The sequence below is a fragment of the Trifolium pratense genome, linkage group LG7 (genome assembly GCF_020283565.1).
Source record: "Trifolium pratense cultivar HEN17-A07 linkage group LG7, ARS_RC_1.1, whole genome shotgun sequence".
In the NCBI taxonomy this organism is placed as follows: domain Eukaryota; kingdom Viridiplantae; phylum Streptophyta; class Magnoliopsida; order Fabales; family Fabaceae; genus Trifolium; species Trifolium pratense.
Genome location: NC_060065.1, coordinates 33,738,270 through 33,877,648, shown reverse-complemented (window position 1 = coordinate 33,877,648; position 139,379 = coordinate 33,738,270). Strand labels below are relative to the sequence as shown.

Sequence of the window (139,379 nt, the reverse complement as noted above, 5' to 3'; positions counted from 1 at the left end):
ATAAAAAACCATGTAACAAAAAAAAAACTAATAAGAAACCATATATGTATATATGGAAAAAAGAAAAAGAAAACCACATATGTGTATATGGTATGAAATTAATTTATGTACATAGTTTATAGACAAGAATAACGCACACATACACACAATAAGCAGAAGATGTACCTCAACTTCACTGTGAAAAGATTGAAATATCAATTTGAAACTGAAGAAAACAAAATTTATAAGAAATATATATGTGCAAGCTTGGTTCATTTTAATGTTATGAGATGATATATTTATATTGTTGGTATGACTACTTTATCCTCAAAATCAGATGTGTATATTGGCTTATAACCAAGGTGACATAGGTATATAATGCTGACAATTTGGGAGTTGAGTCTAACTCAACCTTACAAAATTGACTTATAATGTGAGGATTGCATTTAGTTTATAAACAGATATTCAGACCATCTCACAATTGGTGTGGGACGTCTTAATATTAAGATGCTAGAGACTAAATTGATATGGACGGAAAGTGGGCAAAAATCATAAAGTTAATAACATGCCACATTGTACGGAGCGAATATCGCGCATACTTCCATTTTTACAACAACACACTTTTATAATAAAAAAGTTAATAACACACCCCATTATATGGAGCGAATACCGAGCATACTTCCATTTTTACATTAACACACTCTTACAAAGTTCTCTAAGGCTATGTTTGGATTGATGAAAAGTGATGGAATGGAATGGAATGGAGTGAGATATAATCATATTCCATTGTTTGGTTTTGTAAATAATGGATGGAATGGAATGGAGTATGATGGAACTCATTCCATCCAATATCACTCATTCATCTAATTTTTCATTCCTCTCAATTTGGGGTGTATGCAATGGATTGGAATAAACTAATAACAAAAATACAATTTTGTCCCTTTTTTTTTTCTCTTTTATTAAACTTTCTTTCTTCCCTCTCACTCGTCTTCTATTGACTGTTCTTCTTCTGCAATTTTATTCCATCGATCCAATTTTTCTATTGACCGTTTTTCTTCTGCAATTTTCATTCCTCCTTATTCTTTTTTCCATTGTGTTCAGCTAGTTATTCTTTTTTCCATTATTTTCCGCCGTGTGTTCGTCACAATAAAATAAAGGGATGACTGAGGTAAACAAATATATATATATATATATATATATATATATATATATATATATATATATATATATATATATATATATATATATATGGGGAGGGATCAAATTACACCGGTGTAACATTTGAGTAATGTTACACCGCTCAATAACGCTTTAACGAATACAAATTTTATAAAATCCACCGTTGGATTGAAAGTTTATATCGTATAGATCATCCATGTTAAATTTTACAAAATTCTAAAATCGTTTGATATGTTATTGACACCGATCAAGATTAATGGTTTATGCGTTTTTATTGAATACCGTTAATCTTGATTCATCACAATAGCATATCAAACGATTTTAGATTTTTATAAAACTTAACATAAATGATCTATACGATATAAACTTTCAATCCAACGGTGAATTTTGTAAAATTTGTATTCGTTAAAACGTTATTGAGCGGTGTAACATTACTCAAATGTTACACCGATGTAATTTGATCCCTCCCCTATATATATATATATATATATATATATATATATATATATATATATATATATATATATATATATATATATATATATATATATACACTACATACTAGTATACTTTTCGTCAAAAAAAAAACTACTAGTATACTACTATTTATTTATTATCGTGTATTACTAATTAGATAAAGTAAATTCTTTAAATACATCATATTTTTTTGTTTGTTCTGACTTTATATAATAGTATTATCTATATATATAAATCCTAGATAGTTCTCCTACCACTAATCCTAACCATAATTGTATCAATCAATCATAGCCTTTAGATCATTTCTTTTTGTGGATAAATCAAAAGTTAGATAATAAGTGAAACAATCACCTCTTTTAATATTTTTTTAGTGCCAAGCCTTTTGATTGACATTCCCACTATAATAAAAACGATTTTGTGAATTAATTATTTTATAATATATATGTCTTATATCCCTCTTCATACATATATGGGCATGTGAAATTTCTATTTGGAAGGGTTATTAGTGTTGTAGAAGAATGATATATGTTTATGAAATTTTATGATTTTATTGTATCTTTCTTTTTCTTTATATTTAACGAGTGAGACTATATTGTTGATTTTGCAATTATATATAGATTTTGATGCTATTTATTCTATTTTAACACTTTATCATAGTCATTGTATAACCCTTCTACCCAACCCTCTTTCTCATCCTTATTTCTTCATTTCTTTCCCTTTTAATATTCAATATTTATTTTTTTTCTTAGCATTCTTATTGTCTAATTTGTGATATTTCTGTAGTAGGACTTTGCATGATATTTACGAAACACTACAAATAAATTGTTTGAAATGCAATTACAAATATAATTCATATTGTTAATATTTTTAATTAAGTTTTATTGCTAATATTATTTTGATAACATCTATTGTTTCAATTATTAATTTACTATTTGTACAAATAATTTTTTGACGCTTCATTATAAAACAACGCATAATGTTCGTGCATCGCACACTACTACATTTACCAAGATCGATGCTCCACACATTTCATTGAACCATTTTGACTTTATGCCATTCCAAGATATTTTGAATTCAACTGAAGAAAAAAAATAGTTGGTAATGGTTATTAGCTTTCGTTTTAATTTAAATCTCATATATTGATTGATATTTTAATCTAAATAATATGTCTCTATTTTAATTGTTTTAGATGTTATTGCGCATGTGATTGAAAGAAGTGAATTCAACATTATTATAATATAAAATATCGCATACCACCCGTGTATCGCACGGGTGTGGGACTAGTTTTAATATAAGATATAATATTAAATAATTTTTTTTATAAGATAATATGTTTTTACGGGAATGGATTCTCTCAAGTGTGATTTACACTTGAGAGAATAAAGTGTAATCTAACACCATCTAAATTCATTTTCTCTAAATTTTTATATGTTTCTCTCTCTTGATCAATGGTAACAAACCACACTTTATTCTCTCAAGTGTAAATTACACTTGAGAGAATCCATTCCCTGTTTTTACCAATAAGATAGTGTATTTTTTGTTTTGTTTTTTGGTCAATATAAGATAGTGTATTTTATTTCTATGTAATTGTGTTTTTTAAGTAAGGGTATAAATGTAATAAAATATTTTTTATCTGTTCCGTTCCGTCCACTTTCGAAACAATGGAATAAAAATATCCAAACAATGGAATGGAATATTCATTCCACTCCATTTCATTATGTTTCACTCCGCTCCGCTCCATTATATTCCATCAATCCAAACATAGCCTAAAGTTGAGCAGATTTTTTAAGATTCCTCCAATTTTCTTTAACTTTTCAAACTTGGATTTATGATGAACATATACTTCATCCTACTTACTGGTTGCGCTCTAATTGTGTCTTCTTTCTTCTGCATTAGTTTATATATCTTGGTTCTTTTTCCTTTTTTATCTGTTATTTATCTATTGGCTTTTTTTTTTTATTTAAATAGTTTTTAATGGCCAACAAACAAATATCTTCAATTATATGCATTATGAATTATTAAAAGAATTAGTTTTTTTATCTGATTTTATATGAATCATTTTATGTAAAAATAACTAAATAGATAATGTGAGTTGCTTGTGAATATTACTAAATAGTAAAAAAAAAAAAAAACAACTGACAATAATTTAAATATACTTATATCTTTTATACATTTATTTTTATCTAAGGATATTTATGTCAACATATGCTTCTTTATTTTCTCTATTTTTTTTTTTATTTCTCTCATTGAGTCAGCAAACCTTATTTTGGTTCTGTTGTTAGGGCTATCAAAGGGAATATGAGTGTTTTTTGGGACTATTCTTTTAGGAATTTTGCTTTTTAGGCCCCCCTGTATTGCTCGTAGGTCCCCCATTATGACCAAATTACCCCTAAAGATGGTTCTGATTCTAGGATCCAAAGTGATAATACACTCGAGTCCACCAAACACACACGAACGAGTTCTAAGTAGATGAAAGCAGTAGCTAAAATTGGTGGATTTGTGAGTGAGTAGGAGACCAAAGAAAAGAGACCAATCAATCGCAGATGAGTTTCAGGGTCATATTTTAGTAATGCTTAATCTTTTTTGCAATTCACATTTTAGTGAGGTCAGATAACACTTGATACTTTTGTTATGGAATAACTTTTGCTTGGGATTATTAGAAGCAAGGAAGGAGTTGGACTTGAAATATATTTTGAGCCTTCTTTGATGTAGTTGGATTGTAAAGGATTTTGTAATGGAACAATTTATACGCATGAAAATTTCACTAAAATAAACATAGAACAATCTATACACAGATTCATCTTGTCGTGGTATTTTCAGAGACCACTGTGCTGAATTAGTTGGTTGTTTTGCTGAGCAGATTCCTCATAATTGGAATAATCTTTAGCTAGAATCAGATTCTGCTCTAGTAGTGCTTGCCTTCAAATCAGATACCATAATTCCTTGGCCCCTAAGGAACAAATGGTTTAATGCTAAAGTGTTGATGAGAAACATGAATTTTATAGAGAAGGGAATGATATATTGTGTTGTTAGTCTAGATCTAGCTAATATGGGTTTAAACCTTTGACATTTTTCTTTTTGGATTGTGCTCTCTTTAGCTCTTAAAAGTAGTTTTGTAAAGAACAAGCTAGGGATATCTAGTTTTAGATTCACTTCTTTTTGAGGGTTTGGTTTCATCCCCCCTCTCCTTTTGTATGCTCTCTTTTTGTTAATCTATCTTTTGGTGTAACTACTTCAGATATACTTTCTTTGTGTCTAACTTGACAAGCTTTTCCTATTTCTTCTTTAAGCGGACCAGACATCCTACAAAACATATATATCAATTCACTATTTTAAAATCCTGATCAAATTAAAAATAGTCCTTATATCTAGGACTAACATATTTTTGAAATAAATGCATAAAAAAAGCTAAAGTACCTAGTTTCTGGCATGAACCATATTGAGTAATTAAGAGTTTTTGATAAACTGCGGAAATGTTGAGAAGTTGCAAGACTTTTGTCTTCAATATTGTAAATATAGACAAAATTGCAGTTCTTTAAGGCAATATAGATGCGACCTCCTTCAGTTTCTGGATTGATTGTTTGGCAAGCAAATGCCTGAGTCATAACAGGATATAAAGAACATTTTATCCTTGATGTTTTCCACCTTTTCCCACTCTCTTTGAGAACAATAAAATTTGTGAACAAAAACTGCAACAACCCTATCTTGCTCATGCAAAACTTCTATTCGAAATAGTACATTGTTGAATCCAATCAATTTACTTATAATTTGTTCAAAACCACTAATAACAGGTGGTTGATCAAGATCGTCAGTAAAACGTGGTATAAGTGTTAACATGAGATCAGATGTGAAATCTATTGAAATTGAAAAACCATTAGGTTGATGTTTTTCAAATACTACAGGAATAAAACCAAGCGAAGTCCACATTCCTGCATACAAGCAACCATTGCAGTAAGAATAATGCTAGCAACACACTCTTTAACAAACACACTCCAACACACTCTTTTTTATTGGTTGAAATTCACATGGGTCCCATAAAAAAATGTGGACCTATATAACTTTTATGGGACTCATATAAATTTTAACCAATAGAAGAGAGTGTGTTAGAGTGTGTTTCTTAAAGAGTGTGTTGCTAGCACTCCTCTTCCAGTAAACAGGGTCTTCAAAAATGGTAAATTTTCCATTCAAAGGGGCATGACCCTCCACGGCTAAATCCCTCACAATGTCGTCATAAGAACACAATTTAGTCCATTGGTTATCTCCAAGTTGGTAGTAGAATATTGAAGGGCTATGTGATGAAAATAAAAAAATGGAGCATATTTCATCACTTGTAGTTGGAGCCGGAGGGGATGACAAAATGCAATTAGCAAAACTATTGCAATAGTGGTTTAGGGGTGGGAGCGTGATTTTCTTAAGGTTAAGTGGGTTCCAAAGAAACAAGTTACTAACAGAAATTGTTATCTTGTTTTCCCAAAGAAACCAACCATGTTGTACAGTACATAGCCTTAAGCATGATTTGCTCCAATCATCTGGAATCCTTGTAGAGTAGGATTTGGTTGGATCTGATATGCTGCAAAAGGTTAGATTATTTGGAGCTTTACCTGAATAATACATAAGCCAAGGTTTTGTCTCTCCTTCCAATTCCATGTGTGCACCTCTCTCTTGCTGTATGATACAAGAAATTAAAATAAGTTCATGATTATATACCAAAAAGCTAATAAATTTACTCCCTCTAGTCCTTAATATATAAGAAAAAGTTAACTTTTTATATACATTGAAAAATTTATGATATTGTTTAGATACATCAATCTTTCTTGATGTATCTAAAAAGTGAAAATTTTCTTATATTAAGGACCAGAGAGTATAAAATAGGGTGTATGTTTGGCAATACCTTGAACACGTACCTTGAAAGGAATTAAACTCTCTGCTCTTGCAAATCTGTTTAAGAAAATTAGGAACTGATTAAAGCGCCCCAAAAATTCGTTGATTAAAACGACAGAACAGAACTCAATTTTGTGCTACTATTCCAGAATAATTAGCGAATCAGAATAATTTTGTGCTTTGCTGCCGTTTGATTTTACACTTTTTTAAATCTGGACCGTTAATTATAGGTCGGACGGCCAGATTAATGTAGTTATAAAATCACACGAAACCATCTCAACCGCACATTATTGATCGGACGACTGTGATGTAAAACAACGTGAAAATTGTGTTAAATAAAACTGTAGCAAATCTCTTTCCCGAAAATTGCTTGATTAAATGACAGAGGTTGAAAAATTAATTTCTCTATATTAGAGCTGTCAAAATGAGCTAGCCTGATTGGACCGGTCCAGCAAGCTCAATTTTTTTTTTTCGGACTTGGGCTTTGCAAATCATAGCCCTGATTGTTTTCGGGCCTTTTAGCCCTGCTCGATAAAGTCCGTTTAAAATATGGGCTAGCCCGAGTGGGACACGGGCAGCCTGCAAGCCCGAATAAATTATAATAAATTTTTTTCAAAATAAATACTGTAAGTAACTTGTTTTGGATGATTTCAACTTATTTTTTTTGCTATCGCTACCAGTTTAATCTGGTTCGGGGGACAGTTCTGGCATCAAGTGGTTCCAGCCCCATCACGATCACAGTTGCGGGGGATCGAATCGTGGTCCTTCATACCAAGTTCAGCGTCAATCACCACTGAACCAACTAACGATTGGTTGGATGATTTCAACTTAGTTTATATTATAAGAGTTTCTTTTGCGCTCTACGAGTGTCTCAAATATCATCCGCTACTTAAGTAGCGGACGGTATTTTTTTCTCAAATTTCTCATTTTTACTACTTAAGTAGCGGATGAGTAAAAATATAGCGCGCGAGAAACTCGCAGGTAACGGATGAGTAAAAATAGAGCGCGTGAGAAACTCGTAGGTAGCGGATGAGTAAATATAGGGCGCGCGAGAAACTCTTAAGTAGCGGGTGAGTAATAATAGGGTGCGCGAGAAACTCGTAGGTAGCGGATGAGTAAAAAAACGGCGCGCGAGAAACTCTTAAGTAGCGGATAAGTAAAAATAAGGAGCGAGAAACTCTTAGGTAGGGGCTGAGTATAAATAGGGCGCACAACAAACTCATAAGTAGCGGGTGAGTAAAATTAGGTCGCGCGGGAAACTCGTATGTAGCGGATGAGTGAAAATAGGGCGCGCGAGAAACTTGTAGGTAGCGGATGAGTAAAAATAGGGCGTGTTTTGTTCTATATAGTATATGAATAATATAAGAGTAATGATTAATATAGCGTAGTAGTTAATTTGAATATCCAATTTTGGTATGTACAACACAAAGTAGTTTTTTATTTATTTATAATGTTGGGTTTGAACACTAAAAGTAAAAAAAAAATATAAAAAAATAATCGGGCCGCCCTGAAGCCAGACAACCCGTACCAGACCGAATTCGGGCACTAATTTTTATAGCCCATTTTTTATCTGGACTTTTTAGCTCATCCCGATAAAGCCCGAAACCCGACCGGGCCAACCCAAAACGTGTCTGGCATCCTGTTTTGATAGCTCTACTCTATATTCTCTATATTTTACCTCTATCTCTATCTCTATATTTTATATTTATCTCTATCCCTATTCCTATAAGAAATATTTAGAGAAATTCTTACCCAACAAATTAATGATAGTCATAAATCTTTGTGAGCAAAATTTAATTTTTTTTTACCAACATAGCGGGCACTAACAGCTTTTATATTTTAAGAAAAAATATAATATATTATCAAACGTATATGTTAACCTTATTATAATAAAAAAAAAACTTTTAGCCTTTTTTTAAAAAATAAAGTAAGGTTTACCGAACAACTTTAATTTTAATTTTAAAGCTATTATTTCTAGCTTTATGGTTAAAATAGTTTTTACACCTAAAAAAATTATACCAAACGGTACCTTAATCTAACTAGTTGATGTTGAACTATTAGATTGTTGACATTTAAATTCTTAAGTATTTTTCATTCCAATTTGATCAATTTATTTCCTTGATTCTTATCGGTAGAATTGGTAGAGACTTAATCCAAACGGGATCAGAGAGCTATGAAGCCCCGATACGTGACACGATACCGATACGATACGACACCGATACGGGAAAATTTTCAAAATTCTCAATACGATACTTCCGCGATACGTTATTTAAAAATTATATTTAAAATTATATATATATATATATATATATATATATATATATATATATATATATATATATATATATATATATATATATATATATATATATATATATATATATATTATATATAAATGCACAATATATAAACATAACTAAAATCGATAATGATAAAAAAATTAACATTCAAATTACTCAAATTGAGCAAAGAAATGACAATTATATATCTTAAGTTTAAGTACTACCCAAAAAGGGGAGTGTGATGGGTAACTCAACTGGTTAAGCTAGTTGCGCTAAGGATTAAGGAGTTGGAGATCCATGGTTGAAGTCCTGACAATGAGAAAAACTAACATAACAATATTGTTGAGGCAAAATGCAAAATCCCAATTTGATGTTTTAAAGATAACAAACATCTTAATTATATTTTAAATGTAATTCTGATCTCATTGTTATCTAACAAGTGCTCTTGAGTGTTTTAATTAGCCAGAAACAATTAAGCTTCTAATATCAATGATATTCATTATGTTTTGGCAAAAAGAGAAGCTTCAGGATCAGTCTGAGAATGATCTCTGGTTTAATTGCAACATTCTCCTCATGAACACGATTAAATGCAAAAGCACTTATTTCATTAAGTCAACCATATACAAGACAAAGAAGCACTTTATCTTGGTTTTAACTCACAAGATCACAACAGTTCATGAACAATTAAGGCAAGGAATAAATTGGAAGAAAAGTGACTTTCCTCTTTGGACAAAGTTTAATGATCAAGCATGTGCAACATGATAAATTCTCAAGGCATCATCTCATCAGGTGAATCAAGAGTGTTTAGACAAGAATTACATAGACCAATAAGGATGAGACAACACACATTCAACTCATAGTTGTCATGTACCTTCAATGTCATTATTTAATGAACATTCTCCGAGAGATTAATTTTTAATCAAGAAAAGGAAGTACATGGAAATGACAAGTGAATAGTTATACAAGGACATCACAGCTGCATTCCCTTCACATTACAGCTGGTCACAATTCTACATCATTCTCCATTTGAAGATCAAGTGTAAAATTCGCCCAAATTTGAGAACACTCTCAGAATGATGCTGAGAATGACTGTCCTTTGCTTTTGAAGTTGCAAGCTCATCTACAGCTGGCCAAAACGTGCCTAAATGGTCTATAACGGATATACTTGGTGAGGAAGCAAGGAACAACTATCCACAGCCCATTGCAAGCTGTCATTATGGCCCTTTTGTTTGAAAATATGAAGAACTGCAGGGAGAACGTTCTGAGAAAGAACAGTCTGAGCTTATCCACTCAACAAATCAGCATGAGCTGTCTATTTTGAAGAAACTAGCCGTTGGAAAACTTCCTTTGGGACCAAGGAACTGAAGACTCAATGTTCAACTATAAAAGGAAGGCTTTGGCAACATTGAAGAGTAAGAGTTCAATTTACAACAATCAATCTACTTGTCTTTGTGATACAAGTTTTCAAGCTCTTCTTTAAAGATCTCTTTCACTCCATATTTTGTAATTATCATACTAGGATCAATATCCATTTGAGTGAACAAAGAGAGATTTTATTGTAACTAGCTTTTCAACTTAGTTTGAGTGAGAAAGCTTTAGATCCAAACCATTATCAAAGTTGTAAAAGATTGGCTCAATTCAATACGTAACTATTGATTGAGTGACACCTCATAAAGTCTAGGAAGACTTAGGTAGATCAAGCAAGTGAAGCTTGGAAGATTGTGATCTTGGATTAGATCAAAGAAGAAGTGTATCTTGATATCGGTAGAATCTCTTAGTGGACAATCTCACAGGAGCGTGAGGACTGGAGTAGCCCATACTATTAAGGGGTGAACCAGGATAAAATTATTGTGTCTCTTCTCTCCCTTGAACTCATATTTATTTTGTGCAAACACAAACACACACAAATCACTTATTGTTTTGTTTGCAGCTCAGAGATCGTTCTAAGATCATTCTCCTAACTTATATTATTTATTCTGAGATCATTCTAACGTATGTTTTGATATCTAATTTTTAAAAGGACAATTTTTAAAGGTTCACAATTCAAACCCCCCTTTCTTGTGAAAAACTTTGCTACTTCAAATATAACATACTAACAATTTGCTTATAAAAAAAATATGTACTACCCAAAAAAGACATAGTTGGTAACATCATACTCTAACATTCAATACTTAAGAGGAAACGCGAATTGTATCAGTCACCTTTTCCATGTTTACATCATCAAAGAGCATTAATTGTCCGATACTTTCCGATACGAGTATCGGAGAAGTATCCGACACATATCGATTATATATATTTTTTAAAATAAATATTAATTTTCGACACTTCTCCGATACGTGTATCGAAGAGTATCGGACGATTATCGGTATCTAGTACGTATCAGACACGATACTTCGCCGTTTTTGGAGTATCGGGGCTTCGACAGCCAGAGAGTTGTTTCATGAGGATGTGGCATTGTGGAGACCACTCAAAGAACCCATCATGGATTGCCCTATTGGAGGTGCTGGTTGCTTTGTTTTCTTTTTTTGTTTGTTTGTTTTCTTAGTGGTTAAAGCACCTATCGAGTTTACATAAATCGAGAATATCAGAATTTTTTCTGAAAAAAATTTCGGAATTGTTTTTATCTAAAATCGAAATTTTTTTCCCAAAAAAACCGAAAACTTTTTTTCGAGAAAATTTAAAATTTTTCCCAAAAAAATATCGGAAACCTTTTTCCGAAAAAAATATCGAAACTTAGTTCTCAGATTTTTTTGAATAAAAAATAAATTGAGACTTGTGGCCTATATTTTATCTGAGGGAGCTTAGTCTTTTTGGGGCCTATATAATAGGGGGCTTATTTATGTTTATCATATGTGAGCCCCTTCATATTGGGGCTGGACCCAAATTTACTTGGCCTCTAAATTGACAGCTCAAGTGCTATAAAGCATGACGAATTTTTCGTTTATATTGCACGACCGCTATATAATTTTCCACAAGCCTTTGTTACTTAATTAAGTCTCTCTCAATCTCTCATGCCATTTTCGTTTTTTTTTTTTTGCTTAATTAGTAAAATGGTCCCTTAAAGATATTTTTGGTTTCAGATTGGTCCCTTAAAGAAAAAAATGTCCGAATAGGTCCCTTAAAGAAAAAACGGTCTGAATAGGTCCCTTAAAGACATCTCCGTTAATCAGTTTGGTCCCTAAAAAAAGGTCCGAATAAGACCAAACTGATTAACGGATATGTCTTTAAGGGACCTATATATTCGGACATTTTTTCTTTAAGGGACCTATTCAAACTTTTTTTCTTTAAGGGACCAATGTGAAACCAAATATGTCTTTAAGGGACCATTTTACTAATTAAGTTTTTTTTTTATTGCGCTAACGTGTATAAATCATAAAGAATATTTAAATTTAAATTTCATTTTTATATAAATTATTTTTTTTTGTACTTTAATTCTCATTAGTGCAATAAAAAATGGAAGACATGTCTCTCAAAAAAGAAACCAAACACCTAAAATGATGATCAATTGCACAAATTATCAGACACTGGTCTCTCAAGTTTTGTGGAATTTTTTCTAAAATTTTAATATTGTTACATGTTCAATTTCATGTTCGAGACGTAATTAAGCTAAAAACGACTCATGTGATCTTATCTAAGGGCTTGAGTAAGAAAAAAAAACTATTTTCTTTTTCCTGCTGCTTAAAAATTATGCACCAAAATTATTGCATTAATTGTAACTGCTTTACAGCAATCATCTTCGAGTCATTCTATAATGCAAAAGAAAAGAGGAAAAAAATCAATTTTTGTACATGATTAGATATTGTAAGAGCAATTATTGAACAAACAACATGTTACCAAACTATTAAACCTATAGATGTATAAAAAATAAATAGAAAATTAAAGACCTTTGTTACACAAACCTTATATCTTCATCTCCATCTGTTATTCCATTTTTTTTTCCTTCTATTGTATCTTTCTTTCTTCTTGATTCCTTCCTCTTCCTCTTCTTGTACTATACCCAAGTACACTTTGTTCTATATGTGGGCCGTTATTAATGAAACTAATTGAAAAACAATAAGAAAAAAATAGAAATTATTAATGAAACTAATTCAAAAAGAATTTAATTTATATGCACCGTCAGTGTAAAGTTATTTTACACATGCATCTAATAATATACTGACACATCATGTATGATATTTAAAAATACATGATGTGTCACATTCATTAAATGATGTGGCGACATATCATTAGATGTATGTGTAAAGAATCTTTATACCGACAGTGCACAACAATTAAACTCATTAAGAGTAATCGGTCAATTTAGTCCCTAAACTATCACTCTCTCACCAACTTAGTCCCTAAACTATTAAAAATAACTAAAAGGTCCCTAATCTATTTTCTATCCGTCAATTTTGTCCCTAAACTATCACTCTCTCACCAACTTAGTCCTTAAACTATTAAAAACAACTAAAAGGTCCCTAATCTATTTTTCATCCGTCAATTTAGTCCCTAAACTATCACTCTCTTAATCCCTAAACTATTAAAAACAACTAAAAGGTCCCTAATCTATTTTCCATCCGTCAATTTAGTTCTCGGTTAACTTGTCTATAAAACCCTAAAATCTTATCACCCTTTCTTCTTCCACGTGCTTCGACGAAATTCATTCTTTCAGAATAATTATTTAGAACAAAAGAGATCTTTAGTATGAAAAAAGTGGCAATTGTCGGTTTCTTTTTTTTTAACACAGAATATCTTTTTTATTCAACTTTTTGACTGAAAGATTACAAAAAAAAAATGATATGATTCAACCGTTTTTGGTTTTATAGCTTGTTGTTTTGTCTGGTTTAAAAATACTGCTTATCCTAGTGAGTTTTATGGTCTCACTGGACCGGAAGCTTCTCAAGCTCAAGCATTTACTTTTCTTGTTAGAGACTACGCTAAAATCATGTCTGTTTTTTGTTCTCACTTTTGTAAATTTGTAAGGGTTTGTGATTTTGTATTATCCGTTTGAAGTCTATGATGTGATCTTTTGTTTCTTGCGGGTCTGAGAGTTTTGTTATCCTTCTATTCATTTTCTTCTGTTGAGTTTTTTACCTTGACCTTTTGAGAATAATTCAACAAAGAATTTTGACTATACCATCCTAAATAAATAGAAATTTTATTTCATACATAACTAATGTGTCAACGACTTAGTCGTATACAATGATTCTAACTTGGTCCACATATCCGTTGCGGTCTTCTCCTTGCAACTTCTCATTAAATATCACTCAAATATGATAAAATAAATTTTGTATGTCTAGAATCACTTTTAACTCTCTCAAAAGTAAAATCAAATAGGCACCAAGTTTTGTGTTGCTCCTTTTCTTTCTATTTTTTTATTTTTTTAAATTTATTATTGCTATTTTTTGTTTTTTTGTGGACTTACTATTGTTACTATTACTAATTGAAAGAGAAGTTTGCCATAAAAAATAAAGTAACTAGAGGAAGAAAATAAATTGGACCAGAGTATTGATAATTTGGCATCACTGTCACAGGTTTTTTCTTATAGCAGTATTAATATCACAGTTTGGACCAATAAGTCAGAAAATAGGAAAATATAGAACACTCAATGGCATCCATATTTTGGACCCCTCCTTATAAATGCCCTTCATGTATGCGATGAGTAATATACAACTAAGCATAAAATTAATAATTATGATAGTAAATAAATAGCCACAACCCAAGAACTAGAAGGCTGGCTTTTATTATGATAGTACACTATTTGATGTTTTCTCTCCCCACCCCCGTGATTCTTTTATACCCTCAATATTCCGATTTTGCCCTTGCAAAAAACTTCGGTTCGCATAAACCGAATTTTTTCTAGTGCAAATTCAGAGTAAATTTCGGTTTTTAGAAACCGAAATTTATTTTCAAGGCAAAAAAAAAACTTCGGTTTCTACGAACCGAAGTTTTTTCAAGGGCAAAATTGGAAACTCAGGGGATAAAAGATTCACGGGGGTGGGGAGAGAAAACATCACACTATTTAGGTGTGTTTGTGTAACAGTTCACCAGCTGGACAATGGATTAAAACATTGTAATGGGTTAGTCAAGAGATGGGGTACCCAATTGTGGGATTTTTTTGGGACATTTTTGTTTGTTCTTAAATATAAACTATCATTTATTCCGTAAGTGCAGTTCAGTTCATGACTGTATTTTAAGACTTGATAAATCCATTAAAATGATGATATATATCGAGAAAAGCTCAAATTTAAAATTGAGAATAAAATTTCAAATGTATTATAAAGAGTGACACTTCCGATACAGATCTTAAAATGAAAATGTCAATGAAACATAAGTGAACTCATTCAACAAACTTTTTATTGTGAGGCTTTTATCAATAGATTAAAACAAAGTCTCGATCGGAGATAAATTCTACGGTGGACTACTTTGGTAGGTGTAGTACGTACACAGTAGATCAATATTTGAAAATTGTTCAAAATTTCAATAATGAAAGACATGGTCTCTTAGTTAGAAGATCATAGTAATTCTTCTTTCTGAGGCGCAAACGGTAAATTGATCATTTTGATTCGACAAAAAACAAAAGAAAACAAATGTGCATGATTTGATTTATAACTCAACTCATTTATTTTTCATAGTATAGTATTTATCTCATGATTTTAAATTGTGGTCCACATCCGCAATTGCGGCCGCAGTATATTGCTGATGTGGACATGTGGTAGCCTCTGTAACTGCATCGCATTGCAATTGCGGTGTGATTTTCATTCATGTGTACGACCTTAACCGCATCAAGAGCCGCACCAGACGATTTCAACCATGTTCGTTCAAATTTTCTCACAAAAAAAATAAAATTTATGAACCTCAATCCTAATTTACGTCAAATATAATGAAAAAACTTACTTTTAACAATCACTCAATCATGTATTTCAAGCAGCTTTAAACCGATACTTATGGAATAAACTGAGATTCTGTAATGGAGGGTAAAAAATGCAATAGCATAATGGTGTCATTATATATAATTTATGAAAATTCAATATGATTTCACGTTGGAATAGCAATATTGCGCGTCACAGTAACTGCAACCGCTATTGCATTTGTGACAGCATTTGCAATTTAAAACCATAAGCCAACCAACACCAACCAAATCACTGTGTCAATTCCAAGAGATTAGAAGGACAAGATTTAAATAGTTAGAGTATTGAGTTGAGTAATTTTAAAGTATAGTACACAGAATCCTCCCTCAATGAGAGTTGAAACTTGAAATTGAATATCTTATCTGTCATCTGATCAGCAAAATCCGGCTACAAATCTCAAAGTAATTTATAGAAGTAATAGAAACACAATGGCAACACCCAATGAAAATAGCTTTTATTCAGTAAGCACTTATGTCATAGTACACAAATGCAGCTCAAAATGAGCTTTACTACAGAGTTGAAGATAAGGTTCTGGATTTGGCAATGTACCTTCAAGCCAATAATCTCTTACCACCTCTCCATATCAACATGCATGCAGCTTTTTCAAAAGATATATTGAAAGCTAAAAACAAAAAAAGAGTGACTTTTGTTTTTCTGATTCTTCTTCTTAATTGGAAACTCTATGCAATGCTCTATCCTATATACTATGATGAGACTTGTTCAATGCCTTTGCGCCCACTTCTGTGGCTATTTTGGACTTTTGCATTTAACAACTCACTTTGATTTTTTACAAGTAATCATGGTATTATTAACTGAGATTCACCCATCATTTTCTTTTGCTCTCTTTGCCATAATTTCATGTACTTTTTTCTGGTCCAAACAATAATACTCCTACAAGCTTATCCTATCTACATTATGAATTACTATACATTTACTCCTTCTCTTGTCTTTTTCTATCCCTTCCTCACTATACCATGTACATGGATGGATTGTAATAGTAGGTTCACACAATTATACATTGTAGGTGATATTGTCATTAATCGTTGATTTGAGATTAGACGGTTTATACTATACAATCAATAAATTAGTTTTAAATGATTTAGACCATTGATCTGAAGTCGGACGGACCAATGAATGTGTTCTAGACTGGACCAAAACCCAATGTATGTGGCTCGAACGCTCGAGATCCAGTTCAAACCACTCTTTCACAGATATTTCTCATGCAATCCAATGGTAACAGATATTATAACTATTGTACACCCCCTGCTGCGAATATACACGCTTACATGTTTATGTGACCATTGATTGGTTTCAACGGTCATCATCGCCTCTAATGACAACGATTGCTAGTTAGAACAAACGGTTATAACGGTCTCCCCCTACATACAGGCGAGCTTTAGCGCCAAAGTACATAAGTCAATCATTTTTACTCATCCTTATCTTATATTGACCTTTATTTTACTATAGATCTTATATTGACTTGAGCGTTAGAAGTACCGACTTGTCTTGCAGGTACTTTCCCCACCGTGAAGCACCGTATCTGAAGCCTGTGTCGATCACCAGCGTACCGAATGTGACTTGCATTTGCGTTGGTGTTGGTCAATAACAAACACACCTTTAATTTGAAATGCTGGTGCTAGACAACTCATTGCAACTAAAATTTGTCTTTTCTCAATATTAGTTTGGTCTAGATTTCCAAGGCTATAGTAGTTGGTAATTCATTAAAGAATTTCAATTTTTAGAAAAAATGTGAATTTTCCATTTATAGGGTTATTGTATTAAAAGCTAGGGAGATTCCTGATATTATTCTCTTGAACTTTTCTGCTTTTTGATTCCCAAGGACAATGGAAAAGATATCTATCTATCTATCTATCTATTTTATCTCATTACAAAACCACAGTGTGATTAGGTGGAAAAAAGTTTGAGTTCTCTATGTGTCTATATATGCTGAAATAGGAAACATTTTCATCACTACTCATAGCTTGTAAAAATAATCACTTTATTACACTTCTCTTGTCTTTTCATTTTCACACAACCACTCTCTTTCACTTCATCATAACAATGGCAGATTGGAGTGTTTTCAAGAACAAAACCACAAGTTTTTATGATGGTTCAAAAGAGGAACAAGACAATGATTTTGATGAAGAAGATGTTTGGGGTGATTTTGGTTCAAAAAAAATCAAAAGGGTATCTAAGGATTCTTCTGGTTCTTCTTCTTCTTCTTCTTCCTCTGCAAGAAAAAACATTCCAAAGGCTAATACTACATTGCTACCTGTTGTTTCTGATGACCCTTTTGTTAGAGGGTCATCAGCACCTATGAACATTCCTGATTGGTCAGAAGTTTATGGTAAGAATTGTAAGAATGGTGGTTTGCATGATGATGGAGATGATTATGGTGATGATGATGAAGATGGTGATGTTGTTCCTCCACATGAATGGATTGCTAAGAAGCTTGCAAGGAATCAGATTTCATCTTTTTCTGTGTGTGAAGGGATGGGAAGGACACTTAAAGGGAGAGATCTTAGCAAAGTGAGGAATGCTATTTTGACCAAAACTGGCTTCATTGAGTAGTTAAGTTAAGTACTTTTTTTTTCTTTCTAAGTTGAGTAGTTAAGTTAAGTACTTTTTTTTAAGTTGAGGAGTTAAGTGCTTAGTGGCTTCATAAAATAGTTAAGTTTCAAATTTTGGTATTATGACTAGCCATAGAACTATTATCTATCATTTGTATGACTTAGATCCCATGCAATTGTTTTCTTTTTATTATTATGTTATTCTCAGTCTCATTAATATTATATATTAGTTTTAGTATGGTATATGGTGTTATGCTGTTATACCTTTTTGAACTTAAAATGGAAGCACTACTAAATGATGAAGCCAGAGCCAAAGCTGTTATATCCTTTCAAGTTTTGTTCTTTTCTTATTGTTTACTAATGCTTTACAAAGTTTCTAGTTATTAGTCATGCATATGATCTATTTTATCTATTAATAATTGATATTTTATTTTTCAAATATAAAATGAGTTTGTGTTAACCAAGACATTGCGGTTAATGAACTAATTCTAGAACGGATGTTAGAATGGATCGTTCTGAAAAACCGGAGTTTGATTTTTAATGAAAACAATTCTTGATTTTTCTAACCTCGTAGTCAAACTCTAGATTGTTGGAGACCTTTTCCCTTAGAACGAGAAAACTAATGTAAAATATAAAACAGTTAGGATCCGTTGACAGTAGGTGTCAAACTTTAATTTGATACCAAATTTCAACCGTCTATTTCTTTTAATCAAAGACTAATAATAGTTTCCTATATTAACTCATGTGTGTATCTATTCAGGAAATTCCTTATTTTTAGGTTGCATAGAAATTGTTGTTATCCCCATCATTACTATTCTCTTTGCGTTTTCATTCTCCTTTGCTTAACTGTCAATGTCAATTGCAAACTATGCACATAAACAACCTACTACCAAAGTAACCAAACTCAATTTAATTAAAATGGTTTTCTATACTAAAACCGATAAAATTGAATTTTTATACCCATATATACCATGATTGATGATTCATATATATACTTGCTTTCAGTGATTTATAACCTATATGTCCAATAGATTCCTAAAATCAATTCATACACCATGGGAATGAAAACGCAAAGGGGAATAGTAATGTTTGGGGAGATTGAATAACAATAAATCAATTTTTTTCTAGAGCAACAATTTTTTTTTTTTATTTGAACAAATTTTTTTTTTTTGTAGAACAACAAATTAAATTTTTATGCAACCTAAAAATAAGGAATCTCCTAAATAGATATACACATGAGTTAATATAGGAAATTATTATTAGCCTTTGATTAAAAGAAATAGACGGTTGAGATTTAGTATCAAATTAAAGTTTGACACCTAGTATCAACGAATCCTAATTCAATATAAAATGTGTTTATGTTGACACTTGACTCGAGTGGCATGTCCCAAATGAATTAATGGATCTTTAATAAACTTTAATACTATCTTTTGAATTTCGATTTTGATGTGCTTCAATAGATAGACTTTAATATTATCTTTGAATTTAGATTTTGATGAAGATCATTGGATCTTACATAGACTTTAATAATCCATTTTTTAATAAATTAAAATTAATTTTTTATATTAACTATTTTTCCGGAAAAAGAGGTGGTAATTTAGAGTTCGACTGCAAAATAAGTAAATGATCAATAATTATTCCTATTATAAATTAAACTCAAAATTTTTTAAACAATTTATTCTAAAAAGAACTTATTAATCACTTGAGACTAATATCTTACTGATTAAAATCATTTTTATCCATATAGCCGAACACATGATAATCTACATGATAATCTCTTCTTGTTGTTTCTCATTTTGCTATCTAGATTTTGCAAAGTAGAATGAATCACAATAGTTTTTCTTCTTTTACAAAAGGAAGAATCTGACATCCTTTTTCATTAGAATCAGGGGCCACCACCCAATATAGTATAAAAGTTAAAAAGAGAATAATGTCATGCTGTCCTTTGTTTGGATAAACATTCTTGCTCCCCTTTCAATTGACATTCCAAATAAGAAATTTCCTAAAATTTTAATTTCATGATCCTGTTCGAATAAAGAGGGAAATGGAAAAAGAAAAAAAATTGTAACACTTTTCTACAAAACTCATAAAATAAAATAGTTAAATAGTATAGACTAATAAGAAAATTGGTTTAATTACTACCACATGATCAACATGAGAAAAAATTAGAGAGATCCAAATCCTAAAGATTAAAGGGGTTTAAATATTTTTAGTCTTTATTTTTGCTTCTTAATAGTAGTTTAGTCTCTTTATGTCTTGTTCATGGATTTTCTTATACTATTTTTTCAAGTTGGTTTGATCAACTACTTTTGCGGATCCTATGTCATAACCTAAGCCTAAGACAAATAATTTAGGCCCAAGTAACTTTAGGGTCTGTCTAAGAGTTTGGATGATTTCTTCCCCAACCCCAAAATTTCTTTTTTCGTGCAAAATACGCAGAAAATTTCGAAAAATAAAATTCTTTAATTTGGAGAATTAAAAAGGAGAAAATAAAATTGAAGGTGAACGGTGGTATTGGATGGAATTCATTCCATCGTATTCCATTTCATTTAATTATTATTTTATAAATCCAAATAATAGAATATTATTAATTTATTATACTTGATCATGTTCCATCATTCCAAACTAAGAGTTTGAGGGTGGTACTTTCAAAAGAATGAGGGGTGTTTAGGGAGGGAGGACTTTGAAATGCTTGTTTTTCTTCATAAAACAAAATTCTTTAATTTGGAGATCTAAAAAAATGTTTATGAGGAAGGTTTTGAGGAGTTTGGATTAATTCTTTAAATTGAATCTATATTGGTTTTTTTTTTTTTTTGTACAAATTGAACCTATATTGTTATAGTACTTTCAAGATTAAAAGTATATTATGTACCAAAAAAAAAAGTATATTAACTATAAACATTCATTTATTATTATATACAAAAACTTTCTTTTAAAAAATGTTAAAAATCTCTATTGTTTCATCTACTTCCTCCCCCCTAAAATCTCATCCTCCCCTCCAAACTCTTAAACAACCCTTAAGAACTAGGCGGTGCTCTAAGATGATGAGTCACCACTTTCTTAAAAAATCTAGATATATCCATTTGAGTCGTTATTTGTTATTTTGTTACAGCATGGTAAATATGTTAACTTTTGACATGTTTAACTTATATAAGTAGGAAATTGTTGAATGTAACATCGATAAGAATAAATATTATATTGTGTCTGGATTTTTTAATGAAATTTCTACTTATCAAGACGGAAAAAAAAATAGACACAAAGAAAATATAATTTTTAGAGTAATTTAGCCACGAAAATCTAGTTGTTCGCTCTGCCTTCATAATAATATTAGACCCCTAAAAGAGGGAATAGGATTTCCTGCAGTAAATGTTTCACGCTGTTTCATGCTGTTTTAAACAAGGACCGTCCGATCTAATCTGAATGGTTCATATTGATTTGGACTAATTTTGTATAGATTCAATATGAACCGACCGATCTGAAATGGACGGATGAGATCTAAAACAGCGTGTAACTTTGTGATTTCCAACTGCAGAGAATCTTGATCCCTAAAAGAGTGCTAGAAATACTTTTATTATTATGTTAACATGTTATAGTACAAAGTTTCTACTACAGTTTAATAATGATTAATCTTTATATATCAAAGTTTAGTGTAATGATCTCCTAAATAATGGTAGTCAGGCGGCGTCTCTCGTTGATAATGGTAGACCGGTAGTCAAGTGCCATGTCCGGTTGATGGATCTATAACAACAGTGCAAGATGAAAAAACTTGTATTTAGTGTTCAAGTCACTTTTCATCGACTTTCTTGATTTGTCACTCTTGAACAAAATGTAGTGATCTAACATAAATCCAAAAAATGATATTTTTTTACCAAACTTCTTGTATTGACACTCTTTCACCATCATTCTCCTTCACAAACCATTAACCTCATTGCATACAAGAAAGAACGCATGAGAACTTGATTGCAAAATAAATTAAAATAGAAAGATGTATGAGATGGGAGAAGAAAACAAATGAAGAACAAAAAGGAAAATAAGAATTAGAGTTGTAGTTAAAATTGTTTTTTCTAGATTAATTTTTTAGAGAATTTTGTATAGTTTATCCAACGATCGATAAAAATCTGACACGTAAGAAAATTTGTATGTGGAGTAAAAATTATTTTGTGAGTACCACTTTAAAATTTACTTGTGTTATTATTTCGCTTATTGAATAAATTACTCACAATTTTTTAAATTTCATACTTTTACAATGTTGTATTCACTGGAAAATAGATTAAATGCAATCGTTATGGTGTAGTAGTGCATCAAAATCGTTTGATTAAAATCAAACGGTTCATATGTAAATACATTTTTAATATTTTAAATCGTCCGTTTTGGATTAAAAAGTCTTTATCTCACTGTCTGCACATGTAGTCATGGGTGTTGACTGTTGACTGCATCCAATCCAGTTCCGTATTCACTGAAATCAAAATAAAAGATACCAATACAAAGAAAAATCAACTCAGAAAAACAACGACCAGTCCTAAAATAGGCCGTACGTCCTAATTAAAGCCGCTTCTCATGAAAATATTTTCCAAAAATACTAATGCATGTTTATGTATCTTGAAATTAGTACTCTGTTCATAAAAGCAAGAATCGGATATTGTTACCAACTATAACTAGAATACTTACATTATCAAAAAAAGAGATGAACCTTTAAATAGCATCAAACTAAACATAAAGATTGATTTATATTGTCAAAAAAAGAAAAGAAAAAGTTAAACAAATATCTTACCTACCTTACCAAATTCATTTCATATTCCACTCCAAGAAATTGATCATCATAATATTGCCTATGTTTGAACAATGGTGATCACTTGATGCAAGCAACTCATATCAAGATCCTGGTTCATCTGCACACAAAAAAAAAGCATCAATTACTTGAACTAAAAAACAAAAATATCAATTAACAAGGGCGGAAGTAAATGAAAAGCAATGAAATAATTATAACCTTTTGTCCGTATAATGCGTCGCGAATCACTAAACATGACATAGATAGTAAATGTGATACTGGCACGGCTCAATATGCGCCGGGAATCACTAAACATGACGTAGATATAGTTAATGTGATATTGGCACGGCTCAATCAAATAAGAGAACTTCAGAATCATGAAGAACTTCCTTCTGATTGAACCGCACCAATATCTCATCTCATTATCATACATTTAAGTAAAGTCTCAAAATTGTTTCAACCAGAATTCGAACTCGATATACTCCTGAAAATCGATGCACCTGCACTATCTAAACAAACAAAATGACTATTTATTCATAATTCATAAATGAAACTTCAATATATATATCTATGTAACAAGAAAAACAGGATATGTTTTATAGGATCGTACTACTATGTCCTTGATTTCGAAGGACATAGGAACATACGTCTGGTGGATGAACCAAGACCGTGCCATAAAAGTTACTATCATATGGTAACTTCAATATTCATCACAAGAGAATTTATACAAAGAAAGAAGAACAAGGAAAGGTATAACGTGACTCTATGAGAAAAACAACATAAGGTGAAGAAAAAGAAGGTGGCATGTTTTGTTGGAGTAACTCAAAGATGTCCTGTGAGATTCTTAAAAATTAATGTATGAGAGAAGAGAGGGACCAATAAAGAAACAGAGAAAGCAGAGTCTTAAATATAGTGACATTAAATTTTGCCAACAACCCAACAACAAATAAGAAATGGGCACATTAAATATTTGTGATTTGAAACAATAGGAAGAAAAAAAGCATAATTTTGAATTGTATTATCACTCAAACAGAAATGGTCAGTGAGACAAGATGTTGAGTTTAGCTTTCATCATGTTCCTATATTTATGAGTTCACAAGATAAGTGGTTTTGTTACCAACCACAATATTTGAAATTCAAAATAGTGTGACATATTATACGCAACCGTCACGTTTTATATTCATCGAATAATTAATGTATCTGATCTATAATACAGACTAGATACATCAATGAACCTAAAAAGTGAGTAGTAGCTTTTGGAAAGTTAATAAGTTTGTGGTTGGTGTGATGTGAAAATAGTGTTTTCATTGATTGTGGTATGTGATTTTTACATTGAATCAGCATAAATTTGGAATTGAGTTTGGTTTCTCATACCTTTTATGTGAAAAAAACTGGGTTCATGAATATGATCATAGGATATACCACTTTCTTCCACATTCAAAGGCAATGATACCTATAAGTGGAGTTAGTTAAAAAAAGAAAATAGTGTTTGGTTTTAATCCATAAAAGGAAGCTCACATGAAATTAAAGTATACATGATTCACGCAGATTTTGATTTCTTTATTATTTTTTTTTTTTATTTTTCACCACTAGTATCTAGCCCATTATGGACCTAATTCGAGTGTCACTTCTTATATTATATGGTTTCAGCGCCCTATTGAAAATATATGTGGGGATCGAACTGTGGTCCTCCCTACCAGGTCCAGTGCCAATCAATTGGACCAACTAACTATTGGTTGCTTTCATTATTATTTTTACTAGTTTTCAACAAAAATTATTCAATTAATTTTACTTGGTCCAACAGTGATTAGCGTTGAATTTGATAAGGAGAACCACAGTTCAATCTCCTGCAACTGTGATCGAGAGAGGCTATAACCACTTGATGTCAAAACTGACTTCAAATCAGATTAAACGGTTTGATAGATCGGATACTGATGGCAAAAAAAAAAAACTAAAAGAATTACTCATCCAGTCAAAAATAACAAGAATAACTTCATTTTTTTATCATTATTTTGTAATGTTAACGTCTTGGTCTAGAAAAAGGAAAAATAATGGTCTATTTGACCAAAAGAAAAAGAGAGATTTTAATTTTACTTAATGGATAGGAGGGATAAATTTATTTATTTTGACGAAGTAAATTTATTTTTTACACACATAGCCGCCGCCCCCCACCTTAACCTACTTTTTTTTTTCTTCTTGTTCTATCAAGGAGGGGTGGTTTTAGGATCAATTTTTGACCCAAAATCACCCCTCATATTTGTTTTTCTTTTTCTTCTTTATTTAAATAAGTGATCTTCACATTGATTAAGTTTTTCTTTTGTGATTTCGCCGTCTGAGTGCGGCGTTGTGTTGTTCGTCGTCTTGTGCGACGTTTTTGTTATCCCGTATTGTGCGGTGTTCATTTGATTTCTATTGAAAAGATCGGCTTCAGTCAATTACAGTTTCAACCAATGATTTGGGCTTCAACGCTGCAGATCCGGAGGCATGGATACTTCGGTGACTTTAACTTTATCATATTATTTGTTGTAGGCATTTTGCCGTTATATGCTATTAACTCGGATGCTGTGAGTTTTGTTCGCAGATTCATCCTTTACGTTTTTAGCGATGTTGATTATGTGGTTGTATTTGATGTAATTTATCAATTTGAATGAATGAATATCATTTTGTTATTGTAAAAAAAAATTATTTTTTACCCACGATAAGCTTAGCTCAATTGGTAGGAAACATCACGTTTTATATACGGCGGCTTAGACTTCCACAATTTGACGAATCAATATTCAAATTCTAATTTATAGAAGATCACTCACATTTAGTATCTCACACGTCTCAAATAAAATTATCTTCAATGAAAATAACTTATACAAACCTGGCCCTAAAAATGGTGCTCAACAAAGAATTTGATTTTACGATCTTTTGATCTCTGCATCATTTTTTTTTTTATAAGCAATGTTACCTCCTGCTCCTTAACTTGTTGAGCTACTCATCTCTTCATCAATTTTTTTTTAATACAATGACTAAAATTTGAAGATAAATCAATTAATCGTAATCATTGAATCAATAGTTGACCATCAAACATAAGTACACAGTGAAACTCATTAGAATTATTAAAAGCCACATGACATTATGAATTAAATTCTTACCGGCAAGAATCAACCTTCGTTTTTAGCATGTCAATTGTCAAGTGGATTCTTACCAACAAATCAACAAGTCAAACTTTTTAAGCAGCTCAAGTGAAATCATTAATCATTAATTCTTTTCATTTGATAAATTGATCATATAAACTAGTATTATGTGGATCTTCACAAAAAATTAAATTAGTCCCTAACATACAACTAAAAAAAAACTTAACCATATTAGCAAGAGTTGGAGTAACACCATATTCGCTTGTCGTCTAAATATAATATTAAAAAGATACAATACTAAATATAATACTGAAAATAATAATATTCAATTTGGTCTCACAAGTGGATGGTGAAATTAGTCTCCACCAAGTAGTAAGTCTTTGAGCCAACATAGAAAGACCGAACTAAAAGTTGCGAGTCACTTTCAAGTATCACATGTTGTCATCCCAAATTACTCACCATCCCAAATTTACTGTTAGATTGAAAGTTTATAACATATAGATCATCCATAGAAAAATTGAAAATCATTATTGAGACACATCAACATTAACGGTTTATTAAATAACGTAAATCTTGATGGGTCTCAATAACATATCAAATGATTTTCAAAAAATTTAAAAAAATTTATGGATGATCTATACGATATAAACTTTCAATCCAACAGTAAATTTCGTAAAATTCATATTCGGTAGATCACTTGTCCACGGTAGACCACTTGTGAAGGTGGTCCACCGTAGCATTAGTCGTCGATTGATATAATAGTGGTCCCACTTTGTTCCATATAAATTCCTTTTTGTGGTAGAACAACGGCAGACATGGTGTTAATTAGTTTCCATGCCTGGACCTTGTGGCAAGTTGCCTGTATTTTCTCCGTGAGCAATGCCCATAAATGAGGGGGAGATTTGTGTTCACAGGTTTTAGATGGGAAAGTTTTACTTTTATACTTTTTTCTTAGGACAAAACTTATATCAAGTTCCATACATCCTGTTTTTGCTGTTCTCCAATTAAATTATAACACCTGGATTCCACTTAAAATAAATTAACGTTTTCCGTCTTCTCTAACGTGTTCCATTCAACACGTTCGTTTTTTTTAAAAAATAAAAATAAAAAACTTCACCAAATCATTCCAAATTCCAATCGATTAACACCAAAATTGGAACAAGTCTGAAAGAAAAATAATCCGAGAAAGTAGAACTTGGAATAGGGTGAGTGAAAGGATCATTGGGTACAAAAACTCTCAACTGAACTCCCACCACCATTTTTTATATCAAGAAATATTGACTACTCAGGTTTTACAACTTTGTTTTCTTTGTTATGAAACCCATGGCATCCCGTTACCACAAATCCCCAATTTTGATTATGCAAGTTTCTGAAATTAATTTTGGGGCTAATACGTATTTTACCTTATACATTGAAGGAAAGCTCAATAGGTGATTTTTTAAAGCATTTGATGAGGACGACGGTGGAGACGCGTCGGCAGCGGTAGAGATCGTGTGAGACTGTGTGAGCGTTGGTGGCAGAGCTGTAAAAGCAGAGATGAGCAACAATAGTGATGATGGGTTTTGACGACGTGAGTTCTTCAAGTTTAAGGGTTAAATGATAAAGAACAAAAAGTACACGTGTTATGTTTACATTGGATAACAGTAAAAACAGGACTTATGGAACTGCACATAAGTTTTGTCCTTTTTCTTATTACAAAAAGGGTTAAAATCTAAAAAACGAAAATAAAAACTTAAATACATTTTTAATACCTCTATTTTGACTAAATTATAATTTTAGTTTTCTAATTTTTTTTATTGTGTAATTTTGGTTCTTTATTTCAGAAATTTTGATCATTCAATTTTTTAATTTAGTGTCTCATTATCAAATTAAATGGTCAAAATTATGAATTAGTCGAAAAATTGAAATGGGGAGCAACATTGTGGTTTGACCAATAATTATATTTAAGCCAAAAATAAAACTACAACGAAGTTAATCAAGGAACAAATATTCCCATAGCATCATATATGTTGACAAGTAGCTAAATTGCGTGGAACTGAACTCACAATACTCCCTCCATTTCACAATGAATGTCACTAGAGCAAAGAAATTTTCTTTTAAAATGAATGTTATTTTAACCAAGTAATTAGATTCGAGTAATTAACGAGCTCCATCAAAAAACGAATCGTTCAAAAGAATTCAAGTTCAATCAAATCTTTTGCGGTAAAGTAATTTTTTTTAGAGAATTCAAATTCTATGTAAATTTCATTGTTTGGATGATTACTTTTGGAGAGGATTTAAAATGATGAAAATTTATGAGGTATTTTATGAAAGTTAAAATTAGAGAGTTTAAAATGACATCTAAACACTAGCAATTTGAAATTTATTTCTTACTTTTTTTTTTAATAGACGAAATGGTAAAACCATTATAAATTCACGCACATAAGTGGAACAGTCGGGGTTCGAACCCCAATCATGACGTCCAACCTAAGAGTTTCGTCATTTTTTGACAGTTGAGCTAGGACTTGTGGACAATTTATTTCTTCTCTATACAATGTCACAATGTGAATGTTAATTTGGTTCTTATAATTTTTTCAAATATGCAAATTTATCTCCACATTCTTCAAATATTTTAAATTGACCCTTTTACATTTTAAAAAAATTGCAATCATACCCCTAAAATTTTCCATAAATTGCAATGTTGTCCTTAAAATGTTCAAAAATTGCAAACTAGTCCCTATTTTCAAATTTGATCCAAAAAATATAAAATTTATAAGTAACTCAAAAATGTTACCAATAATTTTTTTATTATTCTATTCAAACAAAAATATTTAAAATTAAAAATTCATTTAAAATAACTTTTTGCTAAAGTGATACTCAAACGTAAACTAGAAGGAACAAATTTTTACATAGTGCATACTTGTACATGATTTTATTTGAAACAATTTGTGTGGAACTTGTTTCGACTGTAACACAAAATGTAGAATTTTTCTATTCCCCGCCTCCATGACTCTTTTCTCCTCCCAAAATTTCTATTTTTGTCTTTGAACAAAAATTTTGGAATACGTTTTCTAATTGTTTTTTTAAGTATTTCTAGTTTAAATTCCAAAAACACATTTCAAAATTTTTATTCAAAAAAAAAAAGAAAAATTTTAAAAATGCATTCCGATGTGAAAAGAAGCGTGGCTTATGGGATTGAGGTTCGTCTTCCATGGGAAAACGATGTAGCTGACCCTCAACATTCTAAGAAGATTATCTGAAATAAATTACTCTTTTGGAAGTTTCTATGGAAGTTGTTTCTTAACAAGTTATTGACAAAAAAATGGTTTGGTTTATTTGAGTTCTTTACATTGGACAGTTGGATGTGGAAATGATAAATTTTCTAATTATCTATTATTCAATTGTGATGTTTTTTTTTCTTCTACGGATATTCATGTTGTTATATGGGTAAGGGTCGGCCCAACACATATGAAGGTCTAAGAAAAATTTAAAAATGATTTATTTACATAAAATTAATTAATATGCATTCTTTTTTTTTTTTGGTACATAACCTATATGCATTCTTGATCAAGTCCTTCCTACCAAAAGCAACTTGACTTAATAACCACAATATGTCCCCATCCCCATGTGAAATAATTTCTGTTATTTCACCTTCTTCTACACTACACCCCACAAAAACAACAATTTTAACTTGATAATGCATGCTTAGCTGTACATTCACATGAACACCCTGCAACTCATACATCCATCTATAGTTCTAAATTACGGACCACAAGTCCAATTGTGCACACAATGTTAATGTTTTAGATTTAGAGGCTCCACAACATCATCATATATAACTGTAATTGTGGCCACATCAGCAACGTTTTGTTGTGATGTCAAAATCATAACTGCAATTTCAACTATTTACACTATATACTATTTACAAGTCATAGATCAGTATTTAAAAAATATTTAAAAAAATTTCAACAATATATATTGCTTTTTAAATTTTAGAAGTATAAGTTAATAGTCATTTTCATTTTTATGATTGAAATAATAATTTAATTGATACGACTTGATTAAAACAACAACAAAAAATAACCTATATTAAACTGAAGTCAATCATATTTTACTTTTAGTCGATAGACATTAAAATTTATAATAATTTTAAACATTAGTCCATAGTGAAGACTTAGAAGGTGGTACAGTGTAGCATTTACCATACTATATATATAGCTAACTAAAATCGATCTCAAGAGTAATTCTTGCATCTCACAAGAATTTTGACACAATATTTGAACACACATACAAAAACTAAATATCATTTAATAATTTTAAAAATATACATTATTAAATTATTTCTTTTTCTAATTATTTGTTTTCTTTGTGTGTCTAAATAGAATGTCTAAACCTTCTGACAACATAAGATCTAATTACTCTAATGTCAATACATTTGTTAGGAATGAGGTCTTACGGACTAATCCTTTTTCTTTTTTTTTTCAAAAGAGTTGGAATGAATTTTACCAAGATTTAACATAAGAACATCGTAGTTGTGTGTGTAAATTAGTACGTGGTAATTGTCACTTTAGTGAAAGAAAAAAGGCTTAAATGCAGTTTTACCCCCTATTTTGAAAAATGCGGAATTTTACCCCCCCTATTTTAAAATGTGGAATTTTACCCCCCCTATTTTATAATTTGTTGGATTTTGCCCCCCACCAAAATTCTGCACAAAATCTGCTTCTGAGCCTCAAGTTCAAAGCTTCGCATAGAACTCAATTTGGATCAATAATTCACCAAACTGGTACCGAAACGACCGCAATCGAGTTAGTTTTCCATAGAATCAAAATCCACTAAATTTGGAGTTACAGAGAGAGATTAATTACCGTTTTAGTGAAGGTATGTTCAAATTAATTATCGTATGAAACTACTACTGGTATTTTCGTCATGCCTCTCACCCTGTACTCATTTTTTAATACTATTTACATGTATGGAAAGCTAACGAAATTACCCTTGTTGGCATTTCAATTTCGTCGAATTTGGAGTTACGATGCGTTCGGTAGACGATGTTGAATTTGAAGGTCACAAGTAGATTTCTGCAGAATTAGTAATTAGACAGACCTTCACTAAAACGGCAATTAATCTCTCTCTATAACTCCAAATTTAGTGGGGTTTGATTCTGTGGAAAGCTAACTCGATTACGGTCGTTTCGGTATCAGTTTTGTGAATTATTGATCCAAATTGAGTTCTGTGCGAAACTTTGAACTTGGACTCAGAAGCAGATTTTGTGCAGAATTTTGGTGGGGGGGCAAAATCCAACAAATTATAAAATAGGGGGGGTAAAATTCCGCATTTTAAAATAGGGGGGGTAAAATTCCGCATTTTTCAAAACAGGGGGGGTAAAACTGCATTTAAGCCAAAAAAAAAAAAAATATAAGTACATAGATTTTAAACTAATTAACATTCAAACTACCCCCAAAACACCGTTCACACATGTGGAATTAGCTGCTTCATATCAACTTGTTCATTTGAATGAAATTCAACACATACCAAGAGCATTCTCTAAGTTAAACCATAATATACACTGATTATCAAACTCTAGAGTTTACCTTAAGTGTAGTGTAGTAAAATTGTATCCATCAACAATGAATAAGCAGAACAAAACAATGTATATCTTTTTTTCTCCAAAAGTAATTATTCAATAGTTTTCATACTTTTGCCAACATAGTAACATAATAATGCACCTCTTTAATATATAGAGCCTAGACCTCTGTTCCTTTGCCTTGTAAATGAGCCTCTTCTTCAAGCTTGAAGCATGTTCAACACAATGAGTTGGTTGTGTGGAGGTTGAACCGGTTGAAAAACAATGATCCATGTCCTATGGTGAGTGTCCTTAATTAATTTATGTCTCTATGAAGGTATTAAAAAGGGTAGGTAGATAATTGAGGGACATAAAATTTGAAGTTCAAAGTATTGGTGAGGGTGTGATAAGAGGAATTGTGTGACTATGATGTGAGCTATGAAGAGGAACAAGGTCATCAATGTGAGGAGTAAATTGTTTATGGGCCAAGGAACTTGTTGTCCTTCGGGGGACTGCGGTTTATATGACCCCCCTCATTTCTTTTCTACCCCCTGAATTTCTGTTTTTGTCCTTTGGGGTACTGTAGTTGATACGAACCGAAGGAATTTGACATGCTGATAAACTTCGGTAACCACTTACCGAAATCTGGGACATTTTGGTTCGCAAGTACCGAAACAATTATTTCGGTAAACTTCTGCCGAAAATGACCTAATTTCAGCGACCCAATGAAATTTTCGATAACAACGTACCAAAATCTACGACATTTCGGTCGCAGGTACCGAACAAGCTGACGTTCGGTTTCTGTGTACCGAAAATGCTAATGTTCGGTTCGCAGTTACCTAAATGGTCTAATATTTGGTTTCAGTGAATATAAACCGAAGTTTTTTGCCAAATTTTTTTCAAACCGTAAGGGGCAAAATGAGATTTTTGGGGGGTATAAAAAAATGTGGGGGTTGGGAGAGAAATGATCCTTACAATATGGCTATCCAAGTGGGTTCAAGATTGGCCCATAAGAAATCTAAAGATGTGGTGGAATGTAAGTGAAGAAGTTTATTTTTTTTAGAGCCCCCACCCACACACATAGCATGCTTTCGGATTTATCGATTCGGGAGGAGTAAAACACTATTTCTCGTGTCTGAATGAATAAATTTAGATAATGTATCCAGGATGATCAGCGTCTCAACTATTGTCGACACGAAATCCCCTCATGTCTTCAGGTATGATATGTATCCCATAATCCAAAAATGTATGACCTATCTGAGGAATAATCATATATAGTAGGATTTGCAGATAAAGAGAAATGTATTAGAATACATTGTACATATTCAAATTGCCTAAGCACACACTCAGACAAGTGTGAAAAAAAAATATGTGAACGCCGCACCTAATTGGATGTGTGAACATCTTATGACTAATTGGAATATGCAGCAAATATGACACCGTCATCTTCCCAATTGGAAGATGAAAGTTACTTGTCTCGTTGTGCTACCTTCCTGTAAATGTTGCTACGAAGTCATGATCACACTCATGGTAGTTTGTTGTTCCTAGGTAGAAAAGACCAGAGACCCTTACTACATTCCACAACCACTCCGCATTGATCACATCGCACAAAAGCTATTATGAAAAACAAACTTTACAATACACACATCAAAGACAATTATACACACAGAGCAACTCTTGCATAAATTAAATTTGCTTAGATACAAATATATGATTTAAAGAAATTTAAATATAAAAGGATTGATTAATGATGGATAATGTGACTAAATTATATATCTTTAAATTTTACTCTTTGATGTGTGTGCGCCCAAATATTATTATTTGGAGTTGTGTCTATGAAAGAATTCCACATACATCAACATAAGACCATTTACAATGGCCATGTTGAATGCAAGATTCAACGGTTGAATTCGTGCAATGGTCTGTTGAAACATGAGTTGAAAAAGAGGTGGATAAAAATAAGTTGAAAACATTCAACACCGTTGAAACAAGAATGGTGGGGAGGGAGTGGGTCCCTTCCTCCACTTGGCAACATATAATTGGTTGCTATGATTTTTAGATTTTTATCCCATCCTTATCATTTGGGGTCAATTATTTCGTAGTAAATTAATTTTTATTTTTATTTTTTTTCACCAAAATTCATCATTTTTTGTGTATATAAATAGAGACTTGGTTCATTTGATTTGGACACAGAAAAAAAAAAAACAAATTTTTCCTACTAATTTTTCTATCTAGCCTTCAATAAACTCTTGTTTGTAGCTCTAAACATTTTTTTAGTGAAATGGATCCCAACAATAATCCTTTTAACACCCAAATTCTTCTAATTATCCCAACAATTATTAAAATTCCAACAATTATTCTTCTAAATGTTAATTATTTTAATTTAATTTTAATCGATAATTGTAATTTTATTTAATCATAAAAACAAAAACATAAATTTAAATAAGAATATGAAATAAAAAGTGGTGGGGTAGAGTGTTGAATGAAAAAACCATTGGAGATGATAAAAGTTGAATGTGTGTTGAATAATTAGGTGGAAGAAAGAGAAAATGATGTGGAGTATTGAGAAATGAAAAAGTGGTATTGAATGTTAAAAACCATTGTATATGGTCTAATAAAAATCATAATAATTTTATAACACATACATCAAACTACAATGTATTCTTAACATCAAAACAACATGAAAACCATCACACAATCAACATAACACTACAAATCACATCCTAAGAAAAATCATCACTTTACCACTTTAACAAAAGATGTCACATTTTTATTGTACTAAAATCATAGTACTAGTAATTCAAAAATTGTTTCGTTATTCCTTCTAAAACACAATCAAATTCGAATTTAGAAGTTATGAGTATTTTAGTATTTATTCTCAAAAATCCCATCAAATTTAATCACTAAGGGTACACGAAATTTGGCTCCATTTTTTTAAAACCTATTGTCTCAAAGATGAGTTTGTTGAGTAAAAGACTCATCCAAGTTGTTTAGATAAATTTGGAACAAATTTAAAACTGAAAACGAAAAGATCTACGATTTTGTTGCAAAAGATAAGATATGAGTTAATCCAGTTTTGTTTTCGAACATTCTTTGATTAATTGTATTCGAGCATTGTTTGATTAAAAAACAAAAAAATAAACATAATCTAAACTTCTTTTTTTTTTGACACAACATAATCTAAACTTAAAAAACAAAAAATCTGTCTAATATTTGATTAATTAAATAAATACAATACTCCAATGGAACGTCGTCGTTTGTTTAAGAAAAACCGAACACATCGCAGCTTACTTGGTGACGAAGCGATAGAAGTCTTAAACAGAATGTATAAGTAGACATTCCGTGTTCAACTCAAACAGAACAACCAAAATCAAAGGAATCAACAAACCCTAATTTCAATTTCACCAAATATATAATAACTCTCCTTCTTTTCTTTTTTCCCCAATTCCTTTCATTCTTTCAGACTCTCAAACCCTCAATTTGATCATCGATTATTAGTTCCTCGTAAGTTTTATCAAATTAGCTTCTTCTTATTCTTTTTTTTTTTCAATTGGATCATCGATTATTATTGTTTTGCTAATGTTTTTGTGTGTTTGAAATTTGCAGCGATTTTTATTGCCCGACTAATTTAATCATGTCTAAGCCCTCTTTCAAGACTCAACATCCTTATGGTACTGTACTGTTTTTTTATCATGATTTATTATTTAATTCAGTTTCTTAGTTTGGGATTTTATTGGGTATTGGAACTTTTTGATGGTTTGAATTCAAAGTCAATTCTTTGTTGTATAACAATCATATTTTTGGAAGAAAAAATTAATTTTTGTTCATTATCAAATTGAAATTTATGGAACCAGCAATAGTTAGTTGGTTTAGTGGTGATTGGCCCCCTACTTGGTAGGGAGGAGGACACGGTTCCCGCATATGCCGAATAGTTAGTTGGAACCACATGCCAGAGCTGAACCCCCCAATCAAATTAGGCGGTCCGGTATGCCGGATACTAGCTTTGAAAACAAACCAACAAAAAATAAATAAATTATGTAACCCTATTATGACGATGAACTTTCGCTATGTGGAAGAATTAACATGTTTAGGTTTACCTATGTAGCAACATAGACAAAGACATAGACATCACAAGTAGACACCTGATAATAATCTACGGAAATAGAAGTAATTGAATTGTGTTGTGTCCGACATATTCGGACACACCCCATTCAATCTAAGGTGTCGGTGTTACATAGGTGTTTACTAGGTAGGTGTGTACTAGGTTAACATGTGTATTTTTCATATGAGTTTTGAAAAACCCTTGTTCATTAGACTAAAATAACAGCTTGTGTTTCATTGTTTTGTACATGACAGAAAGAAGACAGGCTGAATCTTCTCGTATCAGAGAGAAGTACCCTGATAGAGTACCTGTAAGATGATTATATTCAGTATGCATACGTCGTATGTGTTTATTCTTTCTTAATGCACACATGCTGAAATATGGTGTTATGGTGTTTGTGTTCAGGTGATTGTAGAGAAAGCTGGAAGAAGTGACATTGCAGATATTGATAAGAAGAAGTAAGTGACTTTCTTTCTTTATTACTTATTATGTTTGCTTTAGTTGGTACTAAGGCTTGAGAATATTATTTTGCTGTCTGATTTTTTTTTCGGTCTTAAGCTTGTGTGAAGATTTTGGAAGGTTCCAATTTAGTATTGTTTGTTACATAAGCCGAGGTCGAGTTGTAGGTGTTTAACTGGTGTAAGTAGTCTAGTATTATATCCTTGTTGCATACTCTATTAGGCCAAAGTGTGGAGCATGCATATTAAGCCAAGCATTAAATTTCTGATCGCTATAGTAGCATATTTGGTCTCTGGCACCACCACATCCTAGAAATCTTCTGCCATATTATATTTAGATTTTTAGTTTAAAGATCAATTTAACAGAAAAAGGAATGCAGTTGTTTAATAATATAAAACCAAGTCTCTGCTTTGGATATTTCTGGTAATTTGGTTTGAGAGAAGGGCATGCTGCATATGTATCTTTGGAAAAAAGAGTGCAGAGCGAACGAAAGAAAAGAACCCTGGAAAAACATGCCTTGGTGGATTCTTAATTGGTCTATTCTTGTTGTATTGCTGTAGGTATCTTGTCCCAGCTGACTTGTCTGTTGGTCAATTTGTTTATGTTGTCCGCAAAAGAATTAAGCTCAGTGCAGAGAAGGCTATTTTTGTTTTCATCGAAAACACTCTACCTCCAACTGGTAAGTTGTCCAACCGTACAAAATGATGTATTTGCCAGTTTGGTAGTAACTATTAACTGAATCCCATGTTTTTACAGCTGCTTTGATGTCTGCTCTTTATGAAGAACATAAGGATGAGGATGGCTTTCTTTACATGACTTACAGTGGAGAGAACACCTTTGGATCCCACTAGGGCATAATTTGAGACAACCTTCTGTAAATAGCCCATCTTAGCAGTCAATTGTCAAATACACATACATGGCTGATGCTTATTGCAATGCTCTGCACTTTTTACTTATTTTCGTTACCTTAACTCATGAATTTCAAATTTCAAATTTCAAATTTTCAATTTATATGAATCTAGATTTGGTTACTGCTTAATTTGAATTCTCGGTTACTTGGTTTCGGCAATATCATATTACTTTATGGTGTTATTTTTGGATGAAAATTAAAGCAGTGTTTTATGCAAAGATTTAATGCATTTGCTTATAACAAGAAAATGCATTGTACAAACACTAATTTTCATAAATCTCTATTGTTTGTAGTATATAATATATAACACAACTAAATAATAATTGACTGTTATTTAGCTGACCTATATTGTAACCAACAAGTTCTATCATTGTAATTAACCAAGTCAACATTAGTTAGAACTATAACTAGCTGAATCAAATCAGTTAGAGGGATTCACTCCTTATAAATACTAACCACTCTATAGTCATTTGACATTTTCAATCAATGAAGTACATTCACTTGTTTCCTCAATTTCCTTTTCAGTGATAGTGTTTAGGTTTCTGGTATGGGGTGGATTCTATAGTGGACCTTACCTTTATAGGTTGTCCATGATGGACCACAATTTTAAACCATTAGATTAAATAGGTTTCACAGATCCTAACATCTATCTACAGCACTAGATTGCAAAGTCACTTTTTGTTGCTCATAGTCTTTATGTGTACATAGGGAGAATTCTTGTTTTTTATGGCTATTGTTCAAATTTCTTGTACCCCAACACATTTTTTGTACTTCAAATTTGAACATTCAAACAGAATCTTAGCAAAAAAATAAAGATTTTAATCAACCTATGTGGTGGTGGATGAGTGAGAAATGGTCGCTTGTGACGTCCGGTGGTGGGCATGAGGAGAGGATGATGATGCCACCTCTCATAGATGAGCGAGAAACAAGACGACAGGCCGCCTGTGGCAGCTGGTGAACATTAGGTAAAGCTAATAGGAGATGAGAAATAGGAGTGAAAAGGAAGACGACAAGCGGCTTGTGGCTGCTGCGGGAACACTAGGTAAAGCCAATGGGATAGTTACTAATTAGATATGATAGGACTTAAATCTAACACTGTAAATTACAAAAGGAAAATAAACCACTATCGACTACCTAGAATGAATGTCCATGTTGCCATTGCTTCTAATATGGTGTCATAGTTTCTTTAATCCGAAAACCAGGACTTTCTCATATAATTTACCTCAAATTCCAAGGGATTCTACTCAAAATCAAGTGGATTTAACAACAAGTCTGAATCCAAATTCTGCAAATAATTTTGTCAAGATTACGTATAATGAACTCTAAAATTGGCTGAGAAGAACTTCATATCTTGTAGCCAGTAGGTTGCAGGAATCATTCACATTCAATTCCTAATGTCAAATATTCCTCCATGATTTCGCTCTAAGCAAGATTGCAATCTTGACTTTTCGTGACTTTTATGCACTATTTCTAACTTTCTTCGTACATGTCTCGTGCAATGACTTCAAATCTTGGACGAGATTCACAAAATTTTCCGCAAGCAGATGAACGCTGATTGTGCTAACTCAAAACCGAGTAGAAATCCATCGCAAAAGGTTGTTGTTTCATTGCTCAGTATCTTGAATGAATTTAAGCTATTGTTGACATTCTTGAATTAATTGGACATCATATCGTGCATTGTGCCCTATAATAGAAACCGGACTTAGGCGCCACCGCAACAGCCTAACCAGACTCACAATTAGTTGCAATCTATAGAAGGAAAAGTAAACGATCATTGTTGGTTAAATTTCCCAACTTATGAAGGACATCAACTCCTTTGTATGATACAAACTACAGAGACACAATTTTAACTCACACTAACCAATCTTAGAAGAATGTTTTGATCCGAAAGAAAAACTTTTAAGTCACTCAATCAAATTTATTTCAGAAATTTAATTTAATGCTTAAATATGGTGGAAGAATTCTCTAAATTTTATTTTCATAATGTCGATGTAAAAAGATTTATTTTTTTGGTTCGGTAGCCTAGTAAATAGAAAATCCACAAGTGAGGTGTCCGCGGTTAGAATCTCAACCCTACATATAAAATGTGATGTCCATACCAACTGAGTTAAATTTGCAGATACGGTGTAAAAAGTTTATATTGTCTGCAAATTATAATCAAGTATATGTGTACTTTTCTGTAATAGTAATAATAAAAGTCCAACATTTTCAATAATCTAATAACTCTAATTAATTAACTTTATAAAAAAAACTCTTTATACCAATGGTGTATACGATTCAAATCCGATTAAACTTTATACTCATATTATAGCCCCACAAAACAACCCCAACACCATCTTGTTAATATTGTCACGAAGACACCCGACAAATACTTTGTTGCTTGAAAGTTACCAAGTGTAAAATAACCTATTAAGATGTGACATGTGACATGGTGCAATGATCATTACTAGGAAATTAGGAATAATTAAACAACATCATTGTAGTAATCAAAATTAATATGGAAGGAAAAGTGCAAATTCAAATAGAAAAATTAGAATTGCATGCAAGTTGGATCCACCCAAAATTTATATGGATGTTCTCTTTTTCTTAAAGTGGTTTGTGATCCATTTAACACAAATTGAGGCACCACTTTTAATCTTTTCAAGACCAATAGTAGCAATTGCTTTGGCTTTAGCAAAACCAGCCTTGGCACTTGTATTTTTGTTGTTGCTAGTGTTTTCTTGGGATCTTGTGTCAATCTCATGATAATCTCTAGCTCCAATACCACCAGCACCCCATTGATCTGCCCAACTTCGTGCTTCACTGGCCATGTTTTCTGGATTATAAGTATTAGGACCATAAAATAAGAATACTAATCATTAAACCTTTGTTAGATTTATATAGTAATCTCAATAAACCAATAATCTAGAAATATACTCCTATATAAGGTGACATTGATTTAAGTGTATTAATGTTTGTTTGGTTCTACGGTAAAAAATACTATTGAAATTGAACCGACTTTAATAAAAGTGAGTATAAGGTATAACATTTTATGTTTAGATACGTATAAATTGAACAATAAATTTAAATATAAAAATTATATTTGGCTTAATTTTAGTGTCAACATGTCAATTGTAATTGAGAACACCCACAACATGTGAAATTTATGAAGCACGGATACTCTTTAGATTAGGTATGTCTTAGCGTCAGACACGTGTCGTTGTCAGAAATTGACATGGCACTGACGCTTATGATTATATTGAATTATGTCACTTTTTCAAATTATTATCAATATTCGTATCGTGTTCGGTGTCCATGTCTATGTTTGTACTTCATAGTGCAAAATCAATTTTCAGTTTTGAGGGCACCTTTGGTCCTTCCAAAAGTGAATTCAAACATGCACTAATTCTCTAAAATTTTAAAATAAAGTTTTGAGCTAGCTAGAGCATTTGTTAATGGATAAAAGCCTACTTTTGCTTAATTTCTAAATATATAGGAACTTTTCAATTAAATTATAGTTTTCCACTTAGAAAAAAATTGCTTTTGAGCTGACTTAAATTTGTAAGTTGAATAAGAAAAAATTGGAGAAGCTACTAGTTTCAACTTATATAAAAAATAGTACGTAGTAGTTCTTAATACAAAATTGTTCTAACAATTTATTCAAACTAACTCATAAGTAGGTGTTCTTAACATATTCTTAGATATGTTATTGTCATGTACTAGAAATGTTAGAAAGTACAGATATTTGCTAAGTTTTTGTTTTGAAAAATTGAAACATCGATGCTTTAAAGTCAGAGACATAAATAGTACCTCGTATGACTTATAGTTGGGATTGATGCAGATTGAAGACCAATGAATTAAATGGAAGAGAAGTGTAAGTGAATGAACTTGAAATTATATATACTAGACATTCCACTTACTAGTTTTTTTTTTTTTTGGTTGAAGCTTTTTTCTTTTGTATGTATTTATCATTTCATAGGAAAATTTGCCAACTCACCTATAGTATTTGGTATTTAATCCTCGATCATATCATACAGTAGTGATACCTTGGCCAGCATATTGTAAATTACCATGTGAATTGGTAGTTTAGCTAGCATTGTTATGACTAATTCTACAAGACCAAATCTATTTGCCGTTCAAGGAATTGCCACCAGGATTTTCGACTTACATCAAGGACAAAACTTAGGTCATATTTTATTACATGTACCTTAAATGGAATTTTTCAATTGAATTTGAAAATTAATATAGTTTTGTTTGTATTATTGGATTGATTTCTCTAGGAGTTTGTAATATATTTTGATTTTGATGCGGTAGAGGACAGTGTTGCGACTACATATAGGTGGTGGTGTGTAAGGACTCTAACATTTAAGTAAGTGTGGGTTTTATGAGAGTCTAGAGTTTAATTAGAATGAGATGAGATAATGTACTTTTCACCATGGGATTTCTTTTATAGGGGAGGTGTCGGGCGTGTAACGATCAGAGGCGGATGGACAATTGCGTGAATCTTGGTGTGATTTGTAGATTAGTGTCAAATTATGATCAAAAGGCGGTGATTTGATAAACGGGATGTCATTGTGTGTTGTAGGACACTATAATACTTAATCATTGTTTGGTTCATCGCTTAAACCATCGTTCTCGCGTCCCGTTGCGATTTTAACAACGACTTTGTGAAGCTTCTCTTTAAACGCACAACAATTCTTCGCCAAAACAAACACACATTAGTCCTTTGGAACCGGCCGTGACTCGGTCTAGAACATCACAATTTTAAGGCAAAAAGAACATGCATTCATAAAACTCTGATTAAAGTAAAGAAATTATTTTTACTCTTTAAAGGTACAGTAAAATACAATGTAAATATCTTTATACTTCCTTTCTTGATACTAGTATTTTCTATTAAAGTATAGTCTTCAGAGATTTATGAGGGGACCCAACCTTTAAATTTATTGGAATCAAAGATTTGCTTCAAGGGTTACCATCAGAACCTTAAAGAAGAAAAGGGAAAGGCTAGTCCAAAGAATGGGGGAAAAAAGAATAAAGAATATAGGGCAATGTCTTCTTAACATATGGGAGACTGAATCTTGTATGGAGAGACAAAGTAAAGTTAAGTGGAGCCTTATTCAAACAATCAAACTTATAGATACCACATTCCACAAAGTTCAATTGTGAATAAACAGGGTCATATATATACATTGTCTCACCTTTATTTATTCTCAAGGTATGATACAATTAAAATCAAACATTTCTTGTTATTGTGCATTTTGGTTCCTCAGGAATGTGTACAAATGGGTTATAGTGCAAGACTTGAATAGTGTCTTTATGCAAATAATATACACATTCATTTAACAATGAATTACGTGCTGAATTGGGTTTGCTATTAAGGAACAAATGCTACTTTTGACAAATTAACTTATGGCCCTTTGACCATTTTGCTCAATTAACATCTGATTTGAAGAATCGATATGCAAATAAAGAATTGATCAAGGATCATGGCTTATGGGTGGAATTGGATTACGTAGTTACTGCTCTCAACAGTTCGATCTAGACTAACGGCCGAGATTGTTGAATAGTGTCAAAACTAATATATTATATAGAATATCCGATCTCAAATCAATAGGCGATCAATTACCGTGTATAACCGAGTGTTTTTACTATCGCGGATCTGGATCTATTTATCCCTTATGGGTGACATAATTTCTGGTGTGGAAAGAAGTGCAGATGGGCTGTACTTCTATTCTATTCAATTCAATTTGGTCCATATTTAATATTTCAAGGTAACCAACCACAAACATTTCTATATAATGTACCAGTAATGCCTGTAACATAAACAAAACTGTGAGCAAAGTACAGTTGTAAGTGTACTGTTCAACAATTTGCTGCAAAATAACCCTCTCTGTGAACTGTGAAGTATGAACACAATTATCCAAAAAAACCCAGTTGATTTAAATAATATAATAAATAAAAATTAAATTAAACAGGGACATATCTACATTATGGATGCAATGCAATGCAACTAAATTACCATCAACCATTTCTAGTTCAATTTTCACTTGGCTCTTCTCAAAGACTTAGACTTGTTCAATTTCTTTGACTTATCATCTCCACTATTACTCCAAGTATATCCTTCGGGAATAACAAAAGGATCTAAATCCAATGCACCAGAAGTGCTTTTTTGTAGCTGCTTATTCCTTGAACTCCCAGATTGACTATTGTTTCTTCTCAACCATGAAGATGTAAATGAAGAGTAACTGGTTTCTGAGTTTTGTTCCTCATCACCATTATCTGAAGCTATCAAATGTCTTGGACTTGTGAATGGTGTGTAGAATTTCTCAACAGGTTGAAGCTCCACGAACTTTGTGAACGTGATTACCACCCTTACCGTAGGGACCACCGGAATTGCTACCTGACCACCACCATGTCACAAATATCAATAACACAATATTTCCATCACTGTCTTTTCATAAATCAAATCATTCATCAATTTTCATAATGCTTTTGACTCCTAAGAAATTTAAAATAAAGTCAATTATTAAAGATTTTTTTAATGATATTAAAGGACAAAGCTCCTACCGAAAAATACAAATATTAAGGACAAAACTTATAGTACAGCTTCTTATGCCTTGTTTTTGCAGTTTTCAAATAATAAAATTGTACTCCCTCGTCCCAGTATTAAATAATTTAGTTACTACTTTTTATATATTTGTAAAATATTTATCGAAACAAATACAACATCTCCTTATATATGCTAAGCTAACAGTAGTATTTGTTGATTAACAGTAAAAAAATACGGTCAAAATAAGATATGCGGACAGTATATCTTTTCAAATTGGATTAATTAAAAGGATTTTTCTATCATGTACAAATCTGACGTTAAAAAGTTCAAAATACACTAGTAATTTTGGATTGAAACTTGTGCATTTAATATTAAAAGTACAATTTTTTAATAATAATTGTTATTTTTAAATTGACTAACTTATCCGCTATAAACTAGTATAAGTTAATTTATAAGTTATTCATTATTAAATCATCCACTATAACTTTTATTCGTCAAGTAACCTACTGTGCTAGACTCATATACATTAAGCGTGGAAAAGTGAGAAATTCATATTCGAATCTCCACCTTTTAATAATATCTCTAATAGATACTCCCAACTAAACTACACTTACTTAGCATTTCCTATAAATTAACTCATCAAGTATCTATTATTTTGTTTTAGTTTTGCTAAACATGAGTCTTAGTCTCCTAAGTTAACAATTTTAAACTAAATCAATAATGTTAGGGATGCATTTGAAAACCTATCCAATCAAAAAGACAAACTTGGTTAACATTTTACATTTCTAATGAATGTTTTGAAATATTGATTGATAATATGAATGAATTGGTATAATCTTAAATTGAATATTTCCTCTTAAATAAACACAGCTAAATAGTACTCCATTAAAAAGAAAAGTTTTGCTATTCTGAGATTGACAGAAGAATCGTGCTTAATTTAGACAAAAGCTGCAATATGAAGCTTTAAAAAGAACAATGGTGTCATATCATATTTTGTCAAATTTCACTTTAATCCAAAACATTCACTTAATTTATATTTATATTTTCAATCATATGGGACCCAACAAAACCCAAAAAAGTAACGGTCAACTGATCCATACCTTAACCGGAAAACTCCCCGGCGGGAACTTCGTCGTCAGTAAATCTCTCATCCTCCTCACAGCTTTCACCTTATTAGCCAAAATATCAAGCAAAGGCAACAACTCCTCCGTCTTCAACGGAAACTGCTCCGTCAACCACACCGAAGGCCGTAAACTTTTCATATACTCCTTCTCCTTCACCGGTGGTGGTAATGGCTGCGCCAATCTAACCGAAGCAGAAGACGTGGACTTCCTTGGCGGTTGCATTATCCCTGAAGGCATGTCCACGCTTTTTCTACCTAATGGGACCCACTCTCTATCTTCTCGAACGAAACTACTGTGTCTTCTTTTGTCAGTTTCCATTGGCATTCCAAAACTTGGATTCTCCGCTACGAGAAAACCATCTTCATCTTCATCCAATTCCAACGGTATAACTTGTTCAGTACCAGATTCTGCTGCAGAGACTTTTCTTGACTTGAAACTGAAAAGCACGTTTTGCACTTCATATACCTTCGCTTTCCATTCACCTACGTTTTCCGTTTTCTCTTGCTTTCTCCAATTCGTTCTTCCGATTAGTTCTGCTTTTGTTACATCCATTCCCGGCCGGTAAACGCTAGTTTGCGCACAGAATCCAGCTACATCAGAATCACTCATCGGAGCTCCAGCGTTTTCAAATGCATCAAAGATCTTGCGATCGTCGCGATTTAGAACAAGCAACGATCCAGAAGGAACGGCGTGTGCGTTATCACCGTCGCCGAGGAAGAGAAAACTCTGATCGGCGCGTTGGATCTTGAGACCGTCAAATCCAGCTAATGAAGTATCAGCGCGTAGATTACCATCGCGTTTCCAGATTTTGTAAGTATCCGACGGAGCGATTTTTCCGACGAACGGAATTACAGAGCTCTCAAAGTGAAACGAGATCTCCATGTAGAAATCACGCATACGGCGAAGAACAGCAACAAGACGAGGTAAACGCCGCCGCCATTTCGCCCAAGCGGAACGATGATGATGACGAACAAGAATAACTGAAATTTCCGTTGCGCGGCGGCATAAAGCTTCCTGAAGAGGATTCCAACCGGAGGCATTATGTAGTGAAACATCAGCACCGGCGGTGGAGAGAATTTTAACGGCGGTGAGATCGTTAAGACGAACAGCAAGATGGAGAGGAGTTTCACGGAAAGGAACATCACGGCGGTCGAGTACGGCGGAGATTTTATCAGCGAGTTTTTCTTGATAGAGCGAGTCGGACTCAGTGTGAATCTGAGTCGGGTCGGGTAAACGCGGGAGAGATGAGATGATTCTAGAAAGTGTTGAATGGTTTCCGATTACAACGGCGTAATGAATTGGACTGTGTGTGTATTGTTCTGGTTTTAATTCATGAAACGACGTCGTTGGAGGGGTTTTTTTGGCCATTTCAATTTCAATCATAACAAATTATGATGAAATTGGTGAATGAAATTTTGAGAGAGAAGAAAGAGTGTTAATGTGAATATGAATATATGCTATGGTATTTTTTTCTTCCGGGTTTTGGGTTCACGTGTTATTCTCATTCTTTCTCTGCGGTTTTATTCTCTATGGGTGTTACTGAAACCTTTTTCGTTATGTTAATAAATCATTTTTTTAATTGGAATTAAATGAATTACTTAATAATTACTTCAAATTAATTACTAATTCAGAGCAACTCTTTCGTCTAGGTGGAAAGATAACTGCAACAACAGATATATTATATATACAGTTTCATCTTTTCTTTTCTTGTCTTTTTTTTATTTTATTTTTATTTTAGTTTTGAATAAATTATTCATGGTACTGTTCTGATTTTATTTTTGGATAGTACTGTTCTGATCTGATTGATCACTGTAACATGAATTTATTGAGCATGCGTGGAGAATTAGATGGCTAGTATAGTGTACTCTGTTTACATTCAGATTTGTCGTTTGTGACCTCAAATAACCTAACATAAAATATCAACATAAATGGTTTTTTTTCTTCTTTCTATTGATGGAAAGAATTCAACGCCTAAATTAGAGATTTTGAGTTTGATCCAAAACACCACGAACATTCAGCCTAATAACTGTAACATTTGTCGCTTGATCTAAGATTTATATATACATAAATTGTTGTTAGTACGTAGTATATGGTTGTGTCTTGGTTTTGAATTCAATTTTCGGGGCAATGTGTACAAAAAAATGTGTCGGACGTTTGAACATATGTCAATACAAGAAGCCATGGGGGAAGATGAAGATCCGGAGCAAGTACATTTGAACACTATACCATTTTGGGATATGATTGAATACTTACTTGGACACATAAGGTTGCTTTTTAAATACATTTTTTTTTTTAAATACAAACAAGCTAGCTTTTTAATGTAGTCAAACTCGACCAAATAAGGTTGGATATGATTGAAGAAACAAGCTTATCACAACATGATGAACAAAGTTTAAATAATTTGAGAGATGCATTCGTATTTATTTTCTCAAATATATTACCATTTTTCTTCTTTTTTTCATTAAATATAGCACCATTTGTCTACACCATCCAGTTTAATTCTTAGTTCAAAAAGCAAAGAAAAGTAAACTTAGAGAAGGGAAAAAAAAATAAAGCACACGGAGCATTTGCTTTGATTCATTCCAAATTTCAATGATGATTGCTTCACCGTTGGTTTGGTTAAAACATGGAGATTTGGTCTAAAGTTAAGATTGAAAGGCACAAAAGCATAAACTAAAGAAGGATGCATAACTTAATTTACCATACTCTTGAGTTGAGGAGATTGGGACCAATTTGATCCCTATGTTCCCATTTAACCAACAGAGACACAATTTTCAGTTGCCTTTCATCTCCAACTCATCATACTATTGCATTGCCTCCACTTGCAATTTACACTCAAGAGACTATATACTAGTATGTGAAAACCTATTGAGGACCCATTAATTATTGAATTATACGATTCTCACTCGTAAGTCATAATCAACCATAAAACATTTAAACCCTGTTTAGTTCTACGGTGACGAAAATTGATTTTGACATAAACTATTAGTAATCATGTGTTTAATGATACTCAACAAGGTATCTCATCTCTTTATGAATTACTAGCGGGTCAGACAAGCGCGTTCCGCGTCTGTCTGTGTCTAACTTAGGTTCAAAAAAAAGATATGACTTATGGTGAATTTGTTAATAAAAGAATTTTGCTACTAAAAAATAAAGATGTGTGGTAAGTTTGTTAATAAAAGATTTTTGTTACTATTAAAAAAAATCAAGGGTATTGTTGATATTATGAAAAGTCCACACAAAAACTCATGTATCCTCTTTATATATAGTATAAAATAGATGTTGCTCGGTGGAAGAAGTTGCCACTACTCATATTCATACAATTCCAATTAAAGGGGTTATTTCATCTCCCGAGAGCTTAGCTCAGTTGACAGAGATATTGCATTATATATGCAGGTTGAATTTGTAGCCACTAGGCTACTTGACAAAAAAAAAAGTTTGTTATGTTTTGATTAGTGGTGTCTCCAATGTTAAAGAATCTAATTCTATTCTTGCGAAGGATATTCCTAAGGCAAGAAAATTGAGAAAGACTGATCCGGGAATGAAACACATGGTGAGGATGAAGCGGAAATTGAAAAAATCTAAAAGGGCTAAAGGAAATCCTTCTAGTAGTTCTTATCAAGTAAGCTCCTTTTCTTCTTGAGGGTGTAGGTATGCATAAAGGAGAGGATTGGAAAAAATGGGTGGGTTTAAATAGAGAAGTAGGAGAGTACTCTAGTGATGTTCGGAGTTTGGTGAAAAAATTAATTTGAATTTTAAAGGTGATAAAGTAGATGTGGTGGCTCATTTTCAAAAGATAGTTGAAAATAAAATGGTGAAGAGAGGGGGATGGGTGGAGGCTCATTTTGGAGCTTAGATGGTTGGTTTTGATGGTTATGTTATAGGAGTTGGGTAGTTTACCAGTGAAGATTCTTAATCAGATGTTTTCTCTCTACATCCCCGTGAACCTTTTATCCCTCATGAATTTCCAATTTTGCCCTTGAAAAAACTTCAGTTCGTAGAAACCGAAGTTTTTTTTGCCTTAAAAACAAATTTCGGTTTCTAAAAACCGAAATTTACTCTGAATTTGCAATAGTAAAAATTTGATTTCTACGAACCGAATTTTTCTGCAAGGGCAAAATTGAAATATTGGGGATATAAAAGATTCACGGGAGATGGGGAGAGAAAACATCTCTTAATTATATAATAATATAAGAGAGTTGGGTGGTGATAGAAAGGAGATTAGAAAGTTTTTTGTCAATATAGACTAGATATTGCGTGCATTCAAGAAACTAAACTTGAATTGGTGAATATGTTTATTGGGGAACTTTGTGGGGTATTGGAGAGGTTATTTTTCTTTTCGCCCATCTATGGGGGCGGCTGGATGGATTCTTACTTTATGAAATCCAAGAGTCATTTCGATGCTGTTGTCTTCCCTCTTTCGATAATTTCTTGATTGTTAATTGGAGTTTTATCCCAAATGGAGAGCTTTTCGAAGTGGTTAACGTTTATGCTCCTTGTGACGGAAGGGGTAAGGCGGATTTGTGACTGAGGTTGGGAGGTAACATTCAAGCGGGATAGAGAAGAGGCGGAGGAGAAATGGTGGTAGGGTCAGAGATAAAAAAATTTAATGATTTTTTCCTTGAGACTGGGTTAGTGGATTTACCTCTTCATGGAAGAAAGTTTACTTTCTGTTATCGGTTCAAGGAGTTTATTTGAGCATTGTCCCTTGTTACTTCATGAGAGCATCAGAAAGATTAGGGTCCTAGGCCCTTCGCATGATGAAATGTTGGTCAGATTTTCCTGGTTATCATTTTTTTTGTTAAAGAGCAGTTGCGGCCGTGTGTGATCGATGGATGGGTTTGTTAGAGACCAGCTGGTTCATGGGTTTAACTGTCAGACCGGCCATTTTATAGGTTCACCCGCCAGACCGGCCAGTTCATAGGTTCAGCTGTCAAACCGGTCGTTTATTGGTTCGCTGGTCAGACCAGCTGGTTCATGGATTCACCGATCGAGCCAGCTGGTTCAGCGGTTCAGCTGGCCAGTTCATAGGTTCAGCGATTTATTTATTCATTTTTTTTTTGTAAGGCAAGTTCTGCAAATGTTTTTAACAACAAATGAGTCGAGAACTACACATAAAAAAAAACACACACCCACACACACACACCCTTCAATTATTCTATAGACATACAACTTATTTTCATAAAATAGGACTCATCATTTTTATTCGTGAAAAGCCAGCAAACTTCACTCTAATTCCTTCAGAAAATCGTGGTTGTCAACCAACACCTACAAATTCATACAAATTGACCAATGTGTAAGAATATGGCACATGTTCAAAATGACATGGCAGTCAAGTCACAAAAAAAAAAAACAAACAAACTAGATAAAGCACATTTTTCGTACAATGCCATTAATATTAATAAATAAAGCATAATTTTCGAGGTAGTCTTAAAAAATAGTGACATGAATGGCAAAAAGGTTGAATCCAATACGAGTTAGGAGTATTAAACAAACCAAAACAAGCTTATTATTCTAAAACATCCATTTTATGATCAATTTAAGTTTCTAGTCAGAATGGAATCCATTACTTTACATTCTGTGATTATGAAAAGAGGTTCAAAGGTGAACCCCAATAAAAAAATTCATTCATTTTGAGCAAAGCGATCTTGCAGAGGGTACAACTTAACCTACTCCGGGGGTTGTCAACAAAGAACTCAATACTCCTCACACTTAGGGCATGAGACACAGAGGGATGAAAATTTAGGAGTTTGAATTAGTGTATCTTGACCAAATATTAATTTGATACCTACTTCCCAGTTTCAACCTTTTTATTGGATGCTCTTGCCTTAATATTTTCTGCAGACATACTTCCTAATAGTTACAATCTGTTTTTCTGAAGATGCTTTAAGGCACAAAGAAAAAATATACAAACCATAAACCAGAATTTTGAAGATACATAAGGTTTGAGGCTTCAAAAGGTCATGTATTTCTGCATTTTACTAGTTACCTAGTGTTTTTCCACATTAATATTTTTTCCTCGAAATTCCGGAGTACTATATTCTTTGTCCCAGTCAACTGTCATACTAAGCAGCTCATAGAAAACTGTGTACCGTTAACCTACAACTATCCCGACAGAGAAGAGTTCCTTTCTCGCGGCTCTTTATGACCTCTTGAATCACATAACAAGCGGCACATAATCTGGCCAGTGCCCCTCATATGTGCTGCCTGTGTCTTCCAGCTCATATGCAAGCTGGGGTTACAAGTCCTACTGTCCTACAATCAAACCATCATTTGGATCCTCCATCAGGCCAGCACCAATCCATCCAGTTTCGTCTCTTTCTCCGTCCTCGGTTCCAACTCTTTCCCTTCTTCCACCTCCCTCAGCCACAAGCCCACCTGTCTACCACCCCTTTCATACTCAGAAAGGGGCACACACACCAACTCATTTAGCAGACTTTTGGAGTTATGTGGTTGTCAGCGCTCCAGGGATTCATTCACTCTTCTCACTAAACAAACAGTTACCTAAGACCTAGGTTCAGATCATCACTGACAAGGTATCATTCTAAACAACCTAAGCAAGAACAAAAACAATTGTTATCCTCATACTCTAATTAATTAGCCTAAACTTTGCAACATATTACCTCATGATGGATGGATAGTTAGATAGACATGGATATTTTTGTCTTTTTTGGTTGCATGTCAATGGACATATAGTTGTCCAATGATTTGGTGAGGCCAGGGGACAAGATTATGGATATTGGTCCAATCTATGACTCTATTTTGTCTTGTACTGTGTTCACTATTCAAATGGCACATTTGTTTTGTTGTCAAGTCAATATTTCCTTTATTTGTTTGCAAAACACATGGACCCTAAGTTGCAACCTTACTCAACATAAAAAATTAAAATGCAAAAACAGGGAGAATATAAAACTTACAGTTTTCCATCCATCTGGATCTAAGAAAGAAGTGATTTTTGTGTTAAGGCCAGGAATCGGCCCTGGCTGCCTGGTAATCTTCCCTCCAAGCTCTTGAGTGACTATGTTGACTACCTCGGCACTCTTGTATACATCATCAGTGCCAATAGCAACCTGATATATATACACCACACAAATTTTATTAAGTGGTACATAAATGCGAAGATACCAGTTTAGGCTTGTAGAAGGAAATATAAAGTTTAACTAACTTGTGCATAAGCATTTCCCTTGGTGTAATCGGTGACACCATAGTTATATGTCAGCTCCAACACAACTGTCTCGTGCTCCTCTGCATACCCAAGCATAGCTAAAGTGTACTGTATGGTGTGCAGTGTAATTCAGGAACATCGTAAGCAAATTATTGTTTATGCTTCAAATATGTTCTGGTCGGTGTGGATTGCTGATATTAAGTTAACAAAGGAGCTCACCTTGTATTGAGGTCTATCAACTTTCTTCACCAGCTTCAAACCCAAGGCCTGTGAAAACATGATCCAGTATAAACACAAACTTGATTAATAAAAAAACACTGTTGGATTAAGAAATTAATTTATGTGCTTTTCACCCAATATCTACTTTAGTATTGCTAGTTGATGACATGGTATCAGTGTCTCTAAAACGAAGTGATCCAGATACTGATTCTTGTCGCTCCAGTTTTTCTTAAAAATTTAAATTTCAGCCCAAAGTTAGAACTCGGGTTGGTATATGTGTTGTCCACACTCAAGCTTGGCAGGTTCATGCGCCAGGGGACATGTTAAGTTTTTAACTAATAAAACCATTCAATGTGCTTTACCTAATAAGTTAAATTTTTAGATTATTGGTTCATAACAGAAATAAACATAAAACCACAATATATCAAAAGCAGTGTTATACTTGGTTGTGCCACACAAAATACAAGATAAGCAAATCGTAAACAACAATGCAGTTGCTCTACTTCAAGCCTAGAAAGTTGGAAACCGATCAGTGAAGGATATTTGTATTGTAACTATCAACATAAGCACAAGACACTAAACATCCAACTCATCTCAAGGGATTCTCACATTCTTCCCTAAAATGGGAAAAATGGATAAGTAGAGCACCAACCAAAAATACAGATATGTAAAAACCATGCCTTCACACAATAACTCAATCTTTTAGGATAGTTAAGTTATAACATGTTATTTGAGCCTGTGTGTCCAAATTGCCTAGATTAAATCTTAATCCATCATGTTTTTCTAGATACATGTTAAATTTCAGTAAGGATAGATAGATTTATACATTGTCAACACTAAAAGGCCAGTAGAGACATTCATGAGTCTTCAAGTAATAGTTTAAAGCTTTTGGAACATTTGATTTAATAAATAATTGAAAGTGTTCTCTATATACATAAGAAATATTTACTTGTAAAAAATGTAACTACAAAGACACTCTTTCATCTGATAGGCCTAAAATTGCTAAGCTAGTTTTCCAATGGAGCATAATCAAGGCAGGAATTCATCGGCAGAACATTATCGTGTCATTTTGATCTTAGGGAGGTGAGACAAAGATGAACTATCGCCAAAATATCAGCAGAAAGTAAGGCTTATATGGACAGAAAAGGAAAAGAATAATAATTACAAATTTTTTAAAAAATTAGTATGTTAAATTTATAAAATTTAAATCCGCAGACATTTCAGTCGTCAATATTTATGAAACTGAGGTAAAAGCAGAGGACCTGTAGCAATTATGATAGAAATGAAAGTAATGGCATTAAAAGGAATGTTCACCAAACGAAGAAATCAACTTTGAAATTACCTTTTCATAAAACTTAATTGAGCGCTCTAAGTCACCAACACGAAGCATTACTTGGCATAATGGCTCAGGTGTTGAAGCTCTTTCGAGAATTTCAAAAATATAACCATCAGGATCCTTCACAAAGGCGATAACAGTAGACCCGCCACTAACTGGACCAGGCTCCCTAGTGACGGTTCCACCCTTAGCTCGGACGTGTTCAACAAATTTGTAGACCTAAAAGTGGAAGACATACTCACTTCAGTTTTAGTATAAAAGTGGCAACTGCTAAGTAGATTATCAAGCTTTTGTGAAAGTAAACTATAGCTTACATCTGGAGTTGCGATAGCAAAATGTCCGAAACCAGTTCCAATATCGTATGAGGTCACTCCATAATCTGACATCATCATATGCAGAATCCAATGTCAAATTCAATTAAACACACGAAAGATGGTAAGCAAAGGTATATAGAATCAGAGAATCACAATATACATATGATACACTGCATGCATGAACAGAAAAGGTTTACAGTGCAACATACTATAAGTTAATTCCACAACAAAATTGGATGTTTCAGGGCCAAATCCAAGAAAAGCATTGGCATATCTCTCTTCAGGAACATCTCTTTTCCTCAAAAGCTTCATTCCAAAAGCTTCAGTATAAAACCTGAGAGAAACAACGAGGAAATTTTAAGCCTCTAAACACACATCATGGCACATTTGAACAATCCAAGTCAACTAAACCTTACTTGATGGTGTGATCAAGATCACCAACACGGTAAACAGTATGCAGGAAGCGGCGCTTATCTTTTTTCGGCCATTCCAATAGCTCAGCATTAGGTTGTGCAGCCTCGGCCATTTTCAATGTGGGTACAAATACTCTGCAACATCATCATACAAAAGCTAACTATTATTTAATATGTCTAGTTTCATCAAAGAAAATCAAACTTGATTCTACCACCTATCAAACAAGGCTTCAGTAAATATCTAATATTTTAGTAGATATCAAAATGTTTGGTAACTTTGGGTCCGCTATAGCACTATACTGTAGGAGAATTTTAACAAACCACTTTTGTTCAGCAATACGCGTTTTAGCTCAAAGTGTTAATCAAATGGCAGCTATAGCGTAGCCAGCTTTAAACAAATCTCAATTTTTTGCGATCCACAAAAGACAACACTGTTTGAATCAGCCTCCAAGATTCAGTTTGACAATAAGTGATACCAAAAGTAGCTTCTTTGTTGGATTAAAAAAAAATCACTTGATTTCACTATCAAAATAGTTTGCTAGTAAAAATATCTATGCAAAAACTAATTAACCACCTAACATTATAACTATTTCAAAAAGTCCCTGACTTTATTAAACTTTCAAATTGATCCATATATTTAACCACTCACTATCAATTAGATCCTTATATTTTAAGCACTTACTATCAATTTGGTCTCTATATTAAGTGCTTACTATCAAGTTAGTCCTAACATACTCTCAAAAGGACTAGTACAAGTTAAATTCGACAAAGCCGGGACCTTTCAAAAAAATTCATTAATAATCAATCTCAGGGACTACTAATTTAGTGATTTACTCAAAACTAATTCTACAAAATCAAGTTTAGTCACAAAAATGATCTCGAAAAAGCTCATCCAAATTCACAATAAGTTACTCAAATCAAAACATTAGTTGCCAGAAAATGTAAAACGTAAAAAAATAAAATAAAAACTGATCTAGCTAAACAATTCAAAAGGTTAATTTCAATTGCATATATTGTTTAACTGAATAACAAACAAACGATCGGAAGCACATGCACCTTTCATTTCACATGTAAAAATTAATCCCGATTAATTAGTAGGTGATTTCATAATTTTCATAATAAAACAAGAGTAACAGTGTAAAAGTGAAGGCAAAAAGATGAAAATACTGAATCGATTAACTTGATCAGACAAAGTTATTTTACGATCTAACAATATACAAGGCGATGGAAAACAAGATTTCTTAACAACACAAAATATTGAGTTTGATAGTAAGATATGAGCAGTTACAGATGAGTATGAATAAAATCGGAACGGATGGAGCAATTATTAGAGAAAATGGAAACCCTAGTTGCAGAGAGAGAGAGAGAGAAAGTAACGGAAGATTGTAAAAGAAGAAGAACAATTGAATTGTTTGGTGACAGTTAATTTTTTTTTTTTTTTGGAAATGCTAAATAGTAAGAATTCAAATCCTATATTACTCCATTGAATAAAATGTCACTTTCGTTCCTGAAAGTATCGCTCGCTGTCATAATAGTCCCTGAATTAACAAAAAACATTTAAAAGTTCTTGATTCGAACTTTCGTTAGTCAGAATCGTCCGTGACGAACTCTTGACCAAATTCTATTTGTTTTTTTATGATGTGTTTCAAGATTTTGACACATTGGACCAATATGTGGCAATTTTTAACTCAAATTTCACTACCACCTAGTCAAGGATCAAATTGACACTAAAAATCAATTTTTTTTTAAATAAAAATAAATACAATAAATTTTTTAAAATTAATCCAAAAACCATAAACTCATCTCTTGCCCATAATTCATAAAAAATGTAGTAGTTAACCATTTTTAAAAATGCAAATAATGTATTAAAAATAACAAATTAATGCATAAAAAATACATCATTGGAGAACAAATGACAGATCCAAATTCACTCATTATACTTGAAGTCCTCCAGATTTTGCATCAAACCCCATATTCATCTTAGTTTGATAACAATCCTTGGAACCAAGTTTGTGAACAAGTTGGAGTCAAAAGCAATTGAGGAAAATATGACATTTTACTTCAACAATCTACAAGGTTTTCTATTGATTTCATAAGGCATCTCAGTAGGTTTAGTACCTACCTTTCTTCCATTTTCATAAATTTATCAAGCATGATGTTGATTCCAGCTTCAGGTTTAGATGGATCTTGTCGTGAAGGTTTAGTCAAAGCTCAGATCTGTGCAACAATGGGGAAATGATAGTTAGGTTGTTCTCAACTTGAAGAAAATTGGGAAGATGATTGTGTTAACTATCACTTTAGTCTTTGCCAATATGGATAATCAAACTGGGAATAGCAAATGCCACATATTGGTCCAACGTGTCAAATGTTAGGACACATCATCAAAGTCAAACGGAAAATGGTCAAGAGATGACGTCAGGGACGATTTTGGCTAACGGAAGTTTGAATCATGGACTTTTAAATATTTTTTGTTCATTCAATGACTGTTATGACAGCGAATGTCACTTTCAGTGACGAAAGTGTCTGTTTACTCGATTTAGAAAAGAGATAGCAAAAAACGTGAGATCCACCACCTTTTTCATTTCTCTACATATATGGGAAGAAAGGCAAGAGAGAAACGTTTTTCCACAATTACCCTTATTCCAACAACACTCACACATATCTCTTATATTATAAGCTTGTATACACAAGCAAACCCCAAACCTAATTTGTTTTCCCTCCACTTTTATCTTGCAATTTTTATTAAAAAATAATACAATTTTGTCTTGACTAGGATTTGAACTCGCAACACTTTAGTGCAAGACAATATTTTCAACCACTATGACAAGTATACCAATTGTGATTAAAATTATGTGCAATAATTGATAATCACCATCGATTTTCATAGGAAAGATTTCATACAACAATTAAACACCATCAAATTACATTGCACAATTTAAATAATTAAAAATCGATAATTAGAAATCTAGCAAATCATCAAATCATATATTTTCTTAGTGTTTTATTTTTCGAAAAAATTTACATTTTTTATCCTAATTCAATATTTTTTACTAATTAACTAAACATGTTAACCATTATTTTAGTGTGTTTTTTTTTACGGAAAGAAAAAAATCATTGGATTTAAAAAATACTTTATTTTTTTAACTAAGCATGCTAAGAAAAATATACTTTTTTTATGTCTTTTTGAACTTAAAAGTTTGTTCATGTTGAGGAGTATGGTTGATCGTATTACTGCAAATATATATCAATGTGATATTTATGCAAATAGTAGTTGACTCCAGGTATATATCAACGTGACTATATTATTAATTACGAAAAAATCACTGATTCACATTTGTTTCTTTTGCTAACAATGTATCCTAACCTTTCCGGATCAAAGAAGATTGTTTTCTGAATGAGTTTTGGGTGTTGGCAATGGAGAAATTGAAGGTGACAACGACGATGATTTAGAACTTGACATTCCATCAAATTTATTGATTCCAAATTCAAATGATCCTCATGCTTCTATCGTTGAAAGCACATATCCCCAACTTTTACAAAACATGAACGATATAACGTGTTTCCAAAATAGAGTTATATTAGCTCCTAAAAATTCAATAGTCGACACAATAAATGATTATATGTTGGATTTAATTTCTGGTGAAGAAAAAACATATTTGAGTTATGATACTCCACTCACACATAATTTAGATGGTCAAACAGTGGATGATGTTCATACTCCTGAATTTTTTAACACGATTTCCACATCGGGACTCTCAAATCACAAGTTGAAACTTAAAGTTGGAGTTACTGTTATGCTATTAAGGAATTTGAATAAAAAAATTAGGATTATGTAATATAACAAGACTTATTATTACAAGATTGGGAAAACGTGATCTTGAAGGAAAAATTATTTCAGGAAGTAATATTGGTGATCAGGTTTTCATACTTAGATTTTCTTTGACACCATCTGACGTGAGAATTCCTTTTAAATTTCAACGGAGACAATTTCCTTTAATGATTTTTTTGCGATGACTATTAATAAGAGCCAGGGACAATCTTTAAAGCATGTTGGGATATATCTTCCGTCGCCAGTGCTTTCACATGGTCAGCTGTATGTTGCGATTTCAAGAGTTACTTCTAGAGAAGGATTAAAAATATTGATCATCGATGATGACGGCAAAGATACGACTAAGACTTCAAATGTGGTCTACAAGAAAGTCTTCCGTAATATATCTTCTTTTGTATATATATATTTATCCAAAATTATTGTTGAACTATCGTTTAATGTGACTCAAAAAAATTCATATACCTTATATTATTGCAATTATCATATTGTAATTTATAATTACATATATTACGGCTAATTAGACCTGTGTAGTTAATTAAGTAATAATTATATTTTTAATATAGGGTTTTTATTGTCAATTCATAAAATCATTGTATTTCTCTCTTCTCTATTTCTCTTTCATAAAATCTATTAGAATTATCCATCTCAATGATTTACGGATAGATATTTATATAACATGTCCACCGAAGAATTCATCATTGTTATGGGTTTATATTGTGTCTGCATGTGATTATGTGAAAAGGTTTCATGAAGTTTAGGGTATTATAGTGCAATTTGCTAAAATTATACTTTACCCGTCCCAAAATAAATGACCTAATTTTAACTTAGTGTATATCTACTTTGATAATATTTTTTTACTAATATATACATGCAAAAATAATCATATGAGACCTTGTTTGATTTGTCTCGATGAGTATTTTCAAAATATATAATTTTTAATAATATATAATTTAAGATATTAATGATTAAAGTTGTACATTGACAACCGTAAATGCAATCACCTGGGTCATTTATTTTGGGACGGAGTAATCCTATATAAACTGGAAAACAACCTCAATGTAGTTGTGATTAGTTTCTCTATAACTAACAAATTATATTTGCTAACTAAAATTATATTCTTTAACAAACAAATTTTAGCAATTTTAGCATAGGCTTGTTTCGTAGTACTGAAATATTGATTCGTTGTTTCTCTGGTTCTGCAAATATTAGTTTTCAATTCATTGATTCATGTTGTTCCCTTCAATCTTAACTAACTTAACCACTTAATTCAACAAATTGGTAAACTATATATATATACACACACTTTTACAACAACATTGCATGTGTTACATAAATTAATTAAAAGAAATGAAACAGGACATGAATCTTGAAAACAAATCAGGAAGAAACGAGTTTTTCCCTGAAGATTCATTTAAGAGTTGGGGTGATTATGGAAAATCGTTTATGAAAACACCATTTCGGTTGAAAGATAGAATGTTTACACGTTCTAAAGATTACATAGAGATTGTTGAAATGAAAGCTCGAAGCAGCCATCAAATGAAGAAGACGTTAAGTTGGTGGGATCTTATTTGGTTTGGAATTGGAGCTGTTTTAGGTTCCGGAATTTTCGTTCTCACCGGACTGGAAGCTCGTGAGGAGGCAGGTCCCGCCGTTGTTTTGTCGTATGTTGTCTCTGGTACCGCGGCTTTGCTGTCGGTTTTCTGTTACACTGAATTTGCTGTCGAAATTCCTGTTGCAGGTTTGCTTTTGTTCCTACCTTCCTTTAAATTATCTAGTATGATTATAGCTTCTTCTTTTTTTTATAATATTCTGTGATTATAAATTTATTTAGCAAAAAAAAAAATTGACATTTTTTTAAGCTATGTCATTATAAATATTTTTTATCTAAGCATACCCTTTTACCTTAAATCCAATTAACTAGATGAAAGATGACTTGGCGTATTTTGTGCATGTTTGGAATCATAGTGGAGTTGATGAAATTACGGTGACAATGTCATTTTGTTGATCTATAAAGTGTAGTTTTTACAAAATTACAGCGACTCACCATGATTATGTCAAATTCACTGTGAATCAAACACAATTTAGTCACTTAAATTTGATTTTGACACTAATATGGTTATTGTTGTTTATTGATCAGGTGGGTCATTTGCATACTTAAGAGTAGAACTAGGAGACTTTGTGGCCTTCATAGCCGCCGGAAACATACTCCTTGAATATGTTATTGGAGCAGCCGCCGTAGCTCGGTCATGGACCTCCTATTTCGCCACCCTTTGCAACAAAAATCCTGACGATTTTCGCATAATAGTCCACAAAATGAACCCTGATTATGGCCATCTTGACCCTATTGCTGTTGTAGCCCTCATATCCATTGCAATCCTTGCAATCTTCAGCACAAAGGCTTCTTCCATCTTCAACAAAATCGCCACAATTCTCCACTTATTTGTCATTGTCTTCATCATTGTCGTTGGCCTAATCAATGCTAACCCCGAAAACTACTCATCATTTGCGCCTTTTGGTACTCGAGGCATTTTCAAAGCTTCAGCTGTTCTTTTTTTTGCTTACATAGGTTTTGATGCAGTTTCAACTATGGCCGAGGAAACTAAAAACCCTGGAAGAGACATTCCTATTGGACTTGTTGGCTCAATGGTGATTATCACTTTTATATATTGTTTACTAGCATCAACACTTTGCCTTATGCAGAACTACAAAACCGTCGATATCAACGCGCCTTTTTCCGTTGCATTTAGTTCAATTGGATGGGGATGGGCTAAATACATTGTTGCATTGGGAGCATTAAAAGGAATGACGACCGTTTTGTTGGTTAATGTTGTCGGTGCTTCACGTTATTTAACGCACATTTCTCGTACTCACATGATGCCTCCTTGGTTTGCTCTTGTTCACGAAAAAATCGGGACACCTTTGAATGCTACAATTGCAATGGTTATATCTACAGCTATGGTTGCATTTTTCACAGATCTCCGTATTCTATCGAACTTACTGTCGATCTCAACTCTTTTTATTTTCATGCTTGTGGCAGTTGGGATTTTAATCCGTCGTTATTATTCGACCGGGATAACTACTAAAGAGAATCAAATTAAGCTAATTGTGTGTGTTGTGTTGATTATTGGATCTTCATGTGGCATGTCTAGTTATAGAGCAATGAGTGATGGTTGGATTGGTTGGGCAGTTACTGCTCCTTTATGGCTATTAGGAACAGGAGGTGTTTGGTTTCTTGTTCCAGAAGTAAAGAAACCTAAAGTTTGGGGTGTACCTTTAGTTCCATGGTTACCTTCTTTTTCTATTGCTATTAATATATTTCTTCTTGGATCTATTGATAAAGATTCATATATAAGGTTTGGGATATGGTCAGGGATTTTGTTGATTTATTATGTTCTCATTGGGCTACATGCTTCTTATGATGCATCAAAGGAGGTTGAGAGTAGACATTGTATGGCTCAATATGTTGACAAGGAGATTAAAAATGTAGAAGAGGAATGCAAAAAGTTAGAGGTAGGACAATTGGCCAAAGAAGATGAGTTGGGTACTAAAGTGTAAGCCTCTATAGCTATGCATCATTATCTCTATGAAAATTTTAAAGTTTTACAACAATATTATTAATATTAAGTGTGAAGCTCGTTATCATGGATAACAAAACTTCATTCACATAAAAAGGACTATGAAATTTCTTTGAAGACCTCAATATCAAACATATGAAATTTCTTTGAAGACCTCAATATCAAACACTTCACTTCCTATGGGTTTACTAAGTGTTCATATCAAGTTATGGGGAATCTTGAAAAGTAGCATAAGCTTTGCAAACTCTTATGAAATGAGAATTGGAATCAAAATGCTTCCTTCTAAACATTAATGTAATAGAAGTTGAGAGTCAATTCAAAATGAAATCTTAAGATTTTTACTATTTTCAAGCTTTCTAAGCTTTTACCATTCAATTTCTCCAAATTCCCAAAATCTTAACAAATTTAGCTAAGTTGGTTGAATATCACATTTTATATGGGAAGGGATCCTCTTTGGTGAGGATTTCACTGCGAGAGTTCAGTGTATATCCTCACCATTTAATGCATTTTTTATTATATAACTAATTACAACAAAAATAATGGGTGGTTTAGATTAAACCGTGACACTTTTTATGGGAGATGATCCACATCCCATTTAATATATAGTAGTCAAAATTCGAACACAGAAACAGATCTGAATTCTCTCAAGCTCATTATCTTATGTTGTATGTGTTGTCATCATCTCACCCGTCCATTCATGTTTTATGGATCAAGAGCAGGAGGGATGACCGAATAGAAACTCCACTTATTCTAGCTAGCTACTTTAAGTGTTTGTTTGTTTTAAGAGAATATGCGGCGAGAGAGTTCCATGCGAGAGAGTTTGCAAAGAAAGTGTCTTTTTCTATTGTTTGGAGCAGCAATGATTTAGAAAGAGTAAACTGTCACTTTCGTCTCTGAAAGTGTCGCTCGCTTTCATAATAGTCCCTGAATCAACAAAAAACATTTAAAAGTCCATGATTCAAACTTCCGTTAGTCAGAATCGTCCTTGACGTTATCTCTTGACCAAATTCTATTTGTTTTTTTATGATGTGTTTCAAGATTTGACACATTGGACCAATATGTGGCAATTTTTAATTCAAATTTCACTACCACCTAGTCAAGGATCAAATTGACAATAAAAATCAAATTTTTTTTAAATAAAAACAAATACAATAATTTTTTTAAAATTAATCCAAAAACCATAAACTCATCTCTTGCCCATAATTCATCAAAAATGTAGTAGTTAACAATTTTTAAAAATGCAAATAATGTATTAAAAATAATAAACTAATGCATAAAAAATACATCATTGGAGAACAAAGGACATATTCAAATTCACTCACTATACTTGAAGTCCTCCAGGTTTTGCATCAAACCCCATATTCATCTTCGTTTGATAACAATCCTTGAAACCAAGTTTGTGAACAAGTTGGAGTCAAAAGCAATTGAGGAAAATATTATATTTTACTTCAACAATCTACAAGGTTTCCTCTTGATTTCACAAGGCATCTCAATAGGTTTAGTACCTACCTTTCTTCCATTTTCATAAATTTATCAAGCATTCTTAGTAACTTTAGTGTACCGAAAAAAGACCCTGTTATGAAGGAATACTTGGTAAATGTCACCTTAGAATCTTTTTAGATACATGAACACTTTTTTTCTCCAAAGTGTTTAGGTAACCAAAAAATAATTTGGAAAATTTTTACATACCTGCACATTTTTTTTAAAGTGTTCAGGTAACAAAAAAAATTAGAAAATTTTTACATACATGCACACTTTTTTTAAAGTGTTCAGGTAACAAAAAAAATTAGAATTTTTTTTTTAAGTAAAAAAGAAAATTAGAAAAATTGTATATACCTGAACACTTTTTCCAAAATGTTCCGGTAACCAAAAAAATTTACATACCAGAACATTTTTTTCCAAAGTGTTCCGGTAACCAAATTTTTGTCATCAAGGTTTTAATTTATATGAGGGCAAATTCATCCATTCAAAATTAATGTTGGGGTAGATGGACAATTGTTGGGGTAGAAAAAAAATTATGATAATGGATGGATTGGATTGAATTTTATCTCTAATAGATGGATTGGATTGGATTTTTTGAATGAGTTTTAATAAATTAATGGATTACTTTGGTCCATCAAGTATCAATCCAATATCCAAATCCATCAAATCCATCCATTTTAATACACATAAATGATACATATATCTTTTATAAAAAAATAAATTTAGAAGAAGTAATTGTTCATCGTAAAAAAGACCGGAGACATATTGGTAGAGACAAAAACAGTTGAATTTTTTTTTTCAAAGAAAAAACAATTGAATTGTGTGTCCTTTTTCAAATAACTTTCTCTCGTTAGTCATAAAAAAATGATGAAACCAACGGTGGTGATTTTAAATTCTAAATGGATTTGGCATTTTGTAAGTATGCGGTAAGGACTCACATCAGCAATTGTCCCAAATTAATATTTTTCTTCCGAATACTAATAAAATAAAATAACAATGGACCCGATAGTATTTTTCTTTTCCTCCAGGAAATATTAATCAAAGGGATTCCAAATTATTATTTATTATTTTGACTCGGATCCAAGAACAAAGGTACATATTCTTTTTTTTTTTTTTACAACAGAGGTACATATTAGTAACAAAAAAAAACACATACTAGAGTTACATACATTGATAGTATGATACGTATACAAAGAATTTTTTTTTTTGAATTACAAAGAATTTATTCAACATATTTACATTTAATTTAATCCTACAATTTCGAAACATAATAGTAGGTCTCTAAAAAAATAAAGAGGCTCGTTTAAAAAATAGAAATAGCAGTAGATTTCAATTTGAATTTTTGGATTTTGTTGGGTTTTTTCAATTTGAAGTTATGCTTGTACTCCTACTATGTTATAAAAAAGAAGTTATACTTGTGCTCGGCAATTTTTTTTTTTTGACGCATCATTATCCACATATGAGGAGTCCTTTTAAAATATAGTATGACATACTCTTGTATTCTACACATTCATTATCCACATATGAGGAATGATTTTTTTTTTTTTTTGGGTACAACAGATGAGGAGTGCCTAGTCCCTAAATAAGTATTTTTAAAATTGTTTATTTTTTCTAAATAATTTTCTTATTTTCTCATGCAATTTTTTTATTTATTATTCTTAAGAGAAATATGGAATCACCTTTATCTATAGTGTGTTTTGTTTAAGGGGAGTGCCGGTGGGTGGTGGTCCTTGTTGTGTGGGGACTCTGATTTTGTTGTAGCATGTAAAAGTAAAACACTACCATTTCTTTGTATACAAACCCTTTCATATCCCCCAAGGGTTAGATTTAACATTGTGCGGCTACTATACACAGTTCTAGTCTTTAAATTCTCCATGAACCTTCCCTCTATTGTCATTTTTATGAATGAAAATATGTTCCTTAATCTAAAGAGTAACACTAGTAGTAGTAGTAGTGCTAGTGCTAAATAAACATATATAACAAGCTATGCCAATCTTTTAAATTCCATGTAACTAACCAATAATTTAGGTATAGTGATGTTGAGTTTGCTTTACCAAAATATATCTAAAATACTCCACGTAGGTCTTTTGAAGTTGGATTCTAAAACAAGTGATGCATTGAAAATTTTCATGTAGAAAAACAACAACAATCGTATTTTAGATTCTCGAATCTTGGTTTGTTTGTGTGAAATGACATTTTTCCCATCATTTTCCAACTTGATTGGTTCTTTTGAATAGCAGCCTCATACTGATTAAAGATTATCGTACCTTTATTCACAACTACTACTAGCTAGTGTCTTGACATCACCACACAAATAAATAGAAAAAAAAGGTAAACGCATAAGAATTGAGTCCTTGGTTAGGAATTCACCAAGGACAAAAATTAAGGATGGTGGGTGGGGGATCAATGAACAAGTGCAACATAAAATCATTGGAATTAATTGAATTTAATTATTAATACACATACAAAATTGAGGATCTAGAAGACAAGAACCACATGCTCCGAGTCATGATGGAGATCGAATTGGAATAAAAACGGATACCAGCATAAATATATGGTAAAAATGGGGGAGTGGTTTGATTCAAAAATAATGGGGGAGTGGTTAATAAATACTATAAATAACTTTTTTAAAACATTTTTAGGAAAATTAAAATGGTGGAGTGGTATACAACGACTATTTTAACAATGTTTGTTTGTAATAATGGCTATATCTTCGCTACTAAAAGGAAAAATTAGTAGCCTTTACAAAAACTAAGATTTGAGTCAAAATAGAAGTTAGAAGTTCAAATGTTGTTACTAATTAGTAGGCTTTTGTTACGAAAGAAAAGTCGAAAATGTTGAAACAAGTGTTGATAACTTGGAATTCAGAAGTTTTCGGCTTTAAGGATCTTAGTATTGATAATACTGTGAAAGAGCTCAATAATGTAGAAGAATTAATTGCGAATAGGGATGTTGATCCTACTGACTTAAATTCGAAGGACCTTGTTCGGAAGTTTTGGGAGCAAATTCACGCTAAGGAAAGCCTTCTTAGACAACAATCTAGAACAAAGTGGATTCAAGAAGGAGGCTCTAACTCTCGGTTTTTTCATTCTAGCATTAAAGGGCGACGGCGCTGAAATCACATTGTGATGCTAAAAAAAGGTGTTGAATGGTTACATGGGGTGGAATCAATTAAAACAGAGGCGAAAACTCATTTCTCAAAGCATCTTTCGGAAGATTGGAATTCATGTCCTTTTTTGCACGGTATTGACTTCAATTTTTTAGCTGTGAATGACAATGCCTTGCTTTTAGCTCCTTTCGATGAAGCTGAAGTCAAATAAACTATTTGGAGTTGTGACGGTAATAAGAGTCCAGGTCCAGATGGATTCAATTTAAACTTTTTCAAAGCATGTTGGCCGATTGTGAAGAATGATGTGATGAATTTTTTAGGTGAATTTCATGAGAAAGCATTGCTGCCTAAGGCAATTACTGCTTCATTTTTTACTCTTATATCGAAGAAGGATCATCCTTAGGATCTTTTTGACTACCGTCCTATATGCTTGATTGGAAGTTCGTATAAAATTCTATCTAAAATCCTGGCGAATCGTTTATCCATATGCCAATAAACTTTTCTACTTCAACGACAGATTTTGGATGTGGTAGTGGTTCTTAATGTAATCATTAATTATGCAATGAATTTTTTGTCCATTATTTATCGTGTAATTAGCTGTTTCATAAAAAAAAAAATTATGCAATGAATCTATATGGTGAAATTAGCTTTTAAAATATGAGTCATGTTAACTTGTACGCTAATGACACATATTTGACTATATATAAAGGCATATAAATTTTGTCATTTTAATTTATCTTTTCAGTTTTATTCTTTAGTTAAATAATTGATTTTTTAAAACTGAAACCATAATCATCATAAAATACATACATTAAGTACATGAAGAATTGTTTTGTCAAAACAAAAAAGTACATGAAGAATTGCACTAATTTTAAATTTTATCTTAAATTTAATTTAAATATTTTTTTACGGAAAATTTAATCTTTAATTTTTTTTTTTCAAAAAAAAAAAATCTTGAGAGAGAAGAACCCTCGAAGATTCTTCAAAATATAAAAGTTAGATGCGAGTCCAACTTGCCCGCGTGACCCACGAATGACACGCGCCACTAATTTCCACCATCCAATAATCTCACGCCACATAAGCATAACAAAGTGTTCCGTAATCGCGTCCAGGTTCAATGAACCATAAAATTTCCCGCATTACCTTTCTCTTTATATCATAACCTCTTCTTCTCTTTCAATTTCATAGCACAAAAAAATAAATAAAAAATCTAACAGTTTTTTACACAAACTTAGATCAATACTTCAAATCTTTCTCCAATGGCCCTCGCCGTTACTTCTTCTTCAGCAGCAGCTGCAAAATCAACTTCCGTTTTTTCACGCATCGGATCTTCATCAGAATCCAAAGGTATTAATCGTAGATTCATAATTCTTCATTCATCTTTTTTAATTTTGAAAATTTGAATTTAATTTTGTTGATTTTTGTGTTTTTTTTTTTTGGTGTTTTAGGGTTTGATTAATGTATATATTTTATGATTATGATTTTCAGTTTTACAAATTGGTTCGTTAAGAGTTTTGGAGAGAAATGTTTCATCTAGCGGTGCTTTGAATTTGCCTCAGAGAAGATCTTTGGTGAAGGCTATTAACGCTGAATCTCAAAGGAATGATTCTATTGTTCCTCTTGCTGCAACTATCGTTGCTCCTGGTGCGTTTATTTGTTTTGTGATTAATATATTATTATATTACTCTGTTTTTTGAAGGGCTTTTTTATGGTTGTTTTTGTGATTTGGTCAAATGAAGTTGATTAGAGGTTGTTATTGATGTTAAGGTGTTGTTTGTTACTTGATTTGCAGAGATTATTGAGAAGGAAGAGGAGGATTTTGAACAATTAGCAAAAAGCCTTGAAAATGCTTCACCTCTTGAAATAATGGACAAGGCTCTTGAGAAATTTGGCAATGATATTGCTATTGCTTTCAGGTTGATTATTGTTAATATGCTTTTTAATGGTTTTGTAGTATGGAATTTGGTTATTGTTTGTGTTGGGTTTCCTTGATCACGTGAATGCTTTTAGGTTGATTATTTTTAGTATGTTTTTGAATGATTTTGTTATATAATTTGTATACAATATGCTTGGATTATCATGAATCATGATCATGTGAATGCAACTTTTTGAATTTGATTTTGCATTGTTCGGTTAATCAGTTTTGGGGAAATTGAGCAAGTTAGTTTCTTATATGTGATGCTGACTTAGGTAAACATAACTCAAGTGCTTTCAAATTTTGTAGTAGGATTTTCTTATATTGACGATGTTTTTGCTAAATTTTTTTTTGTCTCAATAAAGAATAAAATGAATTAAGAGTTTGTATAATTGACAGGACAGTTTATAAAAATAGGGAATATTTTGGATTGAATGAATAATTTGAATAAATGCCGTTTTTAACTTGTATTTTCTTAATAAGATTTCAACTTATTCTTTCCAAAGTTGCGTAGGATATACAAAAACACGCGTACAATGAATGCTTATGGAATCAAACTTCTCTTTACTTGTTGGGTGTTGTAATTTTGTAAATGTGCTATCAATCTGGACTTGGATTTTAAACTAGCCTTTTTGCTTTGCAGTGGTGCTGAAGATGTTGCTTTAATTGAGTACGCACATTTGACGGGTCGACCATTTAGGGTGTTCAGTCTTGACACTGGGAGACTGAATCCAGAAACATACAGATTGTTTGATGCAGTCGAGAAGCGCTATGGAATCCGCATTGAATACATGTTCCCTGATGCAGTTGAGGTTCAAGCATTAGTAAGAACAAAGGGGCTCTTCTCATTTTATGAGGATGGACATCAAGAGTGCTGCAGAATTAGGAAGGTGAGGCCCTTAAGAAGAGCACTTAAGGGTCTCAGAGCATGGATAACTGGACAGAGAAAAGATCAGTCACCTGGTACTAGGTCTGAAATACCTATTGTTCAGGTTGATCCTGTTTTTGAGGGATTGGATGGTGGGAATGGTAGCCTGGTAAAGTGGAACCCAGTTGCCAATGTGAATGGTAATGACATATGGACTTTCCTAAGGACAATGGACGTGCCTGTTAATTCATTGCATTCCCAAGGATACGTTTCCATTGGTTGTGAGCCATGCACAAGGCCAGTTTTACCTGGACAGCATGAAAGAGAGGGAAGGTGGTGGTGGGAGGATGCCAAAGCAAAGGAGTGTGGTCTTCACAAAGGCAATTTGAAACAGGATGATGCTGCCCAAATGAATGGTAATGGAAACGGTGTCGCCCATTCAAATGGCTCTGCCACAGTTGCCGACATTTTCAACACCCAGAATGTAGTCAGCTTGAGCAGAGCTGGAATTGAGAATCTGGCTAAGTTGGAGGACCGAAAAGAGCCCTGGCTCGTTGTTCTCTATGCACCATGGTGCCGCTTCTGCCAGGTAAATTGACTTGCCCTGATGAATTCAATATTCTGTTACCATGATCTCTCTAACCTGCATTACTTCTATTGACTTGAAATTTCCTAACATGTTTAATTCTAATTTCTACCAGGCTATGGAAGAATCATATGTGGATTTGGCAGAAAATTTAGCAGGATCAGGAGTGAAGGTTGGAAAATTCAGAGCAGATGGTGATGAAAAAGAATATGCAAAGAGTGAACTGGGGTTGGGAAGCTTTCCCACAATACTCTTCTTCCCGAAACACTCTTCTCGGCCGATTAAGTATCCTTCAGAAAAAAGAGACGTTGATTCATTGTTGGCATTTGTGAATGCCTTGAGGTGATATGATCGATTGAGAGTATTTTGCTCAAGGTTCCGTCACACTCACACGGGCAATAAATTTATAAAACCGATTTTGGCAAGAATGTGGGAATCGCAGTTTTGGCAGCAAAACTCAGATTCACAGCTTGTAGTATCTCTGTATAGTAGATGATCTTCCTACTAAGTAATGGTAGTAGTCAGTGAGGGGGTTTGATTTACTGTTTTTTTGGATGAGTAGAGTTATGGTTGTATCATGCTTCTTTTCAATAATATAAAGATCTAGTTTTTGCGATTTACCAAGTTGCATAGAACACACACATTAGAGAAAAGTAGGCGGGGGTGAATAAGTAGAATCATTGCATGTTCCACACTTAACAATGTGAGACTAAAATTGATTAAAAATAGTAGTAATAGTAATACTAAAACCCCTCAGGAAAAGCAACTCCATCAAAAGTTGTCTCTATGGCATATGAAGACCGTACTTGGCGAATACATCAAGAATAACTACAACATATATAAAGTCATAACTCATCATATGAGATACATCATAATATGGTTTATTTTTTTGGACATAGAATACATCATAATATGGTTAATTACATCTAATAATAACAAAGATTGTTGAAGGTTACACTATGGGTGTGTTTGGTAACACAAATAAGCTAATTTATAGTTTATTTCAGTAGCTTATAAGTTTGTTTCATAAAATTAGAGGTGTTTGGTAACAAACTTCTTTTACTAGCTTATAGCTTTTTTTCAAGATGTTATTTCAAGTAGGGTTTGAGCTTATAGTTTTTTATCTTTTATTCCAATTTTAAACTTATTATTTGAATTTCTTTATTTTTTTAATAAAAAAATACTCATTCACAAAATAACTATCCGCTTACATAAAATAACTTATTCACAAAAATAACTACTCACTCACATAAAATAACCATGTACTTTTATGTCATTTTATAATTACAAAAGCTAAATTTACAAAATACTTTAATTTCATTTTACTAAGTTTTTAATTATCAGCTAAAAGCTAGCTTATCAGTTATCAACTAGCTTATAACTTAATTTTACCAGAACTTTGATAAAAAAGAGAAGAGATTGATAAAAAAGAGAAGAGATTGATTGTTGAAGACCTGAAGTTGAATCCTTTCTCGCTCTCTCACAATATGAAGAAACTACTCCTTCTGTCCCTACATATAAAATCTAGTTTGACCACTGCATGTATGCCAATACACAATTTTTATCACTAATATATTTAATTATCTATTTGTAATGAAAACTTAATATTTTGAAAATATTCTTCGTTCAAAGTAATTGATGGAGGCTAGCAATGAAAAAGTTATAAAAAAAAATCAAAAAGAAAAGTAAAAATTAGAGTGCGGTGAGCGTGGATCAAACACGCTACCTTTAGATCTTCTGTCTGACGCTTTCCCAACTGAGCTATCCCCACATAATATTATATTAATGGAAGCGTTCAAAATGTACTTTTGTTTCGCGTTGTTACTTCAACACAACAATTTATTTATTTATTTTTTGAACGAACACAACAATTTCATATAGAGTTGTGTTCTTTGTATATTTAATTTTTTTTGTCAGGTTTTACTTATCTCACAGCCGAACTTTAGACTATTAGGGTCCCTTTTTCCTAGGAACCAGATAGTTATAAAACAAAAAAAAAATTGGCTGAAATGCAGTTTTACCCCCCCCATTTTGAAAAAATCGGAATTTTACCCCTCTATTTCACTAAAACGATAATTAATCTCTCTATGTAACTCCAAATTTAGTGGAGTTTGATTCTGTGGAAAGCTAACTCGATTACGATCATTTTGGTACCAGTTTGGTGAATTATTGATCAAAATTGAGTTATGTACGAAGCTTTGAAGTTGAGGCTCAGAAGCAAACTGTTACCTCAATTTTGGTAACTCAATTTTGATCAATAATTCACAAAACTGGTACCAAAATGACCGTAATCGAGTTAAATTTCCACCAAATCAAACTCCACTAAATTTGGAGTTACAAAGAGAAATTAATTACCGTTTTAGTGAAATAAGAGGGATAAAATTCCGATTTTTTCAAAATTAAATAAGGAGGTAAAATTGCATTAAAGCCAATAAAATTTGAAACCGTATTCCACACAAATTGTATATACTTTTTTCACGTTGTATAAATATAAATTGTAGACAACCCTTTTGTTCTAATATACAAAGTACCCATTTTTAAAGGACTAGCAATATTCTGGTTGATAAGATGTGTTAGATTTGTTTACTCCCACTAACCTATGTGATTATCAGACAATAGACATGAATGATCACAAGAGACGAGAGGCACAACAAGGACCTTTTTTTTTTAGTTTGAATAAAATTAAAATTGGAGAGTGTGTAAATCTAAATAGCCAGTTACCTGGAATGTTTTAAAACAATTTAACTACAAGGACCAATAGTTTAAAAAGTGTTTTAAGAGTGTGTAAAAGATGGTGTCTATAGCATTGCTCTTTCTTCAATTAAGCTAAGGTATTGTTTGGTTCAGCTGAAATTGGGAGGAAAGAAAGGTATAGGAAGGAAAACACAAATTCCAACACATTTTCCTTTGTTTGGATGTAGCAAGAAAGTGGAAGAAAAAAGATTCTACACATGGGACCCGCAAAAAAACCATCCCTCACAATTTGGGAAGAAAGTTCAATGATCGATGTGTTTTGTTGTGATTTCCAATATTGCCCTTATTAAATTTGCTTGCATTGCATGTGTTGCATTTTGAATTTTTTTTGCTTTTGACATGTGTTCTTTTTTATTTTACATTAATTGACCCAAGCTATGACTAATATATTATCATATATTAAAATATATACATTATATTAATATATTATATTTAAAAATACATTTGTGATTTGTTGAAGCACACATATCTATATATTTTATATATCAAAGGGTATTTATGTCATTTGATTAGTTACATATCTTTCTTTCCTCTCCCTTTCTTTTCACTTTCACTTCTACCAAACAACAATATAATCATTTCACTTTCCACTTACTTTCTTCTCACTTTCTTTCCTTAAACATTCTTTCCATCTACTTTCTTTCCTTCGACTTTCTCTTATCATCCAAACAAAGCCTAAGTATACGATAATTTTTAGATGCAGGAAGTATACAAGTAATTCCATATTTATATTATGGTTATTTTTACGGACAAAGCCTCAGAAGAACAAAATTATGAAACTACACTACATTTTTTATCAAAATATGTCATCAAATTAAAGAATTTTGGCTGAGACTAAAATTGGGTGGCCAATCAACGCTTTGATTGTCTTTACGCCAAGTGTGGTTAAAACAAACCTGCCACTGCAAATTTATGAGATCATGAATTCAAAAAATTAGGATAAGGGTCTTTCTGTTGAGCTTACAACTCTGTCACCATATCGATTAGAAGCTTATGCACTTTCAACAATAAGCTGACCAAAACCTTTACTTTTTGCAAGTTACATTCGTTGGAAATTAACATATTTACATAATGGAGAATATCATTAACTGCGTACCTTCATATTCATGGAAGAGGGATGATGAGAGGCATGACTATCCTCATTCCATTTAGTGGATTCATTATTTTCACCTTATGTCAATTATTTGATGGGATGACAATTATATAGCTAAATGGTTGAAGGTAAAGACTTGTCATTGGACCTAAATGAATGGTCTAACCCATCACAGTCCACTTAGACACAAAAGCTCAGGAAATAATTAATTAATAAGTCCTTATTAACAATAGACCATAATTTATATTAATAATTGATTATTGTCAATCCATGTATAATTGATTAATTAAATAATTAATCCATCAACATTCCTATATACATGCCCTACATTTTAGCATGGAGGGCATCACAATCTCTAATCTTTTGCAAAAATCCCATCAGCCAACGTCCATCTGAGTCTCGCAACAATTCACCACAACCCACAAGATCCATTGACTCCTTATAAGCTCCGACACAGTTAAGTTTAACCTAATAGTCTTGAGGTCACTTTCAACTGATATAAACGGTCTCTTGTTGCATATACCAATCTTTATTTGCATAAATTATTTTGTATAAGCTCAAAAATAAGCTAATCAAAACAGACCCTTAATATAAAATGCACAAGTTTCAAAATAAACTTATTAATTCGATGTAAAAATTTCCGCAAGATAGAAAAATCTTATTTATAATCACAATATATATGTGAGAAATGTCTTATTACTCTATAGTTTGTCGGTTATAGTTTTCTTTCTTTATTTTTTCCTGAAAAAAAATCATATTTTTTCTCAAAATAATTACATTTATATATTTTCATATGAGTTAAGACAAACCTAGTAATCTACTCTCATTCTCCACGCGATCCTTCCTTATACTACCGCACCCTTGTTTTCTGCTAATTCTTCCAAGGGAATATTCCCTAATTTGAAACCGACTGAAATATGATTCTAAACCATATTTGGTTTCAGTTGAAAAAGCAGTTTGTCATTTTCCACATAAACTTCCATGCTAGTGATGCCACCAATCTCAAGTTGCTTAATTACACTTAACTCACCAATCGTAACTTCCAAACGAGGTGTAAGCTTGAGAGGAATCTCAGACATGCGAATATGTCTACGTGGCATTACATGTTTTCATCTCATTGGCTGTTCAATTAACTTGACCAGAGTATAAACCCCTGGGTTAGATTTGAGGCGTAATACCTCTCTGTTGGAATCACTTGATTTTTTAGATATGTTGAAAAAATAATTAGATACGCTATTATATTATAGACTATATAACCATATATATTATTTTTAATGAATAAAAAAAAATCATTTTTTTGCTTATATATAAAATTAAATGGAGTATTTTTAATTCGGATTTTAGGTTCAAATTCTTCTGATATCGGTTCATGAGTTGGTTCATACTATTAAGAAGTCTCTTATCAAATGTGAGTTGGTATGAAAAAGAGTTTATAAGTAAGAGACAAGCATCACCTTATAAGAAATTGGATCCTCGGCAGCGAACATCACTACTGCCAACCTGCTGCAATACAATAGCCGCATGATTAATTATATCATATTGGATGAGAAACACCGAAACAATATGGTAAGTAATATTGGATGAGAAACAAATGAGAAAGTCGCGTGCCACTTTGTTTTTGATCCAATAATATTTATGGATTTTACCTCAACATAAACTCTCTATCATTATTGAGTAAAAAAAAAAAACTCTATCATTATTAGCATTATTTTCTTTTTCAAATTAATAAAATTATTTAGTATTCCAAAAAAAAAATTAAAATTATTTTTAAAAAAATAGGTTTTTTTTTGTACATAAGTTTGCATAATAGAACAGACAGACGCGGAACGCGCCATGTCTGGTCGCTAGTAATTGATAAATTTTTGGTCTTTAAATATTTTTTGTCACACTACTTTTAGTATTTGTTTTATGTACTGTTTGACCCGACTTTTTTTAATTGTAGAAGCTATTTTAACAATAAAACAAAAAATAATAGCTTTAAAACTAAAATTAAAGTTGTTTGGTAAATCTTACTTTTTTTATAACAAAAAATTAAAAGTTGTTTTTTTATTTATTATTATAATAGGGTTAAAATATATGTTTAATAAAATATTATAATTTTTCTTAAAATATAGAAGCTGATTGTTTCTTACTAGAATTTTTAGAAATTGTTATTTGGCCTAACTTCTTAGAAAAAATAAGAGGAAAAAAATTAAGTCAAACGGTACCTTAAAATCAATTCATATGTATCTTCAAAATTTTGAGTTATTTTATTATAAAAAAAATTGAGTTATTTTTTACCAATCGTATTTAATACATTATAAAACTTTCTTTCACAAAAGTTTTTTTTGTTTATACATGCTTTGATTTTAAATTAGAATTTGTTTTTTATTTTTAAGTCATTATAATATTAATTAGTACAAGGCGTTCTATGTACATATATTTTGTTTGGCTTCAAGAAGCTTTTCATTATTGTTTCAGGGTTTCTCATCCAATATGATATAATTAATCATGCGGCTATTGTATTGCAGCATGCTGGCAGCAGTGATGTTCGCTGCCGAGGATCCATATCGCACCTTATAAGCTGGTTTTGTATGGTTGAGTTAGACCAAACTCTCAATTCTAAAATGATATTAGAGTCTTTTCAAGATTCGTTAGACCACCCACCATAGTTATATCAACGTACCAAGCCCAATAGTATTGGGCTTGAGGAGAAGTATTAAGAAGTCTCAAATCAAATATCAATTGATATATTTATCGTACTTGGATTTTTTTTTTATTTGTAATAGTTTTTTAGACTTACAATTTTTTATGAGTCAGCATGTCTTAATTCTGGTAATTTGCGATGCATGATTAAATTTGAGTCACTTTAAAAATAAAAAAAATCAACTAAGGTGTTTGTTTTAGAGACTCAAAAATTGTGTTTTGTTGTTGTATATGTGAGTTCAACACTAATATCTTTAATTATTTATTATAAATAATTATGAAAATTTATATTTTGAAAATACTAGTCGAGGCAAATTGAAGAACATCTTATATGCTAATATTTATTTTTATATATTAATAAAAACTTACAATCAAAATAAATCTAATCTATATAAGAAAGTTAATTGTTCGGAAAAAACTCTCAATTACCCTTACTTAAAATGCTGCCATGTGTGCAAAAGTAAGGACAATTGGTGCCCACAAAATTGATAACTAAACTAAAAATACACTACTAACCAAGCCATCTAAGCCATATGACATTTTGTGAATAGAAAGGAAATATATCATTGAGATTGAACCAAACCATATAAGCCATGTGACATTTTGTGAGTATAAAAGAAATGTATCGGTGAGATTGGACCAAACCATCTAAGCCAGCCACATGAAAAAGACCATTCAAGTTACAAATAAACCATGTGACAATGACATCATTGGTTTTGACTCTTTTTCATTCTTCCAATTTTGGTTCCCAATGTATGACACCAAATTTCAAATTCAATTTTTTCACTCTCTTCACTTATTCAAAATTCTATTATATCTTCTACACAAATTTTCATATCATATTCTCTTTCCTCACATCTTCTTTCTTTGTATTCATTCTTTCTCTACCCATGTTAAACTACATTTTTTTCTAATAGTTTAATTATGTAATTTAAAGATTTTTTTTTTCTATCTAACAAACAACAACATGAAGAACTTCATCACAGCCAAATTACATCAAGATCACGCGGTATGCAAAAAAACTTTTATAATTCTTTTTCAAATTAACATCCAAACAGTAAACATAAATGATATACAAGATCTTTTGAATAAAAAATATACCAGAACAAAATAAATAAATCAAATTAACCCAAAAAAACACAAAAATAGTAGTTATAAACACTTCCAACAAAATTTATTCATCAAAATTGTAATTTATAAAATAATATAAAGATCTAAAAAAATCCAAATTGAAAGATGTGAGTTTATGATAAAATATTGAAAGAAGAAGTTGGAAAAATGAAAGGAAGGAGCGGCTGTTCATAAAATGGAAGAGGAAAAAAGAATAAATTTAGGGTTTGAGATAGACTAATGATAAGAGGTTTGAGCTGAGTCAAGTTATTTGGGCATGGACTAAAAAAATATGAGTTTGAATTTTGGTAAAACAAAAATGACATTGGATAAATGAAAAAAAAAAGTCAATATTTTTTTTTATTTACAAATATAGACCGTAAAACAAATATGTTAAATATTTTTTAAAACCGACCATTCTTACTAATATAAATTTTAACCATCATATATGAGACAAATTATCACCGATAAAAATTTTAAAATAATTATTATATGTGTGACAAGTTCTTACTAATAAAAATTTCAGAAAAACTATTTTACACGGGGTAAATTTTAACTAATATATAAATTTTAACTATCATATACGGGACAAATTATCACTGATAAAAATTTCAAATAATTATCATATGTGAGACAAGTTCTAACTAATAAAAATTTCAAAAAAACTATTTTACACAGGGTTAATTCTAATATATAAATTTTAACTATCATATACGGGATAAATTTTAACTGATAAAAAATTCAAAATAATTATCATATGTAACACAAGTTTTTACTAATAAAAATTTCAAAAAAAACTATTTTACACTGGGTTAATTCTAACTCATATATAAATTTTAACTATCATATACGAGATAAATTTCACTGATAAAAAATTCAAAATAATTATCATATGTGACACAAGTTCTTACTAATAAAAATTTCAAAACATACACGGGGTAACTTCTAACTGTTACATAAATTTTAACTATCATATACGGGACAAACTATTACTGATTAAAAATGCAAAATAATTATCATATGCGAGACAAGTATTTGCTAATAAAAATTTTAAAAATAACTATTTTCCACCGGATAAATTCTAACTGGTATATAAATATGTTCTATGTAATTGTTTCTTTCAATTTAAATATTTATAATTGCAACAATTACTTTGAATTTAAAAATCTATAATAATTATTTTGAATTTTTTATCAGTGAAAATTTATCCCGTATATGATAGTTAAAATTTATATATATATGAGTTAGAATTAACCCCGTGTAAAATAGTTTTTTTTTGAAATTTTTATTAGTAAGAATTTGTGTTCCACTTAAAAAATTCAAAATAATTATCATAGTTTTTTTTTTATATGAAGATTTTTTTTAGATCTTGTTTTTTATTCCTTCTTTTTAAATATTTTTTGAGAAGATGTATTTTTTTTTAAATCTTTTTTTGAGAATTTTTTTTTTTTAAAATAATAGGTTGGAAAAGATTCAATTGAATGTCACATAAGCAAACTCTCTAATTAAATGACACCTAAGAAATTTCTATGAGAATGCACGAGAGAGCTCCGTGAAAATCTCGCTATAATAATAATAATAATAATAATAATAATAATAGAGATATAGATAGAGAAGAGATATATAAATAGATTGCCATTAAATTTTTTGAGAGGATTTCATATGGAGATGTTTTATTTATTTTTCAAATCTCTTAAAGAAAATATCTGTCACTGATTTTGTTAAGAAAAATTTATGATTCTTTTTTTTATACATAATTAAATAAATAAATCTATTATTCTCTAATATATATAGTGATCCATGCATGTAGCTAATTTCACACTATCACTGCTACTTCTCTCCCTCTTCGCCGTTAACGTCTAAACGAGACCACCGTCACTAACCGCATCGGATGGCAGAAACTCAGAGAAACAGAAACCCCTGGCAGCGAAATCGATTGCAAAGCCCAGTTCCTGCCGCCATATCTCTGCTTCCCTCACCTTCTTGTTCTCTCCGACCGGCCGCCAATTCCATTCAACGTAATACGTGTTCAAGGTATTGCCAAACATACACACACACTATTTTATAAATTTATTAGATTTTTGGTATATAATCATTATCTTTAGAACTTATTATTTTACTTTCTTGTATCATACAGCAACAGAGTTGCACACATGATGGAAGAAGAGAGAAAACCTTGGCTTGTGTATTATTCAGGTAAAGTTCCAAATAAGCTAACCTTTTGCAGCATATCAGATCCAACCAAATCCTACTCTACAACGATTCCAAATGATTGGAGCAAATTATGGTTAAGGCTAGTTAGTTACTATACAACATGGTTGGTTTCTTTGGGAAAACAAGATAACAAATTATCTTAGTAACTTGTTTCTTTGGAACCCACTTAGCCTTAAGAAAATCATGCTCCCACCCCTAAATCACTGTTGCTATAGTTTTGGTAATTGCATTTTGTCATCCTCTCCAACTACAAGTGATGAAATATGCTCCATTTTTTTATTTTCATCAAATAGCCTTTCAATATTCTACTACCAACTTGGAGATAAACAATGGACTAAAGTGTTGTTCTGGACTAGACTAATGCTAGTCCACCTAGACCCTCACAGAGTCCACATGACTTGCCCAATCATCTCCATGTCAGCATGACACAACCTCTCAACCAAGATAGGGTAAAATTACTACTCTACCCACTATCTAAGGGTAATATCTTGGCAGTCCCTCTTAATGGGCCTTGGCTAATCCAGCCCACTAAGAGGACCTTTGGCCCAGAGCTGGGGGGCTATAAATACTCTCCCTCTTGGGAGAGCAAGGTAGACACTATTCATTATTGCAATTACTCTCTCTCTCTATCTTCTCTCTAGTATCTCTTTTGCTCTCTTCCCTTACTGACTTAGGCATCGGAGCACCTGCAGGTACAACCCCCCCTCCGTGGATCATCTGCTCGGACCTGCTGCCTACCACCTGCTCAACGGACTTCCAGCTGGCCTTCTACCTGTTCTGATCAACAGTTAAGATCAGTGGCGCCGACTGTGGGGAACTGAGTTCTCCCCTTCTTTATTTCGAGCAAGAAAACAAAGAACAAAACCAATCAATCACTTTTTCGTCATGGCCAGTTCATCTCATTTCAACAATGACGTTGAGGACGCTGCTCCTCCATCTTCTCCCCGTCTGTCTCCTGCTCTCATCACTGACCTCCAGGCCCTCCCCGAGTCAGACCCTAGAGACGGGCAGGAAACTTCCTGGACTTCTGAGGATGGTGACTTGGTCGTCTTGACTGAGAAGCAGACATGGAAGCGCCCCCAATCCGAGCAGGGCAAATCAGCAGAGACCGACTTGTCCGCTGCTTCAGTTACCAATGCTGAACTAGCAACACTCATTGCTGCCCTGAAACAAACCACCGAAGCTCTCCAAGGCCAGAATCGCCGAATGGACGAGCAGAATCTGAGACTAGATCGCTTGGAAAGGAATCAGCGACTCTCAAGGAACAACTCTCCCCCGAGGAGAACTCCTACTTCTCAATCCCCTCCTCGTCAGGAAACTGTCAGGCAACGACGACCTGCCCTTGAGAGGATTGAGCAGCCTGGCAAGAAAAGAGACCATGTCTCCCCTCCCCGCGAGGGTATATCTTCTCCAAATGTGAAAAAAGGAAAGATTGTGGACCGAACACCTCCTCGTCGTCATGCTCCCCAGGGACTCAGCTTGATGACCAAACAAGGGCAGCCCGTAAGCCGCAGCCATCACACTGACCAATTCTCCAGGAGTCCAACTCCTGATCGTGAGGGCTCACCTCCCCTAAACTCACAAGAGAGTGACGAGGAGGATCCCCGCTGCCCTTTATCTCACGACATCCTTCAAGCACCCGTTCCAAAGGGATGTGAGCGACCACCTCCTCTCCCAGCTTATGATGGACTTACTGACCCAGATGAACACATCGCATCAGTCAATGCTACCCTGAACTTCTTAAGGGTCAGCGGAGCAATTAGATGCAGAATCTTCCCAACCACGCTAAGAAAGGGAGCTATGGCCTGGTACCACAGCCTAGCTCCTCGCTCCGTTATCTCATGGATGGATCTAACCGACCAATTCTGCAGGCACTTCACTGCTTCCCGCAAGCAGCCAAAGACTGAGGCAGTCCTGGACGCCATCTTCCAAGCTGATAATGAATCTCTCCGCAGTTTCATAGAGAGGTTCAACAAGGAAGCCGTCCAGGTAGAAACAACTGATGACATGAAGAAATACCTGCTACAAAGGGGCCTTAGGCCAAACAGTGACTTTGCAAGAGCCGTGGGAATTGAAAAACCACGCACCTTTAGCGACCTCAACAGTGACCAGACCTCAACGGACTTCCAGCTGGCCTTCTACCTGTTCTGATCAACAGTTAAGATCAAGTGTGTTCTTATAAAGATACTGTGACGGCTTTACACATGAATGCCGAGGGTCTTGGCGGCCGCATCTATATCGATGGAAATGTTACCATTTTTCAAGAATCTTTTTACCGCAATGGTTGCTTGTATGCAGTAATGTCGACTCCGCTTAAATTATTTCTTGTAGTATTTGAAAACCTTAAACCTGGCTTTTCAATTTCAATAAATTGGACATCTCATGTCCGTATAACACTTCTACCACGTGATATTATTTTTGGTTTTGAGCAAATTATAAGCAAAGTGATTGTATTCGACAATGTACTATATCGAATAGAAGGTTTGCATGTGCGAGATAGGGTTGTTGCAGTTTATATTTACAAATTTGATTTTTTTCAAGAAGTGTGGGAAAAGGTGGAAAGCATCAGAGATAAAGTGTTCTTTATATCTTGTCATGACTCACCATTTGCTTTTAAAGACTCAGCATTTGCTTGTGAAGCAATCAATCCAGAAATTGAAGGAGGTCGCGTCTATATTGCCTTAAAGAACTGCAATTTTGTCTATATTTACAATATTGAAGACAAAAGTCTTGCAACTTCTCAACATTTCTCCAATTTATCAAAAACTCCGACTCACTCACTATGGTTCATGCCAGAAACAAGGTACGCATTTATTTCAAAAATATGTTAGTCATACTCATATATATATGTATGAGGATTGTTTTTAATTTGATTATGATTTTAAAATAGTGAATTGATATATATGTTTTATAGGATGCCTGGTCCGCTTAAAGAAGAATTAGGAAAAGCTCATCAAGTTAGACAAAGAGAAGGTATATCTGAAGTAGTTCATTCAAAGGATACAGAGGATAAAGCTCATAATGGACTGTCACTTCCTCGAGATGTGTTTGATGCGATTTCAAAATGTATAAACAATGTGCTTGATTATTTGAATTTTCGAGCTAGCAATAAACTCATTCGTCTAGTCGCACCACCGATTCAATGGAGATCATCTTCTTCAATGTCAATGTCAAGGTTTGATGATCTCTCGACGTGTCCTTTATTTGCATTCTCACAGAAGAATAAAGTCTTCACTTTTGTGCATCCGAAGCATGGTCTCGAGTACAAAAGCATCATAAAGTTTCCTCAAGATCTACATCCGTTATTCAATTTAGAAATTTGTTGTTCAAAAGATGGTTGGCTATTACTTGTGGGGTTTCAAGTAAATTATCAAGTTTTCTTCAACCCCTTTACAAAAGAAGTACTACCACTTCCATTCGGGAATAAACAAATATCGAATATCAGGGGTTTTGGCATGTCACATTCCCCAACCTCTAACGAATGTGTGACTGTCGAGTTGATTAAACTAAGTAAAATGGCCACGGAAGCATACGTACATCACCTTCAGGAAGGACAATGTCACCGTATCGAAATTGAAGACGGGCAATTTCCTCTCTTCAACACAAATCCTACATTTCATAATGGGTTATTTTATTATCTTAGCGTAACAGGAAAGTTAGCAGTTATAGAAGTAAAAGGAGAAAAAGTAAGTTGGAAAATACTTGAGAAGCCTCCTCAAGCTCTGCAGGTTCCATGTAGCGGCCACTTAAATAACTTTCTAGTTGAATGTGATGGCAATCTATTGGCAGTATTTGAGAGTCCTTTTGCAAAAGGAGTTAAAGTATTCAAGTTGAATGAGGATACAATGACATGGATGAAAGTTGAAAGCCTGGAAAATCATATGCTATTTGTTGGCAAAACATCATTTTCTGCAGTGGCAAACATTCTTGGAATGGAAAACAAAATCTATTTTAATAGATTTTATGGTGATAGTGTTGTGTTTTATTCTTTAGAAACAAACAACTATCACACATTCAAAAATGATGAAGTAGTGAATTTTGATCATGTAAGAGAACAATTGAATGGTAGCTGGATTCAGCCAAGATGGCACCAAATTTAAGCTGTTATCAAGTTATGAAAAGATCAAATTGTTCACAATTTTTTTATCACTATTTTAGCTTTTGTTGTTTTAAGAAAAAGTTTTAGTCTTCTAAATGTTGTCATGCTATTAATTTCCTATTTGTTTTCTCTTAGGTTGTTTCTTTTATTATCCTTTGGTTTATTAAAAAAACTATGTAATCATCTATTTTCTACACTACTTTTCAATTTTTTTAGCTTTGATTATTTCATTTTTCCCATTCATATTCTCCTCAATTATTTCTTTCCCTCTTGTTATTTTTTCTATTTATTTAATTTAATACTCTTCTGACTCTATGAGATGTGCTATATTAAAATTAGTTAATGCTACAATATTCTTCGATCATTAAAATTACTTTTAAAATTTCAAATTTATGGTACTGCACATAATTCTGTGCAGAAAATTACAAATTGATAAGCAAACGAGTTATCAACATACTAGTTAGTTATTATACACACATAATAAACATAAAATCCACATTATTATATATATCATCTCTCGATCAACAATCAGAGTTATAAAAATTGAAGAGTCGTGCTATGAATACGCCATTACTACTAGCTAAAAAACAAAAATTATCGGTAGAATTTGTAGAAACTAATTACACTAAAAATCCACAGTCTTATGTCTTATCGACATCATTTCTTTGGCTTCTCTTGGCTGTATGTTGGGCTGAATATTGTTTGAATAACGAGTCTATAAAGGGACCGCGTTCAAAGTAATTGATGGGGGCTTGCAATGAAAAAGTTAAACAAGAAAAAAAATTCGTAAAAAATTAACTAAATTGCGGTGAGCGTGGATCGAACACGCGACCTTCAGATCTTCAGTCTGACGCTCTCCCAACTGAGCTATCCCCGCATATTGTTTTTTTGATGGAAGCATTGTATATATAGTTATTCGTTCACGTTGTTACTTCAACACAACAATTTCATATAGAGTAGTGTTCTGTATTGCCGTATCTGAGGGGGGGCGAGGAAGATTCATTGACTCCTTATAAGCTCCGTCACGGTTAAGTTTAATTTAATATTCTCGAGGTCACTTCCAACAATATTCCAACAATATGCCAACCCATCAAATAAATATGCCCACATGTATCAATCCATATATATATATATATATATATATATATATATATATATATATATATATATATATATATATATATATACATCTTTTGCTCATAATGAAAAAGAATGTGAGTGAAAGACAAATAAACCACATGTATTTTGCAGTTGCTCATTTTTTTTTTTACAAGATGTGTTTCAATCCTCAATTATTAATTATGGGAGTTTATGAATTGAGATTTTATTTTATTTTCAAGAGTTTGTTTAACGTGTGCAATGATTAAAAGTAGTAAATTTTATTGAAAAATAATAATAATTTATTAAAATATTATACATTAAATATAAAATCCACAAATTTCAAACAAATTTATTATTTTTGAACTTCTTAACATTTGCAAATTTGTATATGATAAAAAAATCTATTTTATATTACAGTATTTTATGTGAGAAATGTCTAATTACTCTATATTTGATCGAGAGAAGAGTTTGTTATATTTGTTATAGTTGTATTTAACTTAAAATACCCTTTGTTTGGTACCAAAAAAAGAAAAAATACCCTTTGTTCTATCATAATTTTTGGAAAATGGAAACCTAAAAATGACAATTTTTTTTCCAAATATAACAATTATTACGAGACAGATGGAGTAAAATTGTTTTACCGATCAAACAAACCGAGAGAGTAATTAAATATGACTGAAATTTCTACTATTCACTAAATCATCATCACACATTGATGTATTCGATATGAAGGGGTTTACCCGTTTTCATATGAGTTGAGACAAACCTAGTAATCTACTCTAATTCTCCACGCGATCCTTCCTTATACTACCGCACCCTTGTTTTCTGCTAATTCTTCCAAGAGAATATTCCCTAATTTGAAACCGACTGAAATATGATTCTAAACCATATTTGGTTTCAGTTGAAAAAGCAGTTTGTCATTTTCCACATAAACTTCCATGCTAGTGATGCCACCAATCTCAAACTGCTTAATTACACTTAACTCACCAATGGTAACTTCCAAACGAGGTGTAAGCTTGAGAGGAATCTCAGACATGCGAATATGTCTACGTGGCATTACATGTTTTCATCTCATTGGCTGTTCAATTAACTTGACCAGAGTATAAACCCCTGGGTTAGATTTGAGGCGTAGTACTGATGGAATCACTTAATGTCCGAATTAATTTTCCTAATAATTTTTTTTTTAATTTTTTAGATATATTGAAAAAATGATGTATGTAGTCTATAATAATGCTGTATTGCTGTATCTAATTTATCAATAATGGTGTATGTAGTCTATAATAATGGTGTATGTAGTCCATAGCAATCAAGTCATTGGACTCAAGTGGTTAATGAGCTTCACCAAAAAGAACGAATTTTGGGAGAACTCGGGTTCGATTCCTGGGTGGAACAATTTCTTGGCCTGATTTTACTTACCTCGCGGCCGAACTCTCGACTATTAGGGCTCCTTTCCCCTAGGAACCAGAGCGTTTATAAAAATAAAATAACGGAGTATAATATTTGTTAATGAATAATTTTTTTTGCTGATGTGTCGAACTCATTAATGACGTGACAGTTTCCATGTTGGCAAAACATTTCCATGTCATTAATTTTTTTTTTAAAATCAAATATTTTAAAAGTATTAAAATAATAAAATAATTAATGATAATTAAAAAACAATAAAATAAACATCTTTACATTATATAATAATAACTAAAATAAAGCTCTTTACATTATTATATAAATAAAAAGCAGGAAATTACTCAAAGAAGTCAGAAAAGCAAACGCCGGTTCCCAAATCATGACACCCTAAGAAATCAGAAACACAAATAATCACGCTCGTGTTAATATCCTTCGTCTTTGTCCGCTTCCTCTCAATCGTTCATTGACTTTGTTCTCAATCGTTAATTTTTTTTTTTTGGTAATTTACTGATTTTTTATTATATATATGTATAGAGGTTAATTTTACTGTTTTTTAAAATTATTATTAATTAATTATTTTATTGTTTAATACTTTTAAAATATTTGATGTAAAAAAATTAAAGACATTGAAACGTTTTATCATCATGGACACTGTCACGTCAATAATAAGCTTGACACATTAGCAAAAATTTTACTAAATTGAGTTCGGGGACAAAAATTCAGAAAAATCTAAAATAGGGGATCAAAACTTCAGGTTTTTCAAAATAAGGGGATTAAAAAGTTGGCTTTTAAAATAGGGGATCAAAAGTTCAGATTTTTCAAAATAGGGGGATCAAAAAGTTGGCTTTTAAAATAAGGGGATCAAAAGTGCATTAAAGCAAAAAAAATAATCAATTTTTGCATATATAGACTAAATGGAGTATTTCTCTACCTATTCTAGGTTCAAATTCTTCCGATATCGGTTCATGAGCTGGTTCATACAGTTAAGAAGGACATAAAGAAGGAATTTGCGGCCTATAAATAGCTTTACATTTTCATTGTAAAGAAGGACATATAGAATAGGGGTTGACGATGGTGGCCGAAGTTATTGCCGGACATAAAGAAGCTATTTACAATGAAAATGTGAAGCTATTTATAGGCTGCAAAAAAATCTATTAAAAAATTGTCTCAACTTTAACTTCACAGCTTTTCAAATATAAAAATCTGGCTGTAGAGCTAAAACTAAGTGATTTTAAAATAGAGAAATTATTTTCCTGAATGAATTTAAATATAGGAACAAAATTGTTATCAAACTTAGAAAAGTACTGTAAAATATACTTTGCCATATTATATGAACCTGAAGATAGGAAGAACATTTATTTTGCATATGTAATGCATATTGGCTTGGCTTTATAACAAAGAGAGGGAATGCCGGAGTTATATTCATTGTTCCTTTCTTTGAAGACATTCAATTTTGCCTATGTCATTCTTTCTAATTTCACCATATTTTCCTGTATAACCCTGCAACTTTCTTATTATAATTTTCTTTAATTTTCATGTATTGCAGTTTTTACTGTTTGTGTGTACCTTTCAAATTTCATATCACTAACTAACTATATATATATATATATATATATATATATATATATATATATATATATATATATATATATATATATATTCAATTACATAGTACTCCTAAATTTTATTTCTTAAAAGAACCAACAATGTTATAGAATATTTTTTCAAAAACAATAAACATGTTATTTAAACTAAATCACGAATATCAGATAATCGAACCCGAATAAAAACAAATAACGAACATTTAAGATAGAATGGCCCGAAATAGTGGCACACGTAGCCGCGTATGGTCTAATCGTATATGTCAATATCCGTTGACTCTTAACTATTCTATCTTAAGTATCTTAAAAAACGCATTAACTAATGAATGAATTATAAGATTAATACATACTATTGACGCTAGTCTTTAAAGTCGTGTGTTGACTTAATTCGTTTTACATTGTTGCATTCTTATATCTGACGTTCGATTTGAACTTTAACTCATTGATTAAGCTCACATAACAATGTCGCATTCTCATATCTGGCGTTCGATTTGACTTTAACTCATTGATTATGCTTTCATAACATTGTCGTATTCTCATATCTTAACGTTTGATTTGACTTTAACTTATTGATTAAGCTCACATATAAGATTTGTACCATTACAATGAATTGATTACATTTAATTGATTGGGAGAAAAAAAATGAAAGCACAATATTTTTTTCATAATAATCAAGCATGCATTGTTTTTTGTTTCTCATAAAATTTACTCTGCTACTTGCGACATTGTCAGATATTAAACATATGACACCTCAATAAATTGTATATTTGTAACATTGGGACATCACATTATTTATGCAGAAGTTGTGGTTCGAATTCTAAACGTTTCACTTATTTACCTTTAAGGTGATATTTCTAACCATCAAATAACTTGAGAAACAAATTTTTTTTTGCCCTTTCCACTTAGTTGCAATCAAGTATGTATTATTTGGAAAAATATGGCTTATATAGTTATACGGCTGAGTTTATTACTAATATATGTACTGTATATGTTACCACTTCAACAGTATTCTTTTCCTTAAGAGACAAAGAATGTCTAGAAAAGACCCCAGGAATGTCTTTAAGAAAATGATATCACAAAGACTACTGCCCCTTTCAACTTTTTAACCTTTCATTTTCACCCAATCATGAATGTATTTTTGAACAATTTTTAATTTCAGAGTTTGCTTGTCAGAAAATTTCCTTTTATTCATCAAAACTCTTTAGGACTAATTTGACCCTTTAGGGTACAAAAAAGCTGCACTAAAAGACAAAAAATTCCTGCTGCACAACGTTACTTAGTATTTATTCTCTTTTGTTTCTTCATAAGACCACCTTCCCCTTCTCAATAAAAAGGGAGAAAAAAAAAAAACTAGTCTTACAATGAAGAGTAAAATTGAAAGTAGCACTCTCAAAGAATCTTCAACTCAAACTATGTCTTCATCATCCTCTTCTCTTGTTAGTGGAGTTGTCGATAATAACCCTTCATACCCATCTGAGGTACGAACTGTTCACCACCGTTTCAATTCTGGCCATTCAAATACGAGTTTTAGACCACCTGCAGTAAGACCTTATGTTCGATCAAGAATGCCTCGGCTTCGTTGGACACCAGATCTTCACCGCTGCTTTGCGCATGCAGTTGAAAGGCTTGGAGGAGAAGAAAGTAAGCTAGAATTGATTTGATACTATTTTTCAATTTTAATTTCTCTATATGTAATAATTTTAGGTGATTAATCATGTCTTCACAAATTTTTTGTTTTTTTTTTGTTACAATGTCTTCACAAAATAACCTAGTCTTTCAATTGCTAATTGACATAACATTTTGGTATATTATGAATAAAACATTGCTATGTTAATTAGACTAGAGAACATTCTTTTTGCACAATTGGTTTTAATTTACATTTATGTTTGAATTTACAGGGGCTACACCAAAGTTAATTTTACAACTAATGAATGTAAGGGGGATTACTATATCTCATGTCAAAAGCCACCTCCAGGTACAGTTTATTTTTATTTTTATTTTTTTATTATCATAATAAACCACTTATAAGGTCATCCTTTCCATCTCTTGTTTATTCCTTCATTCTGTTCTGTTTTTTTTTTATTAAGGTTTTTTTTTTCCTTCTAAATAAATAAAAATAATAATTTTGTACTTTAATTTTGAAATTTCAATATAATTGACAGATGTATAGAGGCATGAAACAGGAGCTGATGATTCAAGGTATAACATTAATCCTACACTAGTACACATATAGTATGAGTTACTTTTTTTTTGTTGACCAAAGTATGACTAACTTAATTTTTTTTTTGACTTCGAGTATGAGTTACTTTTTTCCAGTTTCATATATAAGTAAATTTTTTATATGAGATATTAATTCATTCAATAACTAATGTATCTGATATATAATATAGACTAGATACATTTGTTTTTGGATAAATCTATACGAGACAGGATAAAATACTTAATTAAAAGCATGTTATCATCATGACACGGAAACACATGTATATGCATGTTTGTAAATGGAAGAAATAGGTTGATAAAGAGTACATTAGACATATTGTTTGGTACAATAGAGGAAATTAGATCTGTGAACAAGGAAAAGATGATATCTATATTTATGTAGTGACATATTTTGTGAAGAAAGTATATAACCAAAACAAGAAATAGTGTACGTAAGCATAACTGGTTTATATTCTCTATTCCGTGACTAAGTTAAAGTAAAGAAAAGTAATGTCAAATATTCTTTCAGATTTTGTTCCTAGAAAAAACATCATTTTGTGTTAGACTACTGCTCGATTAACTTGGTTTGAACATCAAAACACTATGCTAGTACTAGTATGTATTTTTATTTTCACTTTTTTCTTTTTACAACCTACTTGAATTTTTAAAAATATGCATTAAAATTTTATAAAAAAATACATTAAAATACAAAATACCGTATTTAATATCAAAATTTTAACGTCAAAATATAATTTCTACTAAATTTTATTTTGAAGATTAATCGTTAGTTGATTCAATGGTGATTTGCGCTGGACTTGGTAGTGAAGACCATAATTCGATCCCCACAACTGCGATATGGAGAAGCTGAAACCATTTGATGTCAAAACTAACCTCCAAACCATTTGAAAGAGTTTCAATATTTTACTTTTCTGTACTAACTTGAACTTTTTACATCTAACGAGTTGCCAAAGAATCCCTAAAATATTTGGTCCATTAGACTATTCTCTAATCGGTTTTTTTTGGGTCAAGTAGTCTAATGACATGAGTCACACATTTAAATGTGGAGAATTGTTAAATTTAAAATTCGAATCTCAACCACTCCAATAATATTCCTAATAGCTACCATTTAAACAATACTCATGGAACCTATCCGGCGTTTATTTTACAACTTAAGGTTTTTTTTTTTGTTGTTACATCAACTTAAAGCTCTTTGTTTAGGCAGATATCCAATTTCATAATTTATACAGTTAAAATATTATTTTTATAAATAATGTAGTTATTAGTTAGACTTACCCATATATCACCAATCGTTAGTTGATTCAATGGTGATTGACGCTAAACTTGGTAGAGAGGACCGCAGTCAGACCTCTCGCAACTGCGATCGAGAGGGGGCTGAAATCACTTGATGTCAGAACTGTCCCCCGAACCAGATTTAACTGGTAGTAAAAAACAAAAAAAAGACTTACTCGATTTGACTGCATTTTTTCACTAAAATTATTTTATTTTTTCGGTGCATACAAATTATATATATATATATATATATATATATATAATTTTGAAACTATAATTGCTATATGCACCATCAATAGATTTTTTTTTACTTCACCAATATAATTTTTTAAAACATATACGATTAGATGAATGCATAAAAAAGAATTCCTATGATAGACTAACAATGCATAATTTCTTTACGAAATTGAAATTGTAATCTAATGATTAATGATTTGATAAGTATATCTATTGTAATTTATATTTATCAGAAGCAAGGAAGAATGATATGGCAGCAGGTTTATTAGCTTCAACAAACTCCTCCTCAGCCCTTGTTCCAAGCTGCCAACAGAGTCCTGGCCAAACACAGTAATTCTTTGAAAATTCTTTTTGTTGTTCATCTTTTTCCTTTTTTATTTGATTATAATTCATTGAACTTTATGTTTTGCTTAATTATAATTTTTTTTTTTGATATATATGTTTTGCTTATAATTATACTTATTCATTCCGTCTTCCGTCTCAAATTATAAAATAATTTTTTTTACACTTATTAAGAAAAACTAAATTATACTGTAATAATTTGAAGTTTTTTTTCGAAGCAAATTGCATGGGTGCAAAATTAATTTTTATTGGTTATGAGTAGTTATGAAAAAAGATAAAAGTGAGTTCTTTTTTTAGTTTTAGTTATAAATATTCAATTTTCTTTTATAATTTAGGAAAAAATAGGTTTTTTTCACTTTTATTTTTTTGATGCATAAGAAAAACTAAACAAGGCAGAAAAGAAAAAGAGACAAACTACGCCATAAAAAAGAAGGTAATTCTCATGGAATCCATAACTATTATCCTCCTTAATGAATGATGAAAAGACAAAAGCCAAAGGATATAATCAATTTGTAGGGTGATTTGTAGGGGCCCTTCCTTGATCAATTTTAATGCCAATTGACAATTAGATTCACATGTCAAGGTAACCATGACTCCAAGCCTTCTCAAGACTGTAGAAGATAGTTTGGGTTGCAATATCACATCTGTCTAAAAAATTCAATAACCAATTATCATTAGTGTCACGAATTAAATCTTCAAAATCATATTGTCTTGGATTACCAAGAGAGCGTCAACATTTAATTTAATCGCAAAATCTGATGAAGGTTTCCAAGAAACCAAACGTGGTTCCTTGTAATTGTGAACCGAACCAAATTAAAACTCCCAACAATATCTATACTATATATTTTCTCTTTTATTTTATTTTAAGACAGAGGGAATATATGTATATTTGTTTTTTGTTCTTCTCATTTTTACACAATGCTAATAATTTTATAATTGTTCTGTTAATTATTCTAGGAATTCTAGGAATGCTTGTGAGTCAGAGTCTTACAACGGAAATCAAGTCAATGAATCGGTTATTATTTGTAACGGTGATCATGAGCAGAAGATGCACACATACATCATCTTTGAGGGTATTCTCGGAAACCAGACTGTCCAAGTAATTTTTTCCTCTCAAACTCTATTTTTTCACATAATATGTTTGTATAAAATATTTATAGAAATGGACATTAATTAATTTTATAGTAAATGAAACTTTCTTTTTTTTTTTCTTTTCTAAAAGCAATTTTTCCTAACTTCTTTAGGATCCAAATACCACTTCTTTAGAGTAGGATGTGATTGGTTAAAAACCCACGGATGATTGAATTACTACTACGTTTTAGTGCACTCACTACAAGAAAACATCATTTTATTGACGGATTCAATCTTCATTTATTGGCGGTTTGAGCCCTCAATAAATTTCTGGCGGCCTAAGCCGCCAATAACTAGAAAAAAACCCTCAAAACATAAAAAATTAATATTTTATGGACTGTCTTAAAACATAGTGGCGGGGTATACCGTCTAAAATTTTGTGAAGGCCACAACCGCCATTAAATTAAATGAAAGTAACAATTTCTAGCGGTCTTGACCGTCAAAAACGTGTGAGCATTTACTTTTTTTCTTAAACAAGTATTTACTGACTGCCCAAGCTGCTACATCTCCATCAAATCTCCCTTTACTTTTACTTTCATTTTTCACAAAACCCTCACAAACTCTCCTTTCTCTCTCTAGCGTAAATCACCATCAAGCACCAACACCACATCTCCATCAAATCTTGTTTTTTTCTATAATGAAGAGAAGTTGGAAGCTAGAAATTAAAACTTGTGTGTTGGATCGAGATGCAGAGATCCAATTGACTCAACAATGGTGAAACCTTTCCATGGGACACATCAACATGCAGAGATCCAATTGAAACTCAAACTTTCATCCTTAAAAATTCAACCTTCATTAGTCCCTTCTATGGAAGAGTATTTGAGTTTACTGAATTTGAGAGATAGGTATGTGAGTTTATTGAATTTGAGTGATGAGTTTGTTTTAAATTTCGTTTTGATACTGTGAGAGATGGATTTACTTAGTTTTCTGGGTGGTTGGGAAACACAAGACAAGATGGAGTTTGAAGAAGAGGATGATTGAAGCATTAAAAATTCAACCTTCATTAGTCCCTTCAAAGTCCGACGAAGAAGGAGAAATTAAACTAGGAGAAATTAAACTGGATCTCATTTCCATTTTTTTTATTAAAAAAAATGACAATAAAAAAAAAAAGACTGAATGAAAATAAAGTAAAACAAGCATGTGATGAGTCAGTCAGTCCTTGAACCCAGCACTGCACACTGCACGAGTAAACCACTTAAATGAATAAATAAAGATAGTGGCGGTCTTAGCCGCCATAAAATTCATAGACAATTGTTAGGCAATTTTCTGACGGTTTTGCCCGTCAATAAATTTACCAACGAGTGTTTTATTGACATTTTTGGCCGCCAGCTGGTCGCCAATAAATAATGACTTTTTGGCGGTTTTTATCAGTTTTAGAGGGTTTTTGACCCTCAATAAATGATATTTTTCTTGTAGTGACTTAAGTTAGGGGTGGGTTTCAAGTCATGTGAGCATGGTTTAATCGATAGTGGGAACAATATTTCATATGTAGGGTCCGTGTTTTGAACTCCGGACGCTCAATTATTCACTTTAAGTGTAATTTTTTTTAACCATTATGCTAACTGACCAAAATAAATTAGGGGGTTTCAAGGCTTTTGTCAATAATTTTTTTGAATTATTTTTGGGTAGAATAATTATTTTAGGAAAAAAATTGGGTAAAATTGTAATTAGGGTATGTGAGTTAGCTCTAGTTATAGGAGTCAGTAGCGTCTCCAAGTTTTAAGGGGCTCTGTGCAAAATATAAAAGTGACCCTTTAATAAATTTTATTTTTTTTTAAATTTTTTTTGTTGATTTAAATTGTATATAATACAAAAAAAAATCACCCTTATTCTTATAAACATATAAATTACCAATATTAAATCAAATGGGACAAAGAATACAAAACAATTATCTTTGTATATAACGTCAAAAAGGAACATCATAATCTAAGATTAAATTTTATGCAAAGATTAAAATGGACTAGAACTATATTTACGAGTATAGATAACTAATCTATTGATACTTATATGATATTTTATGAACATTAACAATATATAACTATTACTTTAGGACTTAAAAATTAATCAATTAATATACATCTGATATTTTGTAGGTATAAATAATATATAACTAATATTACAGGACCTCAAAATTTTGAGTTGAGGCCTCAAAATTTTGAGGCCCAATGCCGTCGCACATGCCACATGTGTGCAGGCCGCCTCTGAGTTTATGTTTTGGAGGCTTATGTAAGTAGTGACTCTCTTGCATTAGAAATATTTTGGCTCCCCAAACATATGGGTAGGGGCCAAGTTTTAAAGGCATGTACAAATTGACAACTACTCCTACATGAGAAAATAATTCATTCTACTTTTCTTTTTAGGCCAACAAAAGGAACCAAGCTAGAGAGGATAAGAGAGTGAATGAAGAAGACACATTGTCCCTCTCAACAAGCTCAAAAGGTTCAAACACAAATGATGTCTCTCTTGAGCTCAAGCTCAATTGAAATCATGTTTTATGCACAACATAGAAACATGTATTTTTATCCTTTTTTTGAAGTTTATATTTGGTCGTAGAACTTTGATGCAAAAGGTGCATAACTAATTGGAAGAATTTTTTAACACCAATGTTGGTTTTGTTTATTTATCATAAGTACTATATATATCAATCTGAATTAGAAACATAACCGTAGTTGTATTGTATTTTGTTTTCATGCAATTTGCTGAAGTGACTCAAATCTGATGACATATCAACTGACTAAAATCTACGTAAGCTAACATATCAAATTTCATAGGGTAATGACACAAATACCCTTCGAGATCTTGAGTTCGATCCCGAACTTCATTGTAAACTAAAGAATATGTATTTGAAATTCTAACATTTAGAATATATTTAAGATTTGTGTTTATTTTAAAAATATGATTCGAAAAAATATTTTTATATTACAATTTAAAATTATGTTTACAACGATGAATAAAAACTTAGAAATGAGATTTCTACTTGAAAGATACTCCATCAATGGGTTGTTTACAATCCTTGTAATTTTTGTTAGTCAACAAGTATTATTAAGAAACACTTACTCAAATTGTTAGTCAACAAACATTATTAAACACTTACTCAAATGCACAAGAAATGCAAACTGGCCGTTGTTACCTTTTTTTTTTTTTTGAATTACATTTTTCTTTAATTCTTAGTGTTCAGCTTAAAGACCGACTAATTCAAGGAACATCCATTCCACCGTCCATATATTTGCAGGTGCCCATTTAAAGTCAGAACTTCGCTTTATATTGACCGACTCAATACATGAAGTGGCACTAGGATAATTTGACGCTTTGAGTTGGAGTACACCTTGTACTCTCCTTAATAAACACGTGCTATATGAAAAAAAAAACTTTTGATAACTGATTTTATACAATAAATACTAGTATATCTTTATTTTTCAAGACCATACAAATTTCATGCACAACCTATATTCGTTCACATTTTGAGAGAACACTAACTACTAGTGGTTGAGCACAAATTACATGAGATAACTTCATATATACATACTTGCTTAAATATAGAAGCTCATGAACACTAGTAGTAGATATCTAAGTCTAAACAATTTTTGCAAATCATATATAGTGTTGTTCTACTCGTAGTCATGATTTCTAAATTGTTTTTACTTGCTTTTCTAGCTCCAATTACTTGTCTAGCTAGTAGTTTTAGAAAGTTTGGTGGAGTTGGTGAAGAAATGAAAGTTCTTCATCATTTGCATAGCTATGGTGGTGGTGCTGGTGGCAATATTGGTGGAGGATATGGTGGTGCAATTGGTGGTGGTTCAACTGGTGGTATTGTTGGAGGATACGGTGGAGGATTTGGTTTTGGTGGCGGGGTTGGAGGTGGAGGGAATGGATATGGTGGTGGAAGTGGCGGATCTAGCGGTGGTGGTAGTGGATATGGAGGTTTTGGTGGTGGAAATGGAGGATCTGGCAGTGGAGGTATAGGTGGTGGATATGGTGGCGAGAATGGAGGATCTAGTGGGGGTGCAATAGGCGGTGGTGGTAGTGGAAATGGTGGATCTAGTGGTGGAGCAGGTGGTGGTTATGGTGGTGGAAATGGAGGATATGGTAGTGGAGGTGGTAGCGGTATGGGAAATGGAGGATATGGCGGTGTACACGTTGGTGGTGGAATGGGTGGTGGTTTTGGTGGCGGTGTTGGCGGCGGTGTAGGCGGAAATGTTTTCAATCAAATACAACCATGATTTTACCATTTGCCATCATGTGCACACTTTTTGTGTCTAAAGCTTAGTGTTTTGTGATGATTTCAATTTGATCTTAATTATGTAAGGTTAATATTACTAGCTTGTATTAGTTGAGAAATAAAAAAAAAAATATCAGTCTTAGCTTATTGGTTGAATCGAATAATATATAAATGCTTTATTTTGTGGTCAAGACTATCTTATAATCATTATCATAATTATCGACAATGTCTAATTTTCTTTTGATGTATAACAGCAACAAATATGAGCAAAAGTTAGCCTAAATAGAGTGTCACGTCACGTACCAAAACAACAACAAATTTAGCCGCTAATGATATATTATGGAGTATATTAGCAGTCTTGTCTTGTGTGTATAAATATATTAATAATCCAATATATGTCTTGTGATGAATAGAGCTATGCTGATATAGCTTATAATTAAATATTGATCAGAGGAAGTGAGAGTGGTTGAAATTTACCAAATAATGCATATGTTAAAAATTGAGTACATGGAATATTTCAATCATAGAAGAGAGCAATATTGTGTGTTTATTTCTGTGATGAGAAAGTTAAGTTCAATATTTATTAAAGTTATTTTTTGACAAATAAATATTTATTAAAGTTATTTATATTTGTTTGAAAAAAAATAAATAATTATATTTGAATATATTTACGTAAAAATAAATTGAACAATAAAATTCAAGAAACATTTGCGCTTGAAATCAAAAGCTACAATTATTTTTTGAACAAAAATATTATGTATCATTACAATTAGTTCCAAGTTAGAATCAATGTCAATTTTCTCCGCTTTTTAAAAAAGAAATCTCCTATTCAAGAAATTAAGATAGGCAAGAAAATCATATAATAGTCATAGATGATAGATCACACCATCCTGACTATTTTTAAATAATTTTTATTTTAAAATTTCTTGGTATGCTATCTTCAAATATAATCATTTTTTTTTCCGAATGACAAATATATTAATAATCCAGTCTATGCACAAGATGAATAAAGACCGAATTTCTTCAATACAACCATCTATTTCTTTCTATACATATATTTGAGAAAATTATAACTAATATAACAAGTACCATACATGGTACCACTATACCACACCCTAACCTATGATGCATAGGTACAGGTACAATACATATAGTCGGTACGGGTATGACTACAAAATAAGATAAATTTTAAAAAATGAAGGTACGAATAGCCCTTTATATTTCAAAATAGCAGTTTTGACCCTCTATGTTTACTCCCTTTTGTAAAAGGTCAATTTTGACCAAGTCAATGCTGATGTGGCAAGTCACTTAAGTGACTCACCTGCCACATCAACTTTTTTTTTTCAAATTTTTTGCAAGTGCATCATACTCCTGCCTGCACCAGATTAAGAGTACCCATTTTTCAGAGTTTATAAGATAAATGGGTACTCTTAAAATTTTGAAATAAATTTTAAGAGTACCCATTTTTCAGAGATCTTAACCTTATGAATTAATTACGATCTATTAATTAACTTAATATAATGAAGATTGTTCTTGATTTTTTTTGTTTTTGACAACACGATTGTTCTTGATTTGATGAATCACTTTTGAGATTATATATAAATGTGATGACCTTCATTATTGTTCTAGCTTCTAACTTATTTATAACGTGACAATATTTGAAGCACCCAACAATCCTTAAAAATGAAAGATATTAAGGAAAGCATCGTATGATCTTTCAATTCTTTAACTTCAACCATTCTTTCACTTTTGATTATAAAAATGATTGACTTTTTACTCCCATACTCCACCATATATATATTGATATTAAAAAATAGTCGATAATGATGACCTCGTGAGTTTAATTCAATGGGTAGAAATATTAAATTATATGTCAGGGTTCGAAGTTCGAACTCCGAACATCCAATTATTCACCTTAAGAATGAAATTTTTATTCACTAAACAACTCGACAAAAAAGAAGAAGATTATTATCAACAATGATACAAATAATTATTCTACAACCATATCATTAATTTGTCTACCGTAAAATAGAAAGAAAAAAATTCATAAAAAATTATAACTACTTGAATTTTCTCCATTTTACATACAATATCCCAATTATCTGAACTATATTATGAAAATTTTATTTTAAAGAAAATGGTTTAACTATACATTTGGTCGCTTACGTTTATTTTAGGTTTCAATTTGGTCCCTTACATTTAAAAAGTATCAATTTGGTCCCTTACATTTATTTTAGGTTTCAATTTAGTCCTTTCCGTCAATTTTGTCACATGTGACAGCCAATTTGCATATGTGGACTGACACGTGGCACTTGGACACGCTGACACGTGTACTGTTCAAACGGTGTTAGTGACAAAACTAACGGAAATGACTAACTTGAAACCTAAAATAAACGTAAGGGACCAAATTAATACTTTTTAAACGTAAGGGACCAAATTAAAACCTAAAATAAACGTAAAGGGTCAAATGTATAGTAAAACCTAAAGAAAAGTGATGAAAATTTGGGAGTGCCTAAGTGTGGATATGTTTGTATTTTGGTAAGCGTACACTTCAATTGTCTAAACTCTAAAACAACTATCAAATCGAACAAACACTGCCAAAAAGGAACAAATATATATCGGTACACTTCAAGTGTCTAAAATTCAATACTATTAATTGGTCACATCACATGGTATCCACATTGTTGCTCTTGCATTATTTTTTCTAAAGTGGGAACACCTTTTGTTATTGTTCATAGACACCATGACTATTATCATCATAATAATTAAGTTTTATGCATGTCTATAAATTCTAATAAAAGTGTTCAATTTAACAATATCGACATTTAATTATTAAATTTACTAATAACAAAGTGTAAATACTTAATATGAGAAAAGTCAGAAAACCCGTTAATTCCTTTTTGTAATTACACATTGAATAATGGTTCAAAAGCCAATCGATATATATGGAATATATTTTGAATACTTCATCTCTAGCTAGCTCCTTCCATATATTTTGATATTTTTAGGATATGATCGATATACTTAGTTAACCACTCCATTACAAATAAACTACTAATAACTATGCAATTATTGCTGTCTAGCTGGAGGTTCATTAGATTAAAACACAACATTACAACAAATAATATGAACCTACCATTTTTTAATATTTTCTGTCGGCCATGGTTGACCAATAAGCAAGAAATTGATTGAAACTTAGTACAATTGGATGTTCAAATTCTATAGCACACATGACACATTTCTAAGTTGTCTTTAAGATTCAATAATGAGCATGTAGATTATTTTAGTGTATTTAGTTCTCTATATAAAGAGACCTATATAAAGAGACCATTACAACCAAAGAACATCAAGCAAATATTAGTAAGTTGTTTAAAATCGATATGGGTGCTACTAATGCAAAGTATTTGCACTTGGCTTTACTTGTGTTGTGCACTCTTTATACTTTGATGAGTGGTATTTGCAATGGGAGGAACATAGATGGTAGTAGTTTTGCTGATCCTAGCCGTTGGAGGTTCGGTGAAGATAATAATGATGATTATTGTTTATATAGTAGTTGGAGGGGATGTGGGAGTTTCTCTGGAAAAGGTGATAGCAATTCTAACAGTGACAAAGGTAATATTGCAGTTTCTAGTCCAAGTAAAGTGATCGATGCTGTTGGAGGTGGAGGAGCAGGTGGTGGTGGGGGTGGTGGCATTGGTGTGGGGTCAAGACATGGCAAAGGTTATGGTGTAGGTGAAGGAAACAATGGAGTTGGTGCAATGGGTGGTGGAGGAGGGGGAGGGGGGGGAGGAGGAGGAGAAGGTGGTGGCATTGGTGGCAATGGTGATGGTTACGGTCATGGTAGTGGTTTTGGTGCTGGGGTAGGGTTTGGTAGTGTTGGAGGTGGTGGTGGTGGAGGAGGAGGTGGTGGTGGTTTTGGTAGTGGAGGGGAGGGTCGAGGTAGTGGTTTTGGTGTGGGTCAGGGTAATGAAGGACATAATGGCGGGGGAGGAGTAGGGAGTGGAGGTGGGACTAGAAATGGAGTAGGGGGAGGTCGGGGGAGTGGTTTTGGAGCCGGTGGAGGAATGGGTGGGATGGGAGGAGGAGGAGGAGGTGGTGGCGGTGGTGAAGCTAATATAGAAGGAGGAGAAGGACAAGGTCATGGTAGTGGTTTTGGCGGGGGTGCAGGTTCAGGGACAATTGGCATGGGAGGGGGAGGAGGAGGTGGTGGGGGTGAGGGTGAAGGGGGTGGCAATAGAGGTCAAGGTTATGGTAGTGGTTTTGGTGCTGGTGTAGGTATGGGTGGTATTGGAGGAGGAAATGGTGGTGGAGGTGGAGGAGGGGGTGGAGAAGGTAGCAATGGAGGCAATGGTCATGGCTATGGAAGCGGTTTTGGTGGAGGTACAAGTGGCATGACGGGAGGAGGAGGAGGAGGAGGTGGTGGTGGTGGAGGTAGCAGTAGAGGAGGTTATGGCCATGGCAGTGGATTTGGTTTTGGCATGGGTACAAGTGGAGATGGTACCAACAAAGGCGAGGGGAACAATCGTGGTGGTAACAATGGTATGGGAATTGGATTTGGCATGGGCATGGGTTTTGGAATAGGAAGTAATGGAGTAGATGTCACCGGTCATGATGATGCCGACAATCCTTAAATTATTATGTGTGCTCTAAATTTGTCAATAATTTAAAAAATTGAACTTAAAAAGTTGTTGGAAGAAAGTATTGAATATGAAGTGTATGTGTATTGTGTTGCAAGTTATCAGTTATCACTCTACTTATCTTATTCAAGGAGTTCCAATAAATAATTTTTACATTTGCTTCCTTAACACGTGTTCTTACTACACATGGTAATATTCTTCTTTCTATAATATCGGATACAATATTGTTCATCACAAAATGGCTACAATGATAACCACTCTACAAAATGGCTACAACTACAAATTTCTATCAAATTAAATATGAACATTATTACTTGTGTCCGCCAGAATGTTAAAAATGAAAGTAATCTAATACCAAAACTGAACTGCAAAATCACATTAAAAAAAAAAACAAATGTTTGCTAGAGTCTTCATGCATGTGGCACAAGGTACACATGGAGAACATATTGAGCCCTCAAAACCAAAAGAGATTTGGAATTTGGAATTGGAGGGTAGATCAGATGAATTCCGTGTGAATTTGGGTTGTTGGTGAAATTAGCATAATGATATCATTTTTGCAATCTTCAATTTTTAGTTTAACGATAACAATTAATGTATATTTTTATAAAATTAATATTATTATATAATGAATTATGCATTGATATTACAATATTTATAATAATAATAATAATAATAATAATAATAGTAATAATAATAATAACAACAACAAAATCAACGACAATAAGCATTGTAAAAATTTGACTAGGAATAGTCAATAGATAGATCAATTCTCTTTTCTTTATTAGTTAAAACAAATTAATTTATATACAAGCACATGTAAAAAAAATAAAAAATCTAAATGACACCAATGAATATGTAAGAAGCAATCATAATTGAATCAAAGAATGTGTATCGAGCTCGGTCAATCATGGCTTATTAGCCATTATTCCGACAATCATTTATGGCAACTTGGCAAGTACACACTTTTGTGGTTGTGGATTTATTAATTTGATGGTTGAATCAAGAATGTTTGTGGCTGGTAATTTATTAGATGTGTGAACCATAAACAAAGATTAGTATGTTGTATGTCCATAAAGAGTTTGCTGCTCTCAAAGTTTGGTTAGTGATTTTGATATTAATTTTGCTCTTCAGGGTTTGCTCTTCTTAAATTTTTTTTTTTTTTTATATTAATTTTGATAAGTTAGTCTAAACTGAACTTAGTTTTTTATTTATTTATTTATTTATTTTATATTTCTCGCGTAAGTGGACTGAAAAATTAAACCACTCATATTAATCGTCTTTAGACCAAATATTGAGTTAAAATAAAAAGCATTTGATGTGTGAATTAACAAGAAGAGAATAGGTTAGGGGAAAATGTGACTGGGTGGTACTAGTTGACTTTTTTTTAATTAATTATGTAATTTTTAATCAAATTCAACTCTTGTTGTTGAAACATTTTCATCTCATACTCGTTTTGGATACGTTAGTTTATATTACGACGCCGTTTTTGTGCACCATGATATGAGATCAAAATTCAAAGGTTTTTCCTCGCTCGTGGTTGATATGTTTTCCATTATAAAACAATATAAACTTGCTTGTTTCAGCAACCAGCATGGTTTACTTGTACTATTTTTTATAATATAAGCCAATATGTCGAATATATTAAATAAAGACTTAAATATGAAAATGGTTCCTGTAATTATGCCTTACTTTGATTTAGCCCATGCAAAAAAAAAGTTTGCATTGAGTCCTTGTAAATTCTCAAAACTTTTAAAAAGGTCCCTGAGTTGAATTTTTTGCTAACATGTCAAATTTATGATGATTTGGGAGATGTTGAGTAGACTTTTTTGCTGATGTGGATATTTTTTTTGGCTTAACTACACATGTGGTCCTTTACGTTTATTTTAGGTTTCAATTTAGTCCCTTATGTTTAAAAAGTATCAATTTGATCCCTTACGTTTATTTTAGGTTTCAAGTTAGTCATTTCCGTCAATTTTGTCACATGTGGCAGTCAATTTGCATATGTGGACAGACACGTGACACTTGTACACGCTGACACGTGTACTGTTCAAACGGTGTTAATGAAAAAACTAACGGAAAGGACTAACTTGAAACCTAAAATAAACATAAGGGACAAATTGATACTTTTTAAACGTAAGAGACCAATTTGAAACCTAAAATAAACGTAAGGGACCAAATGTGTAGTTAAACTTTTTTTTTGGGTACAAACTCATAAACGTGGATATTTTAATTAACATTTTCATTTAACTTTTCACATTAAAAGTAATTTTTTATTTTTCGTAAAAACAAAATTAATAAAAGAAATAGAAGTTAAAGGAATGGAGGAATGGAAAACGCAGACAATGTTATCCATTTTCACTATATTTCTTCTTCATCTATCCTCTCTCTCTCGGTGCCTCCATAATTGTCCTCCTCGTGGTACCTGAGTATCATCTTTTACCTATGGAACTGAAGAAGCTTGATTCAGTATTTTTGGAGTTTTTTTTTCCTATGTATTTTGGATCGAAGTGATTTTGTAGGAGGAAAATGTTTTTTGGAATTTGAATTATGAAATTTGTTGCGGTGTTATGTAGTAGGAACTTGAAGAAGAAGATGAAGAAAACAAACCGTTTTGTTTTTTCCCTTTCAATTTTATTAGCAGATTTAAATTCTAATATTTAACTAATTTTGTTTTTATGAAAAATAAAAAATTAATTTCAATGTGAAAAGTTAAATGAAAATGTTAATTAAAATATCCACGTCACCATAAAAGTCTAGTCAGCATCTGTCAAATCATCATAAATTTGATATGTCAACAAAAAATTCAATCCAGGGACCTTTTTAAAAGTTTTGAGAATTTGCAGGAACTAATTTTTTTTTGTTGCAGAAACTAAAATCAAAACAAGACATAATTGTAGGGACATTTTCATTTTTAAGCCTTAAATAAATCTCATGAACATTGTGACATTTTGTTATGCTATGCCTTTTTTTGCTCTAAGTTGTCAAATCATATTTTAATACAAATTAATGAAATTAATAAAGGGTATATTTAGACAAACCGTAATAAATACATTTGAAAATTTGTAAATTTTTTATACTTGTGAACTATTATTTTTTCTTCATAAAATAGTCTTATAATGATGGAATAGTAATTTTTTTACTGCGTAGGTTCCTTCAACTTGATATAATTTTATTTGAGATGCGTCCCATACATATGAATATTTTTTATTTTAAGCGGTCTAATAGTTTTTTTTAGGAAAATTAATAGTCTAATAGTTAAAATTCATTAAGATGCCTTTCTATCAGGATTCATACATTATCAATTAACACTTGGTCCGTTCATTTTTAAGTATCTTTTTAAAATAGTAACATCAAATTAGTGAAGTGTATTTTTGCACATTTTTCTCATGTTATATCCTAATTTTAATTAACCAATAAATTTTTAGTTTTTGACAAACATTTTTTCTTCTAATAAATTTAATATGTTATGTACCAAAAAATTTTAAAAAAATAAATAAATTTTAGTTTTCCAAATATATAACATTAATTAGTTTTATTGAAAAAAATAAAAATAATTGACAAAAAATATAATTGACAAATCATATCCTTAAAAAAATAACAAAATGACAGTTAAATAAAAATGTTAAATCTACGGTAAACAAAACAGCAATTAGAAGAACGATTACCATAAATATTTACTTAATCTGGCCCATATAGTTAAAGCCGACGAAAAAAAGCGGTGAAAACGCCAACACAATTTGTTTACAAAAGCATCAATTTAATGGCTAAATGTGATCCTTTCTACACTGCTATGGCTTCCACCACAAAGGGATAGTTCAATTCAGCTATGGCCGGAGAAGTAACATTAAAAACGACTCTAGCTAGAATTGTCACAAATTAAAAAATATACAACGACTCCACCATTGTTCAATAAACAAAATAATGATAGCAACACACAATCTGACACATATTTTTTACTATAACGTCTTTTTGACGGATTATAAGTCATAAACCTAATGTCTTAAGATTTTGAGTAAAAGTAGTGTTGAATATTGCCTTGAAATAATGTAAAAATCAGAAAATCATGTTTTGGTAGTCTCTGCCTGCTCACGCCCAGGCGTGGGAGTTGGCGCCCAGGCGTGAAAAACTGGGCTGAACTCAGGTTGCTCACGCCCATGCGTGGGAGGCTGCGCCCAGGCGTAGTGTCTGCGGGCCTATATATATGTTATGCGTTTTCTGACTTTTTTAAGTGGATTTTAGGGTTTCAAAGGCTAACAAAAAGGCTAGGGTTGAGAGATTTCATCTTGGGAAGACTCTAGGGTTAGGGAAACATTCTATCACCTTGGGAAACACTTTCATATTGAATTTCTTGGTCACGGGAAGAAATTCGAGCTTAGGGTAGATTTAAGAAAAACTCTAAATCTTGTAACTCTTGTGGTGAATTTCATTGTAATCAAGGAACAAGTTTGATAGTGGATCGGAGAGCTGCTCTCTCCCCCAGAGTAGGTCACATTAACTGAACTGGGTAAACAATTCTCTTGTGTTCTTTTCTTTTATCGCTTTATCTTTTGATTTGTGATTTTTATTGCCGATCTCATTATTTGATTGCTTAATCGTTATTTGCTCCACACATCAATTATTTTATTGGTGTGATTCAATCCGAATTCACAACAATTGGCGCCCACCGTGGGGCAAAGGATCAAACGATTTAAGTATCATGGGTTCTAAGTGGGACATTGAGAAGTTCACCGGGAGTAACGACTTTGGGTTGTGGAAGGTGAAGGTGAGGGCAATATTAACACAACAGAAGTGTTCAGAAGCATTGTTAGGAATTGCGAACATGCCTAATACTTTCTCAGCAGCAGAGAAGAACGAGATGAATGATAAGGCATTGAGTGCCATTATCTTGTGCCTCGCGGATAATGTGTTGAGAGAAGTAGCAAAGGAGAGGACTGCTGCAGGGATGTGGTCGAAGCTTGATGCATTGTATATGACCAAGTCCTTGGCACATAAGCAGTGTCTGAAAGAACGGTTGTTCTTCTATCGTATGTCGGAGAACAAGTCCGTGGTTGAGCAGCTTTCGGAGTTCAATAAGATTATTGACGATTTGGCGAACATTGATGTGAACTTGGAGGACGAGGACAAAGCTTTCCACCTATTGTGTGCTTTACCTAAGTCATTTGAAAACCTCAAGGATGCATTGCTCTATGGAAAAGAAGGTACTATCACCTTGGATGAAGTCCAATCGGCTTTGAGAACCAAGGAGATGACTAAGATGAGAGACTTGAGGATTGATGACAGCGGAGAAGGGCTGAATGTGACGAGAGGAAGAAGCGAGAACAAAAGTAAGGGGAAGGGAAAGAAGCATAGGTCCAAGTCTAGGTCAAAGGGTGATGGTGGTGGCAAGTTAAAGTGCTATCATTGTCATGAACCAGGTCACTTCAAGAAGGACTGCCCTGAGAGAAGGGGTGGTGGTAGTTCGTCAGCTCAAATTGTCGTTAGTGAAGAGGAAGGTTATGAGAGTGCAGGAGCATTCACTACAAGATAAATGACATTTTGCAGCGACAAAATTCCTTGGCAAAACTCTAAAGTTGCTGGTAATAATACTTTCGCCAACAAAAAAATAGTCGCTGCATATCGTTGCTATAAGTGCCGTTGCAAAAAGTTTTGCAACAACATTCAGCGTCGCTGCTATTGTTTATGTTTTCACAACAACTATTATTGCTGCTATTGTAACAAGTATATTGATGTCTTATGTGACATTTCTTAACGATTAAAGTCGCTGCGATAAAGTATTAATTACCAACAACAAAATTGCTGTCATATGGTCTTAACAATCAAAATTGATATGAAAATAATTTGTGTTTTATATTAAAAGTCATAAGGTAGAAATTACCACTTTCATTATCAAAAAAAAAAAAAAAAGAAATTACCACTTTCATCTTAAATCGTAAATGATAATTAAATAATCTTCATAGCATATAAATTATATATAATTTTAAATTTTATTTTGTTAACTTTGATAACATTTTTTTATGAGATTCATTCACCTTTAGTAATAACATTCTTCAAACTTCATATACAATGTCATCTCTTTCTTCCTAATGAACCTTAATTTATGTTTATACAATGTCATCTTTTTCTCTCAAACCTTTTACCTCTTCGATGGGTTTGAATTTTCTTTTGTGGCATCATTCATCAGTGAAATAACACAGAAAAAAAAATTAAATAAGATGACATGATAACATACAAAAAAAGAAGATTGAGAAAATTTTGAATCGTGAGGATGAATCTAGTTAAAGATTTACCGGAGAGAATTTATTCCACCTCTGACCTCTTATAGAAATGATATATTTTGTTTCTTGGTTCTTCTATCATGTCACATAATTTTAAAAGTGAAATAATATTGTTTATATAGAATGACACGATTTGTTTTTTCTTTGTGAAAGTGAGTTTATGTTAATAAACTATTTAATGATATAGACCATTGGATAAAAAATTATTAACGGTTGAGAATAGATGACACAATTCACACGGATCACTACCAAGGAACAGCGATTTTTTTGGTTGAAGGAATGATCATATATGTGCGGTTACTCAGTTATATTATTCAGTTATCTTACACTAGAGGCACGTGCTATATTATTCAGTTAGTTTTTTTTTTAAAAAAAAAAAATGTTGAATGCTGATCATCCACTATGTCTTGAACGTGGGATTCTAATATAATAATATCTTTTTTATTTTTTATTAAAAAGAAATTGCATCAATCTCTTCCTATTTTTCTTTTCTTTTTTGGAAAATTAGAGGAGGCCCATGGATCATATTCATATTTTAATATATAATAATAAATTAATTTTTTGTACCAAAGTATTTAATTTTTTTTTATAAAAGTTCTTTCTGTGATTATTTTTAAAAAAAGTAATTCACATTTTAAAATATTATTATTAATTTATGGTATTTTTTTAAAAAAAATAAATTTATATATATTAGACTATGGCACTATCCTCTCACTCCATAAAAATTTACAAAAAAAAAATTATCTTTTCTCAACAGCTAGGTTTATTGTTGCCAAAAATATATAATTCCCAACGACAAGTTAAGTTGTTGTTGAAAAGTTGGGTTATTCCCATCGACTTTAAGTTGTTATTTGGATAAGTTCTTTTTACCAACGATATTAAAATTGTTGAGAATATTTTTTTCTAATTGCAACGACTTAAAAATATTGTTGCTACATATATATTTTTACCAGCAAATTTATTGTTGTTAGTAAAAAGTCGCTGTAAAATGTCTTAATTCTTGTAGTGATTGACAGTTACAAGTTGGGAACCTGAGAAGAGCTGGGTCATGGACTCGGGGTGCTCATATCACATTTGTCCAAGAAAGGAGTACTTTGAAACTTTGGAGCTTAAAGAAGGTGGAGTCGTCCGTCTAGGTAACAATAAAGCGTGCAAGGTTCAAGGTATGGGTACTATTCGTCTTAAAATGTATGACGATCGTGATTTCTTTTTGAAGAATGTGAGGTATATTCCTGAACTTAAAAGAAATTTAATTTCCATAAGCATGTTTGATAATCTAGGGTATTGTACTAGGATTGAACGTGGGGTAATGAGAATTTCTAATGGTGCATTAGTAATTGCTAAGGGGTCTAAAATGAATGGTCTTTACATTTTAGAAGGTTCAACTGTTATTTCTAATGCATTAGTAACTAGTGTTGAAAATGCAGACATAACTAAACTATGGCATTTGAGGTTAGGTCATGTTAGTGAAAGGGGTTTAGTTGAACTAGCTAAACAAGGTTTACTAGGGAAAGAAAAATTGAACAAACTAGACTTTTGTGATAATTGTACTCTAGGAAAACAACATAAGGTTAAGTTTGGGGTGGGAGTGCATAAGTCTACTAGGCCATTCGAGTATGTTCACTCGGATCTTTGGGGTCCAGCATCTGTGTCTACTCATGGGGGAGGTTCATATTTTCTTTCAATAATTGATGATTACTCTAGGAGGGTATGGGTTTACATAATAAAGAATAAAAGTGACACTTTTGAAAAATTCAAAGAATGGCATACCTTAATAGAAAATCAAACAGGAAGTAAACTAAAACTTTTAAGGACTGACAATGGCCTGGAGTTTGTTTCAGAGCAGTTTAATGAGTTTTGCAGGAAACTAGGTATAAAGAGGCATAAGACCGTTGCATACACACCGCAGCAGAATGGACTAGCTGAAAGGATGAACAGGACCTTGCTGGAGCGCGTGAGATGTATGCTGTTGGGAGCTGGATTACCCAAGAGTTTCTCGGGAGAGGCAGTTAACACTGCTGCATATTTGATCAACAGATGTCCATCAACAGGAATTGATCTAAAGACACCTATGGAGGTTTGGAGTGGCAAGCCGGCAGACTACTCTAACTTGAAAATCTTTGGAGCTTTAGCATTTGCACATGTCAAGCAAGATAAGCTTGATGCTAGAGCTGTGAAGTGTGTTTTCATTGGTTACCCTGAAGGTGTGAAAGGTTACAAGCTGTGGAAGATGGAGCCTGGAGGATCAAAGTTTATCATAAGCAGGGATGTCACTTTTGATGAGACCCGAATGGGGATGAAGTGCAAAGACCTTGAGAAAAGACCAGAAATGGGGGTGGAGAGAATTCAGTTTGAGGTGGAGCCTTCCACGGATGAGAGGGAAAAGGAGGATGAGACTCAAGTACCTGATGAAAGTGGAAGTGATGAAACAACTGTTCCTGACTATCAGCTAGCAAGAGATAGGGAGAGGAGAGTTATTCGTCCACCTAATAGACTCGGTTATGCTGACCTTATTTGTTATACTTTGAATGCAGCTGAAGAAGTGCAAGACTCGGAACCAAAGAACTTCAGGGAAGCATCAGAAAGCATAGATAGTCAAGACTGGCTGAAGGCAATGAATGAGGAAATGCTTTCATTGGAGATGAACCAGACTTGGAAGTTTGTGCCATTACCTAAAAATAAAAGGGTAGTTGGTAGCAAGTGGGTGTTCAAAAGAAAAGAAGGTATACCAGGGGTCGAAGCACCAAGGTATAAGGCAAGACTTGTAGCAAAGGGTTTTACTCAGGTTGAGGGGATTGATTACAACGAAATCTTCTCACCTGTGGTGAAACGTTGTTCTATAAGGGTACTTATGGCAATTGTTAACATGTATGATCTTGAGTTAGAACAAATGGATGTGAAGACCGCATTCTTACATGGAGAGTTAGAAGAAACTATCTACATGCAACAACCTGAAGGTTTTGTGAAAGACAATTCAAAAGTGTGTTTGTTAAAGAAATCTTTGTATGGGTTGAAGCAGAGTCCAAGGCAGTGGTATCGTCAGTTTGATGATTTCTTATTGAAGACTGGATTTGTGAGAAGCAACTATGACAGTTGTGTGTACACGATGAAGAGGAATGAGAAAGTCATTCTCTACCTTCTTCTTTATGTAGATGATATTCTTATGGCAAGTTCTGACAAGCAAGAGATTCAACAGCTCAAGGAGAAACTAAATGGTGAATTTGAGATGAAGGATCTTGGCAATGCGAAGAGGATACTTGGTATGGATATCTTGAGAGACCGGAGTAAAGGTGAGTTGTTCTTATCTCAGCATGATTATTTGAAGAAAGTGGTGGAGCGGTTTAGAATGACAGATTCTAAGGTAGTGAATACGCCACTTGGTCACCATTCAAAGTTGTCGATAAAACAGTGTCCTCAATCTGAGGATGAGAGAAAGAAGATGGAGAGTACTCCCTATGCAAGTGGGGTTGGAAGCATCATGTATGGCATGGTTTGTAGTAGGCCTGATTTATCATATGCAATTAGTGTGGTAAGTCGGTTTATGGCAAATCCAGGCCAAGTTCATTGGCAAGCTTTGAAGTGGGTTCTGAGATATTTGAATGGTTCTTTGAAGGGTGGTCTGAAGTACACAAGAATTGATCCAGGAAGAGATGCTTTGGAGGGATATGTGGATGCGGACTATGCAGGTAACAAAGACACTAGAAAATCCTTATCGGGTTTTGTGTTTACATTGTTCGGTACAGCGGTAACGTGGAAGGCCAATCAACAATCTGTTGTAGCTTTGTCAACAACTCAAGCAGAATACATAGCCCTTGTTGAAGGGGTCAAGGAAGCCACATGGTTGAAGGGTATGATTGGAGAAATGGGGATTAGTCAAGGATGTGTGAAGATACATTGTGACAGTCAGAGTGCCATTCATTTGGCAAATCACCAGGTGTATCATGAAAGGACAAAGCACATTGACATTCGGTTGCATTTTGTAAGAGACATGATTGAGACAAAAGAGATCATGGTGGAGAAAATTGCATCGGAGGAGAATCCAGCTGACATGTTCACCAAATCGTTACCTAGAGCTAAGTTCAAGCATTGCTTGGACTTGATTAACTTCGTTGAAGAGTAGACGGAGGTTGGAGAGAGCAGCACGGTGGTTGATGAGAAGTCGGCATCACCATTGATTTAAAGGCAAGGTGGAGAATTGTTGAATATTACCTTGAAATAATGTAAAAATCAAAAAATCATGTTTTGGTAGTCTCTGCCTGCTCACGCCCAGGCGTGGGAGTTGGCGCCCAGTCGTGAAAAACTGGGCTGAACTCAGGTTGCTCACGCCCAGGCGTGGGAGGCTGCGCCCAGGCGTAGTGTCTGCGGGCCTATATATATGTTATGCGTTTTCTGACTTTTTTAAGTGGATTTTAGGGTTTCAGAGGCTAACAAAAAGGCTAGGGTTGAGAGATTTCATCTTGGGAAGACTCTAGGGTTAGGGAAACATTCTATCACCTTGGGAAACACTTTCATATTGAATTTCTTGGTCACGGGAAGAAATTCGGGCTTAGGGTAGATTTAAGAAAAACTCTAAATCTTGTAACTCTTGTGGTGAATTTCATTGTAATCAAGGAACAAGTTTGATAGTGGATCGGAGAGCTGCTCTCTCCCCCAGAGTAGGTCACATTGACTGAACTGGGTAAACAATTCTCTTGTGTTCTTTTCTTTTATCGCTTTATCTTTTGATTTGTGATTTTTATTGCCGATCTCATTATTTGATTGCTTAATCGTTATTTGCTCCACACATCAATTATTTTATTGGTATGATTCAATCCGAATTCACAACAAGTAGAGTGTTCAACTCACTTAAAAAATTGTTCTTAAACTTAATGTGAATGATCCCTAACTATTCCGTTATGACCCAACACATAGCTCAGTTACAATAGCCATTACAAGTGCCCAAATCCAACTATGATAAAAGAAATCCAACTACAATAGCTTAACTAAAGAAAAAATGTATTATTAATTATCACTCTACACAAAATTCAACTTTTGATGCATAAAAGAAATCCAAGTGGGCTGAAGTAGTTGGTTGCCTTTACTACTTACTTCCAAAGAAGGCAAGTAAGCTTGTTCAAATTTATTAATTAAGAAATACAAATAAAGTCAATAGAAAGGCCAAGTCTATTCTTACGGTTAGTTAGTTATTTATTTTATGACTTTTTCTTCTCATTTTCTCATTTTGAACCATTCCTTTCTCTTTCATTCTTCTATCTATCTATCTATCTATCTATATATATAGCATCCACTCTTATTCCATTTTTCATAAATTAATTTTCATCTACAAAATTCACCATACCACTTCTCATCAACACACACAATATTCAATATTCAATACACAAACAAACCCTTTCAATTCAATTAATCAGTCCATGGTTTCTTCACAAATATTTTCAGCATCTAATTTATGTTCTTCTTCTTTAAGAACTGTTAATGCTGCTATTCATCTTCCTAAACTTCCACGTCTCCCTAATTTCTCAATTCCTCAATTACCAAATACAAGACAACAATTCGTTCAGGATTTTAATGTTTCCATTGATCATAATTCAATCAAATTAGAACAGCAGATTAATAATAATGACAGATCCAACAATATTAACAACAAGTCAAATGAGATTATTAAACTCTATGCAGTTTTGGAGGCTGTTTCAGACAGAATTGAGATGCATCACAACATCGCCGAACAACGTAACAATTGGAATACACTTCTTTTGAATTCAATCAACATGATTACTCTTACTGCTACAACTATGTCTGGTGTTGCTGCTACTGCTGCTACATCTTGTTCTGATTCATCACTTTTGGCTTTGAAGTTATCTTCTGCTCTTTTATTCTCTGCAGCTACTGGAATCTTACTTATCATGAACAAAATTCAACCTTCTCAACTAACCGAAGAACAACGAAACGCTACAAGATTGTTTAAGCAGATTCAAAGTTGTTGGGAAAAACCGGCATAGAGAAAATAAAAGAACGCAATCAACAACACAAGAATATAACGTGGAAACTCCAAAACCGGAGAAAAAACCACGGCCGTTGTCAAAACCGACAACCAGAGAATAAACACTATGTGAAAATTGTTACAACACATAGACTACCCTCAACCTTCCCTTGGCCCCCAATACACCTACACTTTCCAAAGCAAATACCTAACTACATCTCTCAACCCTCTAATACAAGAGTACAAGAGAAAAACCAAAAAATCAGATATAAGCTTAAAGTGCTACTGACTGGTGCAATTATAAACAAAGAACTTAGGTCCATTATATAGCTTTGATTTCCTCCTTGCTTCACCATTCTAAGCAATGTGGGACTTCTTCAATATAATTTCTTTGACCTTTTTTTTTCTTCATTAGCAATGTGGGACTTACATTGCAATCAATCCCAACAATCTCCACCTTGATTGTAATGGTCTTCAATCTTCATTGTCTACACCGACAATCATTATCTTATGCTTCCATTGTCTATACCGACAATCATTGTCTTCACCGACAATCATAATTCTCATTGTCTATACCGACAAATTAAATTATCATACTCCACCATAAAGAGTACACTCCACTTGGAACTAAACCATCCCAAGAATTTTCTTCACTTGAAACTAAATCATCCCAAGATTTTTCTTCACTTGGAACCAAGTCATCCCAAGAATTTCATCTCGAAACCTCGCTGACAATTTATGGTGCAACTTCCATGTTGGCTTTCTCTGGAAGTTCATCAGCCATCGAGATAACTGCGTACCTTGCATCAATGCCAACCAATGCCTGCACGCTATCATCACACACCTTGCATCCATGTCAACCGATGCCCATGTGTCACTTGAACAACTTCAAACATCTGTGAAACCACCTCAGGCCATTGTTAGGCTCCAACAATTCCAGTTTAGTTACATTGATGAATCCTCATATCAGTCTCTATTTTTAGTCTTTTTAATGAAGTTTTAATATCATTTTATTAATTTAGTGTTTAATTTAGAGTCATTTTAAATAAATTGTGATTTTTGATTTACCGAGTCAATTAAGCATTTTATCGAATAATATGGTATTTTATGTAGTTTTTATTTGTTGAAGCTATTGACATATTGTGTTTGACCAAAGTGGAGTACACTATTTTAATATCATGGACAAATTAAAAGGAATGATGGGCTTTAAGAATTGTTGACCCGGATCCAAAAAGTGAGGTGTTTAGGTTTCATTGGTTGAACATATATTAAAGGCAACACCACAATGAGAAGAGGGGGATGAACATCACGTACAGAGGAAAAGAAAGAAGAATCACGCCCAGGAGGAGCAGGGCATCACGCAACAGAATTGGAGAACGGCAATAGCGCAACAAGCAGGAGGAGCATCATATGTTATCTGGTTTTATTTTATTCTCTATGTTGCTTATTGTCACAATTATGTCGAGCTAAATTTCCATGATTGGTCCTTAGGGAATTCTAATTTCAATTTATCTTGAACCATGTGATTATCATTTGATATGATCAATGAGTTACGAAGTTAGTTTCTTTGATTATTCCTTGTGCTTAATGCTTTGTATGAATTCGCGACTTATATGATGATTTCAATGATTTGTTTTACTATGACAATAGGGATAACTCATCGATCTAGGAATAATTGATCAATTAGCTTTCACTTAAGACATTTCGGATTGTTAATTGAGATTAACGGATTAAAGTTTATATTCCTCAATTGATCATAGATTACCTAAGACATTAGGAATCGATGATCAAGGGAGAGGATTATGTTACCAAGACATTGGGCATAATCACTTGAGATTTAATCTAATCGTGAAACTAATTTGAATAATTCGTTATCATACATGGCGTTACCAAGAGAAATAGTAATTAGATGACCCAAAAAGGACCAATCGCTTTTCTTACATCAATCTAAACACCAAAGCAATTCCAAAGTTTAAAAGTTTGAACTTGAAACCAAACAAGAACCCCCTTTTTACAATTTATGTCAATTTACATGAGTATGTCTTCAAATTACAATTGATTTACAACAATCCCTGCGGAAAGAACGATTTTATTATACTACTTGACGGCTATTTAGTACACTTGCTAAATTATTCATCAAGTTTTTGGCGCCGTTGCCGGGGATTGTTGAGTGATTTTGACAAGGCAATTTATTTTACTTAGGATTTTTTTTTTTAATTTTTTTTTTTCCTTTCTATTATTTTCTTTTTATTCTTGTATATATAAATTTTCTCTTTATGTCTACTTTAGTTTTCTTTGCTGCTGAAAATTTTCTCTAAGTTTTGTAGCAATGAAATGGATTGATAATAGATTGGTTGATTGCAAAGAAATAAATATCATTTGTTATCAACTATGTTTACTATCTTATGCACAAGAGAGATTGGATGCACATATTTCGAGATTGAAGGCGAGAAGTGATTTTGGTGGAGCGAATCATCACAATGACTATTGTGAGGAGTATTGTTTGAAGGAAAAAGAGCGCGAACTGATCAACATTGATTACAACTTTCAACTCAAAAAGATTTTGGATGAATTTTTGAGGTCAAATCAAGGTTCATTTGATGGATTTGAAGTTGAATGTGGTAATCTTGTTGAAAAGGCAAATGAGTGTGAGAAGTTGGTTGAGATGGAGATGAAACATCATGCTATTGGAGAAGAAGAAAAATTGAAAAACAAGAATGACATGAGAAGAGTAAATCATGTTGATCTCTATGTAAAGTTTGAGTCTCAACCAATAGAGTCTAAAGAGAAAAATCTCTTGCAAAAGAAATCTCATTCTTCTCCAAGGTGGGAGAGTGTTTGTTCCAAAAGCTTAGTTGTTGGAAGATGGGAACATTTGCTTCTCTATGCTAAGTTCATGGAATTCTTAACCAACAAGCGGAAAAAGAAGGATGACGTGTTCTTTTTGACATATATGCCACCCTAACAAAGGTTGAGGCGTCAAGCTAATGACGTTAAAGAAGCGCTTCTTGGGAGGCAACCCATGATAGGTAACTCGGTCTTTAATCTTCTTTTAATTTTTGCATTTTATTAAGTAATAAAAAGCACGGTTGAATGAATTTGTCACTACTCTATCCTTATCTGTTTGAGTTAATATTTTATGTGTGACTTGATTTTGAGCATTTAACTAGAATGTGCTTGTTAGTTTGTTCTCCATCTAAGTAGTAACTGTCAACTTACATTATTGATTGCTCTTTGGTTATATTAGTTTGCTGATGATTTTTGAGGAAATGATTTCTGTTTGTTTTGCATGATTCCTAATGGCTCTAATTCTTCTCTGTTATCCTAACTGTGAGGTCTTGAGCCTAAACACTTGAATTTCTTTCTTGACTTTGTGAGTTCCACGTCTCTCCTATTCTCTAGAACTTGCTTGAATTCTCTTGATTGATTGATTACGATGAATAATGCACCGAGGCACGTTTTTGTGAGCTTGAGCCTTTGTAGCCTACCCTTGAATATTATAATCCCTTGCTAGCCCCTTTGAGCCTTATTGAAAGAAAAATGTTTTGATCTTACTTCTTTTTGAAAACCACATATTTTTTACAAAAAAAAAAGAAGATGATTTTCTTGAAGTTGATCACCTAACTTGTGATTTGAGCACAATGCTCATCATTAAGTTTGAGGTTGCTCTTGGGATTTGCAACCTATTAAGTTTGGGGTGGGGTGCTAGAGAACTAAAAGAAAAATATTTTGAAAAAGTTTGTGAAAAAATATGAAGAGAATGTCCCTCGTGAAAAGAAAGGAAATGGTGAAAGAAATGAAAAATAAATAAATAAAGAGAATGCAAAATGCATAACACCATGTTTGAAAAAAAAAATTAATAAAAAAAAAAATTGTCGAGGGACTTCTTTGTGAAAAAAAAAAAAAGTGAGCCTGGAATGAGTTCACACATTGTGTTCATCTGCATGAGGAAAAGAAAAAAAAAATTGTGATAATTAAGTTCTCTAGTATGAATGTGATGATTTTGGGGATCAATTGATTTGTCCATTTTTGTTTGAAATAGGTGATCTTATAAGCTTCAAGTTTTTCTACCTAGTTTCCCAAAAATATCCACCCTTCAATAAACCTAAGCCACGCTATAACCCGAAAAGTCCTCGAAAGGTGCATATTCATCGTATGTCGATCGATTTTTAGAGTCCTTGCAAGCCTATGGTAGAAAGGTGTAGATTGTGTTGATTGAGTGTATGTCCCTAAACACTTGAGAGAATTTTGGTGAGATTGTGTGAAAATAGAATTGAGCTTGATCGATGAATGTTGGATGAATTGTTTTGAATTTCCGATTGGTTGTTAGTAGATGAAAGTGACCTTGAGCATGATAATTTTTGTAAAATGACATGTTTTGTTCTTATTGATTATGGAGATAGATTAACATGAATGTTTGGTTTGGTGTTTGACGTCGAGTTGTACTATTTTGAAAGTATTGTTCCTTGAGGACAAGCAACAGATTAAGTTTGGGGTTGTGATGAATCCTCATATCAGTCTCTATTTTTAGTCTTTTTAATGAAGTTTTAATATCATTTTATTAATTTAGTGTTTAATTTAGAGTCATTTTAAATAAATTGTGATTTTTGATTTACCGAGTCAATTAAGCATTTTATCGAATAATATGGTATTTTATGTAGTTTTTATTTGTTGAAGCTATTGACATATTGTGTTTGACCAAAGTGGAGTACACTATTTTAATATCATGGACAAATTAAAAGGAATGATGGGCTTTAAGAATTGTTGACCCGGATCCAAAAAGTGAGGTGTTTAGGTTTCATTGGTTGAACATATATTAAAGGCAACACCACAATGAGAAGAGGGGGATGAACATCACGTACAGAGGAAAAGAAAGAAGAATCACGCCCAGGAGGAGCAGGGCATCACGCAACAGAATTGGAGAACGGCAATAGCGCAACAAGCAGGAGGAGCATCATATGTTATCTGGTTTTATTTTATTCTCTATGTTGCTTATTGTCACAATTATGTCGAGCTAAATTTCCATGATTGGTCCTTAGGGAATTCTAATTTCAATTTATCTTGAACCATGTGATTATCATTTGATATGATCAATGAGTTACGAAGTTAGTTTCTTTGATTATTCCTTGTGCTTAATGCTTTGTATGAATTCGCGACTTATATGATGATTTCAATGATTTGTTTTACTATGACAATAGGGATAACTCATCGATCTAGGAATAATTGATCAATTAGCTTTCACTTAAGACATTTCGGATTGTTAATTGAGATTAACGGATTAAAGTTTATATTCCTCAATTGATCATAGATTACCTAAGACATTAGGAATCGATGATCAAGGGAGAGGATTATGTTACCAAGACATTGGGCATAATCACTTGAGATTTAATCTAATCGTGAAACTAATTTGAATAATTCGTTATCATACATGGCGTTACCAAGAGAAATAGTAATTAGATGACCCAAAAAGGACCAATCGCTTTTCTTACATCAATCTAAACACCAAAGCAATTCCAAAGTTTAAAAGTTTGAACTTGAAACCAAACAAGAACCCCCTTTTTACAATTTATGTCAATTTACATGAGTATGTCTTCAAATTACAATTGATTTACAACAATCCCTGCGGAAAGAACGATTTTATTATACTACTTGACGGCTATTTAGTACACTTGCTAAATTATTCATCATACATCACCTAGTAAACCTTGTTTCACTAGTCCAACTAAACTCATGTCACTAACAAGTACCCACCCGAAGATCCACAACTTAACCAAAACATGAGAATCACCACTAGTAACAGATGCATAACCAATAATAGTAGAACTATCTAACAAGTATCTACCTACTATCTATGCATCAAAGTTCAAGAAAATACCTCGCATTATGTTAAAAGAAACTCACTCATACCTTGAACCTTACAAGCTTTCCGTCACCAAGATGAACAACTCCACCTTCAACTAGCTCTAGGGATTCAAAAGTATTTCTTCTTCAAACACATGTGATAGGAGCTTCCAAAGTCCATGACTCAACACTCCACCAATTCTCAACTTCCACTAGCACCTTCGCATCCTCATAATAAGTTGTTGTTTCAGACGTAACCCGAGTATTGTTATCACCGCCTCTCCAGACTGATGTTGAGTATTATTACCACCGCTTCTCCAGGCTGATGTTGAGTATTATTACCACCGCCTCTCCAGGCTGACCTTGTGTAACCCAGATTGCATCACCACATCCTTGACTTGATTTTCCATAAGCCAAACATCAATTTTCTCTAGCCTAAACTTCACAGCGGAACTCCCTCCCTCCTGAATCAAACCAAGAGCTCTGATACCAGTTGTTGGGAAAAACCGGCATAGAGAAAATAAAAGAACGCAATCAACAACACAAGAATATAACGTGGAAACTCCAAAACCGGAGAAAAAACCACGGCCGTTGTCAAAACCGACAACCAGAGAATAAACACTATGTGAAAATTGTTACAACACATAGACTACCCTCAACCTTCCCTTGGCCCCCAATACACCTACACTTTCCAAAGCAAATACCTAACTACATCTCTCAACCCTCTAATACAAGAGTACAAGAGAAAAACCAAAAAATCAGATATAAGCTTAAAGTGCTACTGACTGGTGCAATTATAAACAAAGAACTTAGGTCCATTATATAGCTTTGATTTCCTCCTTGCTTCACCATTCTAAGCAATGTGGGACTTCTTCAATATAATTTCTTTGACCTTTTTTTTTCTTCATTAGCAATGTGGGACTTACATTGCAATCAATCCCAACAAAAGTCAAATTCAAACAAAAATTGCTCTTGGAAATACTAGTGAGGAAGATGTGAAGGAATCAATTGAGAAAGTTTTGGCACTTGATAAAGCTTATCCACTTCCTTTGTTAGGAGTAATGCTTGAAAAATACCCTGCAAAATTTGAGCCTGCGAATTGGTGGCCTACGTCGAAAAAAGGAAAAACACAAAGCAAGAAAATGGGGAAAATGAGTAATGGATGGAGTCAAGATTTAGAAATGGAAATGAGGGAAGTTGTTGAAGTGATTAAGAGAAAAGATTCCGAGGATTACGAAAGACTTGGAAACATAGCTTTGAAGGTGAACAAGAGTTTGGCAATTGCAGGGCCATTACTCACTGGAATTGCAGCTATTGGTTCTACATTTATAGGTAATGGTAGTTCTTTGGCTTCTTTTGTACCTCTCTTGGCTGGTTCAATGGCGGCCGCTGTTAATACTTTTGAGCATGGTGGACAAGTTGGAATGGTTTTTGAAATGTATAGAGCTTCTGGTGGCTTTTTCAACTTGTTAGAAACCTCAATTGAATCAACTTTAGGAGAGAAAGATTTTGAGAAAAGAGAAAATGGAGAGCTATTTGAAATGAAGATGGCTTTGCAGTTGGGAAGAAGTGTATCATCGCTAAGGGAACTTGCATCAAAATCAGCTTCCTATAGAATGGAAGGAGTTGAGATAGATGAATTTGCCAGCAAGCTCTTCTGAGATAATTGATAAAGACCAATACAATTTTTTGTTCTTTAATTTATAGATCACATATTCTTTGATTCTTTCATGCACATATATTGTTATTGTTAGTCCTCTGACATAGAAAGCAAATGTAAATTTAGACAACAGAGATTTGATTCTGCATATATAATTTCTAACTTCATATAAATGAGTAAAGAGACTTCTTGATAATTTATACACATGTTATTTTTCCAATTTTGTTTGATTTTTTAGACTTGTTGAACTTGAAAGTTAGCCAAAGTATCGATTAATAGCTCTCAACTGTGATTTTCTTTGCGCTTCAAACGATTACACTGAGGAAGTAACTTTTTCCCCCAGTTGTGGATTCCTCAACTTTTCCGAAGAGTGTTAAGTACGAAATTAGTTAGGTATTTTTGTGAGCTACTGAACTAAGAAATACATAAATAAATAAATAGTAAAGTAGAAAGGTAAATTGCATAAATAGTTTGTTTGATTGTTTGTCAAATGAAATGTACAAGTTTGGTTTTTATACCCAAAACAATACTCCTACTAGCCAAGTATTGCGTGATTCTTCCCCGTTGTTGGGTGCTGGGGAGTCCGGAAGAGCTTCGAGAGTATCAACGGACCAATGCTCCAAGATACAAGAGAAAGATACACCACATCTCCATCTAAAACCTTAAGGCATTATGTACAGGGGCGTCTCCGAGTTTTAGGAGGCTCTGTGCAAAATATAAAAGTGACCCCTTAATAAAAAAAAATTAAAAAAATTATCGATTTAAATTGCATATAATATAAAAAAAAAACATTCTTGTAAACATATAAATTATTAATATTAAACCTTTCATTAAATTAAATGAAACAAGAAATACAAAATAATTATCTTTGAATATAACGTCAAAAAGGAACATCATAATCTAAGATTAAATTTTATGCAAAGATTAAAATGGACTAGAACTATATTTACGAGTATAGATAACTAATCTATTGATACTTATATGATATTTTATGAACATTAACAATATATAACTATTACTTTAGGGCCTAAAATTTAATCAATTAATATACATCTGATATTTTGTAGGTATAAATAATATATAACTAATATTACAGGACCTCAAAATTTTGAGTTGAGGCCCTCAAAATTTTGAGGCCCTATGCCGTCGCACACCTCGCACATGCATGCGAGCCTCCTCTGATTATGTATATGGGTTATGTCTCATATATATCTAACATTTTATCTCTCTCAAGTGTGAGTTATCACATCCTATAATTGATGCACTACCAACATCTCACTCCCGCTACCCCACCAAGCTGCGAACCATGAGTCTATGGCTCTGATAGCACTTGTTGGGGGAGTCCGGGGGAGCACCGAGAGTAACAACAGGTCAATTCTCCAGTACCATAATAGAGAAAGACACCACATCTCAGCCCAAAACTTTAAAGCATATTAGGTATATGGGAGCTTCTACGGTACATTCGAATAATTTGAATGTACCGGTACATCACGTCAGTAAATTGTTAAATTAGCGATTATTTTTATGCATTAAAAAATTATTAGTCGATTATTGTATTTTAGAAATAATAATATCACAAGAAAAAACACAATTTTATAGTTTATAAGTATTATACTAATTTTTCTATTTTTTTTTTTAAAATTCAATATTGACTATTATGATGAATAAAAATCCAAAAAATATCGAATTTTATATTTTTTACGGTTTTGATGAATAATATGTAGTTACTATAATTATTTTAATGATAAGAAAAATGATTTACTTTAAAAAATAATCATTTATCTATTAATTTAATTATCTAATGTACCGGTACATTAGAAATTAACATATGTACCATAGAATTTGCCTAGGTATATATGTCACATCTCTTATATATTCAAAATTCTCCCCATTTATAGTCATTGTGAGACTCAATAACTAACATTTGAAAACCAACATTGGGAGTACATGGCACCCCACGTTTGACTTGATTTTCCCTCCATCGTGATGTTCTATCCACACCTGCATCTCCTCCTATGAATGTGCCTCCATTTATATGTTAGTGGCGCTATAAACATGTAATACGAGTAAATTGCTAAATTAGTTTTAAGTTATAGAAATGACAACAAATAATAATTTGTTGATTGAGTTAATAAATAAAGTTGTGGATGAAAACAAATCTGTAATTCTCTATGTCCAGCTGCTTCACAAATATTCCATGGTCACAACTCAATTCCCTTTATTACTTTTCTTTTCTATATATTAATTCAACACCAAATCTTAATTTGATAGTAGTTGGTCTAAAATTTAGGTTGTTATCCTCTTTGGACTTTTTTATGTTGACATGCTTGTTTTCATCGAAAACATTTATTTATTATTCAGTCCTCTTAAATAAATAAGGGTTTATCACCCAATAAATAAATATACAAACTAGTTTCCCCCTTTATTCAAATCTTATTTTGATAATAGATTAAGGAAATTATGTTCACAGAGGAGATATTATAATTTATAATGATAAATTGAAAATCCAAATTTGTTAAAATATTATGTGGAACATTTTAAGACTTAATTAGTATGGACAAACCCAAAAAAAGTACTTCAAAATCAAAGACATTTCTAAACTATATATATTGACAAAGTAAAAAGTTGCTGCATAAATAGAATAACAGTTCACACCACAAGAATTACATTCATTACATATGAATAAAACATTCAAAGTTCCTATGATGGTAGCTAGCTTTTTATTTTATTCAAAGTTAAATAGTTTAATGACTAAACTCACACATATATATATACATCTTAAATATAGACAAATAGAAAATTCCAAATTCGAATTCAGTTCTATTGCATATCAAGTTCCTTGCTAGAGAGCTATGACACAATATTCATAGCCTTTGTTGTAAGCTAATCACGGATCATGATTCGCTGTAATATTACACGTAGTATTAAATCTCAGCCATTAATATTAAATCAGACGGTTCCGATTTAAAGATTCAGTTTTACACTTGAATGCAATATCAGCCGTCGATTTGAAATCGGACGACTCTAATCAATTACTACATACTGTAGTTTACGGCAGGAAATCCAGTTCGGCTAATTACTACCTACTACTACTACATAGTTTTGTTATGCAACTTTGTGGTTTTAATTTTACTACGTCGCATGTTGAGACCCAAACAAAGGCTGAGAATTTTGAATAGAGACTATGTCAATCCTTAAACTGGTCAATCAGGGTTTCCTTATTTCTTTTGACCCCTACCCCATACTTTGGTACGTACTTTACTATATATACAAAGATTCATACCAACTTATACATATAAACATTCAAATATACAAACTTAACCAAACCATTTCTTTCCCTACCTATAAACACAAATTAATTAAACACATATCATACCAAGAAACACCTTCAAATAACATTAATCCATATGGCTTCAATATTACAAAGTTCAGTTATACTTTCTTGTTCTTTATCATCATCAGCATCATCTTCAAAGAGAGTAATTAATGCAGCAATTCATCTCCCAAAACTCTCAAATATATCATTACCAAAGATCCAAACCAGAAAACAACATGTTGATCAAGAATTAAAAATACTCAAAGAGTACAATACTCCATTATTAGAAAACAATAACTCACAAATATTACACCATCAAGAACAACAACATTCTACAAATTCTAAAACCATTGTTCAACTCTATGCAATCTTGGAGGCCGTATCCGACAGAATAGAAATGCATCAAAACATTGGCGAACAACGTAACAACTGGAACACACTTCTTTTAAACTCAATCAACATGATTACTCTCACTGCTACAACCATGTCTGGTGTTGCTGCTGCTACTGCAACTACTTGTTCTGATTCATCACTTTTGGCTTTGAAACTATCTTCTGCTCTTTTGTTCTCTGCTGCAACTGGATTGTTACTTATCATGAACAAAATCCAACCTTCTCAACTCACTGAGGAACAAAGAAATGCTACAAGATTGTTCAAACATCTTCAGAAACAAATCGAGACCGTAATTGCAATAGGAAATCCTAGTAAGGAAGATGTGAAGAGTTCAATGGAAAAAGTTTTGGCACTTGACAAAGCTTATCCACTTCCTTTATTAGGAGCAATGCTTGAAAAATTTCCTGCAAAATTTGAACCTGCTAATTGGTGGCCTTCAAATATGTTTCAAAAGAAAAACAAACCATCGACCAAAATGGGAAAAATGAATGGATGGAGTGAAGAATTAGAAATGGAAATGAGGGAGGTTGTTGAAGTGATGAAGAGAAAAGATTCCGAGGATTATGAAAGACTTGGTAACATAGCTTTGAAGGTAAACAAGAGTTTAGCCATTGCAGGGCCATTACTCACAGGAATTGCAGCTGTTGGTTCTACATTTATAGGTAATGGTAGTTCTTTGGCTTCTTTTGTTCCTCTCTTGGCTGGTTCATTGGCTGCCACGGTTAATACTTTTGAGCATGGTGGACAAGTTGGGATGGTTTTTGAAATGTACAGAACTTCTGGTGGGTTCTTCAAGTTGTTAGAAAGTTCAATTGAATCAAGTTTGGAAGAGAAAGATTTAGAGAGAAGAGAAAATGGAGAGTTGTTTGAAATGAAGTTGGCTTTGTCACTGGGAAGAAGTGTATCAGAGTTGAGGGAACTTGCATCAAAATCAGGTTCTTATCGCATGGAAGGTGTTGACATAGATGAATTTGCTAGCAAGATATTCTAAGACATATTAACATCATTTAATTAATTCTTTATATGGTTTATTCTTTCATTCTTTGTAGTTAATTATCTGACTTATACATATGCCTCTTACTGATCTGTAATTCTTTTAATTTTCTTGATTGGGTCTTGCCTATTGTTATTTAATGCATGCATGCATACTCCATTGCACAATTGTGGAGAAAATTATAGTGCAGAAGATGAAGTTACTATTTTTTTTTTCCGGTTTCATATATAAATAAAAATAACTACTTTCACATTTATAAGAGAGTTTTTTAATTACATCTCGGTTGGTAGTTACAGAAACACGATGCACAGAGACATAAGTTCAAACTTAAAATTTTCCACTCCTCCAAAATTAAGGTTTATGAATCACGAAACAACTTGATAAAATAAATATTTAGTTTCATTTAATCTTCTGAAAAAAAGTAATTGTATTTTTAAAATAACGCATACCTCGTAAAAACCAGTTCTTTGAACATACTCAACAAAATTATAGAATGAGAGTGTTCGCCAATAAAATATTCAATTTAAATTAATTACATAGCGATTACAAAATAATAATATTAAAGTTATTTTTAGTATACAAGTCAGAACCACCACAATTATTAATCATTTTTTAATTTATATATTTACAAATATACTCTTATAGAACTCGCCCCGAACTCTGAACTACTAGGACCCCTTTCCCGTAGGAACTAGAGGGTGAAAAAAAAATTATCTTATATAAAAGTCTTAAATACGCTAACAAATAATAAAAAGATAATTATTTTAAATTTGGATATAAAAGTCTTTTAAACAATAAACACGTCTTAAAAGTTGTGATATTTTCTTATATATTATAGGACTAAAATTATCTCCAAAAGTCTGTTATAATAAGGACAATAATAAGGACAAAACGTAATGTGGTAAATCATATAACTATTAATTTTTGACATAATAATAATAAACCATGGTAAACAAGCACATATAGTATAGTTTTATAAATAAAAAAATACTAAGCAGTAATAAACCACACATTGTCAAATAAAAAATAAAAAATACTAACCACGAGTAAGGAGAGGCCTTTGATCTCGAAATACACAAAACTACGTCGTAACGTAGAACAGCGTATCCATACATAAGACCGAGTACAAGATGAAAATGTTTGAACAAACAGTTAGAGTTGAATTTAATGAACAACCAAAAAAAGTCAACTAGTACCAGCCAGTCAACATTTTCATTATCTGACTCATTCTCGTTGTTCACACATCATCTACTATATATTACAACTCACACACTCTCATTCAATCATCAAACAAATCTTCAACTACACAATAACATTAACACAAACACAGATTCACCACACACAAACAAAGATCTATCTATCTAACTTATCAAAGATCACATATATCATATATGGCTTCCATACAAGTTTCATCTGTTCTTTCTAGAACTCTTTGTTCATCATCTTCTTCAAATCCAATCAAATCCTCTTTCCATGTGCCAAAACTTCCTAAATCTCTATATATAGCTCCTAAAGTAAGACCAAGTAGAAAGCTATTTGAGGAATTAAATGGCCAATTCACACACACAATTCCAGTTAAGATCCAAGAAAATGAGTATTATTCACCTAAAAGTTCTCCTTCATCATCAAAAACAAAAACCATTACTCAACTCTATGCAATTCTAGAATCGGTATCCGATAGAATAGAAATGCATCAAAACATTGGTGAACAACGCGATAATTGGAACACCCTTTTGTTAAACTCGATCAACATGATCACTCTTACAGCATCCGCCATGGCAGGTATTGCAGCCATAAGTGGCTCCGGCGAGCCACTTTTGGCACTTAAATTATCTTCAGCACTTTTATTCTCAGCCTCAACAGGTATGCTAATTATCATGAATAAAATTCAACCTTCACAACTTGCTGAGGAACAAAGAAACGCAACGAGGTTATTTAAATCGCTCAAGTCCAACATCGAAACCACGATAGCAATAGGGAATCCCACAAAGGAATATGTAAAGGATGCAATTGCAAATGTTTTAGCACTTGATAAAGCTTATCCACTTCCTTTGTTAGGGGTTATGATTGAAAAATTCCCTCAAAAATATGAACCTGCTAATTGGTTGCCTACAAAAAAGTCAACTAGAAGCAACATGATTTCTCAAATTAATGAAACAAAACAAAAGGGGTGGAGGAAAAATGGATGGAATGAAGGGTTAGAAACTGAAATAAAAGATGTATTAGAAGTTATGAAGAGAAAAGACATGGAAGATTATGAGAGATTAGGAAACTTGGTGTTGAAGATTAATAAGACATTGGCAATTGCAGGGCCTTTACTAACTGGAATTGCAGCAGTGGGGTCCACTTTTGTCGGTCAAGGTTCATGGACATCTATAGTACCTGTTGTCGCAGGAGCATTGGCAACAGCAGTGAATTCATTTGAGCATGGTGGACAAGTTGGTATGGTTGCTGAGATGTATAGAACCTGTGGTGGATTCTTTCAAATGATGGAAAATTCTATTCAAGAGAATATATTAGAGGAAGATGAAGAACAAAGAGAGAATGGAGAGTTGTTTGAAATTAAGTTGGCTTTGAAATTAGGAAGAAGTTTGTCACAATTAAGAGATCTTGCTAGAAAATCAGCTTATTCTCGTGAAGAGGGAACAACAGTCGATGAATTTGCTAGCAAGTTGTTTTAAGTTTTTTTTTTCTTCTTGATCTAACTTAATAATTCTTTTATTCAATTATGATTATTACGAATTCGAAGCTTTTGAATTACTTAATGGTTTTTGTTAACCGTGAAGTGCGTCAAATACAATCATAAATGAATGTTTAATCAGTGTGACCATGAGATCGTGTACGAGTTAATTGATAACTGTAACGATCTTACGTGCATACACTACAAGAAAATAAACACTTTGCGACAGTTAAAATTGCAGTTTGCAACGGTTTCTAGTGTCGCAATTGCACATCTGCGACGGTTGTCTAACCGTTGCTGATTTGTGTGTCGCAAGAGAACATTGCAACAGTTTTGAAAACCGTCGTTACAACTGTCGCAGTTGTTCTTGCAACGGTTCCTAACTGTCCCTATATTTTTCCCCACATATTTAATAGCAGAGATTGCGACGGTTACAAAACCGTCGCAAGGATATTTTTTTTAAAATATGATTTTAATTTTTTTTATTCCTTTTGATGGCTTATTAAATAACAGTTATAATATCGATACAAGATTACGAGAATTAAAATGCACATGTATATAAATAACTTAATCTCATTCATATAATTAATTCAATAGTGACAACATCCATACATAAAAAATTTAATTAAATAACTTGAAACTCTAAAAGGAAAAAAACTAATCCCTAGTATGTTATGTTGCTTCATGATCCTTAATCATTTCTTGATTCTTCTTATTCAATTACCTGAAAAAACATAAGTATATATTAGGATACTTAAAAAAATGAACGGTATTGAACAAATTGACTTAGTTCATGGCATAAATTCCACAAGATAAATGGTTCATAGCTTCAAATATACATAATGGTGTCTCTTTTCTAAACACATCAAATAAATGAACCGATAACAAGAATACCATAGTAATATGATATCTTATGCAAACAAAGGATAAACTCTCTAACTCACAAAAATAGAACTCGGTAAATTACAATGTTATAAATATCTTAATTTCAAACCAAATCAATGGTCAACCCCAGGGATTTTCAAAGAGCAAATATGTTTTGTAGACACAAGTAGTGTCTCATAACAAAAAAAATAAAAGTCAGCAATACCAAGCCTAAAAACTAGCCGTTCAAAAAAAAAAACCAAGCCTTAAAACTAGACAGCAATACAATAGCAGTGCACTCATACATTATCTTCATTTAGCATATAAAGCAACCAAATTCCTACAATGCGTTCAGTACCTACACCATTATAGTAAGTCCCTTGATGCATTTATTACTTGATTAAAATTTATCTACTAATCCCCAAACTAAAAGTAACAGAAAACAAAGAAAAGAGACAAAAGGAGGAAATGACTTACGAAAACGGCGGCAGAGTTACAAAATCAGCAGCAGAGTTAAAATTTGGCAGCAGACTTAAGAAATTGGCTGCGCAAAATGAGAAATGCTTCTATCTTTAGTTGAATCCAATCTCTATCTGTGTGAGTAAAGTAATGAATTGCATGAATGACCAAACCCCTCAAACAAGAGACAACAAAAAAAAAAACTATTAAGAAACTTGGGGAAACTCGGTATTTCAGACTAACAAAAGGGAGGCACACTAAATCAGATTCTGCTCTAAGAAAGGGAAACTCAATATTTTAGTCAAGTTTCTCATATTTAAGTTTTAGTTACTAGTAACATTTACTTTTCGGGAACAAAATTTAAGTTAACAAAGAAAGCATCCACCACTGAATGTATTAACTCTAGAATAAAAATGAACACCACATTTTCTAAAAAAGTTGGAAATCCTTTTATATGCTACTAGTTCCATCCATACAATTTTGCTTCAATGTACACCATGACTTCCAATATTGTAACAAATCTCTAAAGCCGACTCTACAAGAAGCTCAAAAGACAGAGGAGGAAAATGAAAAAATGTAAGCAACAAGAAACATATACTAACAAATCAACCCTTGTATATTACCTTTCATTTGGTGTTTCAAAGTTCTTATGTGAGTTTTTGACATTTTCATGAATAATCTTATTAGGTGCTATTAGAATCAAAATTCATCATTGTTGTATGAAATTACGATACAAAGTCAATAGAATAAAATCCAATTAACTATGTTAAAACCCACTAAAGACACCTAACATCAGAATTCTTCTTTGAAGGTAGAACAAAATTAAGCAAGAGATAAAAAAGTGTGTTTTTTTTTTAATAAGCCAAATTTTATAAAAAATAGTGAACCAAGTACAAGGAATACATAGGAACACACAAATAGTACACAATTGAGCAAACAGGCAACCAGGGAACAGATGCAGCCAAGAGATAAATGCACGAAAGGTTACTTAAACTTCAACACTTTAATTGCCAACTAATGACACTCATGGCACCGTGAAATGAATACACAAAAGGTTTCTTAAGCCTCGTCATTTTAATTGCCTCAACCTATTCAAAACATTCCAATGCAAAAACCAATGCAATACTAAATAATTTTCTTACTAAAACTACCGAGTTTTTTGAACAATAGCTTCTTGTATAAGTTGACATTAGTTTTTATCTCAATTTTCTCAAAAGCTCTCTCATTTAACTTATTCATGAACACCAATAAAGACTTTTCAACAAGTGGTGAACCATAAACTTAATTCAAATGAAAAGCTCCATAAGATAGAAGCTAAACCAAAATTACCACTAAAAAGCTGGCAATGTTGAAAAAAGTATAAAACCACTATGCAAACATAGAGCAACATATATATAAAGCAAAAAAACCCCAGAAGACAAGAAAAAGAATCATCACCTGTGAAAAGTTTGAAAGCAGCTGGTTTACTTCTCCTCTATGTAACCTAAAACACATCTTACTTCTTGTTTATGTACTACCCCGGATCAACAATTATCGGCCTCGCACACTGGTGTCTAATAAACAAACACACATCAAATAATCAATCTCCATTCCCGAAACAAAACAAGAATCAATATCAATAACAAATGATAGAAAAACTTACTCTTTCCATCCAATGTCACTAGATGATCGATGAAATTAAGATCACAAGAAAACTAGCTAAATGTATGAAGCAGATATACTCATCCAAACCTCACAAAACAAAACCAACAAACATTTCTCAAAACAAAACATCATAAAAATCATACAAAATCATAAATTTCAATTCTCAACCTAACATGTCATTCTACTAATCTTCACAACCAACAAAAACAGATCCAAAGCAAAGCTATGATACAATCAATTGATAGTTGTTTTTTCAAAGTAACCTGAGATGAAAACAATGAACTATGCTCAATGAGAAAAAGAAAGAGAAGCTTTGTCACTAGCCGGAAATTTAGGGATTAGGGATTGGAATGAAGGAAAAAACAATTTAGGGATTAAGGTCGACGGTTAGGGATTTAGTACTTATTATAGAAAATGGCGATGAAGCAAATTCAATCACCATAGAATTTCAATCAATAAAACATAAGTAGAAAATGGAAATACCATTACAGTCTCTGAAAATAGCATTAAAACCTTTTTGCACAACACCTATATAAAGTAATCAAAAGTTTACAATCAAGCATAGTTAGGAACTTGCACTCATGCTCAGTAATTATTAGCAATGCCCCAACCCCCAAAATCTAGTACTCAAGCAAGAATGAAGCCATATATTAAACAAGACAGTTATTTTACTACAAAACAAGTGAACACAATTGCACCAACTATGCCTAATTTTCAATAAATACACATGATGTACTCACCCATCAGTTGGAATATTGGTTGTGGTCAACCTTACAAAGGCTCCACATATCAAAGGGAAATAAAAACTAACAGTGGTACTAACACCCACACACACCAGGTGCAGGGCCTTAAGCATCAACACATTGGAAGCAAAAAAAAAAAAAAACCAGTACAGCTTCAAAATAAAACAGATAACAAATAAACTCATCCAATTGAAAAATATTTGGTATTGTGATTCACAAGAGTTCCATCTAAATGCAATAAATCAACAAAACCCAAATGCTCCAATATGCTAAATACCTATCAACGAATTATTAATCAGTGAACAATTCAAACCAGTTACCATCTCAAAAACGAAGAGGAAAAAAAACACCAAAACCACAAAAGATCCCTCTTTTCTTCAATTTTCAATTGACTCTGAATCAAAAAAATAAAATTGAAGAGAAAACGAAATTCCCCATTCATCATCTTGTTTTGAAATGAGAGCAACGAACCAGTTTGCGATTTTGCGATTTAAGGAATGAAGAAAACGATTTAGGGATTAGGGTTGATGAAGAAAATGAGTAGATTAGGCGTGATAGGAAACTGTGATGAAGAAAACAGTTAGGGTTATGGTCGGAGAAGGAAACGACGGTGATGGAAACGACGGTGAGGAAACGGTGATGACACAGGCTCAATGACAACGAAGGAGTATTTTGTGTTTTTTTTGTAACATAGGAAGTGTTTTTGTGTGAGTGTGAGGATTCTATTTTCAATTTTATTTTTCAATTTTTTTGTTTGGAAAAAGAGGGATTCCATTTTAACAAGGCGCCAAGATGAAATTTTCGGTCATGGAAACAAAAACATTGCGACGGTTGTAGAAACTGTCGTATAAACCGTTGCAAATGTCTTTTCAAAATCACATTGCGACAGTTTTTTTTAAATTGTCGCAATGGAAGTGTCGCAAAATGCTTATTTTCTTGTAGTGATATGAGTGATAAATTGTTGGAACATAATTTGTAATAAAATAAAAGTTTTTGAGTATGCTTGGTTCCGACCTTTATTACATCGTTTGAACTAGAATCTATATATAGAAAAATAAAATGAGATAACAGCTAAGTGGTGAGCCATTTTCAAAATAATTGAAAGAATTATTCAAACAAGAAATCAAAACAAAATATTTTATTTCAAAAGAGTTTATTCGCAAATTCATCTATCTCACATCCTTCACTACGACATGAAGCAGATTTTGAAGCAAGTTCTCTCATCTCCATTACACTTCTTCCCAATGACAAAGCAAATTTCATTTCAAACACCTCTCCATTTTCTCTTCTATTCAAATCCCTCTCTTCAATAGTTTCTTCCAAAAGCTCAAAAAATCCACCACAGTTTCTATACATTTCAAAAACCATACCAACTTGTCCTCCATGCTCAAAACTATTAACAACAGTAGCCAAAGCGCCGGCAAAAACAGGAACAAAATTTACCAACATTTCATCACCTACAAAAGATGACCCTATAGCTCCAAGTCCTGTTAACAAAGGTCCTAACATAGCTAAACGCTTGTTAATCTTCAATGCAATATTCCCTAATCTCTCATAATCCTCAATATCTTTTCTCTTCACCACTTCAATAACCTCTTTCATTTCATTTTCCAATTCCAAATTCCACCCATTATTGCTTTCATTAATTTCCATCTTATTGTTAACTCTAGTTTTCTTTTTAGGTATTAACCCTCTGGTTCCTAGGGGAACAGGCCCCCAGTAATCCAGACTTCGACCGTAAGATAAGTAAAGTCTGGCCAAAAACTGTTTCCACCAGGAATCGAACTTGGATTCTCCTGAACGATCCGTTCTAGGGGGGACTCTAGTCTTGTTTTTAGGCCACCAATTAGATGCTTCATATTTAGATGGAAATTTTTCAATCATTTTTCCTCCTAACAATGGAAGTGGAAAAGCTTTGTCCATAGCCAAAATTTTCTCAATAGCATCCCTCACATCACTTTCACTAAGATTATTATTATTATTACAGCCAAGTGAAATTTTGTTTTGAATTTGTGTATGAAGCTTTTTAAAGAGCCTTGTAGCATTTCTTTGTTCTTCCGCAAGTTGTGAAGGTTGGATTTTGTTCATGACAAGTAACATTCCGGTCGCGGCAGAGAATAAAAGAGCAGAAGATAGCTTCAAACTCAAAAGGGGTGCATCAGAATCAGTACAACATGCAATACAAGACATAGTTGAAGCTGTTAATGTTATCATGTTGATAGAGTTTAATAAAAGTATGTTCCAATTCTCACGTTGTTGTCTTATGTTGTTATGCATTTCAATTCTGTCACATATTGCTTCTAAGATTGCATAGAGTTTAATACAAGTATTATAATTTGTAGAATTGTATATTTTTTCTTCACTTTCATCATGTAATATTTTTATGGTTTCAATAATATTTTTTAATATTTTTGGTGTATTTTCCTTAATTACCATGTTTCTACTACATGTTTTTGGAACAAAGAAGGAAATTCTTGGTAATTTTGGTAAATTGAAATTGGAACCACATTTGATTCTGTTAAAACATAGACAAGTAGAGGAATTAGATGATTGTAATGAAAGCATGTTGCAAGATTTCATGTTGATTAGCGTTATAGATGAAGATTTAGAATGCATATATTTATAGTAATAAGGAACTAGAAAAGAAGGTTCTAGATATTGAGTCCACTTTAGCCAGCCATAACAACATATTTGCGTGCGTCATAATCTTGGGTCCGTGATTGACTACAATAGACAACTATATCAGTTTATTGCGGTACAATTTATAGACAACTATATCGCTCTCTCCCTACAATTATATGTTGTTTTAAGAAGAAAAAAAATTATATCAAATTATAAGTCACTTTATATTATTAATGAAGTACTCCTTCCATCCCAAATTAAAAAGGAAAAAACAAAAATCACATTTATTAAGAAAAAGAAAAGCATGATAATTTGAAATATGTTTTTGTGTGTTTTGCTGGAATAAGTTGCATGAGAAGATGTAAAAATAATTTTTATTGGATGTTGTTTATTGAGAAAAGGAGAGAGAGAGAGAGAGAGAAAAAAAAAATTAAATGTAATTTGCATTTAATTTTATGAGATTAAGGAAAAAAATATTCTTGAAAATAATTTTTCCCTTATAATTTGGGACAAAAAAAAAGGAAGTTTTTTCCCTTATAATTTGGGACGGAGGGAGTATTTAATGTTATTTTTCTGATTATACTTTTAACTATTTAATACTCTTTTTTTTTCAATTCTTCAATTTATCTTTTCTATACCATTAATGAAGGATAATTTTGAAAATTAAATCATAATTTATCTTTTCCGTACAATATTAATTTCATTTCTTAATTTGTGTAATATGGTCAAAACAACATATATTGTGGTACGAAGGAAATATGATTTTAGTATATAGCTTTATTGGGAAAGAAATGAGGAGACTCAAGATACCAATTGTAATGGATAAATGGATTTTACGGACGAACCGATAAAATCCAAGTGTCAAGAGTAGGGATTATAATGATTTAGAATAAAATTCGTTATCAAGAGAAATTATGCAAACATAGTATGCATAGTATTGAATGAGAGTTTTTTAGAGAGAAGAATGTGTTTGTTAAAATGTTTGATCGATTCTCAAATGCACAAAATCTTGTTAAAAACAATAAAAGCTAAAAGGGTAAAAAAGTAAATTGACATAATATAAAACTAATATTTAAAATAAACTAATAACCTAATACTTATTTCCTATTACAATAATTATTTCTTGTCACAGATAAAAAAAAAAGAAAATATGGAAACCAATGAACAAATCTTGTGTAATATAACTTTTAATTTAATATATAGATAATGTTCTTTTTAATACAAAATCTAACATTTTTAGTTTTATTAATCAATGTTTCAGAGACACTAATTAATTTAATCTTTAAAATATTGGAGCAATAAAAAAAAATTGGAGCCATGGAATCACCATCATGCTAACGTAGGTGAATAGTAGTTATTAACATTCTAATATATATATGATGCATGGCTGATGGTCCAACAGCACTTTCTCTTCAGTTGCATATACTCCAATTTTGTGTGAATTGAATTGTGATACGTAAGACAACACGTCAACATATATGTCTCATATGTTTGTCTACTCACAGTATAATAGAATTTAGAATAGGTATTTCCAACAAAAATAACGGGTTGAATACACATGTGCAATACATTATACAACACGACCAAGTAAAAAATATGTTTGTATTAATTTATTTTTGAGCTTATATAAAATAGTTTATGTGTTCCGCGAACTTGCCTCAATTGGTTGAACATTGCATTATATATGCAGAGGAGGAGATCGGGGTTCGAACCTCAGTCATCCCACTTATCCACTTTAAGAGTGGAATTTCTAGCCGCTAAGCTATTTGACAAAAAAAAATATTAGGTAAATAAATAATTTTTTAATGTATTATTATATGTTTATTAAACTAGTTCATGAAAAAATAGTTTATAAAAAATATAATTTTTATTAGTGAAAATTTATGAATTAACATAAAATCTTATTTATTTGTATAAATTATTTTGCATAAGCTTAAAAATAAGCTAATTATGTCTTTCATAAATTAGTGTACTCAATGTTGTCTAAATTTTGTATGTGTTTTGGCAGCAATTTAATTTAATATATTTACAATGGAGACGACTGTATTTGATGGTGTGGATTTTTTAACTATTCATTAGATGCGAGGATTTTTTTTGGTAATATTTTGAACGGCAATGAGAGATCAATAATTTAATTGGCTGAGGTGAGGATCGCAATTCAAAATTGTCTTACTTTGTTGAATTTTAGTGTTCCAAATATTTGACTATTTCATATAAATTTATTCTATAAAGAGTGGAAATAAAAAATGAATCTTACAATTAGACAATCAATCAATTGTCTTAATCTCTGACATATCATTTGAACGGACTCCAAAAGTCAAATTTCCACACAATGCTCTTCAAGTAACCATTGATTCTCAACCCAGACGTCCCTTGTTTACGAACATCACAAACTATAATTAGTCATCATTCCACCTATGCTTTTGGAATAGAAATAGCCATTCTTTTATAAGATTACTTGACACTCGAGAGTATATGTTATTCTCATTCTTGCAACTTGACAATGCTTCTTACTTAACATTCATTTCTTCTTCAATATTGCAAAAATGATTTATCATATGATGAGCTTTATTATTACCAAATCAGAAATCCTCTCATTTGAAAGCATGTTCTTCACCTCCATCACACAATCATCACAACCTCCGAGTTCTTTTGGAGCACACCCAATACTTCCATCACTTTTTGCATTCCATTTGGTAAATATCTCAACACGACCCTTTGAATTACATGCATGTAACACAAGACACTAGTAGAGAATCAGAATCACCGCCATGCATGTTATCATAATCTGTATATTTGTATTGAAATTTCATTTTAAAGCGTGATTTAAATAATGCTTCCATTATTAATTAATTTCTTTGTAGCAACTAATGCAGATTTCAAATGAATGCTTGAGACAACTTATATAAAAGTCAACAATTGTATTATTTCATTTGTTGACCTTCATAGAAGTTGTCCCAAGTGTTCTTTTGAAATATGTCTTAGTTGCTACAAAGAAATGTGCAATTGAAGCATTAAACCAAGCTATGAAATGAAGTTCCATTGTAAAGATAGAGGTTACAATTACATGCATGGCGGTGATCCTAATTCTCTAACAGTTCCTTGTGATCCAAATAATTCAGATGGTCGTGTATACCAAATGAAATGCAAAAAGTGATGGAAGTATTATATGTGCTCCAAAAGAACTTGGAGGTTGTGGTGGATGTGTGATGGAGCTGAAACGCATGCTTCCAAATAATATATGATTTGATAACCAAAGCTCGCCATATGATAATGGTTTTTCAATTTTTAAGATGAAATTAATGTTGAGGAAGTAGTGTCAAGTTGCAAAAATAATAATATCATAGACAGCCCAATGTCAAGTGATGAGCGAATGTCTATTTGAATTCTAAAAGCATTGGAGGAATGGTGAGCCAATTATTTCGTGGTTTTCTTAGACAAGAGATAGGTCTTAATTGGGAGCCAATGATTACTTTTAGAGCATTGTGTGGAAATTTGACTTTGTGCGGCAGCTCAAATGATACATATGAAGTTAAAATTATTGATTGATTGTCTAATTACTAGGTTTGTGTTTTGCTCTCTTTTGAAATATAAACTTACTTGAATAGTGAAATATTTAGTATTCTAAACTTCAACAAAGTAAGAAGATTATGAATTTCAATCCTCATCTCACACCAATTATATTTTCTTATATCTCACTGTAGTATATTTGACTATTCCATATAAGTTTATTCTATAAAGAGCGGAAAAAAAATGAATCATACAATTAGACAATCAATCAATTGCCTTAACCTCTGACATATCATTTGAACGGACTCCAAAAGTCAAATTTCCACACAATGCTCTTCATGTAACCATTGATTCTCAACCCAGACGTCCCTTGTTTACGAACATCACAAACTATAATTAGTCATCATTCCACCTATGCTTTTGGAATAGAAGTAGCCATTCTTTTATAAGATTACTTGACACTCGAGAGTATATGTTATTCTCATTCTTGCAACTTGACAATGCTTCTTTCTTAACATTCATTTCTTCTTCAATATTGCAAAAATGATTTATCATATGATGAGCTTTATTACCAAATCAGAAATCCTCTCATTTGAAAGCATGTTCTTCACCTCCATCACATAATCATCACAACCTCCAAGTTCTTTTGGAGCACACCCAATACTT

The 139,379-nt window shown here is 32.4% G+C and overlaps 13 protein-coding genes, 1 non-coding gene and 1 pseudogene across 16 annotated transcripts; 11 read left to right on the top strand and 4 right to left on the bottom strand.

Moving 5' to 3' along the window:
• The first annotated feature begins 17,588 nt into the window (after positions 1-17,588).
• On the top strand, positions 17,589-18,569 carry LOC123898840. Its single transcript, XM_045949862.1, has one exon. It carries the CDS (start codon positions 17,750-17,752, stop codon positions 18,257-18,259), a length of 510 nt encoding a protein of 169 aa, XP_045805818.1. The 5' UTR covers positions 17,589-17,749; the 3' UTR covers positions 18,260-18,569.
• Positions 18,570-34,958: 16,389 nt separating this feature from the next.
• LOC123899483 (autophagy-related protein 8C-like) lies at positions 34,959-37,354 on the top strand. The gene is made up of 6 exons (XM_045950619.1): positions 34,959-35,191; positions 35,294-35,358; positions 36,044-36,099; positions 36,195-36,247; positions 36,809-36,927; positions 37,005-37,354. The coding sequence occupies exons 2-6, from the start codon at positions 35,322-35,324 to the stop codon at positions 37,097-37,099; spliced, it is 360 nt and encodes a 119-aa protein (XP_045806575.1). The 5' UTR covers positions 34,959-35,191; positions 35,294-35,321; the 3' UTR covers positions 37,100-37,354.
• Positions 37,355-42,909: 5,555 nt separating this feature from the next.
• LOC123899167 (ankyrin repeat domain-containing protein 13C-like) lies at positions 42,910-46,393 on the bottom strand. The gene is made up of 2 exons (XM_045950236.1): positions 44,788-46,393; positions 42,910-43,537 (listed from the first exon to the last, which is right to left on the bottom strand). Exons 1-2 carry the CDS (start codon positions 46,192-46,194, stop codon positions 43,181-43,183), a joined length of 1,764 nt encoding a protein of 587 aa, XP_045806192.1. The 5' UTR covers positions 46,195-46,393; the 3' UTR covers positions 42,910-43,180.
• A 3,446-nt stretch (positions 46,394-49,839) lies between these two features.
• On the bottom strand, positions 49,840-55,693 carry LOC123897410 (lactoylglutathione lyase GLX1-like). Its single transcript, XM_045948016.1, has 9 exons — positions 55,547-55,693; positions 54,262-54,393; positions 54,055-54,179; positions 53,846-53,910; positions 53,538-53,750; positions 52,196-52,243; positions 51,977-52,084; positions 51,729-51,881; positions 49,840-50,079 (listed from the first exon to the last, which is right to left on the bottom strand). Exons 2-9 carry the CDS (start codon positions 54,369-54,371, stop codon positions 50,038-50,040), a joined length of 864 nt encoding a protein of 287 aa, XP_045803972.1. The 5' UTR covers positions 54,372-54,393; positions 55,547-55,693; the 3' UTR covers positions 49,840-50,037.
• A 3,436-nt stretch (positions 55,694-59,129) lies between these two features.
• Positions 59,130-61,971, top strand: LOC123898531 (cationic amino acid transporter 1-like). Its single transcript, XM_045949515.1, has 2 exons — positions 59,130-59,825; positions 60,225-61,971. The coding sequence occupies exons 1-2, from the start codon at positions 59,435-59,437 to the stop codon at positions 61,640-61,642; spliced, it is 1,809 nt and encodes a 602-aa protein (XP_045805471.1). The 5' UTR covers positions 59,130-59,434; the 3' UTR covers positions 61,643-61,971.
• Positions 61,972-67,359: 5,388 nt separating this feature from the next.
• On the top strand, positions 67,360-70,242 carry LOC123894324 (5'-adenylylsulfate reductase 3, chloroplastic-like). The gene is made up of 5 exons (XM_045944292.1): positions 67,360-67,600; positions 67,742-67,897; positions 68,046-68,169; positions 68,812-69,625; positions 69,738-70,242. Exons 1-5 carry the CDS (start codon positions 67,513-67,515, stop codon positions 69,966-69,968), a joined length of 1,413 nt encoding a protein of 470 aa, XP_045800248.1. The 5' UTR covers positions 67,360-67,512; the 3' UTR covers positions 69,969-70,242.
• Positions 70,243-82,267: 12,025 nt separating this feature from the next.
• Positions 82,268-83,578, top strand: LOC123896305 (annotated as a pseudogene).
• Positions 83,579-84,381: 803 nt separating this feature from the next.
• Positions 84,382-84,454, bottom strand: TRNAF-GAA. The gene has a single exon. It is a non-coding gene; the product is annotated as a tRNA-Phe (tRNA).
• A 4,559-nt stretch (positions 84,455-89,013) lies between these two features.
• On the top strand, positions 89,014-95,506 carry LOC123899081 (protein PHOSPHATE STARVATION RESPONSE 1-like). Its single transcript, XM_045950138.1, has 6 exons — positions 89,014-89,321; positions 89,579-89,655; positions 89,843-89,879; positions 91,640-91,736; positions 92,706-92,847; positions 95,240-95,506. The coding sequence occupies exons 1-6, from the start codon at positions 89,042-89,044 to the stop codon at positions 95,360-95,362; spliced, it is 756 nt and encodes a 251-aa protein (XP_045806094.1). The 5' UTR covers positions 89,014-89,041; the 3' UTR covers positions 95,363-95,506.
• A 993-nt stretch (positions 95,507-96,499) lies between these two features.
• LOC123896304 (glycine-rich protein 5-like) lies at positions 96,500-97,099 on the top strand. The gene has a single exon (XM_045946714.1). The coding sequence runs from the start codon at positions 96,500-96,502 to the stop codon at positions 97,097-97,099; it is 600 nt and encodes a 199-aa protein (XP_045802670.1).
• A 3,379-nt stretch (positions 97,100-100,478) lies between these two features.
• LOC123896303 (glycine-rich cell wall structural protein 1.0-like) lies at positions 100,479-101,729 on the top strand. Its single transcript, XM_045946713.1, has one exon. It carries the CDS (start codon positions 100,479-100,481, stop codon positions 101,727-101,729), a length of 1,251 nt encoding a protein of 416 aa, XP_045802669.1.
• An 11,591-nt stretch (positions 101,730-113,320) lies between these two features.
• LOC123898823 (probable F-box protein At4g22030) lies at positions 113,321-121,688 on the top strand. The gene is made up of 2 exons (XM_045949837.1): positions 113,321-113,984; positions 120,778-121,688. Exons 1-2 carry the CDS (start codon positions 113,422-113,424, stop codon positions 121,487-121,489), a joined length of 1,275 nt encoding a protein of 424 aa, XP_045805793.1. The 5' UTR covers positions 113,321-113,421; the 3' UTR covers positions 121,490-121,688.
• A 3,099-nt stretch (positions 121,689-124,787) lies between these two features.
• On the top strand, positions 124,788-126,439 carry LOC123898647 (probable F-box protein At4g22030). Its single transcript, XM_045949664.1, has one exon. It carries the CDS (start codon positions 124,896-124,898, stop codon positions 126,186-126,188), a length of 1,293 nt encoding a protein of 430 aa, XP_045805620.1. The 5' UTR covers positions 124,788-124,895; the 3' UTR covers positions 126,189-126,439.
• Positions 126,440-127,411: 972 nt separating this feature from the next.
• Positions 127,412-128,933, top strand: LOC123897331 (probable F-box protein At4g22030). The gene has a single exon (XM_045947935.1). The coding sequence runs from the start codon at positions 127,583-127,585 to the stop codon at positions 128,870-128,872; it is 1,290 nt and encodes a 429-aa protein (XP_045803891.1). The 5' UTR covers positions 127,412-127,582; the 3' UTR covers positions 128,873-128,933.
• A 470-nt stretch (positions 128,934-129,403) lies between these two features.
• On the bottom strand, positions 129,404-135,120 carry LOC123897330 (probable F-box protein At4g22030). 3 transcript variants are annotated; one of them, XM_045947934.1, is made up of 4 exons: positions 131,837-135,120; positions 131,632-131,747; positions 130,213-130,369; positions 129,404-129,595 (listed from the first exon to the last, which is right to left on the bottom strand). In XM_045947934.1, the coding sequence occupies exon 1, from the start codon at positions 135,015-135,017 to the stop codon at positions 133,725-133,727; it is 1,293 nt and encodes a 430-aa protein (XP_045803890.1). In that variant the 5' UTR covers positions 135,018-135,120; the 3' UTR covers positions 129,404-129,595; positions 130,213-130,369; positions 131,632-131,747; positions 131,837-133,724. The 3 variants fall into 3 exon arrangements, with proteins under 3 accessions (XP_045803890.1, XP_045803889.1, XP_045803888.1); XM_045947933.1 differs by having other exon boundaries at positions 130,213-130,279; XM_045947932.1 differs by having other exon boundaries at positions 130,213-131,747.
• Between the last annotated feature and the right edge of the window lie 4,259 nt (positions 135,121-139,379).

Bases quoted from the DNA above. Each gene is read 5' to 3' on its own strand.
- LOC123898840 (XM_045949862.1), top strand. From the start codon at position 17,750: ATGGCAGATTGGAGTGTTTTCAAGAACAAAACCACAAGTTTTTATGAT.
- LOC123899483 (XM_045950619.1), top strand. From the start codon at position 35,322: ATGTCTAAGCCCTCTTTCAAGACTCAACATCCTTATG. The intron at 36,248-36,808 runs GTAAGTGACTTT...GTATTGCTGTAG, and splicing joins GCAGATATTGATAAGAAGAA to GTATCTTGTCCCAGCTGACT. The intron at 36,928-37,004 runs GTAAGTTGTCCA...ATGTTTTTACAG, and splicing joins AAACACTCTACCTCCAACTG to CTGCTTTGATGTCTGCTCTT.
- LOC123899167 (XM_045950236.1), bottom strand. From the start codon at position 46,194: ATGATTGAAATTGAAATGGCCAAAAAAACCCCTCCAACGACGTCGTTT. The intron at 43,538-44,787 runs GTATGGATCAGT...GGTGGTGGTCAG, and splicing joins CGGGGAGTTTTCCGGTTAAG to GTAGCAATTCCGGTGGTCCC.
- LOC123897410 (XM_045948016.1), bottom strand. From the start codon at position 54,371: ATGGCCGAGGCTGCACAACCTAATGCTGAGCTATTGGAATGGCCGAAA. The intron at 53,751-53,845 runs GTAAGCTATAGT...TTCCACTTTTAG, and splicing joins TTGCTATCGCAACTCCAGAT to GTCTACAAATTTGTTGAACA. The intron at 52,085-52,195 runs GTGAGCTCCTTT...CACACCATACAG, and splicing joins TTGATAGACCTCAATACAAG to TACACTTTAGCTATGCTTGG.
- LOC123898531 (XM_045949515.1), top strand. From the start codon at position 59,435: ATGAAACAGGACATGAATCTTGAAAACAAATCAGGAAGAAACGAGTTT. The intron at 59,826-60,224 runs GTTTGCTTTTGT...TTTATTGATCAG, and splicing joins TGTCGAAATTCCTGTTGCAG to GTGGGTCATTTGCATACTTA.
- LOC123894324 (XM_045944292.1), top strand. From the start codon at position 67,513: ATGGCCCTCGCCGTTACTTCTTCTTCAGCAGCAGCTGCAAAATCAACT. The intron at 67,601-67,741 runs GTATTAATCGTA...TATGATTTTCAG, and splicing joins ATCTTCATCAGAATCCAAAG to TTTTACAAATTGGTTCGTTA. The intron at 69,626-69,737 runs GTAAATTGACTT...AATTTCTACCAG, and splicing joins CATGGTGCCGCTTCTGCCAG to GCTATGGAAGAATCATATGT.
- LOC123899081 (XM_045950138.1), top strand. From the start codon at position 89,042: ATGAAGAGTAAAATTGAAAGTAGCACTCTCAAAGAATCTTCAACTCAA. The intron at 89,322-89,578 runs GTAAGCTAGAAT...TTGAATTTACAG, and splicing joins AAGGCTTGGAGGAGAAGAAA to GGGCTACACCAAAGTTAATT. The intron at 91,737-92,705 runs GTAATTCTTTGA...TAATTATTCTAG, and splicing joins CAGAGTCCTGGCCAAACACA to GAATTCTAGGAATGCTTGTG.
- LOC123896304 (XM_045946714.1), top strand. From the start codon at position 96,500: ATGATTTCTAAATTGTTTTTACTTGCTTTTCTAGCTCCAATTACTTGT.
- LOC123896303 (XM_045946713.1), top strand. From the start codon at position 100,479: ATGGGTGCTACTAATGCAAAGTATTTGCACTTGGCTTTACTTGTGTTG.
- LOC123898823 (XM_045949837.1), top strand. From the start codon at position 113,422: ATGGTTTCTTCACAAATATTTTCAGCATCTAATTTATGTTCTTCTTCT. The intron at 113,985-120,777 runs TTGTTGGGAAAA...TCCCAACAAAAG, and splicing joins TTGTTTAAGCAGATTCAAAG to TCAAATTCAAACAAAAATTG.
- LOC123898647 (XM_045949664.1), top strand. From the start codon at position 124,896: ATGGCTTCAATATTACAAAGTTCAGTTATACTTTCTTGTTCTTTATCA.
- LOC123897331 (XM_045947935.1), top strand. From the start codon at position 127,583: ATGGCTTCCATACAAGTTTCATCTGTTCTTTCTAGAACTCTTTGTTCA.
- LOC123897330 (XM_045947932.1), bottom strand. From the start codon at position 135,017: ATGGTAATTAAGGAAAATACACCAAAAATATTAAAAAATATTATTGAA.